This window comes from Terrapene carolina, unplaced genomic scaffold, assembly GCF_002925995.2.
Source record: "Terrapene carolina triunguis isolate 2854851 unplaced genomic scaffold, T_m_triunguis-2.0 Scaffold68, whole genome shotgun sequence".
NCBI classification, from domain to species: domain Eukaryota; kingdom Metazoa; phylum Chordata; order Testudines; family Emydidae; genus Terrapene; species Terrapene triunguis.
Genome location: NW_020664419.1, coordinates 74,136,633 through 74,280,811, shown reverse-complemented (window position 1 = coordinate 74,280,811; position 144,179 = coordinate 74,136,633). Strand labels below are relative to the sequence as shown.

At 40.1% G+C, this 144,179-nt stretch overlaps 3 protein-coding genes across 4 annotated transcripts; all 3 read left to right on the top strand.

Moving 5' to 3' along the window:
• Positions 1-31,989: 31,989 nt before the first annotated feature.
• On the top strand, positions 31,990-80,902 carry DCN (decorin). The gene is made up of 9 exons (XM_024220376.3): positions 31,990-32,155; positions 34,288-34,367; positions 37,870-38,107; positions 60,078-60,190; positions 69,226-69,439; positions 69,675-69,788; positions 71,046-71,139; positions 76,885-77,023; positions 79,341-80,902. The coding sequence occupies exons 3-9, from the start codon at positions 37,906-37,908 to the stop codon at positions 79,533-79,535; spliced, it is 1,071 nt and encodes a 356-aa protein (XP_024076144.1). The 5' UTR covers positions 31,990-32,155; positions 34,288-34,367; positions 37,870-37,905; the 3' UTR covers positions 79,536-80,902.
• A 17,135-nt stretch (positions 80,903-98,037) lies between these two features.
• Positions 98,038-111,443, top strand: LUM (lumican). Its single transcript, XM_024220363.2, has 3 exons — positions 98,038-98,623; positions 101,462-102,376; positions 110,365-111,443. Exons 2-3 carry the CDS (start codon positions 101,482-101,484, stop codon positions 110,517-110,519), a joined length of 1,050 nt encoding a protein of 349 aa, XP_024076131.2. The 5' UTR covers positions 98,038-98,623; positions 101,462-101,481; the 3' UTR covers positions 110,520-111,443.
• A 20,657-nt stretch (positions 111,444-132,100) lies between these two features.
• KERA (keratocan) lies at positions 132,101-140,684 on the top strand. 2 transcript variants are annotated; one of them, XM_024220327.2, is made up of 3 exons: positions 132,101-132,161; positions 133,728-134,620; positions 140,019-140,684. In XM_024220327.2, the coding sequence occupies exons 2-3, from the start codon at positions 133,735-133,737 to the stop codon at positions 140,186-140,188; spliced, it is 1,056 nt and encodes a 351-aa protein (XP_024076095.1). In that variant the 5' UTR covers positions 132,101-132,161; positions 133,728-133,734; the 3' UTR covers positions 140,189-140,684. The 2 variants fall into 2 exon arrangements, with proteins under 2 accessions (XP_024076095.1, XP_024076100.1); XM_024220332.2 differs by lacking the exon at positions 132,101-132,161 and adding an exon at positions 132,179-132,370.
• The last annotated feature ends 3,495 nt before the right edge of the window (positions 140,685-144,179 follow it).

Below are 144,179 nucleotides of genomic sequence, written 5' to 3'. Positions count from 1 at the left end.
TTCACTGTCTCCAGAATGCCTGATTTATCTCAACACATTTTTTTGTTTTTGTTGTTGCCATTTATGGGTGTGCCTAGTGAGAGATTAAATCTGGTCTTATCTTACAGCTGTTATTGATCAGGAAGAATTACTATAATCATGGACAAACAGCGAGTGAGTTAAATGTGCAGATTGTATGCCTGCATTTTTGATAGCTGCAGTTCATATTCTGGTGGTTCAGTCTCTCCCTCCAGGACTTTCTGGGGACCTTCCTAGTTTTCAAAACAGGGCTACTCAAAATGAAAGATCAGGGTAATGCCTGGAGCCTTATAGTGCTATCTAATTAAACTGGAAGACCCTTTTCCCCAGAGCAATTCTGTTCCACATGTTATAGCCACAATCATGCTTATATCTAATTTTTACAATGAGGTACCTGTATAACTCTTGCTATAGAAATAGCAGTCAATTTAATGTAAGTCATTCCAATTCAATATATTTGTTATACTTAATTTCAGATCTAGAAACTGAAGTTTTACTAACAGAACTTAAAGTTCCACCAGAGGGTTACGTCAGTAAAACAGCACCATACCTCAATGAATAACAATATTTTGTTTTTCCAAATAATAACCAGATCCTAAATTCAGCACAGCTGGGGAAAGGGTGGAACAAAGGTGGTTTTATTGCTCCTCTTCTGGGGGACATTGTAGACCCTGAAATAATTTGGAGTAGGTTCAAGTCTCCTCCACCATGCCTGAGTATTGCAGTCTTTTAAGGCCATTCCACAGCCAAGGACTGCAGCAGTGCTCTGGCCACAGTTCACACATTCCTGATCTGAGGTGTGGTGTAGAACTACTGATGCTGGCTGTGTGGCAAAACAGACAGTTTGGGACCCCACGATCCGTCCTTTTGTGTCCCACTGCCAACAGGACTACAAAGATATATACATAGGTTAGCGCCTGGTGCCAGCAGAATCTATCATCTACTTTTATATGGGCAATACTTTATCTCACAAAATGAAGGTTTCTAATAATACAGCAAGAAGAGCTGGAACAGTAAAAAGTACTAGCTAACAATGCCAAGACTTTGACAAACCCCGCAGTTGTCAGCACAAGGGACTATTACTTTCCTAACTATCAGTCATTCTGAGCCCCTTGATTTTAAAATAAACATAGCCAAGGTCATCGTAAAGTGTTACTGCCCCTCAGGAAGAGAAACTGCAGATAATCCCCACGTTGGATCCACTTCAATACAGCTTCTTCCCTTTTCTCCTATGCTAAGGGTATGTTTACACTGCATCTGGATCAGTGATGCATCTGCATCACTGGGAGTGAGCCTCTGAGGCCAGGTAGACAGGCTTGCACTATTGAGGCCTGCACTAGCATGCTAAAAATAGCAGTGTGAATGCTGCAACTCGGTCTGCACCTTGGGCTCTCAAGCCCGACTGACCTCCTAAGCTCAAGAGCCCAAGCTGTAATGTCTACAGTGCTATTATTAGCTGGCTAACTCAACCCCTGCTAATGCAAATCTATCTACTCAGCCTAGGAGGCTCGCTCCCAGATATGGTGTAGACATGCCCTGAAACTGTTCTCTCTAAAGTCTCTAAAACCTCTTCCTCAATAAGTCTCACAGGCTCCATCATATTTTCATTCTCCTTTACTATCCTCTTTTGGCATTCAGAGCATTGTCGCCTCTTGGTTTCCCTCCTATTTCACTGAATACTCAGTTGTTGTCCTTCAAAGGCTTTCTCTCTTTTCCTGTCAGTTTCTCTCAGGACTCTAATTTTTTTATTATTTATATGTATTGCAGTAGTGCCTAGGAGTCTCAGTCATGGACCGGGGTCCCATTCTGCTAGGTGCTGTACACATACACAAAGGGCTTACAATCTAAGTATAAGACAAGAGACACCAGGTGGCTGTAACAAATGGAGGGGAAGGGGAAGGAGCCCAAGAACTTCTAGGCTATTGACTTTCATATCTGCCTCTCCATACCTGACCTATCCCCCTTTGATGAATTTCATTTATCACTGTCTCTTTGTCATATCATGTTGGGTGGCTTGCCATCAACTCAAACACAACATGGCAAAAACTTAGCTCCTAAACTTTCCTCTTACACCCTCCTTTCTACAGCTCCATTATGGCTGACTACACCTCCCTGGAATGCAATCCCAGAACCTAAGAGACATCTTTGACTGATTGCTCTCCTCCAACATCCAAGCTGTGATCAAGTTTACCCACTTCTCTCTTTACAGCATCTCTACCATCTCCCCCGTCATTTCCATCCATACAGATAAATTAATGTAAATAAGCATAGTCATCCACCTTCTAATCGTTAACTGATCTGTAAGCCATTGGGAAATAAACACAGAACCCTTCAGGCACATATAGTATTCTCTGCATAAACACATTCAGTTTCAGGGTGTGAATGTTTTCTAACTGCTAACACTAATGATTAATCCTGCAGCTACAGTTGAGAGGCCTGGGTCTGTACACGTGGACATGGCAGATGGGAATTCCAAAGATTCAAGAGGAATAACGTCAGATTTGAACAATGGCCAATGTATGTATGAATATAATGAACATTGGATAAATCAACTGTAATATAGGCGTCTTTTTTTTTTTTGTAATAAACTCTGGAAGCAGCAGCTGTAGAATGGATTTCTATTTTTTTATTTAGGACAACAGTACAGTGCTTTACATTTTTTTAATTAACAATGGCAAGATATAAAGAATATTTGAATCATTTGTTCAATGCTTTAAATCTTCATGGTTGTAGCACAAAGGGATCCTTCCTGAGAGGTCCTTGAATGGAAATTGATGGACTGCATATCTGGGAGGAGGTATTAAGCGCCATGCAGGATCAGTCCATGTGGGCTCCTATATGCACTCTTGGGGTGAAATCCTAGCCCCATTGAAATCAATAGCAAAACTCACATTGACTTTAACAACACCCTTGAAGATTTAAAGCATTGAAGAAATGACAAGAATAATTTTACAACTTCATGGAGTTGAGGAACCTGAACACCTTCCAAGAGCATCCTGCAGAACGAGGCCTGTCATGAAAGAACTGCCCTTACTCAAAGTGCCCATGGGCCTGATAAAAAGCCCATTGAAGTCAATGGAAAAACTCTGTGGGCTTTGGATCAGGCATTAGTTAACAAACCCTATTTGGGAAAGTGCCTGAAATGGAAGTGAGACAGATGTAATGTCATTATTTAAGATATACATTCAGAGCTAGCAAAGTAAAACTTTCAAAGTCATAACAACTTATTCCTGTACCAGAGTTAAGCAGCTTAGTGAAGCAGTTTTGAAAGAAGGATTCTCAGATTCCCAGCCTTGTTTTATGAAACAAGCTAATATTTGTAGGGTTTTTAGCTTATATTTGGTTCCCCGGAAACTGCTTTGGAAAGTTTTTTTTTTTTTTTTAAACTCACAATACTTATTAGAGGTATAATTGCTAGGAGAAATTCAGAAACGTAAGACAAGTGCAGAGGTGTCTGTGTCTAATGTGACCAACCCAGCAGAAATCACACAAAATATTCCACAGCAACATAAAAAATGTTAAATAGGACAAGTGAAGGAAACAAAAAGGGTGTAGCCTTAAGGAGGAAGCATATTTCTGCCTTGAATGATGCCATTTTTTAAGAATGAAAGAAAATTGTAAGCACCCCTTAGAAATACATAGGGTGAAATCCTTGTGCCACTGAAATCAATGGAAACTTTGCAGTTGACTTTGGTGGAGCCAGGATTTCACCCACTGTACCAAAGAAAAACCAGGTTATGTGGAGAGGAGAGGGGAAACAGTACTTCACTAGACACGTCTGAATACTACAAAAACATTTCCTCAAATATTCAGTAAGATTTTTAAACAAATATACTTTGAGCCCTTTAATGTTAGCTTTCCATTAATATTCTTGAGAACAAGGAATGAATTCTAGTAGATAGAAACTTTAAAATTAAATGCTCACATATTGCAAAACAAGCAAAATGCGAAATTATGTAATTAACAATGCAAATTTTGAATTTGTAACTGGAGGATGAATAGCAAATAAGATATTTCTGGTATGAATACATGAAACTTTTGGGATTTGTGAACATTTGTGAATACTTAACAGTACAATCCCATGAATAGCAGTGAACAAATATGTGCTGTTTATTCATAAATACATTTACACATCTGTATGTTTCCATTATTTGACCAGCTGTATAATGGAATAAATAGCAAATTAATGATATGGAATACATTTGTGCTTGAGTGAAGATGTCTAATAAATGCCACAATGCTCTAACTTTCTATCTCTAGTGACGTAGTTCAAAACGTTGCTCATGAAAATGAGTTTGTAGAGTATCCTATTCTCCTTCGTACATACCACAAACCCACATCTGGTAGTTCCTGCTCAGAAGATATTTAGGATTAAAATGATAAGGTTAGGACTGAGATGCTTTGTATGAGCTATGTGGATAGTATAGTTACTGTCAGCACTATGCCTTGCACAAGGCAGTGCAAATATGTACAATCACTAAACTTTGTGGGCACTAAAACTAATTCACTATATATAGAGAGGCAGTATTTTATGAATGGGTAAAGAAAGGAAAATAACTTGTGTTTAATTTACTCAACACTTACATAAATGTTCATTTTTTGGACTTTCAAGTGTAAACTAATTTTAAAAACTGCTCTTTTGAAAAGAAAATGTTGCACTGACTAGTTCTTTTGATGAAATTTTAGTTCAGATACCAACCCTAAAAAGAGATTCTCAGACTAAATTAGTTAATTTAGAGGGTTGGTTTTGATGGGATATAATTTTAGCAAAGGAAATTAAACGATGATAATACACATGAAAAGACTGATTATCACTAAGAATAAGATTTTGTCATGGAGGTCACGGATTCCGTGACTTTCAGAGATCTCCATGACATTTTCTGCTTCAGCTTCAGCCCCAGGCCCCTGGCGCGATGGAGCCAAAGCTGTCAGCCAATGGAGGTGACAGGGGCCCCGCAGCTCTCAGCCATGGGCAGTGGGGGCCCTGAATCTCCCAGCTTCTGCGGGCAGCAGTGGCCCCGCAGCTGTCAGCAGCCATCATGGGGGCTGGAGCTGTTAGTCCCCCCCAGCAGATACCCCTCCTTATTTTTAGTAAAAGTCACAGACAGGTCACAGGCTTCTGTGATTTTTGTTTATTGCCCATGACTTGTCCATGTCTTTTACTAAAAATAACCATGACAAAATCTTAACCTTAATTATCACTGTGCAAATTTAATGCCCTAATCCTGCAAATGATTTCACAGGATTGGGGGTCTAAGTGCTTTGCTCATTGATGGGAATGAACATAACGCTAGATGGCATAATCAGCTACAAATTTATTAAAAACTGTGAGGCAAATTAGTGGATGCCTATCTATCCTTCCATCCAGGTTCTTGTATGTCCATCATCATATTATTTGAACTTGTATAATCTAATGGGGCTTTAAAACAGCATACAGGGGTCTAAAACATTGAATATGCAATTGTTCAGGTGGGACTGGGCACAATCTTTACAAACACAAAAAATTCCCTCTGAAGTCCTACTCTTCCCAATATTTCTGGGGAGAAATGTGAAAGTGTGTGGGCACACACGTATGCGAATGCACCTACATATAATACAATCACATTGACGTCAGTGGAAGTTGCTGGGTTAATTACGGATAGTGCACTGACTGATGAGTGTTTCTGAAGTGCAACTCTGCAAACCGCGCCAACAATCACATGCTCAGAGTGAGTTATATTTGGGAGGGGGGGAAATCTGTTAGAATTGTGGCTGATTTACAGGTTTTGATTCAGTCCGGCAGGAGCCAGAACATGCAGTTTGTGTACACAGACTCCATCCTAAGGGAAGGCTGACCCCAGATAGGGATTCACTCCTGGGGAACAGCAAATGTTACAGCCAAAGAATCATAGGAGCTCTTGCAGCAAAGGCTGATGGAAAAATTACTTTAATTTGCTGTCCCATATATAGACAACTATATTATACTTATCATAGTTTTGAATAACTTAAAAACAAGTTTTTAAAGGTTGTGTCCTAACAACAAGTCAGAAACAAAGTTGTATTATTCTTTATTATGAAGATGGAGAAACAAGGTTAACAGAAGTAAAAACCTAAAGAGTTTACTAATTTTGGTGCTTCAGTTTTTCAATACCAACACACCTGCAGGTGCTGGGTGTTCAGTACCTCTGAAAATCAGGTATTAAATACATCAGTGGAGACTTAAGATTTGGGCCTAAGTGGCTTACCCAAGGATGTATATCACAGTTACAGGGCTATCTGCGCTTTAGATCCCTTTCAGTCCTTTATGAGTGCACTCTTCAGGCTTGATTTCCTGCACCTGTCTCGAGGGTGGAACTTTATGGTACAACCACTTTTGGACTGGATCTCCAGGCTGCAGCCCCCCTGTTAACCCACCATATTAACATGACAGGCCCAACTGTTTGGCACTTGTAAGCCCTTTTCCTTCAGGGGCCGGTGACATGGGCTGATAAAAGTGACTCAAAACAGATTTGTCAAAACAAAGAATCATTTATTCACCCAATGGCACATAACAATCAGAGAAAATAACAAAAGGCCTACATACCTGAATCTTAACTAAACTTTATTCTTTCCTCACAACTTTTGGGCAAGTTCCACTCAGTCCAGATGCTCTGCTCCTGGGCCGGGAGCATCAGACAGCCCCTCTGGGTCTCTCTCTGCTAGAGACTCATCTTCAGTCGCTGCTGCCCTATCAACATCCCTTTCAACCCTAGCCACGGACTTTAATGGTTTAGTATCCCTTTGATCCCAGGTTCAGGCCTGGGGAAAATAAACCTTGCTAGCTTAGCTAGGGCCAAGCAGTTGGGCATTCCCCAATGTTTCCTCAATGACCCTTCATATTTTTTCTGGCAGTACCTTATCTTTGCCATTGTTTCATTTCTTGTTTGTTTCCCCCAACAGCCTCTTTAGATTTAATGTAGTCATCTGGGATAATATCCAGCAGACAAACTGAGGTGCACGTGATAAAAAAATGCAGATAACGTGCAACAAAATACAAGTAGTCCTCAGCAGCAAGAACCCAGCAACCAAACCCTAATGACCGTACAACCCACCTACTTGATGTGCTGAATCAGTGCACAGCTGATCTGGCACCACCTGCTCTCCAGTCAGGACAGTCCATTTTGTGGGAGTCAGATTCATAAATGCCAAAGCAAGAAGGACCATTGTGATCATCTAGTCTGACCTCCTGTGTAACACAGGACACAGAACTTCCCCCAAATAATTCCTAGAGCACATCTAATGATTTCTGAAGCAGCCAACCAGCAGGGATGTGCCAGCCAACTCTAGATCTTCTGGCAGAGTTGGGATTACAGAAGGCTTCTGCAACTGCACCCCTCTCCAAAGGACTTTCTGCCTCCAGAAGCCTGTAACTTGAATTTGACCTGTCATATACAGATGACATTTTCATCTGAAGCAGCTTTTTCATCCAAAGAGTATCACATTACCCCTTACAGCATGGTTTCCCATAGGCTCTTCAAATTACAATGGCTCAGAAAATTCTACTAGATCTAGGACATTCAAAAGAATGAATATTGTACTCTTGTTGTTAAGACACAAAACACCTTTGTATGTCAACAGACAATTGTTAAACCAATAAACAGCAGGCAGAACATGCATAGTTAAGGCTACTGGTCTATCCTCAGTTCCCATTTTTTTTAAACAAGCAAAAGTGTATGCTATTTTTCTGTGAGATTTTTTTTCCACATGAATGTGTGACTGTGAACGTTCAGACAGACAGCCAAAAAGAACCCAAGTTCCCTCTCTTTTAAATCACAGTCTAGGTGAACACACAGAACAGAAGTCATTGCTGCCTGAATTGTCATCCCTTTGCTAACTCTAAAATGCCTTCAACAATACCCAGAAGGAGTACATTGGCTGTCAGTGAGTGGCTTAGAAAGGCAAGATGGGTGAGGTAATATATTTTATTGGACCAAGACAGAAGTTGTCTCTTTAATATCCTGGAACCAACACAGCTACAACACTGCAGAGGATGAGTGGTTTACTAACTCAGTTTCCATGGCAATGCAACCTTGGGCCTCTTTTGAGCAGCAAACGCAAACTGCCAGATTCTGGGGAGTGGCTCTATTATTTTGTCTTCCTTTCTACCAAGGAAGAAATTGAGCCTCTGACCACTATACTCATTTGGAACATACTTGAACCTAAGTTTGTTTTCCACTAAATTAACCAGTCCTAACTTCCTACAGTTAGTTGTATACCAGAAGGAGAATGTTAACCTTAAAGGGATACTATTAGTTTAAATCGTAATCACTTTCAAAAAAATCAATTGAAAATAGTTTCAATCCCAACCATTTTTTTATGGTTTTGTAATCACGTTTTCCTATTTTTAAAAATTGTTTCTCTCTCTTCCATTTGCTATGAAGGAAAGACTTCGACAACAACACATCAAAGGGAAACTGGCTCACTATACAAGGGAAAAAGTGAAACTGACTATACACAACATGATATCAAATGCACAGAATAAATACATTGAAAATCATAGAAAAATATTTTGTCTACAATCTATTTATAGTAATCTTGGGTGTGACGTATACCACTAGAATATGAAATATTTACAAGGAGAGGAGTGATATTTAAATTGACACTGTGCATTTGAATATTACAGCAAAGAACTTCAAGGCACCAACAAATTCGTGGTTAGCATGTACTATGCAGCAATTCACCACCAAAGCTTCAATCCCTTAGTTAAAATGCATGGGCAGAACCCTGCATCTGTGTGGACCTAAAGTCAGTCGGTGAGGTTCGCACGTGTGTAGCAATAGATCCCCGTCTGTTAAATGGTAGATAATATTACGTCCCTACCTCACAAGTTTGTTGTGAGGACGAATACATTAAAAGATTGTGAAGTGCTCAAATAATACAGGAACGAGGGCCATACAAGTACTTACTATAGACAGACACAAATATTAGTATTGGGGCCTACATTTTTTTCTTAATTACCACTTTACTTTGAAGATTTGAGAGTGCAAAAAGGACTTTTCTGTACAGAGCTCTCTAGTGTGGGTTTATGCATCAAAGAAAACTTAATACAGAGATGAAAGGACAGGCTCTAACAAGAGCTAAATAATCCTTTTTAGACTCTGCCTGAGTAAAACATTTATTTCATTTAGACTTCTTTTAAGGTTAAAGTAGTTTTTTTCCCTGTCCCACTGGGTAGAATTATAAATCCCTGAATGCAGTCACATTTATACAAAGGAAACACACATAATTGTAGCTTTGTGATAAATATTTAAACAATTGTCATAATGTTAGTTGTCAAAATTCCTTACTCAAATACTTCGTTAACAGTTCCTTATTTTTAAGCTTTACCTTTAGATTTCCAGCTGTCTGCGTTCTATAAATATTTTAACAAAAGCACACAAAAATTCTAATATATTTTATACCTGTCCACTAAACCCAAACACTTTCCTTCTATGGCCATTTACAAATGGTGTCCATATGAGTTCACTGGTCTTCACACCAAAACATTGCCAAAGACAGCTTTTAGAGGCAACATTAAACAGAACAATATTATAAAGGTCTTAGTCCAGACATCTTGTTATCCTTTATGATTTACCTACAGCTTTATATAAAGCATAATATTTTCAATGAAACTATTTGAATGTATAATAGTCTTACCCTTTGGTTTTTCACTTTATCCAGTTTTACATAAATTGGGGTTGGCTATAAAATATTTAAAGACACAAACTGATAAGAACTAGCATATCATAAATTAGCTATAAAACAATCTAAATTTGTTTGTTAAGAGTAATGACTGTCTGGAAGTTGAGAATTAAGGCTGCCATACTGCAGATACTTACCATGCACTTTACTACTCATGCAGGTAGTACCACTGACTTCAAGGAACTCAGGATCATGACTCAAAGAATCATTGTTTTCAGATTGAAAATTCTAGTAATTTAAAACTTTGTTCTTTAATTTAGTACTAATCTGGCCTATTCTTTTCAAATTTAGATGTCTAACATTAAGCAACTAGGGCAACATTTTCAAAAGTATCTAAGTGATTCAGTAGTCTAAGTCGCGTTTTGAAAAGTGATATAGGGTTAGATTTTCAAAGACATCTAAAGATGCACACAGGCACTTAGTGGGATTTTCAAAAGTGTCTAAAACAGTTTAGGCACCTGAATACCTTTGAAAATCTGACTCTATATCACTTTTGAAATTGGGGCTTAGGTTCCTAAGTCACTCAGGTGCTTCTGAATTTCCCCTCTATGTTGGGATTTTCAAAACTGATTTGGGATTTAGCTAGACAGTTCCCATCAATTTCTGTAGGAGCTGTGTGCCTAAATCCCATAGTCATCTTTGAAAATATCAGCCTTATTTCCTTATGTAGGCACCTAAATTAAAGTATCTTGGTTTTCAGAGATGTTGAGCACCTGTCACTCTCATTGAACCAAACAGGCAGTCAGTAGGCTCAGTGCTTTTGAACTTCAGAGGGGTAAAGCAGCTCTGTAGAAAAAGTAGTACAGTCAGGAGCTGTATTACCTTTCCCTAGTGTCTGCAAAGAATGGGCGAGTCCCATACTAAACCCACCAAGTTTCTCTATGCCCCAGTCTCACCCACTCTCCAGAGCCTGACACCTTGAAGAGTCCTCCATTTGGGCCCAAGAAGATAAGGGATGGTGCCATGGAGGCAGCTGACCCCATTTCCCTTCCACTTGAAGTAAAGATGACCCAGGCGTAGAGTGACCTCTTTGCATGTGGATCTTATCCCATAGCATGACTCTTGACCAAGTACTTATATAAGCCTCAATTCAGGAAAGCATCCCTCTTCCTTGAGTCCCAGCACATGCTTGAAGTTATGCATGTATTAAATGCCTTTCATCAGTATGGGTGGAGATAAGCACACACTTAAGTGTTTTTGGAATTGGAACCATAAATAATGGGCCAAATTCTACTCTTAGTTAAACTCGTGCAACCCCATAGAAGACAATGGGCTTGCACTGGTGCAATTGAGAATAGAATTTGGCATAGTCCCTTTAAAGCTAGATCAAATTATTGCTGTTGGCCTACCTTTTGTGCTGTTTACAATCTGTATGTGAGTTATTTTTTCCTCTCTATCCCATATACTACACTAGTTCCATGAATGGAACTTTTACTAACATAAATAGAAGCTCCCACACACAGAAAATAAGCAATACAGTTCAGCAATAAGGCTCCAAGGAGAGAATTTTGTCCATAATATATAAAATACACATTTAGATAGATAGATAGATAGATAGATAGATAGATAGATAGATAGATAGATAGATAGATAGATAGATATCTACCACTCTCCCATCTCCATTCTCCTACTTTGCCTGTTTGTTTAAACTCTTCCAAGATTTCACAAAAGAAACCAGTACCATTATACAAGGCAATAAGCCTAAACTAGTCCAGATGTTATCATCAGTTCATTAAGAAATGACTGAATGAACTGTAATAGCAGTTAAAGAGATTTGTATGGCTTGTGTCAGGATACAAAAGATAGGCCTTCCCCTGGATTTCTAACAGGTGTTAGGAATCGAATGCATGGAAGTACAAGATAAATGAGTGTTGAGAATTTGTTGCGTTCCTATTAGATCTGAGCCCAGATCCAAACTGTAGAATCGAGCATTACTAAACTTGTAAGAGTTCCAGATCCAAATCTTGGTCAGAACTTTGCAGGTATCCCCTATTTCTGTAACAGGCCAAATCAAAACCCTAATTATGACCTTTGCTACTCAGGGTAACATCTAAGTCTTATGAAGAAAGAGACATGTCTTAAACTAACCAATGCTCAGTTCCTAATGTTTTCAATACAAGAGTTGTAGAAATCCATTGGCAGGGCATTTCCTTTGTTAAGCAGTCTCTACTTCTGATAAATAGCTAAATATCAGACAGGCCTATTACAGTGATGAATTGCAAAATGAAGTCAATATGGACATCCATGGGAAGAATTAGGGTAAAGTGGGATAGAACTGGAGGCTTCCACAATGAACTTCTTATCTCTGGCCCTCATAAATAATTCAATGCTCCTAACACATCTCCAGTAACAGAATTACATTGGGGATGTATTTGGCTGCGTGTAGGCAACAGGAAAAATGCAAGTCTATGTTGCAATTCCTTTTGTGTGCTGGCCACTTAAAGACACATTCATTAGTACTGATAGTTGTAGAACAGGATTCTTGTTTTGTGTTGTATTGGATTGGATTGACCATTATTGAGGATGATCACAATTACTTGTGTGATGACTCTGAATCAGAGGCAGTGCTAGTCCAATGGGGAATATTTTTGCCCACCCACACAACACGTACTAAAAAATCGAATAGGGGGCCCCCTTGAGTTGCTCGGGCCCTAAGCAATTGCTTAGTCTGTTTATGCCCAGTGCTGGCACTGACTCTGATAAGCAATGAATGAACATTGCATGAATGAATCATCCCATTGACTCCTGTCCCACTGACCTATGACTTTCTAGGGTGGAAGAGCAGACCCAGTCCCCTTCCCCCATCAATATAGGCAGGAAGCAGGAACTCTTTGAAAAGGGAAAGGCCCAGGAAGGGGCCTCTTTCTCTCTCTGGGAAGACAGCAGTGGAGCAGCATATGCTGTAGTTGAGCCATGTGGCAAGCAGAAAGGTGAGTAGGGAAGATGGAACTGAAGAGCCACAGGAGGGGCCACCTAATCCATGGCAAGCTGGGATCAGAGAGGGGAAGTTGGCATAGATGTGAGGCATGCAGAGCAGGAAGCCGACCAAGGGAGCAGAAGCTGAAAAGTCATGTGCAGAGCAGGCTGTGACTGGCAGACACTGCAACAGGGTTCAGGCCTCTGCAGAACTTGTGGGAAGAAGCAGAGACTGAGCAGGGGACCTGCAGCCAGTGGGCTCCTAGAGAGGGACCGGAAGGGGACTCTCAGGGTACGTCTACACTGCATCTGAGACCTAGTCTCCCAGACTGGGTTCATAGACTTGTTTTAGCGAGGTTTGCACTGGTTCTCTAAAAAGAAGTCATGTAGACGTTGTGACTCAAGCTGAAGCTGGAGCTCTCAAGTCTGGAGGGGGAGGAATTGCGAGCCTGAGCCGTAATGTCTACACAGCTATTTTTACCTCACTAGTGCAAGCTCCACTAGCCCAAATCTGTGGACCCAGGCTGGGAGGCTCACTCCCAGTTGCAGTGTACAGATACTATCAGGGACACAGCCAGCGGCTAGCCCAGTCTTTAAAGGGGCATGAGACTGAAGACGGCTATTGCAAAGAAAGTGACCTACACACTGGGGATTAGCCTGGGAAGTGCTCTGACTGGACATTGGACTCAAGAGGAGGGGTTACTGTCCTTGCAGAGATTATACACCGCCAGGGACTGTTGGGTGGCCTTTTGGCCTAGCTGTCACTACAGTTGAAGCAGACTGCAAGCAGGAACCCTTCAAGAAGCACTGCCCTAACAGATGGGGGATAACACAGAGGTCAGGCTGGATTGGAGAGGGCATCCCAGGCACTAATCAGTAGGGTTGCCAATTTTTGTTGGACGTAATCCTGGAGGTTTTATCACATGACATAATCTTTAATTAAAGATTAATCTTTAATTCCTGGAGACTCCAGGACAATCCTGGAAGGTTGGCAAACCTACTAATCAGTGAAGGAACTGCTGTGTTTTACCATGAATTGTAACTGCTTAAGCCACTGTACCTGGGGTACTTATAACCTTCCCCTTCTTGGTAGACCTAGTGACAATGCCCTCTCTCTTTGGCCATGTGTCTGAGCGCTTATTGGACACACGAGCACTAGAGCCTCTATGGTGTAGCAGTTGTAGCACCTTCAGCACTTGCCTGCCAACTGTGATCTGCCTGGCACACTGCTGAGTCCTTTAAAAGTTTTGATGTATCACAGGACTGAGAACTGTAATAATTACACCTGAAAGAAATATATAGATTACGTCCATTCAGTATTATGGCACACTTCTGTTTGAAAAATAGCAGCTGTGGAAGGTCAAAGTTGCCTAAAGAAGGATTCCAACCTCTTGTGTGAAAGGAACAGAAAAAGTGTCCATTGAGCAGTCATCTACCCCATGGGAAATCATCAGTACAAGTAAAAGGAAGACACCCTACTTAGAGTAAAACCAGGACTTAATGATTATTAAAACTATAGGACACTTTGTCCTTAATTTAGATTCATGTTCCAAGAGCCAAGGATATAAATAAGTGATTAAGTTTCGCTCTGTTAGGAAATAACACCAAAGGGATCAATACAACATGGTACTGCAGATGAAATAATAAATTATATTTTAGTTTTATTCCCATTAAGTGATGCCAGTAGGAGTTTGCTCATTCTTCACAGTGGGAGTCCCAAGAGGTGCTCTTTTCGGCTTTCCTGAGACAAAATGCCTCCCAGAGCTTCCTGTGTAGCATTGTAACTCCATCCCTGACTACTGGCTGTCCTAAATGTCACAACTGAACTCTAGGTAAAGACTTCAGGATTTGGCCTTGAGATATTATTTAGTAATAAGGAAAATTAATAACTGAAGCCAGAGATTGGTCACAGTATCTGACAAAAAGTGTTTTATGGTTCTAGCCATTTTCTTTGTGGAACGAAATGGTTGTTTTTTATTTAAAGATGGTCTTTCCTGGCTAATATTTATGGTGTATTTAATCTTCAGCTGTATCCACAAGGTGTATCAAGAATTATGAATATACGTGACAACCAGTATGTTGAATAATATTTACGATGTCATAACCAATATGTTGACTTCTTATAGGGTGTAATTTAATTCAGATAAAAGGAAGCAGTAATTTCCCCCCTAAGATTTTAGAGATTGCTGGTCTTCATGATTCATATCCACAGTCCCTAACAGCTGTAAAAAAGAAAAGAAAAAGAAAATGTAAGGTTCTTTTGAGAATACAACCAGCACCTGAACATGCTTATGTATGTGTGAAAGCAGCATGTGAGTGAGGGGGACATTTCACATATACACTCTAAGTAAAACATATTTAAATTGGAAAGAGTTCCAAGTTACCTCTATGGCTGGATGAATACTAGGAAAAAATTATCTGCAAGCAAGAATTGTAAATCACATTAGTTTTGATTTTGTTCAACCCCCTTGTAACGTTTGTGCATGTGAAGGCTGTTTCCATGTGAATGTTTGGGAAACGTGTATATTCACACTGTTACTTGTCTCCTCAGTTGGAAGCAATTCAAATAATGAATACATAAATAAACCTCACCATTTCTTTGGGGACAATTCATGAACGGAAATACAGACTAAACTGACAGAAATTATTTTGCTACTAAGAAGTCACGCAGCCCTATTTATTACTATTATTTTCCTGGCAATATTTCCATCAATACCATTTTCCTTTCTTGAGCACAGCCTAAGAGGCCAGTAGAATAATCTTTCAGAAAGATCATTTGGATGGAACATAAAATTAAAGTCTCTTGATCACCTGTGGTCATTAAAACTCCTATGGCATGTTATTTATTATTTGTACTGTAATTCCTAGAGGTCCCAACTGACATGGAGCCCTTATTTTGCTAACACTGAATAAATATATCATAACAGACAGTCCCAGCTTCAAAGATGTTACGATCCATAACACCATCAATTTCAGCTAATGGACAATGCTGGCACAAGAACAAAAAAAAAAATGGCCATGAATAAACTTAGGGGTGGAAATTAGAAGGTTTCTAACCATCAGAAGAGTGAGATTCTGGAAAAGCCTCCCAATAGGAGTAGTGGGGGCAAACAAAACTAGTTTTAAGATGGAGCTAGATAGGTTTATGAACAGGTGTATATGATAGGGTTGCCTGTGATAGCAGGTGACTGGACTCAATGACCCAAGAGGCCTCTTACAGTTTTATGTCCTATCTTCCTACGTCCCTGCTGATTCTAGTTTTTAGATTGCCTAAAAGTGTTCTTGAATATATAAACATATTCTGTTTGATTATAACAAGTATACCAAGTATATAGTGAAAAAGGAATGTTGCCAAGGAATTAGTGGGTGTACTGTTTGGCTAATGCACTGATATTTTCACACTTGCTATCTTGGGCTCAAAGCAAAAATAAACATGCCCAGTTTTTATGCACTTATCTTATAGTAATTCCGTCAAGACCATAGACATTTCCTGAGTTTGCTTATGAGAATGTCATGTGGGAGTTTATCAAAAACCTTACTAAAAATGAAGATATATCATCTCTATAACTTCCCCCCTATCTATCAGGCCAGTAACCCTGTCAAAGAAAGAAATTGGGTTGGTTTGGCATGATTTGTTCTTCACAAATGCCTGTTGCCTATTACTTATAATCCTATTGCCTTCTTGGTACTTTCAAATTGATTTGTTCCAGTGTCTTTCCAAGTATCAAAGTTAGACTGACTGGTCTATAATTCCCTGGCTCCTCTTTGTTCCCCTTTTTAAAGATAAGTACTATATTTGCCCTTCTCCAGGCCTCTGGGACCTTACCTGTCCTCCATGAGTTCTCGAAGATAAATCACTAACAGTTCAGAAATTGCTTCAGTTAGTTCCTTAAGTACCATAGGATGAATTTCATCAGGCTCAGCTAACTTAAATGCATCTACCTTATCTAAGGATATGTCTACACTACGAAATTAGGTCGAATTTATAGAAGTCGATTTTTAGGAAGCGATTTTATACAGTCAATTGTGTGTGTGTGTCCCCACTAAGCGCATTAAGTCGGCGGAGTGCGTCCACAGTACCATGGCTAGTGTCGACTTTCAGAGCTTTGCACTGTGGGTAGCTATCTCACAGTTCCTGCAGTCTCCGCTGCCCATTGGAATTCTGGGTTGAGCTCCCAATGCCTGATGGGGCAAAAACATTGTCGTGGGTGGTTTTGGGTACATGTCATCAGTTGCCCCTCCCTCCTTGAAAGCAAAGGCAGACAATCGTTTCATGCCTTTTTTCCGTGCAGATGCCATACTGCTTTCAGCAGACGGTGCTGTAGGACTACTAACCGTCATCATCCAACCACCGCTTCCGCTGCAACATTGCTCTCCTGCTCTCCTGGTGCCATGAATCCACCTCGCAGGTCCTCTCGTCATTCGGTATAAATATCTATTCTCGTGGCATCCGTCATCATCCACCGCTTCCGCTGCAACTCTGCTCTACTGCAGACGCCATACCACGGCAAGCATGGAGCCCGCTCAGCTCACCGCTTCTGTTGTGAGCATTGTAAACACCTCGTGTATTATCCTGCAGTATGTGCAGAACCAGAACCTGCAAAAGCAGGCGAGGAGGTGAAGACAGCACGATCACGATAGTGATGAGGACATGGACACAGACTTCTCTCAAAGCACGGGCCCTGGCAATTTGGACATCATGGTGGTAATGGGGCAGGTTCATGCCATGGAACGCCGATTCTGGGCCCGGGAAATGCACAGACTGGTGGGACAGCATAGTGTTGCAGGTCTGGGATGATTCCCAGTGGCTGCGAAACTTTCGCATGCATAAGGGCACTTTCATGGAACTTTCTGACTTGCATTCCCCTGCTCTGAAGCACAAGAATACCAAGATGAGAGCAGTCCTCACAGTCGAGAAGCGAGTGGTGATAGCCCTCTGGAAGCTTGCAATGCCAGACAGCTACCGGTCAGTCGAGAATCAATTTGGAGTGGGTAAATCTACTGTGGGGGCTGCTGTGATCCAAGTAGCCAATACGATCAATGAGCTGCTGCTATCAAGGGTAGTGACTCTGGGAAATGTGCAGGTAATAGTGGATGGCTTTGCTGCAATCGGATTCCCTAACTGTGGTGGGGCGATAGAACGCATATCCCTATCTTGTGACTGGACCACCTTGGCAGCCAGTACATAAACCGCAAGGGGTACTTCTCAATGGTGCTGCAAGTACTGGTGGATCACAAGGGATGTTTCACCGACATCAACGTGGGATAGCTGGGAAAGGTACATGACATTCGCATCTTCAGGAACTCTGGTCTGTTTGAACAGCTGCAGGAAGGGACTTACTTCCCAGACCAGAAAATAACTGTTGGGGACATTGAAATGCCTATAGTTATCCTTGGGGACCCAGCCTACCCCTTAATGCCATGGCTCATGAAGCCATACACAGGCACCCTGGACAGTAGTAAGGAGCTGTTCAACTATAGGCTGAGCAAGTGCAGAATGGTGGTAGAATGTGCATTTGGACGTTTAAAAGTGTGCTTGCGCAGTTTACTGACTCGGTTAGAACTCAGCAAAACCAACATTCCAATTGTTATTGCTGCTTGCTGTGTGCTCCACAATATCTGTGAGAGTAAGGGGGAGACATGTATGGCGGGGTGGGAGGTTGAGGCAAATCGTCTGGCTGCTGATTACGCACAGCCAGACACCAAGGTGATTAGAAGAGAACAGCAGAGCGTGCTGCACATCAGAGAAGCTTTGAAAACCAGTTTCATGACTGGCCAGGCTATGGTGTGACAGTTCTGTTTGTTTCTCCTTGATGAAAACCCTCCCCCTTGTTTCACTCTACTTCCCTGTAAGCCAACCACCCTCCCCCCTTCGATCACTGCTTGCAGAGGCAATAAAGTCATTATTGTTTCAAAATCATGCATTCTTTATTAATTCATCACACAAATAGGGGGATAACTGCCAAGGTAGCCCGGGAGGGGTGAGGGAGGAGGGAAGCACTGGGTGGGGTGGTAGGTGAGGGGAGGAGGGAAGGACAAGACCACACTGAACTTCAAAACTTATTGAATGCCAGCCTTCTGTTGCTTGGGCAGTCCTCTGGGGTGGAGTGGTTGGGTGCCCAGAGCCCCCCCCCCACCTCCGCGTTCTTGGGCGTCTGGATGAGGAGGCTATGGAACTTGGGGAGGAGGGCTGTTGGTTATACAGGGGCAGCAGCGGCGGTCTGTGCTCCTGCTGCCTTTCCTGCAGCTTCACCAGATGCCGGAGCATATCAGTTTGATCCCCCAGTAGCCTCAGCATTGCATCCTGCCTTTGCTCATCATGCTGCCGCCATCTCTCATCTTGCTCCCGCCACCTCTCTTCTTGCTCTGGCCACCTCTCATCTCATTCGTCCCTCCTGTCCTCGTGTTCATTTTCTGCTTTCCTGGACTCTGACATTGTTTGCCTCCACGCATTCTGCTGACCTCTTTCAGTGCGGGAGGACTGCATGAGCTCAGAGAACATTTCATCGCAAGTGCGGTTTTTTTGCCTTCTTATCTGCGCTAGCCTTTGGGACGGAGATGATAGGGGGAGTGTTGAAACATGTGCAGCTGCGGGAGGAAAAAATGGGAGAGTAGTATTTAAAAAGACACATTTTAGAGAACAATGGGTAGACTCTTTCATGGTGAACCAAGCTGTTAACATTACATAGCACATGTGCTTTCGGTACAAGGTCACATTTTGCCTCTTATATTGAGGGCCTCCCAGTTTGTCTGTGAGAGATCCACACGCAGGGCCGGGCAACAGAATTTGGTTTGCAGGCAGCCATGGTAAGCCACAGTCTTTCAGCTTCTTCAACCTTCATAACATGTGGGAATGGTTTCAAACAGCAGCACCCTTCTTTTCCATACCAAGCATCCGTTGGGTTGGCCATTTAAAAGGAGGGGCTGTACTGGCCGCGAATGCATCCCAAGTCTTCAGGGCAAATTAATTATTAAACACGCTTGCTTTTAAACCATGCATTGTATTTACAAAGGTACACTCACCAGAGGTGCCTTTGCCGGCTTCCTGGTCCGTGAGCCAGCCTTGGGAGGGTTGGGAGGGTATTGGCTCCAGGGTGGTAAACAGTTCCTGGCTGTCGAGGAGAATGGTTTCTCCACTTGCATGCTGTGCACTATCCTCCTCCTCCACCTCCTCCACCTCCTCATCCCCAAAAGCCTCATCCCTGTTGCATGAGACTCCCACCTTGCAGGTGTCCAAGGACAGGGATGGGGGTAGTGGTAGGGCCCCCCCTAGAATTGCATGCAGCTCATCATAGAAGCGGCATGTCTGGGGCTCTGACCCGGAGCGACCGTTTGCCTCTTTAGTTTTTTGGTAGGCTTGCCTGAGCTCCTTAATTTTCACGCGGCACTGCTGCGGGTCCCTGTTGTAGCCTCTGTCCATCATGCCCTGGGAGTTTTTTTCAAATATTTTGGCATTTTGTCTTTTGGAATGGAGTTCTGATCGCACGGATTTGTCTCCCCCAACAGTGATGAGATCCAGTACCTCCCATTCGGTCCATGCTGGAGCTCTTTTGCGTTTCTCGAACTGCATGGTCACCTGTGCTGATCAGCTCGCCACGCTGGTCAACAAGGAAATGAAATTCAGAAGTTCGCGGGGCTTTTCCTGTCTACCTGGCCAGTGCATCTGAGTTGAGAGTGCTGTCTAGAGCAGTCACAATGGAGCACTCTGGGATAGCTCCCACAGGCCAATACCGTCGAATTGCATCCACACTATCCCAAATTCGACCTGGCGATGTCGATTTCAGCGCTAGTCCCCTCATCGGGGAGGAGTACAGAAATTGATTTTAAGAGCCTTTTAAGTCGACAAAAATGGCTTTGTTGTGTGAACGGGTGCAGGGTTAAATCGATCTAAAGCTGCTAAATTCGACCTAAACTCATAGTGTAGACCAGGGCTAAATGTTCTTTAACCTGTTTTTTCTCTATTTTGGCTTGTCTTTTCCCCCCCTTGTTAATATTAATTGTATTAAACAACTGGTCATGATTAACTTTTTTAGTGAGGACAGAAACAAAATAGACACTAAAAACCCTTGCTTTTTTGATGTCATCTGTTATTAGCTCTCTTCCCTGCTAAGTGTAGGACACACACTTTCGTTCTTCTTTTTCTTGCTCCTAATGTGTTTATAGAATCTCTTCTTATTTCTTTTCATGCCACTTGCTAGGTGTAACTCATTTTGTGCCTTAGCCTTTTTGACTTTGTTCCTACATGCTTGTGCTATTCTTTTGTATTCATTATTCACAATTAGTCCATGTTTCCACTTTTTGTAAGATTCCTTTTAGGTTTTCAGATAGTTAAAGAGATCCTGATGAAGCCATATTGGTCTATTACCATTCTTTCTATTTTTCCTTTGTGTCGGGATAGTTTGTTATTGTGCCTTTAATGCTTGAGAAACTGCCCGCTTTCCTGAACTCCTTTTCCCTTTAGATTCTCCTCACATTGGACCTTACCTACATGTTGCCTGAGTTAGTCAAAGTATGCTTATTTGAAGTCCTGTGTCTTTATTCTGCTGCTCTTATGCCTTCCTTTCCTTAGAGTCATTAAATCTATCATCTTATGATCACTTTCACCGAAATGGCCCCCAGACTTCAGATTTGCATGCAATTCCTCCCACTTAGTCTAAAATGACTGTCCCCCTGGTTACTTCCTCCACTTTCTGAATAAGAAAGTTGTCCCCAACATATTCCAAGAACTTACTGGACATTTTGTGGTTTGCTGTATTATTCTTCCAACAGATGTCTGTGTAGTTAAAGTTCCTCATTACTACCAGGTCTTGTGTTTTGGATATTTCTCTTATTCGTTCTACAAATGCCTCATCCACCTTGTCCTTTTGATTTGGTGGTCTATAATAGACCCCCACCATAACATCACCCCTGCTTTTTCCTCCTTTTGTCTATACCCAAAGATTTTCATCTGGTCTGCTTCTCACCTCTTTCTTTATCTCAGAACAAGTGCATTTATTCTTGCCGTAAAATGCAACACCTCCTCCCTTTTTTCCCCTTGGCCTTTCTTCCTAAACAAGCTATCAATATTGCAGTCATGAGATTTATCCCACCAAGTCTCTTTGATGCCAATTAATTTAGTTCATATATTAATACTTCCAGTTCTTGCTGTTTATTCCCCATAGTCCGTGCATTTGTGTATAGAAATTTAAGATGTTGAGCAGATTCCCCCACTGTTATCCCTCTTCTTGCTCCGATGATATTATTGTAACTTTCATTCATCACCAAGCTCACCAGCTAGCACCATGTCTTGATTTAGCAATGGCATCCCAGTGTGAGAAGATGAGAGACAATTGTTCTAGTTAATGGACATGACATTCAGTTTACATGCCACAAGTGTTACCAAACTCATCACATCAAAAATCATGTCAGGTTCAAGGTTGGACTTGCAACACTTTGTGTCTATAACTTGAACCACAACTTCTCTGAGATCACCCACCTATAAAACACACATGTGCATCAGACTATGTTAGCACTAGCTAGTATGTTGTGTTTATAATGAGTGCATAAAGAGATTATTATACTGAATGTCTGTCAGCCAGTGCTCACTGGAACAACAACATATCTTTTGTAAATAGGTGACTAGTTAATAGCCCAGATGTGACTAATAGGAATGGGGTTCTCCCACACACTGCATTCTTATGGAAAAGTTCTATAGAATTTAATAAGAATACAAAATTCTTGGTTTCATAGAAATTACTCTAAAAACCTTGAGAAGATGAAACAATGAATTATACAGAGAAAGCCAGTGAGTAACCCAACCAAGACAGTGTTCAGTGATAACAAAAGACACCACAAATAAAGTATTGTTTTGTTCAGAATCTAACTAACGGTAGGAACTAACTATCGTGGAAGATTAGTGAGGTTCAAAGGTCAGGTTTTTTTTTTAATTTGACTGAATAACAGCAGCCACTGCATTAGCTAGAACAAAAAAAACCCATATAAAGGTATCAGTTCTTGTGCTTCAGGACATAAAGTGATGGCTGCCTATAGTGAGGAAGTAAAGTTCTCCCAATGGTAGAATAATAAATAATGAGTTGCCTGGAGGGGGTTCAATTTGCCATGGAGTATCTGGCACTGACCATTTTTCAAGATAGGTAAGCAGACTGGAGGACCAATGGTAGATTTGATTATAGTAATTCCCAGAATCTAACTCTAGGGAAGATTTGTATGGTCCAGTGACTAATTACAAATTATTTTGTAATTATACCAGCGATCTAATTTTCTCTCATAGTAACTCAGATCCCACAGCAATGGAACATAGTACAAAACCCTAAGGCAGACAGACTGAGTTTTTAATTCTCCGATTCTATCGTTAAAGCAAAGCTAAATCTCAAGAATATTGTTATGCCTTGCTATTCTTTCCTGGTTTGCCACCTTCAGTTCCTCGTCTTTTCACTCCTGCATTCTTGAAGCAGCCTAAATTCTGATAGGAGTCAGTACAACTTTTAATTCAGAGAATTATGCTACATAAAGTGGAGAACTGCCAAGACTGCACCAGGGGAAAGGATTGGGCCCAGACTAGAGAAGGAATCTAGTATGTGAAAGAAGCATCTTGGAATGTCTTTGAGGGTGAGATATTACCTGTAATCAGTTTCTTAATGTATTAGGCTTAGATGTGCATGTTTTGTTTTATTTTGCTTTGTGACTTAGTTTGTTCTGGCTGTTATTACTTGAAACCACTTAAATCCTACTTTTTATACTTAATAAAATCACTTTTGTTAATTAATAAACCCAGAGTAAGTGATTAATACGTGGGGGAGCCAACAGCTGTGCATATCTTTCTATCAGTGATATAGGGGGTGAACAATTCATGAATTTACCCTGTATACGCTTTATACAGAGTAAAACAGATTTATTTGGGGTTTGAATCCCATTGGGAGCTGGGTGTCTAGGTGCTGGAGATAGGTAACCTGCTGAGCTGTTTTTAGTTAAAGTCTGTAGTTTTGGGGGCATAGCCCAGACCCTGGGTCTGTGTTGCCGCAGACTAGCGTGTCTGGCTCAACAAGGCAGGGTTCTGGAGTCCCAAGTTGGCAGGGAAAACAAGCTCAGAGGAAATTTCAGCACATCAGGTGACAGTCCCAAGGGGGTGTCTGTGACCAAACTTGTCACAAGCCCCTTAACTCCCAATACCAGGGGAGGGCACTGGGTTCCCAGCAATTATCTGGGACCTATGGTGGAGGGATGGGGGATGGGGTGATGGCAGCCCTGCACCAGGTGGAAATGATTAAGGATGGACTGATGACTTGCACTGTATGAGTTACTGCTGGACCATTTTCAGCTGAGTTAAGTTAATAAAAGTTGTGACCTAATTAAACCACAACCCTTGCATCCTGTCTCTCTTTCCATTTGTCCGGAATGATGAGTGCCGACTGTCTCAGAACTAGTGTAACAACATTTCTAGCTTTGTCTGTGAGATGGACACCTTTCACATGTTTGGAAGCAAAAACACTATTCTGTGACTGTTCTTCATTAAAAAAAAAAAGAAAAGAAAAGAAAAAAAGAAAACCACTGACAATTGGCTCTTGAGACTTGGACACACGGCCACGGCCATTTGTCATCATGTTAAATGTTCTTCACCCTGTTCCTGCTGTCTGTCTCTCCTCTATGCTGTTTGAATCAGCTCCAGTGGGAGATGCTTCTCCCAAGTTCTGCTTTCAGTGGGGCAATTTGCACAATGCCTGGTGTCTGTTCATGGCCTGCAGAGTGGTTGCAGCAAGTGTTAAAACAATTTAATATGAGAAAAAAGTCAGGGGAAGAAGAGATTGAACAGGGTCACAGATGTGAACAGCTGCTTTAAAAAAAATTGATGGAGGAGGGAGGGAGAAGTGTTTAAAATACGTAGAACTTCGGAGTTCTGTAGAAACGTTCACAATCACAGAATAGTTTAAAGTTTTCTAGGTTTTGGCTTGTATTTTTGTTTATATTGTAGCCTGGAAGTTAGATGCTATTTAGTTCGGAGTTTCCCTGTAACATCTGCATTGACTGTACCTACAGGATAGATGCTGTTTTGTTTGCAGATAGTCCAATGTGCAGACACTACACTTACTCTGGATCTGAGGCTAGGTCTACACTACCCGCCTGAATTGGTGGGTAGAAATCGACCTCTCGGGGATCGAATTATTGCGTCTCGTCGGGACGCGACAATCGATCCCCGAATCAACGCTCTTACTCCACCAGCGGAGGTGGGAGTAAGCGCCGTCGACGGGAAGCCGCGGAGGTCGATTTTGCCACCGTCCTTACAGTGGGGTAAGTCGGCTGCGATACGTCGAATTCAGCTACGCTATTCGCGTAGCTGAATTTGCATATCTTAAATCGACCCCCCCCCGTAGTGAAGACCTGCCCTTAGAGATGTTAAATTGTCCTTTTACCAAGAAATGGAAACCTGTGTCCTACTAAACACTGCACTACAGCAGGTACCATAGGGCCTGACTCTCAGTTATATGAAGGATCCTTTTCACACTCTGGCAATGTAAATGTGCCTTAAAGAGGGTGTAAATTACATTTATCTGCCAGAGTTCTGTAAAGGTTTAAGTGTATAAGGAAAAAAAACCAACTCTCTTCTATGGCTATGCAATAAAACACAAGCAGCTGGCCTGTGTCAGCTGACTCGGGTTCACAGGGCTCATGCTGTCAGGCTATAAAATTGCAGTGTTGACATCCAGGCTCAGGTTAGAGCCTGGGCTCTGGAATCCTCCTGCCTCACAGGGAGCCAGACCTTGGGCTCCAGCCTGAGCCTAGATGTCTACACTATAATTTTATAGCCCCGAGCCCCATGAACCTAAGTCAGCGGACACCTGCCAGCCACAGGTGTTTTATTGCCTATAGACCTATCCTAGGAGGCCTTAATTCAGAAAAACAGTTGTGCCCATGCTTAGCTTTAAATAAGTGTATAATCCCATCAAAGTAATCAGGATTGCTTATATACATATACTTAAATTCATGTTACAGACCATTCTGGGATCAGGACCTATATGTTGTATACTTTCTGGGCCTGATCCAAAGCCCATTGAGTCAATGGATAGAGTCCCATTGATCTCAATGGGCTTTGAATCAGGCTTCATATTCATGAACTGATCATTGTCATGGAGAGAGCTGATTAGAGAGCTTTCTTTGACTAGTTCTCAACTCCTTACCCAGAGCAAGTAGCTTCTTTATATTGTTTCTTTTTTAAATAGAAACTCTCAATGTATATGTTTCATTTTAAGAGGAGAACTGGTAGTGCTATCAAAATGTATGAAATGTTTCCATCAAGTTTGTTGGAGACAGTGAGATGTTTTTTTATTTGTTAAAAAATACTGTTTAAAACTTAGAGGAAGGTTCAGTTAATCTGGGATGATTTTTATGGATTATTTTGTGAAAGTATATCTGAACATATTTAATAAAAAAATGAAACTACAATATAAATGTAGGTTTGTAATTAATGGTCAGGGGGCTTTTAAAAATGAAAATTCACATTCTTGGATTTCAGGTCTAAATCTTTTTTAAAAAAATATTTGCAAATATTTTTCAAAGGAAAAATAGGATCATATTACTGCTTTGTAAAAAAAAAGTTTATACAATATTTATTGCAGTTTGAGGCTAGATTGAATAGTTGTCTTGGAATTGTTTGGCCTACTTTGAAAAAAAAAGTGTGAATTCTATCCCCTTTTCTCCAAAAGAAACTATCCTGCCTGGTTAAATATTGCTGTACATACAGAGATCTGCCATCTTATATTTTAAAAATCAGGACTAGGGTTTTGTATGTGAGGAGAGACAAGCAGTGTAGTGGGTGCTAGTCGAGACAACCGGAAATGTTGTGGAAACCTAAAGATCCCTGTGGTTGTAAACTTTGAGTGATGCCAGCTGGCAATTGTAATGAAGGAACCAGCTTACTATAAAATGTAACTTAGTTTAACATGACATTTCAAGTTACCTAGATTTTTTCTTTTTTAGATTACATTTTGTGAACATTAAGCTTTTGGAAGGTACAGAACTGAGAGCCCTGGAGACTGAAGCTTTCTATTTACTCAGAAAGCTGATACAACATGAGTAACAGCACAGAAAGTTGCTGACCCATTAGTGTGCCTCTGTCTAGACCTGCAGGACTAACATCTAAAGGTAACATGTTAGATTAGTCCCTGTGCTTATTTAGTTCTTGGCCTCGCTGATCAGAGTGTCAGTTTTTCCCTATTCAGAGTGTTTTTTTAAAAATGCAGACACATGGCCACTGGAAACTGGGCTGAGACTACTCAACTCATTTTCATGTAGGACACACAACAGCTATCCGATATCAAAAACTTTTGATCTCCATTCTCCACCACCCTGTGATGCATCTCATTGCAGAAATTAGAAGCAAAATGTTGTACGTCTATTCCATTCCCAAAGCCCTGAGGCTTCCAGTCCCCCAACTTTTGGAGGTCAGTATGAGTTTACTGATACACAGCCTATGATGCAATTGGCAGGATTCCTATGGAGCCCCCGGCCAGAACTTAACTTTCTGTGGTGGTGATCCTCACCTCACATGCAATTACTCCTCACATTTGAGAGATGCAAGTTTACAAAATCCTAGGCTCAGAAGCCCCTGGTTTTCATTTGAGCCTCAATGCACAATTTTGTTCCAACAAAAATTGCATTTGTGTCATCAGTGTCTGATTCAGAATTTTTTTAAATGAGCTCTGGTACCATAAAAAAGTCAAATAACCAGAATGAAAGCAGTAAGTTCAGTGATGGTATTGCTTACACTACCAAAGAACCTGCAGTTCACAGGACTCAGTATAGGTGGATCCACTCCTGGAAATCATTCATTTCCCCACTAGACTGCAACATGCACACATTATCATCCTAATATCTACCCGCACAAGAACCCTACTGTAGGGGCACACTAGCTGGGCTCTTTGATTCAAAAGGACAGGGACTTAACTCAAGCATAATTAACTTCGGATGAACCAAGAAGTTTGCTATGACTAAAACTGAGATCAGGGACTTGACCTATTGGTACAGCAGTTCACAGTTTTCATAGTCTGGTACAAGGTTCTTAAGCAATGTGTAGCTGCACAGGATGTGTGGCTCATTTTTGGACACTGGTTCATAACCCCTGACTAATAGAGGACACGCAAGGCACATTGCTTGAACAATTGTATGAAATGGTGTAACAGTCCTATAGAAGGTATCTACAAAGCAGAGTTGGGATGACTAGGGATGTCTGGTTCAGGATCCTAATGTCACCAAAATTAAAAATAAAAGTTTTACTTTTAATCTGAACCTCCCTCCCTCCCTCACCCAGCAAGACCTATTTGCCTCCTGTGACGGGTTGGATCACAGAAACCCTCTTGGCAGTTGCCATCCAATGTGCCAAGACTACTTTTATTCCTGTTTTCCCTGCCAGCTCAGGACTCCAGCACCCTGTCTTGCTGAGCCAGACACTCCCGTCTGCTCCAACACAGACCCAGGGTCTGAATCACTTGCGCCAAAGCTGCAAGTTTACCCGAAAACAGCTCACAGAAGTGTGCTCGTCTTTAGCACTCAGATGCCCAACTGCCAATGGGGTCTAAACCCAAATAAATCCGTTTTACCCTGTATAAAGCTTATACAGGGTAAACTCATAAATTGTTCGCCCTCTATAACACTGATAGAGAGATATGCACAGTTGTTTGCTCCCCCAGGTATTAATACATACTCTGAGTTAATTAATAAGGAAAAAAGTGATTTTATTAAATACAGAAAATAGGATTTAAGTGGTTCCAAGTAGTAACAGACAGAACAAAGTAAGTCACCAAGCAAAATAAAATAAAATGTTCAAATCTATGTCTAATCAAACTGAATACAGATAATCTCACCCTTAGGGTACGTCTTCATTACCCGCCGTATCGGCGGGTAGCAATCGATTTATCCGGGATCGATATATCGCGTCTCGTTAAGACACGATATATCGATCCCAGAACGCGCTCACCGTCGACTCCGGAACTCCACCAGAGCGAGCGGCAGTAGCGCAGTCGACGGGGGAGCCGCGGCCGTCGATCCCGCACCGTGTGGACCCCAGGTAATTCGATCCAAGATACTTCGACTTCAGCTACGCTAGTCGCGTAGCTGAAGTTGCGTATCTTGGATCGATCCCCCCCCCAGTGTAGACCAGCCCTTAGAGATGCTTCAGTAAGCTTTTTCTCAGACTGGACACCTTCCAGGCCTGGGCACAATTCTTTCCCCTGGTACAGCTCTTGTTGCAGCTCAGGTCATAGCTAGGGGATTCTTCATGATGGCTTCTCTCCCCCTCTGTTCTCTTCCACCCCTTTATATATCTTTTGCATAAGGCGGGAACCCTTTGTCCCTCTGGGTTTCCACCCCCCCTCACTGGAAAAGCACCAGGTTAAAGATGGATTCCAGTTCAGGTGACATGATCACATGTCACTGCAAGACTTCATTGCCCACTTGCCAGCACACACATATACAGGAAGACTCACAGGTAAACACAGCCATCTGCGGATGATGGTCCTTGTTAATGGGAGTCATCAAGATTCCAAACCATCATTAATGGCCCACACTTTGCATAATTACAATAGGCCCTCAGAGTTATATTTTATATTTCTAGTTTTAGATACAAGAGTGGTACATTTATACAAATCGGATGATCACACTCAGTAGATTATAAGCTTTGTAATGATACCTTACAAGAGACCTTTTGCATGAAGCATATCCCAGTTACGTTATATTCACTTATTACCATATTTTTCTAAAACTATCCCAGTTACATTATATTCACTTATTATCATGTTTTTATAAAACCATATAGACTGCACAACGTCACACCTCCAAAACCAGACCCTGAAATAAATGACTAAAATCTCATGAAAACAGCTATTCTCCTGAGATTCTGCTCCTTTTGCCTGACTCTGACCTCTCATTCTCTCTCCAATTCAGGCTCCCCTGACATCCCTCCCAACCTTTCTTCCCGGCTCCCATTCACCACCACTGTTTCCTGATAAGGTGTTCTCAGGCTTCCAGTCACAGTCTGCCTGCTTTTCCCCACCCCACAGTGTTTTTTTTGGGACAGAATCTACTATCCCCAACCCCTGCTAATAGGGGTTTTCTGAGGTGTTGACATTCACATGTGAGTCAGCTCAGAGCAACAGCGTTCCCTCTGTCAGTAGCCCAGCTCATGGGAAACAGGGTACTACCTGATCCCATATACAAGCAGCTGTTTGCTTTCACATATGGATTCCTAGCTAACTGGAGAGTAAAGTGCTCTTTTGCTTGTCTCACACATACTTCTGCACCCTCTCTCTCCTGCCACCATAGCTAGTAATAAGGAGAAACCTTGCTATTTGTGGATTTCTTGCTAGTCAAGGGTAGTTATACCTATCCAACCATGTTTTTGGAGAAGCTGGATAGGTAAGAGTGCTGTTAAAATGTGCAGTTGGGAGTTAAGTTATATTCTGGTAGAAGTATAAGGAGTGCATACTTAGGTTCTCTCCTGTGGGCCCAATACTAAAATCAGGGAATTAGCAATCACAATGAGTGGTGAGACTGTAACAGCTCTTCCTCAACCAGTGATGGCTGGAAAACAATCTGGCTCAGGCCATATTGGAGAGGAATGTAGGTGCCAAATACTCTAGGGCCAGATCATGCCCTCCCATGGGAAAGGGCTCTGTCAGGAGCAATTCCATAAGAGGCTACTCCCTGGGAAGGCCAGAGAAAGGATGATTTTCCTACCCTTCTGGCCCATCCAGTCTCCACATGTTCCATCCACACAGACCCCAGACTTAGGGAGCACATGCTGCAGGGTATGGGGACATGCCTGGGGTTACAGGGAAATACCACGGAGAAGGCAGAGTTCCTGTTCCTCAGAGGAGGAGGAAATCTCGGTCATAGTTTGGGAGGAGCAAGGCATTAATTTCATTCAACTTTATTCAAAGTGCTCTCCATGGCTGCAGACAATACATAACCCTACTGTTGGCAAATGACAAAATGGGAGACCTCAGCCATATGTGACCTGCAGAACTGTCACAAACTTCAGAAATATAGCTCTGAGATGACAGAACAGATGAAGGAACACTTTACATCCAGAATATCCAACAATTGCAATTCTGTGTCTTCAACTACCTTGTCATGCCATGCCTGGATAAATATAGAACCACATTTATTCCATAGATACTTCACTGACCATAGTTAAGAGCTGCTTATTACACTGTTTGTAAGAAATTTTTACAGAAAGTTGCAGAATAGACAAGAGGAATGGGCACATAGCTAAACTGGGAGGCAGAGAGGAAGGGGAGATCTATTCAGAGGTTTGACCAAATACCTTGAAAACCATGGGGCATCCTTCTGGAACTAACTGATAATGGGACAGGATATGAAATAAGCACCAAAAGACATAATGCCCTGTTGTTCCTGCAACAGATATATAAAAAATATTTCCTGTCCATTGCCTATTCATTCTGAACCCTTCTCTTTATTACTCATAACCATTTCTTTGTCTTTTTAGATGATGTGAAATAATTTTGTTATAAGAAAAATAACAATAAGGAATATTTGGCTAGAACCTTTTGGAAGTCAGTACTTAATATCTGAAAGTCTAGCCTCTCCGCAGAGGAAACTTAGCCATCTAGGTCTTTGTTTGGAGCACTGACTCTTGTAAAAACCACTTATTCAAATCATGACAAAAATATTAAGCAGTGATTAACAGACTGGGGGGGAGCTCACAAATTCTGGTGGCTGTAGGTCATCATGTGTATTGATGTAAGGCAGTGACTTGACATTGCATCAACTTGTGTGATAGGACATGACATGGGGAAGAGAACAGTGATACGGAAAAACAGATATCAGAAAGGAGTCCATGTCCCCAAGTAGGCCCACAGCAAGCCAAGGAAAAGTGTGTTGTGCATCGGGGTACTTCTACACAGCACACTAGTGAGGTGTGTGCAGGGCATGTGTATCTACATATTGCTGTGAAAATCAGGCTGTGTCCACACACGAGTGAAAGGTTCCAGTTGGAGGAAGGCAGCAGGGAAAAGCTCCAGAAATAGGGAGCTCCTGGACACTTTCCCTACTGCCTCCCCCCTGCCAGAGCCTTTCCTTACTGCTGCAGCCTTTCCCTATCATGGTGAAAGGCTCTGGCAGCAGGGAGGAACCGGGACACTATCCAGCTAAAAATATCGCTCTGCTTGGGGATGGAGAGCCGTGTAGGTTCCTACCCTAATGGTTCACATGTGTCTTTCTCTACTTGCGTATGCCATGTCTCACCATCTACACTGCAGTTTATATCCCTGCTGGGGGAGGTGTATGTAATCTATACGAAGCCATAAGGAGTGTGCCGAGTAGATGTACTCTTAGTATGGATCTGTATAATGGAGCGACTGTTGCGCTCCCAACTATCCTCCCCACTATGGAGTTCTAGGAGGGGAGAGGAAACTGGCATAGAGTCCAGAGAAAACTGAATGGCTGACTAGGAAAGAGGATGCCAGCATCAGGATTTCCATTTACCCCTGGAAGGAAGGAAAAACTGGAAGTGGTAAGCTCTCCCATCTTTTCCTCTTTGTGCTTCCTGGAGGGAACCAGGTGGGTCAGATCTTCCTGCAGAAGAAAGGAGGCTGATAGGGTACTCCCACCTTGGACAATTGTTTCTCTAACTGTGCCAGTATTACTCCACCTAAGGAGGCTTGGAACCCTATAAACTCTCCAGCCAGATAACAACTGGTCCTGCTACTCCCACTCTAATCTCCATTTCTCCAGCCAGTGAGGAGGAGGCAGCATGTTGCAGGGATCTCAGTTCCCCCAAAGCCTGGAGGGGAAAAGGAAGGATGGGACACTGTGCTCCTTCACATCCCCCACTTTCCGATAACAAGGAGAAAAAGCTATAACTAATTTAGTACCTTTCACCCTTCTAATAGTTATCAGCGCAATTGTTTTAGGTTTTAGTGGGGGAGGGTGTAAGTTCACCCTGAGGCAAAAGTTCAAGATGACAAGTTCAGTTGCCCCACTGTTGACCTGCTGTCCATCAAAATCCTGCTTTGAAATGTTTGTAACCAGCTGATGCAGGTGGACAGAGATTTGACTAGTTGAAATTACTAAAATGCAGCCAAAATTTCGGTGAATCTAACAGTGACACCTCTGAACAAGGTAAGGCTGCATTATAAACATAAAAAGCTGAGAGCAAAACTAATCATGCATATCAAAATGTTACAACTAAATCATTACCAGTTATTGTGCCCTGTGGTTAATATAAGGAAAGAATTTGACTCCCTAAAATTCCTTCACTGACTCAGATTCAGAAAGGGGATAAATGATCCATACTTTGCCAGTGAAATATGTAAAAGTAGAATATTTTAACATAAAAATATCTGATTACTGCTACTGACTGCAGCAAAAATCTATAAAGGTGAATTGTTCCCCTGTGTCTTTTTCTACCAAGAGAATGCAACGAGAAGATTTTTTTTTAAAACATCTTCTTTTTCAATCAGGCCAAGAGACCGATCTTCAAGTGATTATTGTGATTCTACAAATTCAAAACTTCTTTTCAACATCTTTTCACATTTCACGGACTTTGATTTCAGATTTGCACCTGGTCACAGCCTAAGGGCAAACAGAGAGGGTACAAGTCAAAACAGAGACATAAATCTGCAGTATTTAGACAGAAGAGCCAACAGTATAGTAAATTTACACATGCTCATGTTGCTTTTAGGTTACTAAATAAATATCAGTTATTATATTTGGGCTCCCTTTAGTATATTGGAGTTTTAAAAACAGAGCAGAACTGGATTTCAGCAATTGATGATATTTACATCAAATAAAGCTGCAGATTACTAAATCAACTTATAAATCTAAATAGTGAGCTAGACACATCATAAGTCACATTTGTGTTCTATTAAAGCCCCACTGTAGTACCAAAAATGAGTTTAAGCTAATTTCCTTTCTGGTGAAAATGCACTTTTAAATCTGTTTATATGAAACATTTCTGACCACAAATGTTAAAATCATTCCACTAATTAAAACAATAAGCAACAGGCTTTTCATATACAGTCAGGAATACACTGCAATCTTTTAAAAATGTATGGAATTATATTCTTTAGCTAAACTACTTGGTTCATGCAATGGCTGTAACATTTGCAGAGGCAGGTTAGTATTTGTATAAATAGTTTAACTTAAGGCTATTCAAACTTTTTTTTCTGCTGCTAATCTACATTTTGACTAACTCCAAGATTAATTTTATATCATTTCCTTGAGTTATACAGACTATAAACAAGAAAAATAGCCAACCTATTTTTTCCAGTCAATGATTCAGATAAGCATGGTTAAAACAGAAGAAAAAAACTCTGGTAAATATATGTTTTAGGGAAGTTAAGAAAATAAGTAAGATGAATTACAATCGAGCTTCTGTGTTGTACTGTACAAGCAGTTTGGGATCCTAAACAGATGAAAAAGAACTAAAGCAAATGAAAAAAAAAAGGGGGCTGATAAAGATTTTGGCTACAATACAGGAGACATATCATTACCATATGATCTAATGTGGGTGTCAGCCTGGATTGTGTTCATTGAGGGAAACCTTATTTTTTAACTGTGCTGTGGAATAGAAGCAGGAGGGTTTTCCACCAAGTGACAGTCACTGAGCAGTAACCTACCCCCTCCTCCTTTCCACACCTGCAGGTCCTTTGCCGGGGCTGAATATTTAGTTTAATTACATCTCAGCTTTGAGAGCTCCTCTTGCAAATCCCTGGATTAAAAAGGTATGGCTTTCAATCATTGTCCTGAACTATGCTTCAGACTAATAAAACTTCAGTCAAGTCTAAAGCAAAAATGGTTGCATTTTACTGGGAGAAGCAAGAAAAATCCTACTAAATGTTTAGCAATGTTAATGTTGTACCCTGAACTTGTGTTGTTTGAGAACATGAGAAGCAGAATATGTTCTCAAGGACTGAGTACATTTCCTATTGTTCATTTGATTTTTGCTGTCTTTTGTTTTGATGTGTAGAAGTAATGCTATACTCCTTTTTTCTTACTGTGAACTTTGGCAGCAATATATTCTGTGTTTGTAGGCATATATTTAGAGTATATGATATAGTGTGTATGTGTGGGGGGGAGGGAATGTATGAATAGTTACATTTCTGGTTGCAAAAGACAGAGTGAAATTTTGCAGTCTTTCTTTCTATGCATTTTAAACTTTATTCAGAATATTTTCAACTTCAAAACAATGTGATGTACAGTTATACAGACTTGATGAATGTCTTTATAAAATTAGAAAGTGGTATGTTAACATATATAAACAATGGACTACACCTCTTAGAGAAGGTGGCTCTGAAAGAAAGAGTTGAAAAACAAAACTCCTACAGAGCTGGAACTCCTGTCAATGGACATTCAGGCTACTTTGAAATCCCAACTACTGGGTTTTCACACCTATTGTTTTGTATACAGAATAGGTAAGACACGTGGTCCAGGAATTTTTTTTTCATTGTACATTTCATTCAAGTAAAATTTTGTGATGTTATAAGAAACTCTTCTGACAGAAAGTGGTCATTTTTTCATTAGTTTTAATGCAGGGTAACAAGACGACCACCAATACAGTGGTTTCTGGTGACGTGAAATGATGTAGCTTTTGTGGAAAAGTCTTCCTCACTGTGTACATATAATTAATGCAAATGTAAACAGTTTTGTGCTCTAAACCCAAATACCACATCGCAAACCATTATAAATTCAATTCAATCTATCTTTCCCTCTTCCTTTCTAAATGAAGTGTGAACATTTATTAACAGGACAATTTTCTTTTATATGATTTTTAAATGGTTGTTGTTTTGTTATATATATATATTCCTATCTTCTGATTATTTTTCATTAATATGATTTTCCCCCACTGAGTCCTTAATGCAATATATATATTATCTAAGCCCCATAACATCCATTATGGCCCTAACCCTGCAGTTCTCACTCCCGCAAGACTCCCATTGAACTCATTAGAAGTCTTGGCTGTGTAGTGATTACAGGATAAGGCCCTATGACAGTATTTAGCTGATATATATGTCATCAATATATATTAGTGTGCATGAGTAAAATATGAAAAGTGCCTCTGTGTTGTTTGTCTGACAATTTATTTCCAGTAGAGGATCCTGACTCTGCTTTCTTTGAAACTAATGGATGTTTTACCTCTGGGATCAATGGGAACAGGATCAAAATATTAATGGGTCAAAAACAGTTTACTTTATACCCAGGAGAACCTCTTTAAAGCAGCCATAGAATGCCAGTATCATGGCATTTCTCTTGTGTATCTGATTCACATGGCATATCGAAGTTAATGAAAATTCAGAACATTTGTTTTTGCTCTGCTAATATTTCTGTTGTTTACAATACAACATGTTATGATAAATGGCAATAAATTAGGACTTTAATTCCTTATGCCATGGTACAGAATATTTTTGGAAACTGTATTGTCATTTTACTACCCTCCACTCCAAAATTATAAATGTGCTGTATTAGATGTAGTAGTACTAAGAAAATTGTCATGGATTAATGCCACTTTGTTGTATTTTTCTTACTTTCTCTCATACTTATAATTGTGCAGGCTCACCACACAGAGTACTCCTTATTACTGGAATACCCGCTATGGGGATAAATTGGATTACTATTGATGGCACGCTACAGAATCTACAGGAAAGGAAAATGCTTCTAATTAAAAGCCATATTGCAATATACATAATCACACTGAATAATACCTTTCTCCAGGTGAACCCTAAGTCCCACGGAAGGCAAAGGGATTATTTACAGAGTAAAATATCCTTACTCATATTTGATAGTATCACAATCTGGTCATAGAATGGCTAAATTAGAGAGGCTTCAGTTATATTTTTAAAATATTAGCATATTTTGTATGGCAGACTTGTCATCTGCTTAAAAAAAAGGGTAAAATGTTTTGTGATGTTGCATTCTGGGAGTTACTCTATGCAAATTACGTAACAGAGGCATAGAGCTAGATACATGCGAATCCATCTAGCCTTAGACTACCACCAGCTCTCTAATAGTACCGTAATTTGAAGTTCTAATATTCTGAAGAGAGGCCTCAATATACAGTGCCTGGTTTCTAGTTAATTCATTTCAGAAATGAATTTTTGTATTGCTGAGTTACTGATGTAAACAATTAAAGGAACACTTATTTTTGTATATAGTTATAACTTCTATCTGGGACTACATTTACTAATGTAAGAAAAGGCTCCTAATCCCATGAGGGATTTTTCAAGATAACTTTCTCTGTATATTGCATATGGTGAAAAGAGAAACTATTCCGGGGTTAACTAATTTGTAATCACCTACCATAAAATATGAAAATTACTCTTAATATATTTCCCTCAATACTGAACAATGCATGCCATATATTCTAGAACTTGCAGAAATTAACTTAGGGCCCAGTCCTAAAACACATACTTATGTAGCTTTCCTCATTGAGTCCAATGGGACTACTCACATGAGCAAAGTTGCTCCTGTGGAAAAAAATGTTTGCAGGATCAGGCCCCTTAAGTCTCATTAGAAAATGTGCTGACAAAAAATAAGCAGGAGTTCAAATGCTTCCGCAGTGCAAAGCAAAAGATTTTTTTACACGATATAGTTATAAAATAACATACCCTAAGCCAAATAATTGGAAAGGAGGCCAAGAAGAAACCAACATGAAATGAAGCTTCATAATATTATTTAAACTGGGAAATAAGTACAACTTAAGCAGCTAAAAGTTTTTTTCCTAATATCTAGATCTTGTTTCATTTCCCAATCAGCCTCGGTGGGCTATAATTTAAAACACATACAACAGGCTGGCTCTTAAAAAAAATTACAAGACATGAAATATGCATTATGGTGGATTTGAGAATCTCAGGTTCATCCCCAAAGGAACAAACTCATAGCTAACAACTGGTAGTGAAAGCACACACTCAAACTGCTACGGTGGCTAAGTACTGACAAATGGAAAACGTGGCTTATTGTGTTGACTGTTTTGTTTAATAATGTTGACAACGCTTCTTGTTCCTAATAAATGCAAACAGATGTGTTTACAATTACCCTAAACCTCCTCTGTAAAAAGTGTTTTTGACAAGTATTTAACATTCTCCGACCCATGTAATATAAGTGGCCTATCTGTAATGAACAGTCACACATTTATGTAATTGGTAGACATGCTGTGTATCTTCTTAGGAAAGGAGCTTTGCAGAAATGATAGTATGCTACCATTCTTTAAACCTTTGATTTGACTCCTAGGTTCACTGGTTCTGTTCTGAGTAGATGAAGTAAACCATGAAGGTGGCTGTCTTCTTCCTCCTGCTTCTGCCAGTATGCTGGGCCAAACCATTCCACCAAAAAGGCTTATTTGAGTTTATGCTAGAAGACGAAGGATCTGCTGATCTTCCAACAGACAGTCCTGACCTATACCTACCCGGAGCAGTATGTCCATTCCGCTGTCAGTGCCATCTTCGGGTTGTTCAGTGTTCAGATTTAGGTAAGCTGTGAAGTAGCTTCACAGAGAATCTGTCTATGCTTGTTTTATAGCTAACTGTTACTAACTGTTTATAGCAGTTACTTTAGATGGATGGCATAACTAGTGAGTCTTGTCACACTATAATTTGGTTGTTGTTAAAGATTTGCTTTATACAAAAAAACCTTGCTAAGGTTGTTGTTAACTAGAATGAACTGTATGAAGAGGTCTATAAAGTCTAGGCAAGCTGGGGATTTGTGGTGATGACCAGTGAAAGGTTTGTGCTGTATGTATATTTTCTTGCAAAACCACAACCTCTGCAAGCAAAATCTCTTTTCCAGGCTCTATAATTTATGTATCTCACATGAATCCAATGGGGTTAGATGGTAGGGATGGGAAAACCTTAAGAAGGCTCTAAATTCTATAGGCCAGATTTTGCTATCCTTACTCACACAGAGAAACCACCCTATTTATGTTTATATGTAATAGGTGTAGGTATATTAGAATACTTGTGTCTGTTGGCTTTATTGTGTGGATGGTTGGGTGGTGTTGGTGGCTTGTGACATACAGGAGGTCAGACTAGATGATCTGGGTGTACCTTCTGGCCTTATACTCAATGATTCTATGATGAGTCAATGATTTCAATGGGAATGGTTGTGTAGTAAAGGTTTTACTCAATATGTCCGAAACTGGACCCTTAATTAGACTGGAGGTAGTTACTTGGACAAAAAAGTTCAAACATTTCAAAACATCAAAAAACTTTTAGAGCTATTTATAAAACATTTGGCTACAAATTTATTCAGGTCCAGATTGTGATACCTTACTTACAATAAGTAGCACCTTTAATGGCACTATTTATGGAGTAACTTCAATGGGACTACACATAGCTTATTATTCAATGTGAGTAACGGTATCACAATTTGGCCCTCAAAGGAAATGAAAAGTTGTTTTCTCCAAGGCAATTGGTTAGTCTATTGAGTTGATAATGATTTGATCAAACTCAATAAAGTAATAAACACTTTCAAAACAACCAACAACTCAGCTATTTCAATGGATTGGTATGTTCTTATTGCTTTTCTATACTGCAGCTTTGTTCTTTGTAATTATCAATCATTTGTAGTATGGCAGTGCACAAAGGCCCCACTGAGGATTGGGGCCTCATTGTGTTGGGCATTGCTCAAAGGGTCCCTTCCCCGGAGAGCTTTGTGAATTATTGAGCATGTCACATAATTATGAAACAGTGACAGTTTGGCAAAGAACCGGTAAAGAGAAAAATTCTCCAACCTAAGTTGCAGATGTGAGCACAGACTAACAACCATCAGCATGTGCACCTCTAAGAGTACTGATCCCAGCAGAAAAGTCCTAGCACCAAGACAATAGGTATAAGAAGCACTTGCTAATTTGGATGTTTCACATGCCATGAAGACCAAGGGTTCTCTACTGTTGTAAAACTGGTTAATATGAAGCTTGAATTTAGGGAATTTTGGGAACTGTGATCTCCCTCAACTTCTTCCTGCTCCATCTTATAAGGAGCCCAGGGATCTGCAGGAGGTTGGAGTCATTCACTCATAGGATCATGTCTGCACTTGTTCTGATTTCCTACTGTCCCCTCAGCTTACTCCCTGGTGATGCGGCTTCAACAGAGCTGTGGTACCAGGGACTCTCCTGAAACACAACTGCTCCTGGGTCCTGTTTTTCTCCCACCCAACCCCAGCAGGTTCTATGCTATTAAGGGGTCTCAATGGGAAAGGCAATATTACTGGACACATTAATTTTCCCAGATAATCTCAGCAGGACTGATAGCAGAAGATGTGCATCCCATCCCAGCTTGCAGCCCACATAGTGTAGATACTGGGAAGGGTGAGATTGTGCTCTTGAGGTGCCTGACCCAACAACACACAATATCTTAGTTGAGAGGGAGGAGATATGCTCACAGAGGGATCCCTCTATGTGCAGAACATGGAGACAAAATCTGGCCCATTTTAGAGTTTAGACATTTAAGGATACACATCTCAAATAACGGAAGAACATCCACATCCAGGGCTGGAACCTTACCAGTGTCCAGTAAGTGCTGGCACAGCTGATGGGGAGCTGCAAAGGAGCTGTATGCAGCTCTCCAGTCCTATTCCTAGATTTCCTCCATCTCTGTCCCAAGTGTATTTTACAGCAGTCTCTCAGCCTCATCTTAGAACAGCTCTTTAGGGTAGGGGAATCACTGAGCTTCATGTGCACTGGCCATATCCTCTCCAGCTCCCTTCGCTGCAGGAAAGAGTAAGGGTGCCACAGTATCTGGGAAGTAGGTTGTAAGGAGTCGCCCATACTGGGAATCTGCCCTCAACTGCTCATTTATCTGTTCTCAGTCAACCAAGCCAATCAGCAGCTGCCAGATGCATTGGGTTCATGCAAACATTGAATGGAATTGAGGTCAGAGAAATAACACATTGAAAAATCCACACTGAAACAATAAAACCTAACAATGAAAAATCCACCTCCACCCTAATCACTGTCAAAGAGCGATAGTATTTATATAACTCTAGGCTTTTTACCTAGTCAAATAAATTACATTATTATCACATTTAATCATCTTCTCCAAAGGGAGTTTATACAGAATGGCCACAAACAGTAATAGGATCTTTGGAAGAATATATTAAGAATTAACCAGTTCCACCCTTGCCCACAGGGAAAGAGAATGTCTGGTTTATATATACAACTAAATATTTGTCATGAAAGGAAAGCCATTAGAGAGCTCCAGATTTGATTCATCCAGAGCTGGTGCAGACCAGTGCACAAGCAGCCCTGCTGAGGAACGTCTGCCCAGTATGGGAGTCACAGAGGCACAAAGCACTCACAATCCTTGCTCCACCAGGAGGTCCAAAGTTCGTTGTGGGGAGAGCAGCAGTAGGTGTTTGGGCATGAACTGGTCGAGCTGATTTGCTGGACAGCCTCCATTGGAAGGCTCCTGTGGAACCTTGGGCAGAATTTAACTCTTCCCCCTCCCTCCTCACTGACAGAATTTCTGAGGGTTAGCAAAGTAAATACTCCTGCCAGAGGATGAATCTGCACCTGCTGGGACAAGGCTTACAACTTGCAAACCTCTGCCACAACAGGGGTTAAACAATCCCACCATCTGGATTAGAATATTGTTTTACACCTAAGAAGCAAGGAGCATTTATAGGGGAACTGTCTGAACTTGATTTATACCATATGGGATCCAGAGACCAACTCCATCCTTTTTCCCAGTACACTTTGTGTCTACAGCTGGGCACATTTAAAACAAAAAAAAAATTCCAAATTAAATAAATAAATACAACAAAAACAGGCATGGTGTTCCAATAACAGTCATGTCAGCTGTATTGTTGTATTTTTTTTTTTTAAAACCCAGTCACGCCCTCCTAAAGAGATCCCCAGGAATTGATTTATTCTGCCTCGGAGCCAAAAGATGAACTGTACGCTGTAAGCAGGTAGCTAACTTTCCAAACTCAAAAATGGAGATGAGAAATACACATCCATTTATGACAAATGGCACTTCAAGAGTGCAGCCCAATTAACAATTACCCAAATGCAACATGCCCCAGGACTTTGAGCAGACAAGACCATTTTGGTATCTCATTATATAGGCTCAATACGCTCCAGAACCTGCCTTCTCTTGTCAAAAAGCAACCGCAGCATTGCATGTTATAATAATCTTTGTCTCAATGTGTTGCATTCTATAAAACCTAGTCAACCTTTCCCCAGAGATTGGAGTCACCTTTGCAATTAGCATTTAATCAGTGAGAGAGGATTACAGCAGGGCCTGCTCTTGACCAGGGCCTGCTCTTTTTAGGTATCAGTGTGCGTGTGTGTGTATATGTATATAGGTATAGGGAAGACACGCCTTCATCTAGCCCTCCCTCCATCTGGCAAGGGGGGCATTTAGAGTCTCACTCCCCAGAAGCTGCTGCAAGAAGAGTTCCTCCTAGGGCTCTCTAGTAGGCAAGGTGGTGCACATGCTTATATTGCCCCCTCAGCAGGTACAGAATGGTCCACTAGCCCTTTCATAGGGGGACAGGGCCATGGCCCTGCATCATCTCTGCCCGTGTCTTGTGCCCAGGTGATACATGGAAGGAGCAGTCCTTGCATCCTGAGAAGTACCGAAAATGCATTTGTGCCCAGCTGCCGCACAGGGCACAAAGTTGCTCCTTGAGCCCTCTCTCAGGCACACGAATGGAGAAAATCTTGCCCTGAAATGAATAAGATGTACAAGGAATGAATGCACAGTCAGTGGTTAAAGCACAGGAAACCTGCATATCAGATCTGGGTTCTACTTCCAGCTCAGATTGTAGTGTTTCCTTGTGTGCATCACTTAACCTTCCTGGGCCTCAGTTTCTCCATTTGTAAAGTGGAGATAATACCTGCCTCAAAAAGATATGTGTTGTAAGGTTTAATTCCTCAGTGTGTCAAAGACTCTCTGAGATCACTAGATGAAAAGCTCACAGAAGTATAATTAGTGTTGTATTTAAAAAAAAAAAAAAAAAAAAACAAACTTGATATAGTTTCTCTCATAGAAATGTATTAACTCTTTGACCTTCCATTCTGTACCATGGAGGCCTGACACAAATTAATTTGCCTGCTTGTTTCAAGTCTTCCAGCAACACCTAAAAGTCCATTCTATACTCATGGCTCAATGTGAGAATATTTACTCTGCTACAAAGGCTTCCAGCTGCATTGGCATGGATCTTGATTCAGACTTCTGTTTTCACTATACAATCTGTCAGGAGGAATGATATCACCTTCCTTGGTGTTGAGCCGGAATCTGCTGTAATGGGAGAAATATTCAAATACTCTTTAGGTGGCTCAAATCAAACAACTGCCACATTTACAGAATATGTCTAACTTGAAAAAGTTGTTTTCAAAGTCCAGATTTAGTTTGACTAGTTTATTTTCTCCTAAATGGGGTCATTTTCTGCCATGTATATTTAGCTTGAAAATCTCTACCTCTGTGTTTGAATTTTGACCTTCATTTCAGTAAAGGACTATTTCAAGACAAATACATAACCTGAATTTTCACTGGGCTTTTAAATGGCATGCACACAAAACGCATATGCATACATCTTCAGATAATGAGATTTAAAAAAAAATTGGCCATTTTATTTGTCTTCTAGCTTTTGAATCTTTAGGATATGCTTCCTTCCTATTTTCATGATTTCTTCTGGCAACAGTAAGAGCTAGAACCTTACTCCCATTTTAAAATAAAAACTGAAATTCTCATGCAATCCCCTGATTCCAGAAGCCAGGGTTTTAAGAAAAATAACAAATATGGAGAGACTCACAATAAGTTCATGAGAGTTGGCAGCACTCCCGGATAGTGATTTAATTGCTATCTAAATAGGTCTTTGGAACAGACCACCAATGGTAGTCGTGGATTCATCATCTCCTGAGGTCTTCCTATCAAAACTAGATGCCCTTTTGGAAGATATGTTTTTGTCAAACAAAAGTTATTGGGGCTCAATACAGGGATAAATGGATGAAATTTAATGGCCCGTAATATATTGGAGTTCAGACTAGATGAGCTAATGGTCCAATTTCCTTCTTCTCCACCCCCAACTTTAAACTCTATGGATCTATGAATATGGTCTTGCAAGAGATCTGTTGAACAATTGCAGAAAGATTCAGAGGATGATGAGAATTCACTGGAAAATGTGATCATTTCATGATATTTGTACAGCATGACTGTGGCACCACCAGCTGACCAGCACATATCTTGCAGTAAATATACCATGGATTATATTATTTGTGGTGATACCTATTGTAGATCTCTATGATCTAACAGTTTTTATGCACATCTTGGTGTTGAATAAACAGAACACAGAACTCAGAACATTCTAAAAGTTTCTGAAGTCTAGAATCCATGAAATTCTAAAACTTCCTTGAAAATTATGAAGAAAAATTGCTAGTGCCAGGCAAAAGTAAACTACATCCACATTGTAATTACATTGACATTGCTGATAATGTTTACTGCAAAGTAGGTCTCGTATATCATACATACTTGATTTGCTAATGTTCCGATTCTCCTGTTGATAAGCTTCTGCTTGAGAATTAATCTCTCTTTAAAAGTTAATTTTGTGTTTTCTTGTTCAGAAATGAGTTGCCATTTATTTGCATTTCCTGTGTCATATATGTGATGCCTGAGTTTTCTGTTTCAAGTTGGAAAAGCATATTTGAAAAAGTTCACTGAGAGGAAAAGAGTGAAATCCCCACTCTATTGAAGTCAATGACAAAAAATTCCATTGACTTCAATGGGAGTCAGGATTTGACTTTTCCGAATTTAGCTGGCAGTTTTCTGGATCATGCTATATTAAGGATATGTTTATAAAAATGTATATCGGGTTAAGAAATGTTTAATAGATATTTTAATGAAAGGTTAATCAATTGTTATAGAATCCAACAGGACAAGTTTCTTATAGCCATGATTTAGCCATCAATAAAATCCTCTACTAATAGTCTCATAACCATCTATAATGCACACTGCTCATGTGTGTAATATCTTACTGCATCTATTAATCATTTATTAACCCTTTATAAACTATATGTACTCAATATGAAGCATGACTGTGTCTAGACTGTACTGCGTAATGTCCTCCAAAGACTTTGAAATAGTCAAAGAGAAGCTACATTCAGAGTATCCATCTCAGTTTTTACACTGAGCCCAATGCAAGCCAGGATGAGATTTTTAAAGTTTAGAGTCTTATTCTGGACCCACTGAAGTCAATGGGAAAGCACCCATTGATTTCAATGATGCAAGATGAAGTCTTTAGTGAGTACTGGGTACTCACACAGAGCCTAGGTCAGCAAGGTACTTAAACTGCGTAAGGTTGAGCACCAGATGAGTACTGCCTTTGAAGGGAAACTCCCCACTCCCAGTATCTTCAAAAGCGGATTGAACAAAGATGTTCCAACCCAGATATTTAGATGACAATTTTCTGGCTCACTGTATCCATTTAGGTGTTTCCCAGAAATGATCTTTAGGGGAGCCTGCTACTTCCACTGCCTTTCAGCTGCGGCAGAACCAGGAAAAGACTACTTTAGACTAGGGGTTCTCAAACTGTGGGTTGGGACCCCAAAGTGGGTTGCAACCCCATTTTAATGAGGTCACCAGAGCTGGTGTTACACTTGCTGGGGTCTGGGACTGAAGTCCAAGCCGCACTGCCTGGGTCCGAAGCCAAAGCCTGAGCTGGCAGCGGGGCTCAGGTTACAGGCCTCCTGCCTGGGGATGAAGCCCTTGGGCTTTGGTTTTACCCCCCTCCCCTCCCAGGGTGGTGGGGCTCAAGCTTTGGCTGTGGGCCCCCCACCTGGGGTGACCAGGCTTGGGCAGGCTCAGGCTTCGGTCCCCCCTCCTCGGGTTGGGTAGTGATGTTTCTGTCAGAAGTGGGTTGGGCTGCAATAAAGTTCTCTAGACCCACTGTTGCTCTATATGTCAGTTACTTTATTCAGAGGTCCGATATGCTCATGCCCTCCAAGTGTTCATGGGGAAGTGGCTCAAAAGAGGGTAAGCAGGTAGTAGAGAACAGCTGTCTGTGTTTCATTACATCTCGTTTTGCCTTTTTCTGTAACAAAGTTCTCCAATAGTACAATGGCTGATTAGGCAGTTTTACCAATAAATACTTTACACTCCATTTTTTTTAATTTAGCATTTTCTGTGCTTGATGAGCTTGGCCTTGCAAACAGTGTTAAGAAATGACAAAATTGCAGCTCTCTCCAATTGCATCATATTTAAAGGTTTGTCCATTCAGCACACTGTATGCAACAGAAAATGAGACCAGATTAGACGGAGTTGTTCTGACTTGATTGGCTAGACAGAGAGGAGAGAAATTAAAACACAGAATCCGAAGTACAAGGAAATCATTGTCTCATTCCAAGACAAATCAGGGAGACTACATCACAGAGGCCCAATCCTGAGTCTTTTAGAGCCTGAGGCAGAATCCTATATGCATGCATTGAATGGAGAAGGCACCTGGGAAAAAACTGTGTAGCTGACTGTTTACTGGTAGATTGAATCAGTTTGTGTTGCTTTGATTTGCTAATGAACTAAGGAGTGGATGCTGTCAGTTTCATTCCAATAAGAAGCAGAGCCCTATGGCCTATAAGTAAAATGGGAAATTTACCAAAAGACACGGAGTGTGAAAACTGAAAGCTCTTAACAGAAAGAGAACCATTGGCATTTACATGCTATATAGCTACAGGCTGCTTCCATATAATTTCTAAATATATGTGTGTGTATTATAGCACTTACCATCAGCCAATCCGAGAGCCAACCTTTGCAACTCTCTGAGTTGTGGGAGTCAAGAATAACCTCACTTTTCACCTTAAATGTGCTTGACTGTTGTCATTGTGATGATAGCCGAAAATATATACATTAAACACTGGGGCAGAAAGCTTAGCAAAGTATTTTTTTCCTAAAAGTTAAATTTTATTCACGGTCCCCACTATTCTAGGACTGAACTTTAAGGCCTTGGAAATTAATGACTTTCAGTCCCTCAATTTCTGGAACAACTTCCGGTGAGTTCACAGAGCTGCCATGGAGGAGTGTTACATGGATTTGTGCCACATCAAGTTCCTCCCAGCTGCCTGCAGATAAACTAGCTCCTTTGAGGATTAGCTCTGGCTAAAAGGAGGGGCATGACAGGCAGCATGATAGCGGACTAAGCAGAGGACTGAGCACTCCTTTGTTAGCTGTGATGCCAACTTTATTAGTTCGGTCAAGTCATTTAGCTTTTTCTGCCTTAGTTCCCCTCCCCCCCCGCCATAAAATGGGGATAATCAGATCTACTCATCTATCTCCTGGGGGGGGGGTTGTGATGATTATTCATAATCAGTTAATGTTTGTAAAGTGCTGAAGCTCGTAAGTGGTAAAATGTAGCGCCACCGAGGGACAATAAAAGAAAGAAAGATGAGAATGTCGCCAGCAAAAGGGACAAAGCCAACAGAAGGGCAGCAAAGAGAAACTGATCACAGCACATAAGAGAGAGAAAGGGGTGGGTAATATAAAATGGTGTGACTGGGAAAGGAAAGGAGAGGAGAGGAGATGTTGCTTTTCAAAGGAAGACGATGAGAGAAAGGAGACTAAAAGAAGAAACCCGACCGAAAGAAAGAAAAAATGGTCTGGAGATGTATGAAACAGGACAGAGATAAGAAAGGAGAGGGGATAAGGAAATGGAAAATAGGAATAACCAAGAAAAAGAAACAACTTTCTGGTTACTGAGTTTATTTTATTTATGCTCCTTACATTTCCCAGAACCCCTGTAGCTACAGAGTCCCAAGAGGATCATACCAATGTAAGGATGATCCTCCAGCAGCAGAGAACAACACATCTTGGGGAAATGACCCATCAATGGCTATTTTAAACATCTTCTCATATATATATATATATATCTATATATATATATCAGAGAAAATAACAGCTAATCTGGAGATCTATCATTAAATAGCTTAAAAAAAATAGCCCAACAACATGCACAAAACCCTCCAGCAGAAAAGGGGAGGCTCCTAGTGGCCACTTACAACCCCACTTTATTTGGAAAACTGTCTTTTGACATTTAGGAAAGTGTTGGTAAATATGCCAATATTCTAGCACAGCAGTTTGCTTCCATTTTTCTTGCATTAGAATGGGCTGGTGATACCCCAGGGATCCTTCCCATTTTATGAACAATGGCCAAGTTAAGTTTGGGAGCCCCTAAAAACCCTACCAATGACATGCCACAACACCCCCCCCCCCCCCCCCCATAAAACTGGTCCTGTGCAGAGGAGCATGATCATGGCAGACAAAAGTCAGTTTGGTAGAAAGCAGAGAAGAACATAAAAATTGTTATTCATGCCTGCCCCCAAATAATAATGCTGACTCTGGCAGAGCCTGTAGTAAAAGTTGCAAAACAGTTTACAATCTCTGTTTCCAGATACTTAAAACAAGAGCTAAGAAAAGATTGGGAAATATTGTCCCAGCTATTCATTCAAATTTTAATTTCAGTTTGGCAGTGCTCACATCCCAAACACTGGAGTGCTCATGCTTTACTAATGTAAATACTTGTGAGAAGGGTATTTTTACCTTTAACAAATGAATATTCTCAGAAATGACATCAACTGTATAAACAGTTGTCAAACTCAAAATACACACTGTCCTACTTACTTACAGGAGTCCTGGGATATCTGTTTCCTGAGTGGATGATTTAAATCACTAGCTACCACCAGGCAAAATGAAGTATCGTCAGCTTTTGCACATTTAACATGAGTCTTGTGGTATTTGACTTTTCACTTAAAGCCCCAGCTCCTGGAAACACATGATTTAATGAAATCTCAGATTCTCATGTAAAGTAAATTTCTAGCTCTCTTGGCTCTGGAGAAAACTTGAAAAACGTGACCCAAGTGAGACCCTACAGGATCAAAAGACAAGAAAAATACCTCAAACTTTTTCTTTTTTTTTGCAGTCTTATGATTTTTAATTTTAAGCAAATCTCATGGTCCTGACTCATGTCTTTTGAATATTGCAGCTGGCAATACTGGAAGTGTGACTACTGTAATTACAATTAAATATACATTCTGAAATGCATACCATGTTGGTTAGTTAACTATCAGAGAAATAGGTCAGAATGTGTCATGCCCTCATACAGGTGCATGAAGGTGGGAAAGAGCACTCAAGGAGAGACCCCTTCATTCAGAGCCTGCGCAAGTGCCTGTATCAGTTTTTAATCACTGCAGTACCTGAGAACTTTATATTTGACTGTGGCACATGCAGTTTCACCTTTGTCATTCTCCGTGTTGGGAAGTAGCAATGTATAAGTAAATGCAGTATGACAAAAAAGAAGAGAATGCTATTTACAGCTGCTTTAGCAGAAGGTGGCATTTGGTCTGTTGCACATGTTTTTCCATAGGGATGCTCAGAGTCTCTATTCTTATTTTAAAAAACAAATCAGAAAACAATGGTTTGGGCAAAAATAAAGCCAAAGTGGATCTTCATGGACCAAAAGTCTCATAAGCTGAAAAGTGAACACACTTGAAAAAGGTTTGCAGGTCACCTTTACAAAGAAGTTGCTGGTAACACTCTGATATATTCTCAAGGGCACTTCAGCTTTTTGGGTGTAAAACAAAACAAAGCCAATGGATAATCTTAAAAAAAATAAAATAATAAAAAAAAATATCACACAATTAGACTCTGAAGTCACTTCAGCACCTCTGCAGATGTTACCCAATAGCACAAGTGACTTAGTAGCAGACAAGTGACATTTTATTTTTACAGAGGACAAGTATGGGAGGGGAGTTCTGGATATTCCTCAGAATAATTTCTTATTTCATGTATCACAGGAAGCAATTAATAAATTATTGCCATTTGCAAATGCCACACAGTACAGAACATATTTTCAGTACATTTTGAAATGCATAGTTTGAGAATTCAAAAATCATGAAGCAGACTTCCACCCCCCAAAAAAGCAATTCCTCAAGTTCAACTATTTCCCCCAAGTTAGGCATTCCATTCCCCTTCTCCTTGTTCCATTCCCCATCTCAAACTCTCAGGTCCTCCAGACTCCACTTACTGCATCATTAAGGGGAGGGGAGGTGCTGGTTAGCTCAGTGGTGCAGTCTTCCATATTCTCTCCCTGTTGTTGCCAGAGCACTTCCTGGCTCTGCATGTTCTCAAAGGACAGAGCTGCCTGCACAGGAAATACAAGCAGCTGCTGCAGAGACCTACTCAATCAGGAGAGCAGCCTCCGATGACCACAGCTGGGAATCACAAGTGGCTCAGCCCAAATTCCTCAGCTGTCTACAATCTAGAGCAACATTTTAAAAGAGCCTTAAATGATGACTGTTGTGATAGTATTGTGAGTGTTGGTAACACTGACACCTGAACCACAACATTCATCTCTGTATTTGGATTTTGGCCTCTGCTAGAGTTTGCGGTAGAGAGTTTATTCAGGGATTTGGTTCAGGCCCATCTCTGTTTCCAATAGTGCAATTTATATTATTAAATATATACAGTATAAAATACATCATGTACCATATTGCTCAGTTACAGTTGTAATAGAACTTTATAATTTGTACTGCTTAGGGTTGCCAATTTTGGTTGGACGTATTCTTGGAGATTTCATCACATCACATGACAATCTTTAATTGAAGATTAATCTTTAATTCCTGGTGATGCCAGGACAATCCTGGAGGGTTGGCCGATTTATTATTTTGAATATATGGTCTCAACATTGCAACAACCGAGTTTGCATTAAGACATTAATATACCAGAGAAGGCTCTGACCTCAGACTTCAGATATCAATAACCTTGAATTTTGGGATGTTGGAAATCCAGATCTGGATCTGGCTGTAATTGTAGCAAATAATGACGGTCCTTCTTTATAATGAGCATAATCAACATCTTGGCTGAAAACACCCTGAACATTCAAAACCCAAATGCTAACTTTGTTGCTTGAACCCGTTTCTAGCATATCAGTTTATAACACATACAATGTATATGATCTTTTATATACAATATGTTTTTTGAAACATGCCATGGACCAGCAGGTTATATGTCACATCAATGACTTTCCCTTCCTTGTGTGTCCGCTACCCTGCCACACCCCTGGAAAGATGAGATTGAAGGCCCTTTATACAGAGAAAGGAAGGATGGTCTTGTGGTCAAGGTGCTAGCCTGAGCCTTGGGTAGACTTGGGTTTAGTCCCTGGCTTTACCACAAAGATGCCACGTGCCCTTGGGCAAGTCACTTAATGTCTGTGTCTTGGTTTCCTGAGCTAAAAATAGAGTTAATATTTTCAAAGCTCAGAGGTGTTGTGAGGATAAATTCAGGAGTGTTTGTGGAGTCCTCAGACACTATGGTGATAAGAAGTGCATATGTAAATAGGGACCCACATAGACAAGTTGTTTGATGTATACCAACCCCCACAGACAAGAGCCATGATCCCCTGTCAAGTTATTAATTCCTCCCCCCAGAAAATGATCCATTTAGATTACTGAAGTGTCCATGGGAACTCACACACCTTTTGTTTTCCAGCACCTCACAAAGCCTAGGATGGTCCCTGATGAGTTGTAGGAAAGGAATGCTAGTGATCTCACAGTCCAGGAAGACATGCCTCAAACACATTTGATAACGTTTACCATCACCAGAAATTTGTGGTATCTTTAGAAAACAACTGTATATTATTTCCTCTGTTTACATGTGTGTATAAATGTAATGGTGGGAGAGCATGGGTGAAATGTAGTATGCAACGTTTGAGACCAGTTCAAGAAAGAAAGTAATTAGTGATAGATAAACCTACCTACAAAATCTTCCTAATGGTCACAAATTAGTGACATGAAAATAGAAAATAGAACAGCTGCGGTAGAAAGTTAGAACTTGCATGGAAATAACACATATTGAGGGAAAGTGGCTGAGTGGTTGTAGTGAAATAGGATTTTGATTTGACTGAGTTGTACTATATGCAGTACAATTGGGTACTATTTATTAGCAGTGCTCAGCGAGAAGGAGATAGGCTTCATAGCACACCACGTATGGTTAGTTGCATTGTGAAGAATGTACATATGTGCTGTGTGTGAGGCAAGGGGTGCTATTGAGTACTTATCTCATGAAGGGCTTAACCCTGCCGGTTTGACCCCATTTAAGTCAATGGGAGTTAAGGGCACTCCCCCCCCCCCCCGCCCCCCGCACCTTGTGGCATCAAGCCCTCAAACCACATTGTGTATAGTGCACACAGAATGCACAAGGGCTCTACAGGATTCTTTGTCTCATTCACTATGAATATTTTAAGGTAGGTTGTGAGAACCCACCTCCTACGGATCTTGTAAATTACATCTGATGGGGCAGACTAACGGTGTCTGCCAAGTACAATATTGTTGTACAGCACTGAGTACATTCTCAGTGCTGAACAATTTAAAAACGAAATAAAGTGAAGGTTGAACCTGTTACATGTGCATTACAATTTGGGCTTTAATTACACAATCACATAATCTTCCTCAACATTCTTGTACAAGACCACCAGCCTGTGTCCTGGAACAGCAGTAATTAAGTAAGTGAAGCAAGGAGCTGACCCTGTCCTTTGCTGCTGGGATTGCCTTTGGCCATGGTATTTGCCTTTTACCTCTTTATTACAATTCCCTGTGGTTCAGTCATGAGATAGACATTTCCCCGTTTACAGATCTGATCCAAGGCCCACTGAAGACAATAGAAAGACTCCTATTGACTTGAACAGTTCTCCTTCAAACTCCTTAGAACCTCTTCAGCAAGGCCGTCTGAAGATAGTCTCAGTCTTCAGTAATTCCAATCCTGGAGTCAGTAGTTGGCTGCTTCCTCAGGATCCAGAGAGATAGGGAGTCTGGCTCCAAAGTGGTACAAGCTCAGTCCTGCATTATTCATTATATGGGCTGCATTGAGCCCATAGTGCTGTCTCCAACTTCCACTATTTATAGCCTTTTCCCCACTGCGCTTCAGTTGGCTGAGCGTGACCATGAACGTGTGGATCTTGGTAGTTTGCTTGCCCTTAATGAAAACCTTCTGCACGGCCCCAGAGACAACTATTCAGCATGCCTTGTAACAACCACTCCTCTAGGTGTTCTGGGAACTTTGAAGTGCTCTGTGCTGCTCTCTGCACATGCACACAGACAGAGGATTCAACAAAAATCCCTGCTTCCTCCCCACTGCTTCTCCCCACCCCTTTAGGCTTTTATCAGTTGCTCCAGTAGAAAAATGTAGGTAACATACACTATACATTGTGTATAATAAGTTTAGTGTTTTAAGGATGGGAATTATATATATGTTTATACATAATATATATGAAACAGACTTTTGATGTTACTGTACATTTCTCTGTTTAAAAGAAAAGCATAGGAAACATTTACAAATTCATTTTTATATTGCTAGTGCCAAAATTACAAACAGATGTTTGATGATTGTACCAAGGTTTGCATCACACGTGTCACTTATGATTCATTTTAATTAATCCAAAAAGATTTCCCATTTCTCATTCATACATGAAGCTTGAAGATATAGATCACCGATATTTGAAACTTGAAGTATTCAGTCTGAAAATACACCTCGAGGTCTAGTCTCTAGCAAGTAACCCCCTCAGTGGTAATACAAGCATACCTAGAGAGCATGTTCCCTGGGCACCAGATAATATTACAATTGTATGGTTTCTAGTGTGCCTTAACTGCTTAAATCACACACACAATTTTATTTAAAAATATATAGAAGTCCTTTATAGGCTACCAATATTACTAGGAATACAAATGATTTAACCATTTTCATATTTGTGTAAAAACCTGATAAGCTCTTTGTTTTACAGTAAACCCCTCTTATGACAAAATTGTTTCAACTGAAAAGTGCTATTTTAGCACATGTTCATAGACATCAGAGTTGTCACTACCATGAAGGCTGTCTGAAGGCAAATTTGTATCTGAACCAAGTAACGTGGTTAATGCACTGAGGCCCTCATCCTGCACCTTCGAAATCAATAGGAGTTTTGCCATTGACTTTAATGGTAGTAGGACCCAGCTTTATGTCAGGGGTAATGTTTTTAGCAGCGAAAAGTGGAGAAGCTTATGCCGTATTGGGCACTTCCATGACCTGAACACAGATGGAAGAGTATATGATGCCAGTTTGATTCTTGCCAGTGTGACACGGAGTGCTCACCTCCTCAGTGCCTCTTGTTGCTGGGGTGTGATGCTGCAATCTTTTTTCACTTGCTGCTGGTGTCCTCTGTAGGTTGCTGACCTTGCTAGGCACATCTTCAGGGGCTCGGCCCTCTGGCTACATCACACAGTCAAACAGACAAACCCCTTGCAGGCTATTGAAGTTCAAAACAAAAGTATTTCAAACCCTAGCTCAAGCTAGACTCAGCCCCTCCTTCCTGAAGGTGCCTTCTCTCTTCAACCCTTCCTGGGCGCCTTTAAATCCAGCTCTCTGATCAGACTTCTAAAGGAGCCACTTAGGCTACTTCACTACTGCCAGTGGGGGAACTCAGGCCCATCCACTACTCCAAGTCCCAACCCACGGACCCTATATACAGCAGCCACATACCATTGCCTCCAGTTCACTGCTGCTATTCCCTGGGCCTTTTCCCACAAAGCCCCGTCCCTTTTACCCACTAACTTAAGGTTACAGATCTTAGGTTCTCTCATTCCCAGGGCCAGTAAATCAGCCCATCACACATTTCTGGTCTGGTCAAGTCAGGTCCAAGCCGAGCCCCCTTCCTCACCTCTCTGCTCCCAGCCAAGGACTGACATGCACAGCCTCTACAGCTCCTTTTATCTGAGTCTATTGGGCTATGATTGGCTGCTTCTATGCAGTCTCTCTAGGCAGGGCTGGAGGACCCAACTTCACTGATCTTTTCCTGGGGTGTGGTGTGGTAGGGGCCCTCAAAGGGCCAGTTACAGGCCATCACAGCCAGTCATCTTGTTCTCAGAACATAGCACTCATAACTCATCTCAAGCAGGATGGTTCTGTTGTACAAAAGCTTTTGGATGTTAATATAATTAAAAATCCATTGATTAAATGTATATCATGCTTAGTTTTGATAAATATCAGAGCTAAAATATTTAAACTTGGTTGCCTAATATTAGGCAACTTTCATGTGGATTTAAGGGCCTAAAGTTAAAAAGCTCAAATCTGAAAACTTTGGATCGTATGTTTTACGTTTCAGGTTGGCAATGATCAAACAATGTCTTGATATATAACGCAGGGTCTTTATAAATAATACGCTTAAAAGAAGCCCAGGCTTAACAAAAATAGGTGCCCAAAATTAGGCCCTTAAATCCATATTTGGACACCTAAATAACTAGCCTGATTTCCAAAGTTGCTGAGCACCCAATAGCTGCCATGGAGGTTAGTGGGTAAGCTCGGTGCTTAACAGTTTTGAGAATCAGGCCACTCATGTCCCTAAATATGGGTTTGGGAGCCCAACTTCAGGCATCTATTTCTGAAAATCTTGGCTAAAGTTTGTAATTAGTCCTATGTGGAACATTCATGGTAGTACAAGGATGATATACAGCTATGTGACCCCCTCCATGATCTGGCGCATGCTGGATTTGTGAAAGTAAGTGACATTTTGGTTCATAGGGGCTGAAAGTGAAACACTCCTACCCTGTATGTTTGTTAAGAAGTAAAAGTTAGACAAAAAGGCACCTTTAACTGAAACATCCACAGGATCAGGGGTTCCCACTTCTTGTTGGCTATGATGGTCACCATTAACAGTGCATATTTATTCACAATTACATAAGAATGGCATAACCACAGTTTATTTTCCTAGGCTAAGAATAGGGAAAACTTGTTGTTTTAAGTTGAATGAAATAACTGTGTTATCTCAGATACCACCATTTGTGGTAACTATTGTCTTTACAATGGTGGCCACTCTATATGAATATCTGTAGCTCATGTTCCATGCACATTGGGACTGAGATTTGTGAACACATCAAACCCACACCAGTGCTGATGTGGAAACTTCTGCACAGCCTTAATTCAAGAGTTAAAAGAGGAACATAGAACACATGAGGTCTTCAATTATCTGAAACTCAAAAAAGAGTCCTACAAAAAGTGGAAACTAGGTCAAATTACAAAGGATGTCTATAAACAAAGAACACTAGTATGTAGGGACAAAATTAGAAAGGCCAAGGCATAAAATGAGATTAAACTAGCTAGAGACATAAATGGTAACAAGAACACATTCTACATATACATTAGAAGCAAGAGGAAGACCAAGGACAGGGTAGGCCCATTACGCAATTGGGGGGGGGGGAGGGAATAATACCAGAAAATGTGGAAAAGGCAGAAGTGTTAAATGACTTTTGTGTTTTGGTTTTCACCAAACAGGTTAGTAATGATTGGATGTCTAACACAGTGAATGCCAGTGAAAATGAGGTAGGATCAGAAGTTAAAATAGGGAAAGAAAAGTTAAAAATGACTTAGACAAGTTAGATGTCTTCAAGTCACCAGGGCCTGATGAAATACATCCTAGTATACTCAAGGAGCTGACTGAGGAGATAACTGAGCCATTAGCGATTATCTTTGAAAAAGTCATGGAAGATGGGAGAGATTTCAGAGGACTGGAAAAGGTCAAATATAGTTCCCGTCAAAAAAAAAGGAAATAAGGACAATCCAGGGAATTACACACCAGTTAGCTTAACTTCAGTACCCACAAGGATAATAGAGCAAATAATTAAGCATCAATTTGCAAACATCTAGAATATAATAAGGTGATAAGTAACAGTCAGCATGGATTTATCAAGAACAAATTGTGTCAAACCAACCTAAAAGCTTTTTTTGACAGGGAAACAAGCCCCGTGGATAGTGGGAAGCTGTAGATACGGTATATCTTGACTTTAGTAAGGCTTCTGATACTGTCTTGCATAACCTTCTAGGGTGACCAAATGTCCCGATTTTATAGGGACAGTCCTGATTTTTGGGTCTTTTTCTTATATAGGAGCCTATTATCCCCCATCCCGATTTTTCACACTTGCTGTCTGGTCACCCTAATAACCTTCTCATAAGCAAACTAGAGAAATACAACCTAGATGGAGCTACTATAAGGTGGGTGCATAACTAGTTCCCAGAGAGTAGTTATCAGTGGTTCACAATCAAGCTGGACGGGCATATCGAGTGGGGTCCCGCAGGGATCAGTTCTTGTTCTGGTTCTATTCACTATCTTCATCAATGATTTAGATAATGGCATAGAGAGTACACTTATAATGATTGCAGATGATAGCAAGCTTAGAGGGGTTGCAAGTGCTTTGGAGGATAGGATTAAAATGCAAAATGATCTGGACAAACTGGAGAAATGGTCTGAAGAAAATAGGATGAAATTCAATAAGGACAAATGCAAAGTACTCCACTTAGGAAGAAACAATCAGTTGCACACATAAAAAATGGAAAATGACTGCCTAGGAAGGAGTACTGCAGAAAGGGATCTGGGGGTCATAGTGGATCACAAGATAAATATGAGTCCACACTGTGACACTGTTGCAAGAACAGCAAACAAGTAGGAGTGTTGTACGCAAGACATAAGAAGAAATTCTTCTGCTCTACTCCAAGCTGATAAGTGGAGTACTGTGTCCAGTTCTGGGTGCCACATTTCAGGAAAGATGTGGACAAATTGGAGAAAGTCCAGAGAAAAGCAACATACATGATTAAAGGTCTAAACCAGAGGTGGGCAAATTACAGCCCATGGGCCACATCCGTCCTGCGGGACCGTCCTGCCGGGCCCCTGAGCTCCCGGCCAAGGAGGCTACGCCTGGCCCCTCCCCCGCAGCCTCAGCACGCCATGCCGCCAGCGCTCTGGCCCGCTGCTCCTGCCAGGTTGGCTCTGGCTGGGCAGTGGGCTCCTGCTGCTCTGAGCAGCGTGGTAAGGGGTGGGGGATTGGATAAGGGGCAGGGGGTCCCGGGGGCAGTAAGGTAGCAGGAGAGGTTGGATAGGGGGAGGAGTCCCGGGGGCAGTTAGGGGCAGGGGTGTGGATAGGGGTCAGGGGACAAGGAGCAGGGCGGGTTGGATGGTTCAGGGGTTCTGAGGGGGGCGGGAAGTGGGAGGGGGCAGATAGGGGGCAGGGAGCCAGGCTGTTTGGGAAGGCACAGCCGTCCCTACCCGGCCCTCCATACAGTTTCACAATCCCAGTGTGGCCCTCGGGCCAAAAAGTTTGCCCACCCCGGGTCTAAAACATAATCTGGAGGGAAGATTGAAAAAAATGGGCTTGTTTAGTCTGGAGAAGAGAAGACTGAGAGGGGACATGATAACAGTTTTCAAGTACATAAGATTGTTAAAAGGAGGAGGGAGAAAAATTATTTGCCTTAACCTCTGAGAAAGAAGAAATGTACTTAAATTACAGCAAGGATGGTTGAGGTTGGACATTAGGAAAAACTTTGTAACTGTCAGAGTGGTTAAGCATTGGAATACATTGCCCAAGGAAATTGAGGAATCTCCATCACTGGAGATTTTTAAGAGCAGGTTAGACAAACCCCTGTCAGAGCTGGTCTAGATATGAGTGCAAGTCCCTTCCAGTGCTACGATTCTATGAGGCTGTACATTATAGGATTCAGCTGTGTAGGGCACTCTAGTCTACTCTACCCACATAGGCCCTGCCTCACCATCTACACTGCTATTTATGCCTATGCTAGCTAGGCATGCAGTGTGTGTACTCTACACATCGACGCAAGTATAGATTTACCCTATATCGGAATAAAGTCTCCACAATGGTTACATAAATTATCTCTCTCTACTTGGTTTCAGGCATGGCCACTCATTATCCAAAGTTTGGCAGGTAGTGCTGGAAATGTATGCAGTTAGCAAACAGAAACATTTTAAAATAACAGTGATTGTTATAAAGCTCAATTAAATATATTACCAAAGGAATGCCTCTTTTGATAGTTTGCCACAATTCATCAAAGTAATCTCTCTCTCTCTCTCTCAAAAGAGGCATTCCTCCATATATAAAAAAAACAAGACTTTTCACCTGAAACTGGATTTCAGGATAGAAACACAGGCTCCAAACCTGCAAACATTTATGCATATGACTAACTTTAAGCATGTGCTTACGTGTTTATAGCATCAGGGCTTGATGTTGCAGAGTATTTTTTTTTTAATTTTAAAAGAAAAAAAGTGAAAAGAAAAATTGTTCTTCATCAGTTTGCAAACAACATAATAACCAGAATGTATCACCATATCAGAGACATACCAACAGAGTGACCTTTCAGAGACAACTCAGGACTGGGTCAAACTAAAAACAGCCTTTTAAGAAGTTCAAATCCTTTTTGAGGAAATTTCACGTATATTTTATATTAGTTTACAGTATTACTGATAGAATGTTTGTTCTAAACAAGTTCACAGTTCTACTTCTGTTAGTTGTGCAAACATAGACATTATTAGTATTTATAAATTATCTCTGCCCTCTCTTGTACAATATTTTGCATTTTGTTAAAACCAGACTCAATAGTTAGGAAAGAAAATAGGTAACTTTTATATCTGTTGTGAGGTTTTCATCAGACTAAGTCATAGTATAAAAGGAAAATTGGGTAAAACTTGTAATATTTAACACTAAGTAATTTTATTTCCATTACTTCATCGGAGCTACATATCAGCTATTCAGAAAATGGTCCCAAAGAGAGTCTTTAATTTAAATTGTCTGATGTTCTTTTGGCATTCCTGCATTCTGACATTTTGGCATACTGAAACCAAGAGATCTGTTCTCCATAAAACTTGGATGTAGCTTCAGTTTAAAGAAAAATTTCTTTTTTTGTTTTGTTTTGTTAAGGTGGAGTTGAGATATTGTCAACTTTACTGCAAGTTTGTTCAGTCATTCTCAGCTTCAATAGCCTTGATATTTTGTTTGAATATAGGAGTGATAGAGGTGAAAATGAAAACTACTAGCAGCTTCTGAAATTAAGTTCTGATTTTTTCGCCCGTTAAAATCTAGGGTAGTTTTTGCCTTTTACTTGATTGGGGGCAGGATTGGGCCCATCTAACATTTATTGGAGATTTCATTTACTTGAAGTAACTGTAATTAAGCATAGTTTTACCTCTAAAAATCTAGCATAATCTAAGTGGTAGGAATGGTTTCTGTTCACAGAAGCCATGTATACAGTGAAAATAACAGACAGAAATCTAGGGCCTGATCCAGCTAACCTGACTCTTCAAGCAATTTACTAAAGCCAGGGCAATTAATTGGATTAGAAAGGGTTTGTGAAATTTGAGTCGCTTACACTGTATAGAATTATAGCTTTGAAAAATTCTTTAAAAATGGTGGAGTGGAAATGCGAATAAATGTATTTTGACATGACATGACAAAATTAAAAGCATGGCCCCTTTTGACTGGATGGGGACAGAAAAACTCTAGGAAAAAATTTGCTTAAAGCCTCCTATTAAAATGAATCCTAGAGAGGGTTGGTTTACTGAAAAATTAAATGTTGCCAAGAAAAATCCTGGCCCTTCTTCAAAGCTGGTTAATGCTTTTGGAGCTGATTGCTTCTCCTTTTCTCCCTCCACAGGCCTGGATAAAGTGCCAAGGGATCTTCCCCCAGACACAACTCTGCTCGATTTACAGAACAACAAAATCACTGAAATAAAGGAAGGGGATTTCAAGAACTTAAAGGATCTCCATGTAAGTGAATAATGAATTGACGGTTGGTGAAAATGGGAGGAGGAGATGATGCATTTTAGAGCTGTAATTTAGAGAAAGAAACTTGAGACATGTTAATGCTGTATCTTCTATACTTCACACTTATACTGTGCAATCAAGCAGCAATACCCTCTTTGCTTCCCATTCAGTAAGTTAGGAAATGCTGCTGCTAAGATCATATTATTTGCCTGATCATGTCACTGCCCCTCTTTGAATAACTGGACTGGCTCCCCCTTCTTCACATCAAGTTTGAATTTCTTGTCGTCAGCTTCAAGGCCCTTTGTAACTCTTTCTCCACCTGTTTAGCCAACATAGTTTCATTTCAAGTTGTTCTGCTTTGCTAACAATGCCAGCCATGATGCCCTATTTGTCCACTTCCCCATCTATGCTCTATTTGTCCACACCACCATCTATGGGATTGCTTATATTCCTCACAGAACATGTGCTTATGTGCTTTGCTGGATCAGGGCCTTACTGAAGTGCTCTACAAGACCTCCTCCATCTTGTCATTCAAGTTCTTTCTTACTATTTCTTTATTACACTTCTGCCATGATGCCTACATAAAATAAACCAACGGAGATATCCATTTAATAAAGAGAAAAAAATCACTAGATAAAGTCTTGGCCCCATTGACATCAATAGGGTCAGGATTTCATCCACCATCTTTGTTAAACATTATGCTGTGCATTAATCCCCAGAGAATAACTCTGTCATCTTATTTCAGAGGGGTAGCTGTGTTAGTCTGTATCAGCAAAAACAATGAGGAGTATCAACAAAGGGAAAATTGCTTTTTGTAGTGACCCAACCATTCCCAGTCTTTATTCAGGCCTAATTTGACGGTGTCAAATTTGCAAATTAATTCTAGCTCTCCAGTTCTGGGTCACTACAAAAAGTAATTTTCCCTCTGTTGATACTCACACCTTCTTGTCAACTGTTGGGAATGGGCCACATCCACCCTGATTGAATTGGCCTCGTTAGCACTACAAAAAATAATTTTCCCTCACACATTCTTGTCAACTGTTGGGAATGGGCCACATCCACCCTGATTGAATTGGCCTTGTTAGCACTGACCCCTCACTTTGTAAGGCAACTCCCATCTTTTCATGTGCTATATATTTATACCTGCCTTCTGTATTTTTCACTCCATGCATCTGATGAAGTGGGTTATAGCCCATGAAAGCTTATGCCCAAATAAATTTGTTAGTCTCTAAGGTGACACAAGGACTCCTCATTGTTTCTGTCATCTTATTGATGTCCCATGTTTTCTTGTAAAACCACCTTTATTTTCTTGTTTCTCCCTTGTTCCCACATGTCTAATTTAATTTGTAAACTCTTCAAGGAAAGGTTATGTCTTCCCTTTAATTCTGAGAGGCCCCAAAACACATTTGCGCACCAAAAGAAAAAAAATACATAAAACTAATACTAAAAATTACCTTAAATTGAGTTATTTTTATGTTCATAATTAGCTATTAATATAAAAGGGGGAGAACTTTGTTATCCTTCCTGAAAAAAACCAAACTAGTTATATAATGGGCCAGCTTGAGTAGTCAGCATCGTTACGCCCAGTAAGCATTGCTCCTCACCTTTGCTGGGCTGTTTAGATTTTCTAGTTATAGATTTTCACCTGCTGCAATTAAATATTTCTAAGGGTCTTATTAAAAAAAACATCTACCTGTCGAAGTGTATCTCAGAGATTATGGTGATGACATACCTCTGTACAGCTTGTGGATCATCAATAAGTTATATAGCACAGATATTTCTCTAACTGTGATGCCTGGGAAATACTGATATTTGACTGGCTCATGCCTCACACTTTATAGTGTGGTGTTCAAATGGTGTTGGTACACTGCATTTACTATATAGTAAGGACTCATATACACTACAGTCACAAGCTACATTGTTCCAAGGCCTAAGCAAAGCCACAGTCCCATGCAGATTACTGCATGAGGCAACCACCTCTATTTAGACTGCAAGCTGTTTGGGGCAGGGCTGTCTCCTGTTCTGATTGTACAGTGCCTAAAACAATGGGGCACTGTTCTCGGTTGGCAGCTCCAGAGTTGCCAACTCTTGCAATTTTATCACAAGTCTAGGAATATTTGTTGCTTTTCTTAAAGCCTCAGCTCCTGGAGAGATGGGATTAGGTGAGGATCTCAGCATTCATTCAAAAAAAGGTTGTGAAGAAAAGTTTGAAAATGTGACCCGAGTGTGACCTAAAGACTTAAAAGACAGAAGTTAGATAAATACAACTCCAATATTATTAATTTTTAAAAAACCTTATGATGTTGAACCCATATCTCATGATTTTTTTGGTGCCTGAATCATGAGTTTTGTATGCTTGGAGTTGGCAATATTGCATCTAGGCACCATCATAATGCAATACACCTCTACCTCGATATAACGCGACCCGATATAACAGGAATTTGGATATAATGCGGTAAAGCAGTGCTCCGGGGGGGTGGGGCTGCGCACTCCGGCGGATCAAAGCAAGTTTGATATAACGCGGTTTCACCTATAACGCAGTAAGATTTTTTGGCTCCTGAGGACAGCATTATATCGAGGTAGAGGTGTAATCTAATAAATTGCTTAGGAAATTAAAGAATTTTCATCAATTAAAAAAACTGCTTTTACTTGTAAGTCCCCTAAGAACGTGTTAGAGATTTAACATCAGATAAGGATACCATCATCGGCTGGCAAAAACAGCCGCGAATAATATTATATTATCATTTGTTATGGCTAATTATAATTTGAAGAATTTTTTACAATCCACTCCTAATTTTAGTGAATAACAAAGAGAGTCTCTTAGGTGGCAATTTCTACATTGTTGTCGCATTATATGTGTGCAGTTTGCTAGTCCATATTTTGAAATCTTAACCACTGCCTTCTTGCTCTGGAGCTGCAAACTCTTAAGATAAAAATCCTAGCCCTGTTGACATCAATGGCAAAACTCCCATTGACTTCTATGGGGCCAACATTTCATCCTGCATCTATCCCATTCAGATAGTGATTTTTGCTCAATGCACTGACCTAAGATATATTTAAAAATGAGAATAATGCTCTTTTTGTTCTGTTTTTGTACCACACCTAGCACGACAGTAATGCCAATAAATAAATAAAAAAATAAATAATAAAATAATAATAATAAATCTTTCCACAACATTGCTAATAGATAGGATAGCTGAGTCATGCTCTTTGTTCTATTTCTGTGCTTTGTCAGAACCAATTAACTTTGCTATAAAAGTTGGAGGGACTGATTTTTATTTATACTTAAGCCCCTTTACACCACTTTGCATGTTGCCAGGTATCAGGGGGTAGCCATGTTAGTCTGTATCCACAAAAACAACGAGGAGTCTGGTGGCACCTTAAAGACTAACAGATTTATTTGGGCATAAGCTTTCGTGGGTAAAACCCCCCACTTCTTCAGATGCATCTGAAGCTTATGCCCAAATAAATCTTAATCTTTCAGGTGCCACTGGACTCCTCGTTGTTGTTACACCACTGTGGCAGTGTCCAGGGACCCTAAAGTGAGCAGAAATGTAATTTACACTATCACCCATAAAACAAAGAAAATGGAAGTTTAAAATAAAAAAACTTTATGGGATTGCTTGTTCTCTCAGTGGTTGAGGTGAGAATCCAGCAAAACTCTAATGAAGTCATGGGAGTTGCTAGAGGTTTACATGTCAGTTCAATTGAAAGCATACGCTCCGTTTTTACTCATTTTAGGTTTGCTTTCTTTTTCTTGTTTCAGTGGAAAGGATCATTATGAATGATTCATTTAGCTGTGACTACATTTAGAGAAACATCATACAGATGTTGAAAATATTGTGTTTTTTTGATCCAGTATCGGACATTGCAACTCACAACATCCATATTAGCATTGATAATAGCATTGCTTCCTAATGAAGTCTGCTATTGGACAAGAAATCAATCTGTTTCTAGCTGAGCATTAGAAAGAAGAAACAATGAGAGGCTTTACATATTATAATAAAAGCTGGATTGTCACCATCCAGCCTCCATTTTGTTTACATGTAAAATTTGCAAATAACACAGACTCAGTAACTGTTGACCTTATTATCCTATTTGCACCTGAAAATCCCTGTACATAAAGTGAAGGCACGATAAGAATTTGGCCCTAAGGAAATAATGCACTCAAAAAGGTGCCTGTTTGTTATCAACTCCTGAAGTAATGTTACCTCCTTTCCTAGTTAGTAATCTGTGCCTGCAGTGAAAGACAAAATTATCTCCTGCACATACCATGGGCCACTAAAAGGGAAAAGGGACTTATACAAGGAAGATGGTGATGGAAGCACACTTTCTGTGACTTATATAGAGAACTGTTATTAATTGTCAGCCACAGTTAAATGGGCTTTGAGGAAGATAATTCTGTCTTGGAAGTGTCTATGATACCAAGGTTTAGTTGTTCCTCTTTATTTTCTCCTCTCCCCCTGACTCCTTTCTGCACTATTGATGGTCTGTGCTTAGGTATCCCAATGTCCATGCCAAGCCACTGCTCAAACTGAGCATTATGGAAAAGTAATTGTATGCGCCAACTTTTTCTCTAATTTGTGTGTGTATGTTTAAGATTTATCTTTCTTTCAGACCAGCAATAGAAAGTGAGTCTCACACAGATCTCACATAACCATCAATACCTCAACCTTGTTCAAGCATTGCACTAATGTGTTACCTTTCTTTTTTCTTCCAAGTGGCTCCATGCTAGGCTAGAGTAGACCAGGGTCAGACATTTTCAGCACCTTGTCATGAAACCTGAAGTGTACCCATCTCCCTTCTAGCATTATTTGATTCTGCACAAAACAGCAGAGTGCATTTGTGATTGTTTTTGAGCTAAATGGGTATAATCTCCCATCGTGAGGTTGATTCTTTTTCAGGCTAGTTGGCCCATGTGGTGTGTGTTTGGACATCATCTCCCTCCCCATTAGCGCTGCCTGCAGATGTTTTCCCTCGGCTTTTCTCCTTCAGTTCATGTTTTCACTGACCCCTAAACTCTCACTAGGTTGTTGGGTTTTTTTTGAACTTTTGTTACAAGTAAACCATATGAGGCACATTCAGAGAAAAGTCAACATTGCCACTCCAAGGCTAATTACTTCTTTTTCTCTGAGTACCATATATAATAGAGTTATTGTGACATGGAGAAGAACACATGACATTGCTAGGTGCTGTACAGGTATCTTAATCTCAGAAATTGTTGTTGCTCTGAGGCATGCCAAAGCTTCTGTTGCAGATTCTGTGCTGCACGATATAGTGAAAAATAACGTATGTTAAATGCCAAAGGCAGGGGTCTTCAATTGGGGTGCTCACCCGGCTGTCAGGGGGTGGTAACCACCCTACTTTTCCCTTCCCTTATTGTTAAATGGGGGGTACTAGCTAGTCTTTAAATCATGATTTGATGACTCCAGTAACTCAGCCAGGGGTTATGGGTCTATTACAGGAGTAGGTGGGTGAGGTTCTGTGGCCTGCAATGTGAAGGAGACCAGTCTATCTGATCTTGATGGTCCCTTCTGGCCTTAAAGTCTATGAGTCTATGAGATGAGGGGCAAAGTCATGGTAGAGAAAAGGTTAAGAACTACTGGCATATGGAATATAACTTTCACAACACCCATCTTCTTTCCCACAACGTAAATCTTTGTAAAAAGCTTTTTATAACTAGCCTGATTTGAAAACTGAGAAGATTTTGTGAAAGTTTGCAGAAATTTCCCAAATAGAGCATTGTCATACTCAGCACATAATTTTCGTAAGCAGAACACAGTTCGGCCGAAGCAATTTTGACTAGAGCCATTACTAAGAGTTCTGCTCCTAGGGGGTCTACAGATTCTGCTAATATCAACTAGATAGTTAAGATCTGGGATAAAGAGAGTTACCCAACATTATAGTAAAACCTGTGCCTGTCTAATTCTGGCCAAAACTACTTCCAAGACACTAACAGGGAATTTTAAAGAAGCTGATAAGGATATAATTTAAGTAAAGGGCAGCAAACTTAAAACAGATTAAAAGAAATATTTGAATGAATTTTTTAGTTAATACATGTTACTCACTAATGTAAGGTAGGACTTCGGATAAACTTTTAAAAAAGCACCTAGGGGTACATCTCCACCGTACCCTTCTTGCAGCAACAGGTAGCATACATCAGTGGTCTCCACATTTTTGATCGCGCACCCCATCAGTAAAAATTTTTTGAGCACTCATGCAGGGCCGGCTCTACCATTTTTGCCGCCCCAAGCAATAATAATAATAAAAAAAGCCGCTCGGACTCCCGCCCTGACTGCCAAAGCAAAAAAAAAAAAAAAAAAGCCCCCTGAACTGCCGAAGCGGAGCTGCTCCGGTGGCGCTCCTCCTGCCGCGCACCCCGAAAGATCCTCTTGCGCACCCCCTGGGGAGCGCGCACCCCACTTTGGAGACCACTGGTGTACATCCCCGCATAGCCCCCCCTTGCATGGGTTTAAACAGCAATGTTGACTGTGAGGCACAGCTTCAATAAGTACCGTAAAGACATGCCTGACGGGGTTGGGTATATACTCGAGTACATGGCCTACGTGGCTCTCTACTTGCCCAAGCTCTGCCTCCTTGTCTACACTATTTTTAGCAGTGTAGTCTCCTGCTGCCTCCTCATTGCTGGAGCCTTTCCCCTCCTCAGGAAAAGATTTCCCCAATAGGGAAAGGCTCTGCCAGAGGGGAGGCAGCTGGGAAGAATTCCAACAGCTCCCCACAGCTGGCGCCTTTCCCCACCACAGGGAAATGCTCTGGCAGTAGGATGTCAGCTGGGAAAAGACTCATCAGTGGGGAGCTGCCGAAGCCATTCCCCCCTGCCTCCCCGCTGCTGGAGTCTTTCACTGGCATGTACTACACACCACAGCATGTACTCAGCCTGCTCTTCACTGCAGTATGTAGCCACACGTACCAGTGGGTGTGTAGTGTAAATGTAGTCTTGGTGTGCCTTAGGAGCCTAATTTCCACTGAACGTCAATGGGACTTAGGTGCCTACGTCACTTAGGTGCTTATACAAATATCACCATTGGTAAAAATCAACAAAAAATGTACATTACTCGCAATAACTCTTGTAGTTACTCTGGTTACATTAAAAATGATAAAGGGCATTAAATCCTCATGATTCAAGGCATAATATTCACCACTAGCTGATGTCAAGAAGTGTTGTTCCCCTTGTGCTAATATTGTGTGGCTAGCTGCATTATGCTGGGGATGGGGTTTACAGCGTCCTTCAAAAATTGTGACATAGGTTATTTTCAGAGAAAGGTCTTTGTATTAGACAGAACATTGGCCTGTTCTACTTGCAGTTCTTATGACTTATCAGTGTCAAGAGAGTAAGTAAGAATTATGACCATATCTTCGATATGACCATTAAAATTATTTTGGGCAACGATTATTGTCAGTGAACTACTCTGTTGAACTATGAGTGACCTCCTCCCAACAATCTGGTTGCTGCTGGCTAGTACACAAAATTAAAAGCAGATATATATAGCTATGTGTGTACTCTGTGGAGCCATTTGTAAAATATACTACTTGATTTACTTAGGGTGAATTGAAAGGGGAATGCATTAGGGAAAAATATACAGTGCACACACACATATACACACTGTTCAAAATTATCATTCCACTTTTCTCCTCTCACCTTTCAATTTTCACTCAGAAGAGGTTGCTACCACAGACACTTATATCCTTTCGGGCACTTATTTATTGCCTAACTGATTGATGAAAGACTCAAACGTTCAGCTTTTCCCCGTTAGATATACTGGTAACTGACAGAAGTTTAATTATGGGAGGATTAAGAATTGGTGAGAAATATATTGGAATGGGACCAAAATACGTGGGCTATCAAAACATGTGGAGTGAAGGCATCTGTTTTTTTTCCCATTCCTACAAATAATATGGTGCAGTAAGTGAACAAGAATGCCCTAGAACTGTGCTCTGCTAATAAATATAAAAATAATGATACTTTACATGTACATAGCACTTTCTATCCAGTACTCTCAAGGCATTGTACAACCATTAATTCACTTAGCTTCATAACACTATGTGAGGTGCATAAATAAATGGGTGGAAAGATGGAAGGAACCTCATGTGGATTCACTGTAACATATAACACTCCTTATCTTAGATTTATTACAGTCCTCACATTAATGACTGGCATAGGAACATCTTGTCTATTTATTACATTATTGTTTGTTAAACAACAACAGTGCGATCAGTGCTGTGAGGGTTACAAATTAAGACGTGATCCCTGAACTATTGGATTTACAAACCAAAATGCTGATCTTGCAATTGTTACTAAAGTGAGCTGTCCTTACACATGTGAGTAATCCCATTGACTTCAAGGGCCACGCTATGTGATTTGTGATTTGAGTCAGACAAAAAACTAGCAAGTACAGACTGGAAGACCCAAAGGATAGTTATAAAGTCATACGTTATCAGTAGGCTAGATTGTGCCCTTTCCTTATGCAGTCATCACAGATTTTCTTCCTTGGAGAGACTGGGTAGAATGGGGGGAGAATTGGCTGGCTGCATGGTGGTAGGGGCAAAATACTGCAACCCAAAATAGGTATTGCAAATTACTCCCCTCTCCTATTCCCATCCCCATCACATCCAGGGAGCCCTAAGTGACACAATTTGGCCTTCTGTTGTTATTACTACAGAGACTGAGGTGGTGATGCAGTTATGTTTATGTGAGTTGCCTCTTCTCCACTGGTGTCAAATGAAAGGATTATGTTTTGTCCTTGGAGGTAGACATGATTCTTATGGACACCAATGGGAGCTGCACATGCACCAGAGAGCAGGATTTGGCCATAAGTAGTTGTGTAGGTATTTTTGTAGTTATTTATCTTGTGCTAATATGTGTTATTCTGATTTTTTGAAATTCTGCATTGCATTTCAACACAGCCAACACAGCGAATCAGTGGGTTTTTTTTGAATTCTTCAATCTTAATGCAACTTCACCCTAAATTTATGCCCACAATGGAGGTAACAAAATCTCCTGCTTTATTATTTTACAGGCATTGATCCTTGTGAACAACAAGATAAGCAAGATCAGCCCTACAGCTTTTGCTCCACTGAAGAAACTGGAGAGACTTTACCTTTCCAAGAATAACCTGAAGGAACTTCCAGAAAATATGCCTAAAAGCCTTCAGGAGCTCCGTGCCCATGAGAATGAGATCACCAAGCTGAGGAAAGCTGTCTTTAATGGACTGAATAGTATGATTGTCGTAGGTATGCATCATAAGAGATTTTTGCTAAAGGAACTTGATGGAGTATATATTTTCTAGATATTACTCTTAACCCACTGTACTTGAAATATCTTTTACATGGGTAAGCCAAGAAGTGTCTTGATAGTCTACAGCAATTGGCCAAATTATCCATGATTCACTGAAGGAAAAAATGCTCTTTTGTTTAATACTTATAAATGTAAACTACCGGACAGTTCACAAACATGTTTTGTTTGCAGAACTGGGCACCAACCCACTCAAGAGCTCAGGGGTTGAAAATGGAGCCTTTCAAGGGATGAAGAAGCTCTCCTATATCCGTATTTCAGATACCAACATTACTACTATCCCTAGAGGTAAGAACAGCTCTGAGATTTTAGGAGATTCAGGCATGTGAAATACACCGATCAGTAAGACTTCAAGGTCATGGTCAGATTCCACCAGAAGACAATCAGAGCCTTTTGAGTTAAATCTGGGCACTTCCAAATCTCGACTGAGCTAGTACAAGGGTTGTGCAATTTGATATTCCATTAACAGAGCTCTGCATGAGATTCAGTTACAAAGGTAAACCAGTTTATTTTGGCTTTCTTCCAGCTGAGAGAGAAAGTGGGAGAAATGTTTGTGGGCCTGATTCTGATTGAAATTACACTGGTGTAAATCAGGAGTAACCCCGTTGAACTCAGTGGCATTAGATTGGTGTAAAACCAATGTAAATGAGATGAGAATCAGGCCCCGTGATTGTGAGTGAGTGTGATCTTCAGGGTCAAAGAAGCATTCATCTGCAAAATGGAAAAGTTTACAATTTTTTGAATAATTCATTGTATATTATAGTAAAAGATCTCTAATGTAACCTATGCAAAAAGGATTAAAAAATATACAACATGGCTCCAAACTGCAGGAAATGATGGTAGCTATATTAACATTTTGCCCAGTAAACTGTTGCAAAAATGCACACAATTTCAGAAAGTTAATACCAGAAGTTTTTTATTTAGTATTATTCTCCCCCTCACTTTCTGTTATGGCTGTTCTTGTGTACATACTGCCTAAGATAGTCAAAATATTGTGTCCTGGGTGTTTTTCTGTAATAAATGGGATTTGCAGACTAAAATTCATATTTAAATATGCTCTATACAAAAGTAATTTTTAAATTAATTCTTTTGCCACTGTTGTTAACTATCAAAGACATCTGGGTCCAAATTTAACACCTGCATGTGTAAATGTGTGCAGGCTGAAATTCACCTCTGTGCAGAGTCCCCTTTAGCTGTTTTGAAGATTTATGTGGGATTTAGTTGGTGAATGTTGGTCCCCAGCACAGGGGTTAGCAGTTCACTTTGAGTGAAATGTATTTGAAAATCCTCTGTTTTCAAGTTCTTGTCATTGTGAAAGTTCTTCTTTAATGTTTAAAACAAATACTTTTCAAAGTGCAAGTTGCAAGATTCCTGATTCTTCTCTGATGTGTCCATGCTCCAAAATTAATGGGCCTGATCTCAGTTATGCTAAGGCCCTTTCACACCACTCTAGCAATATAAAAGACACATAATAGAATTGAGAATCAGGCCCATTTTTATGTTCGAGTTATACTGAAAACTTTTTTGGGACACCTTCTATTTCAGGCCTTCCTCCATCCCTTACGGAGCTTCATCTTGACGGCAACAAGATCACCAAAATTGATTCTGAAAGTCTATCTGGACTCGCCAACTTGGCTAAGTAATAATGTTTTCACATAACTTACAAGTATTATGTAAAAACAATAGCTGCAATGCACACAATAGGAAGAAATCACTCTGTAGTTAAGAAGGGTGATAATCTTTGAGCTTGAGATGTGCCAAACCATTTAGCAGGAAAAGTTAGAGCTTGTCTACATGGTGTGGCAATGCCCATTAAGGGAGTAAGATTTCTAAAGCACACTAATGTGTTGTGTGTTAATTGGCCCATATGGACCCTGCTGGTGCGCACTCAAAGTTCCCTAGTACACTTTAACTTAGTGCTGTTTGAAAGCGTACTAAGTCAGAGCACAATAGGGAACCATTAGTACGCACCAGCAAGGTCTACATGAGCCAATTAATGTGGAACATGTTAGTGAACTTTAGAAATCACACCGTCATAGTGATTATTACCCACCGTGTAGACGAGGCTTAGTGAGAACACAGGGACTTTGCCACTGAGTAACTCAAACAACTTTTTTGAAATCTAAGGAATTTACCAGGCAAAAATATTGTTACCCTGGAATGAATGTTGAACAGACCTAGCAAAAATCTGTTTTGGAAAATGCTCTCAAATTTTGAGGATTAAAAAAAAGGAAAATTTGGAAATGTAGGAATGCCAATGTTTGTGATATGCTGTGCAAAACTGTCCACTAGGGACTATTGCTACAATTCAGCAAAGCACTTACACCTGTACATCAATGTAGGATGAGAGAAATAGGTAGGAACATAGGAATTACCATACTGGATCAAACCCATTGTCTATCTAGGCCAGTATCCTGTCTTTGACAGTGGCCAGCAGCAGATACTTCAGAGGAAGGTGTAAGAAGAACCTGACAGTAGGTAGATGTGGCAAAATACATGTCAGGACAATGACTCAGTGAACTGATTGAAAATATCATGTGCAATATTTTGAATAAGCGTTGTGCATATGATTCTCACCGCATTGTGTACTCATATACATCAGTACAGACTGCATGCAAAGTAGGTGTAAAATGCTGCACTTATGGTTTGGTAACACTTTACGCCAACTCTTCACTCACTTTACACTGTAAATGACTATACAAAGCCATGAGAGTCAAGCAGACTAGGGGGTTTGTGAGGTAAATCTTGCACTGCTGTGGGTCAACAGCACAATGCAAAAGAATCATACTCTGTGCAGGAAGGTGGGCTTTTTTTCTTTTGAATAATGGTATTTTGGGGTTCCTCTAGATGCAGGAAAATGTAGGGTGATGTCTATTACTTCAGTCGAGGATGCTAATAACCAGTAGAATTATCCATGGGTTACCTCTCATTAACCATCCCATCAGAGAGTAATATGGGCCCAGTAATGTATTACTTATCAAACTGGGGCTTTGGAAGTTATAAGATTATGATACTTTATATTGCTTTATGAAGACATATTTAATTTATCAAGGCCTTTTTTGTCATTGAGATAACTTATATGTCTATGCATCCGGAGAAGTGGGTTGTAGCCCACGAAAGCTTATGCTCTAATAAATTTGTTAGTCTCTAAGGTGCCACAAGTACTCCTGTTCTTTATATGTCTATCATTCATCTGATTGACTGAATGCAGGCAGAGAAGAGAGACAGTTGGAAAATGTACTAGAAGCTAACAGGAGCTGAATTTGCCTCTCTATTTACATTAATTTGGCTTGGAATTAAATGCACTGAAGTAAATATAACTGGTTCAAATGAAGTTTCTTGGATATTTTAAATGTGGATAGTCCCTTTATTCTTTCTGGAATCAGTCTCTTGGAACAGCTTTTTGGGGCTTGTAAAATCCAAACAGAACATTTCAGTAATGAAAATGTTCAGTCCTCTGCTGTGCATCTCATTTTGTCACCGTGTGTTATCACAGATACACCTTCACCCAGAGAGCCATACACAAAATTCTGATGCCTTATTGGAAGGCTCCTGAATTTTTTTGTAAGCATGTGAGAAAAATAAAACTACTTATGAATTAAGGACCAGGAAGCAGTACTTTTAACTACAACCATTTAGTCTAAAGTTAGTGGTTTGTGTAACAACCTTCATAGAAATGATGAAAAAAAAAAACCTTCCAAAACCACCAAAACAAAAATCCTAATATTTTACTTTGTAGTATGGGTCCTGGCATTCCCCTTTCTTCCCCACCACTGTTGAGCTATCCAAATATTTCCAACCAAATCTGGTCCAGAAGAGGAACTACACATTCCAAATTCCTCATTCTGAAGAACTACCGTTTTACTTCCTTTTCACCCGTTCTCTTCCGATGAGTATGATTATGGCTTTGGCCAATGAAAGAAGTGGTGAAGAGGCCACCACTACTTCTTTAATCAGACAGCAGGAGCTCTTGTAGAGGGCAGAGGTCTTTAGAAAGACACTCAGTTTTTTTTCTGGGGCTCTAGATTAAATCTACTGGCTTGGGAAGAGGGTTGTGCCAAGTTCATACTACACTACAGCACGCTGCAGGATTATCAAACCGTGAGGCTCAATCAACCTGGTTTTAAATTTAGATTAATCATGGATTAGATTAGTGGGGATGGGGCAGAGAGAAGAAGGCTGAAGAAAGAGGAGGGAAAGCTAGGGCCATTGGAACAGCATCCCCACGGGTGTGTTGAATAAAATACAAGAGCCAAAAAAACAACCAGAAAAATTGAGCTACTTTCATTTAAGTGCCTAAATAAAAATGTAGGTACTTTATTGTAGCCACCCAGTTAGGCTAGAATTTGACTTCGCTTCTGCTGGAACATGTCATGGTTAAACAATTTAATAGCTTCCTTAAGCTGCAGTTAACATTTCAGACACAGGCCAGTTCAGTGTATGTTTGTGTTAGGACATTTTGGTATGGCAACTGTTCAGCATGATGACTCTTCCTAGTTCTACTCTTTACACTGTGGTGAATCCTTGACCACTAGTAGAACCGCAATTTTTTTTTAAGTTTACTTTTAAGTCTCCTAAAACACAGTTCACACAAAGCTACAGCAAAAAAAACCCTCTAACTTGACAAATGATTCTGTAGATTGTATATAGTATGGAGTTCCACAGGAGAGTGCATGCATTAGGTACATGACTGTACTAAGGGCTATCTCCCATTAAAAGTCAATGAGAAGTCTCCCATTGCATACAGTGGAAGTTGTATCTGGGCCTAAATGCTAATTTTCAGATTTGTGGTGTTTGTGTAATCCATATGACAGCAACATGGGAAAGAGCCAGCAGAGGGGTTAGAGCAGGGATGGCCAACCTGTGGCCCCAGAGCCACATGTGGCTCTTCAGAAGTTAATAAGCAGCACCTTGTATAGGGACCAACTCCGGGGCTGGAGCTACAGGCGCCAACTTTCCAATGTGCCGGGGGGTGCTCACTGCTCAACCCCTGGCTCTGCCACAGGCCCTGCCCCCACTCTACCCCTTCCTACCCGTTCCCCTGAGCCTGCAGTGCCCTCGCACCTCCCCCTCCCCCCCAAACTTCCTGCACGCCACGAAACAGCTGATCAGGAGGGGTGGGGAGGCGCTGATGGGCGGGGCTGCCGGTGGGCGGGAGGCGCTGGGAGCAGGGAGGGGTGTAGCTGATGGGTGGCTGCTGATGTATTACTGTGGCTCTTTGCCAATGTACATTGGTAAATTCTGGCTCCTTCTCAGGCTCAGGTTGGCCACCCCGGGTTAGAAACTAAAGAAGCTGAACATATCCTTTTGAATTACAATATAAATGTTCATTTCTATTTTTATATATTGTTTCTTTCTTAGTCTTCACAAGTTATTCAGTGATGAGACTAATACAGCTAAAACATCTGTAAAACATTTACAAATATAAAAAGCTATTATATTAAGAACCATTACCCAACTTCCTCCCCTTCTATCCCTACAGAAAAAAAGAAAGAAGATGAAAACCATACTCTGTTCTAACACTAAAACTATTGTATGACACTTTTTCATCTTTGTCAGTATACAAAAATAAAAGCCAATTCTGCTGTTCCCATGGAATGCTCTTTATCTTAGACACGTCTGTTTAGAAACTTGTATTTGTATCCAAATTATGTTTTAGATATGTGTTCATTAAGATTTTATACAATGTTTTGCCAAAATGACCATATTTTTGACACGTCCCCAAACATCCTGTGTGATACACATTGCCAAAGTTTTCTAAACAATTCCAATACGTTATTTGCTCTTCAGGCCAAGCTAATTACATGAAATGAAATCCTGAAGTCTTTACTTAGTTTTTATGCACTGTAATCATTGGGAACTTTGTTTAAGTAAGAACTTAAGTGAAGTTCTTAGGATTTGACAGATACCAAGTTTCTAGTAAAGGTAAGGGATCTTTTGATCTACATTAAGGTTGATTCTTATAGAAGTAATGTTACTGTTATATCAGTTATTTAGGGCTTAATCCAAAGCCCACTAATGTCAGTAGGAGGCTTCAATAGGCCTTTGTCAGACCTTTAATAGTTTTGTAGAGTTATACTAGTTTTGTTTGTAGTTTAAATATAGTGAGTTGTACTAGATGTTAGCATTACTCTTTCTTTGCATGTTTCTTTTATTAAAGACACTCTGCACAAGGGGTTCTACTCTTGACTGGCATCAGTTCTGGGAACTTCTTTATGGTTGTAAAGCCTAATCAGATGTGTTCAGTTGTGTTGTGTGGTTACATATTAGATCCAGAATCTGGCTTCTGTACCTGGTATAAACTATACAGCATTACCATAGCAGATTGTTGTGAAACCATTATTCTCTAGTAGTTTTCATCTATAGTAAGTTCTACTGTTGCTAGAGGTTCTGATTTACATCTATAAAATTCTTGGGCTGTTTCTTGGAGTTGTATAGTTAAGAAGTCCCACAACGAATATATTTTACTGAAAATTAAAAAGCAATGCTTTAGGTTAAAGGATAAAGCAGGCTCCTCCCTACTAGGTATATTACAAAAGATTATTTTACAGGATAGCATTCTTGCTGAAGAACAGACTATTTTAACTTGGATTACCAGATCCTTTAGAGAAGGAAACTCATGAATTTTAGTGATTTCAGACCTGAAGGGCAACAATACGCAAATACACATAGGACCAGATTTTCCAGTCTGGACACAAATTGTGCTAATAAATCCAGAATGTGCATACTATTAAAAGGAAGGATGGTTATGTGGTTACAGCCCTTGGCTGCAACTCAGGAGCTCTGGGTTCATTTCCTAGCTCTGACACAATTACTGTGTTTTGCTGGGCAGGTCATTAAATCTTTCTCTGCCTTAGTTCCCCATTTGTAAAATGGATATAAATACATCCGTATCTCCCAGGGATGCTGTCAGGATAAACTGATGCATGTTTGTGAGATGCTCAGATACACTGTAATGGGGTCACGTAAATAGAAAGAGAAATTTATAGTCTGGAGCCTCAATATTCCACCTGTCATGCAAAAAGATCATAAGGTGAATTTTAGGAAATCAGTTTTGATAGCCTGGTGCCTACTATAGATGTGAGTGTATACACAAATACATGCTGTAGCAACAGTAAGCAAGTAACTCAGCAATACAAGGTGAAGTGGAAACAAATTGAATTATGCAATGATAATTCTGGTAGCTCAAGTCATGGAATTTCCTGCTCATCCAAATGTATTGTGGTTTTGTGATTCTGTATCCCATTAGCAATACATAAGGCCATCCTGCACCATTATGTGATAAATGTGAAAAACCACATACTTTGTCAAGAACTGCAATGGCAACCACCTGTGAGAATGTGTTGTTTTGCTAATGTTTACTCAGTGTCATTTCCTCTTGCAGACTGGGTCTCAGTTTCAACAGTATCAGTGCTGTTGATAATGGCTCTCTTGCCAGTATACCTCATCTGAAAGAACTCCACTTGGATAACAATGAACTTGCCAAAGTACCTGGTGGGCTGGCTGAACACAAATACATCCAGGTAAAGTATATCTTATGGACTCAGATGTGCAATAATTGAAAGGGACTGAAAAACAGGTCCACTACTATTGATCTTTGAACAATACACAGTACTGGCCATCCTATCTTTTTCATTTGTGCCCCCAAACTGTGACTTGAGGCAAGCCTCATATCCACTGTTTGTTAGTGATTGACTACACCAGGGGTTCTCAAACTTCATTGCACCGTGACCCCCTTCTGACAACAAAAATTACCACACAATCCCAGGAAGGGGGACTGAAGCCTGAATCCGACTGAGCCCCGCCGCCCTGGGTGCAGGGGCCAAAGCCCAAGCCTCACTGCCCCAGGTCCACAGGCCAAAACCAAATTCCAAGAGCTTCAGCCCCAGGCAGGGGACCTGTAACCTGAGACCCACTGCCCAGGACCGAAGCCCTTGGGCTTTAGCAGTGGGACTCGAGCTTCAGCCCTGGACCCCAGCAAGTCTAAGACAGCCCTGGCGACCCCCACAGTTTCTAGGGTGACCAGATGTCCTGATTTTAAAGGGATAGTCCCGATTTTTGGGTCTTTTTCTTATATAGGCTCCTATTACCCCCCACACCCTGTCCCGATTTTTCACACTTGCTGTCTGGTCACCCTAACAGTTTCAGAACCACTGGACTACACCATTGAATGTATGTTGGTATGTAAAAGAAAGTGTAGCATATTAGAGGATTGACATTTCAATTCTAATTTTGAGTATATGGACATGGAGGTACATAGTCCCCTTAGTGCGGAGGTCCACAGACCCATAAATGTGTGCAATGGAGATAATAAATTTGATGATAAATTTATCATGCACATTTCGCTGCTTTTTGCTCACTTATTTGGGATGACCTATATCATAGTTGCTTTACCACTCAGAAAATAACTCAATTCTTAAAATAATGCTAATAAAAATACAGATACCAAACTAACAACCTCAGGTATTTTGTCCCTCCATATCCAAGTGAGTTATCATTCTGAACCCCAGCTATGTGTATCTTGTACAAGAGAAAAATATCATCAAGCTTGCCTAAAGCATACAGCATCTGTCATAGGGTGACCAGATGTCCCGTTTTTAAAGGGACAGTCATGATTTTGGGGATTTTTTCTTATATTGGCACCTATTACCCCCCACCCTGTCCCGTTTTTTCACAATTGCTATCAGGTAACCCTCATCTGTCATAAATAATGGAATTATACGTTGCAATCATTGGTGGAAAAATAGTGCCCATGCTGTAGTCAACCTTAAAATCTTTATAGTTGCTCTTGACAAGGAGTTAAAATTATCACAATATTGATGATATTCCCTATATTGAAGCAAAAGACCAAATAGAAAACAGTCTATATTCACTTTGAAAAAAACACACACTCTCTCTTTCCCTGTCTGTGCCTATCCACTTTTGTAACAAATATGTTGGCCAAAGGAATTATTATGATTGAAAAATGTCTACCATCAATAATGATTATATCACAGTGCTATAGTTTTGGTTTAGTTTTTAGGTTGTAGTCTCTTATTCAGCTAGATACTTAAGCACAAGCCTAACTTTAAGCACATGAGCTGTCCCAAATACTTGCTTGAAGTATGGCATGTGCTTAAGTATCTTTCTAATTGGGCCCTTAGATTAGAAGTGACACAGCTTTATTTGACCAAGTTATTAGCAAGGATCCTACAAATCCATTTGCCACGGAAAAATGTGAGAAAAGTGCGGAATTTGCATTTTTACAGAGAATCTTTAGTTTTTACATTTTGTGAAAAAATAAAAACATATATAGTAGAACCCCATTTATCTGAGCCTCCATTATGCAGCACTCTGTATTAACTGAAGAGGGGCTGTCAACCCTGGGCGGCAGGGATCAGGCTGTCAGCCTCGTGTGGCAGGGCTGAAGCTCTCCAGATTATCCAGATTTTTGATTACCTGATCTGGCCCCAGTCCCAGTTAGTTCAGATAAACGGGGTTCCACTATATCAATAAACATTGTGTTCAATAAAGATTGTATCTAGGGAAACTAAAGTTCAGCATTTCATTTTAAGTGTGGAAAAAGGTGTCTTTTTATGTTTTTTTAATCAGAGATTATTTTTTTTTAATCACAGAAAACTAGGATCCCTAGTTATTAGCCATGGCAAAGTTCAGTTACATTTTTAGTAGCTCAGGAAAATGAGCATAAAGTATCAAATGAGAATGTATTTAGAGGAGCAGGTAGATTACTATGCTGTGATGAACTGTACAATGTTTACTGATGTTCTGAGATATCCAGATTAGTTACGCACTTCGCCAGATTAGTCTGATTTCTCACTTATACAATTGTATATATTTCAGGTAGTCTACCTTCATAACAATAAAATTGCTTCTGTTGGCCCCAGCGACTTTTGCCCTCCTGGATACAACACCAAAAAGGCTTCCTATTCAGGTGTGAGTCTTTTCAGCAACCCTGTACAATACTGGGAAATCCAGCCATCTACTTTCCGATGTGTCTATGAACGTTCGGCAATACAGCTTGGAAATTACAAATAGAGCCATAGAGATGGGGCTCGGTTGTATTTCAGCTACAAATACCTGTTGTCATAAGCCTGTTTAAAAATTGTTAACAATTGAAGCCAAATACTGGAAACTTCACTGAGTGGATATCACCCATTGATGTAAAAATAAGTGATTCTGTATAAGTGTATAAGACAAAACACACCATCAAAAGAATTGCCAGCTGTACTCTATTTAGACTTATTTCAGCCTTCATTTTGCCAGAATGCTTTCTGTGGTATCTTTCAGTTAGCTGAACACTACAAGTTTTCACATTCCATTGTATATGAGATTCGGGGTACATATTTGTCAAATCTTTTGATATTAAAAACAAATGATAATGATTGAGGGTTGTTGGGTTTTTTTGGTTTTTTGTTTTTATAGCCACTCATGGAAATTGGTAGAGTAAAAAGGAGATGAGACTCTATTTTTTATTCTTGGGCACAGTTAGCCCCTTTAAACTTAAATCAAGCCCTGGAGGTTTAAAAATATCTGCTATAACATGTTTAAAGCCTAATTCTGAATGTATCTATTTAGCAAAGGCAATATAAATTGTTGCTAATGTCATTATTTTGGTAAAAAAAATAAAACAAACTCATATTGTATACATATTTCCTTTTCTAAGTGTTTACAAATCTACCTGAGCAATTCTAGTCAAGGTTAGCAAATAAGAGTTTTGTTGGCCTAAAAAAATAAATAATTTGCAGTACAAGACATGTGTCATATATTCCTGTTCTTCACTACTTTTGGATCATGATGACTACCATTATTTGGGGCGAATCCAGCACACCTTAATCACATGAGCAGTCTCATTGTCTTCACTGGGCCTACTTGTGAGAGTGAGGTAATTATGATTTAGCCTTATATATTAATCCACGTATAGATATAAAAACTAAACATTTCAACATTCTTCACTGATTCTGTATTGTACACTAGTCGACTCTCTTCACTGTTTTCAGTTTTTAACTATTTTTTTTAAAAGTCAAGTAGAGATATGCAGCCTGCCTATCTGAAGAAATGAAGGTATTCATGGGACTTGGAATATCAGCTAACTCATACTTCTGGGAATGAGAATAAATCACTGGCCAGAACTGGGACATCATTCTTGGAAATCCCTTCTTCTTCTAAGAGTGGTTTGAAAGCAATCCATGTATTTGGGTTCTCCAGTTGGTATGAGAGGGTAATAGGCGTGGCAAAGGAAGGCTGCACATTTCTACTTCCATTGTCTAAAAAGTTCTTTTTATACTCATTCCAGTTGTCATGTTAAAAGAACCTTCCGAGGCCACTTAATTCTCCAAGTCAATCTTTTCAATTTGTAAAACTTGTATGGCTTTTATATTAAAGAATGCTGTAATACAGGCAAACTCCCAATTCCTCGTCTTTATTATGTAGGTTATGTAATCAAAACAGACAAATTGTCAGAATTCTAATCCTGGATGGGTCCACAAAAATAAAAACCTTCTATACTCAGTGACAGCTAAAATGAGCACAAATTGTCTCTTATTCCCCAAAGAAATTAGAAAACAAAACAAAACAAAAACCACTTTCCTACACAGCAGTCTTCTACAAATTTCTTTTCATGAGAAACAAAATGTTCTTTTTGTAGCTGTCACTACTGTAACTAGCAGAAATGATAAAGACCCGTAATATTCATAAGAGATGGGGACAGAATTTAATTGCATACTTATTTCATGTTTTTTCCATGCATTCAGTCAAATAATCTCCTTATTTAGTTCTGGGTATCTGGGAGTTTAAGATCAGAATCTTTACTTGGCAGGATGTCAGCCATCAAAGTGTATTTTTTCTATAGGAGCTTTTGGGATATTTGACATAATTCACTGGGAAGTGGTGCAGAAAACTACAAAAATAGCATTTCAGCAAAAGATACAAGGATCGTCAACAGCCATAAAGACTCCACACAACTAATATGTACATTGTTTAAATAAATGGCCACAACTTTTGTTAATGTATTACGTAAACATCTAAATCTGTATATAACCAAAACTTCCCATTTCTCCCTACCTGGAAGTAGAACTAGTCCAATCCAGTACCTTTCTTTCATGCTGTGGTCATATGTCTCATATGGCTGAGATCCTGTTATGTACCACATCTGTGGGATTCAGTCCATACTTCACCTCTGCATACAAGGAACTGAGTCCTTACAAGATGAATGTATGATCAATGTTAAAGCAAATGCTGTCCCCAAAGACTACATCCCTCGTACGATCCAACCACCGCTAATATAATGTGGCCTCACTGCCTCTCAGACCTGTTCTTTAGGTTGGAATAAATAAAGGCCATGATAATACACCTGCACTCTAGTGGGCTCATGCCAAATTAAAGCTGGTCCAAAATGAGACAACACTTGAACACTTGACTGGTGTATCATCAAATATATGAACATCCCCAAATAATTCTACTTCACTGGCCAATGGCCCTACAGAGCCTAGAACAAGCTGAAAATAACCCCCAACACACTATGGTTGTCAACCTGCAATGAGGAAAAATTCTTTCCTGACCCCAAACCAGTGGGAAGCCCAGCACTATTAAAAGCACTGTTTTCCCATACAAATCACAACCAGGTTGCCTCACATTAGAGGAAATGAAAAGAAAAAAAACATATATCAAACAGGCAGAAATGAGTGAGAGAAATGGGCAAGAGCAGAATGCCTTCTGACCAGGCAGGACAATATAATCTCCTCTCGCCCGCTTCCCCCCATGAGTTGTGAAAAGGTAAGGTAACCCATAGACAACCTCTGGGATTCAAGCCCACCGGTAAGGGAAGAAAATCCATGTCTCCATGGAGAGGTAGGTTATAAGGAAACACTATGATCCTCTCCTCGGGCAGACCTGCATAGTGGAGTGCATTTTTAGAGAATCAACAATGAAACTATATGCTTACAATTGCGTTCATTTGCCACTTCAAGCTGGGTGAAACAGCAATACTGAGGGGAAAAAGTTTAGAGCCAGATCTTCAGCTGGTGGAAATCAGTGTAGCTCCATTGAAGTCAAAAGAACTACACCAATCTACTCCAGCTGCTTATTTCGTTCAAAAGTTTTATTAAATAAAATCTGGCCACAAAAATCTATACTAACCTCATTGTCCTTGCTAGTCTTTGTTTCGCAGGCTCTCTCTCTCTCTCTCTCTCTCTCTCTCATTAAAGGAATAGCTATATTGAAAAGCTCCCTAGAATCTTGCAATAAAGAAGTTGTAATAATATAAGTTAGAGATACAGCAAGCCTTTTGTATTATCAGAATCTAACAATGGTCGTGATTCAGCAAAGCCCATAGGCACACACCTAAATGTGAGCACATGCTGAAGTGCTCTGCAGAATCAAGGCCAATGTTTCCAATCATGGTGCAAATATATATTAATTCATCTCCATTCATAAATTTCTGTATAACAGTTAATGAAAAATCTGTGTAAGAGATTGCAAAGGGAAACCTTCTCCCTTTTCTTCGTACTGAATCGGCAGTGAAAGACTGGAAATAAGAAAATTGCTATCGGTTTCTAATGTTCTTGCATCTTCCCAAATGCTTATTTCAGTCTCTGGTGACAATACTGTAAATCTGTTCCATTGCTTCTGTAATCTACTTCCAGTAATTTTTAACTATGCCTCATAGGTTTAAGATTTTCAGAAAATCCACACACACATTCTTTCTTAGCAACACCAAATATCCACAGAGAGTGTTGCACTTTGAATGTCAACCATAGTAAGTGGAGAGTAACTGAAAAGAAAAATAACCAGTTAAAGATACACAGTTTGTAGATTATAAAGGCAAAAATGGCCATTATGATCAGTTGCAGAGCTGACTATTTTCTCTTGAAGTGCACCAGGTCATCTGCAGATGATATAAACTTCCAGACTGATATATAAACAATATCGACAGTTCTAGTCTCGGAGTCTCAGGAAAGGATCAACTCCAAATTCCCTGAAGTCAAATCAAGATACTACACAGACCATGCTGTTCCAATTTCCAGCTTCTGAAGACTCTCTTTAGTCCCCCTTTGATTGTTAGTCTGTGTCCAGAATCTTCCAATCTCAGAGTCTGGCAGCTGATCCTAGTCCCAAGCCCTGCATGTTCTGACCTGCCGGTGAACCTTCTCTCATAGCCTTTCTCCGTTTATGCTTTTGTTTCTTTGCACAGATAATTTTACCTAGATCAGACGTGCTTATTAGACACAAATTAACGGCGGGATAAAGAGCTAACCCTCTATTTTAGATTAATGTTAACTCTTTACCACTGTAATATCATTAAAACAGCCATGAAAGATTCCCAAAGGGTTCACGACGCACAACTATTCTGAGGTGCCATCTACTGACAGTGAGTGTTGCACAGTTTTTTTTCTTCTTCTACTTCACCTACTGTTAAGACAGAAAAATATTAAAAATAATAATAAAAAAAAGGGCTGAGCAAAAGAAAAAAATGGCAGCAGTGGCACAAATTAACATACTTATTCTGTTCACTGTGTGTTGACATTGTAATCAGAAAGCACAGCTAGGAAAAACCCAACACCTTCTCAACACCTATGTTCAGAGATTCAAAATGTGACCCTTGAGCTCTATGTTCTTTTTTGTCACCCAGGATTTTTCTCATTTACAATGTGATTTGCACACAGAAATTTGCACTGCAATCTATGCTCTGACAGCAGGGCTGAATTACGCTCTCCGTTATTTCATTGAACATTAGCAGCCATATTTATACAATGGTCAATGAGAAATGATTTCAGTCTTTCCTTCCCATTTTAAAGGATGAACAAGTGCATTAGCTGGCTTTAACTTGCTCTCTCCTAGTTATCCAATAATAAGCAAAGAGAAATTAAAGCAGTCATATCACTGAAAAGCCAGCACAGCATTTGACCAGGGGAAGTGTGGCATTAGGAAAGTGTACATTAAGTGCACCCTCTTTATAAACAAACGTTTTTACACAGAAGGAGAAGTAAAACTAGTTGAGAAGCATGAGCCATAAAGTTGTCTAATTGTGAATGGAAGACATCCCCATCATCCCACAGGATCAACTGGAACAGAGTAAAGAGGTCTGTGTGCTACCCCACTGGCTCTGGAGAATGCCAACCACAGTTTTAGAAACTGTTTTAAAAAGGAACATAAGTAGTTGGTTTCATGCCATGGGGGGGCTTTTTTCCCCCTCCTCCCCCCCCCCCCCCCCACTGTTGAGCACTTTATAAGGCCTGTTAATGCACTGCAAGGGGTTGAGGAGCAATCTTGGGGTAGGTGCAGTGTAGAATGCTTATTGTAGCTCTACACTAGTTTCCCTCACAAGCCCCGCTCTTCTGTGTCCCAGAGGTTTCAAAGGGTGGTTCTGGAGGACTTTCGTGTGAGGTTATTCAAAGCTGCCTTGTCATTTCTCTTATTCAACATATTTACAAGGCCACTGGGGGACATACTCAGATGATAGGAATGTGGTGCTAGTAATATGTGGATGCCCCTTAGCTTTATGTCTCAGAATTCAGCAAACCCAGATGCTGCACTATTAGTGATTTCTCAGTTCCTAGCCGAGACTAGGACTTGGATGAATGAACCTGAGCTGACTGAAGTTTATTCAACAGAAAATAGAAGTGATGCAAGTGAGCTGGAAGAGGGATTTGGAGGTATAGCAAAGGCAATTTCTGCCCCTGTTTATTGTATTGTCACCCTTTACAAATAATGTTACTAATATAATACAACAATAGAAGTTATACAGTATCATAAATATTAAAAATATAGTATTACAATAACAAATCCAAGGAATATATGCAGACAAGAAAAAGGGACATTCAGATTCTGAAATCCATATTTAGAGCTGCACAAAGCAAAACAAAATACTGTTGCAGGTGATCAGATTAAACATTTTAACAAAACTACAAAAAAAAACCCCTTACTTAGGCTCAAACCTACAAACACTTCTGCATTTGCCTAGCTCATTGATTTCAATTAAACTATTCAGTGTGTTCAAAGTTACTACTGTGCATTCAGAGTTGCAGAAACAAACCCACCCATTGTTTTCCTTGTCAAAAACTAAATGCAGCTTTTGAAGGGGAAAAAAAACCGATATCTTCATTCGGGCATGATTAAAAGCCTGTTGAAGTCAATGGGAGTTCTTTCATTGACTTATTGCCTTTGGATCAGGCCAGGGCCAAGGTGGGAGAAGACAGGAGAGACAAAATGTTACCAGTTTTGTCATGAAATGGGTGAGATCTTATTTGGTTAAAAAAATTGGTCTAGGACACTTTTTTTTTTTTGTCATTAGAAGTTGGTGGAAATGGCAGAAAGCATGATTTTTTTCTCCTTTGTACTAATTTGCACAAGCTCAAAGAGTGTGCTTTCACAAGTGACAATAAACCAAGCTAAATACTAATGCTTTTGTCCAGCTCTTCCTGCATTATTGATTTCCCATGATTAATATCTTATCTTTATATTTCGTATTTAGTCCAAATAGATATTCATTTTCAAATCAACTAAATGTATTTTTAAGAGAATTAAAGAAGAAAACTAAGGATTTTGCTATTATTTTGACAAAATTCAACTTTGGACAAATTGGATTATTGCTACCATATGGAAAGTTTTAGTGAAACCAATTAGACTAGTGCCTTTCCATGCTCCGTCCTTTAGAAAAGGTTCAAATTCCAGCAAATCCATATAAGCACTGAAAATAGGGACCATATGTGTCTGCTACTAAATGTTATCATGTATTGTGAAGGTACTTTTAACAGGAAAACACTCAGAAGAGCCAATTAAGCTAATTATATAGTGTTCTGTTGATGATTCCTTTTATCTTCTTTTAATTTTAGATTAAAGCTTTCTTTCAGAGGAACCAAAAGATTATCCTGGATAAGCTGAATTCCAGAGCACAAAGGAAAAAGATGGGGTTTAAAAATCACTCAAGTATGGGTCTACATCAAAAGGAAAAAGGGAATCATGTTGAATATTGCTTATCTGTGTAGGGAACTTTAGAGAACTGTCTTGTTTCGGAAGGCTCACTCCTGAAAATATTTAATCACAGTTTGTCAGTGCACATCTTTCTAATGTGTAGGGAGAAGTCAGTATGTTGTAATGAGATCTCAAAACATAGAAGTGCCATTGATATTTCTGCTAACGGAAAGGGTTTCACAGACCCCAAATCTCAAGGCAATTTAACATCACATCGTAGCCTCACCAAAATTAAGCAAACGTGTCAGCCCATTGGGTGTCCTTTCCCTCCAATCCCTCACTGCTCACACTTAGAGCTTTTAAAATCATGCCAACCATTTTTAATGACCCACAGAATTCATATTAGGATGTAAAGTGTATCCTGTTCAGTATGTTTAAGGTCATGTGAATTCTCCTTCAGTAGATATATGTACCATGGAATTGGTTGTAAGGGATTAAATGGGAAGGGCCCTCATTACTTTCAGGGCCACCGAGAGCAGGTTCGGGCCCCGGTGAAAAAATTTGTTCGGGACCCCCAACAAGGGTGGACCGGCGAAACAAGGCCGATGAGAGGGGGGGAAGCTGGGCCCCGGGCCCCCTTCCGGACCGCCGGGCCCCGGTAATTTGTACCGGCTTCCCCCCTCTCGTCGGCCCTGATTACTTTCTACACACTGACTTCATCTTTTTCAGTAAAAGGAAAGTATTACTGGTAAAGGCAATATTTTGAATTCACACCGTAGAACTCTGAAGCACGACACTGAGAGGTGATTTTGTTCAACTTTTAAATTGACATGTTTTGTTGACACCAAGGACAAATACAATTGCACAACAGGTTTAGATTATTTTATGTCAGCCAATACTTTTGTGGTAAAAATCAAACAAATTCAGAAACTGGTTTAGTTCAGGTGAGATGCAAAAAATTTGGAAGCTTTTCTGAAAGTATTCAAACAAGAAAATTGGTATTTTTGTGTTCAGTCACTATCTAAGGATTTAATATGGCATGCCATAAAGTGCCTGAGCACATGATAGCTGGATAAATTGCAAATTATAATATCTCATTTACAATATTCCCAACTACAAGCATTCAAAAATCATCTCAGGAACTCCAAAATGAAAAGATTGACTTAAAAATCATGAGGGTTTTGGTTTTTTTCAATATATTTTCGGTCTTTTTATTTGCCTTCTGAACCCTTAGGGTTCACTTTTCCAATTGTTTTTCTGCAAACATGAGGAATAGAAACTTATTTTAAAAATACAATAAATAAATCTGAGATTTTCACATAATCACAGGAATTCAGAAGCTGGTAAACACCAAACACCAAATATCATGAGACTTTTGATAAAATTGTGAGCGTTGGTTACACTGGCATTAGTTACACTTTTTCCACAATTCCATTTCTACAGCCAACTGCCATAAACTAGCATCCTCTTTAATGATGAAGACAAATTACCAACTATTTACAATCTGCTTAATTAAGGCTCAAGCACTCACCCCAGTAGGCCACTGGGTCTGAGACCCTGGCCCTCTATGTTTGGTTATGGGCAAATAGGGAGTAGACAGCCCCAAAACTTTCAGACAGGGGGGACAATATCTTCCTCCTCCTCCCCACAACTGCGCCTAGGCAGCGGAGAGCCAAGGAGGAAAGGGAAGGCCAGTTGCAGCTTTAGAAGTGCTGCTGTGTATGCAGTGAGCAGCAGGAGATTTCCCCCTTGTGTGAAGCTGCCGGAAAGATGACACAAGAAAATAGCTCCACTCACTAGCTGAAAGGCAGTGGCAGCACCAGACCCAGCCAGCAGGGGGAATCAGAGGGAAGACCCCAGTTTCCCTCCTGCTGGCAGCGCTCACAAGTAATGGGGGTAGGGTGACCAGACAGCAAATGTGAAAAATCGGGACGGGGTGGGGGGTAGTAGAAGACTACATAAGAAAAAGACCCAAAAAATCGGGACTGTCCCTATAAAATCAGGACATCTGGTCATCCTAAATGGGGGAGGGGAGGAGGGAGGGAATGAGTCCCTTCACCACAGGCCTGGGGCTTGTGGGAGGAGGCAGAGAACACCTGCCCACTCCTCCACCCAATGGAGGGAAAGAAGATATTGCGAGGTGGGGAGAGAGAGCCTCCTGTTGAGAAGACAGGCACAACATGTGGTTAGGGTGGGACACAGAGCGCTCTATAAACATGCACAGACTCACATGGGCATGGAGTAAAATTGTCAAAAGGCTCCAGGGCCTGAAGCACACACACTTTGATGGGGTAAATATAGGACATGGTGCAAAGCAGTGGCTTTCAGGAGGTGCTTTGAGGATTGCACTCATCTATGAAGCCAGCTGCTTGTCCCCCCTCCAACAAACTTTGGGTCAAAATGACTCCACTGCTTTGATGTGGCCCACCACTACACACGCATACTGCCTGGCAACACCGCTCCATTGGTGCAGCATAATCATACACTCCCAGGGTGCTCTTGTGCAGAGGTGACTCCTTGCAAAAGAGTACAGTTTCTGGTACTATCAACTTTCCTCTGATGTTTGCACTGTGTGCATGAGAGTGGGCTTCACAAGTGCACACCCCATTCTCGCCCTGCCGCTCCTTCAGTCTCAGGGAAAGCCTTCTGCCAGGTCCCAGGAAGGGGGAGGAACAAAGCTGCAGAGGAGAGGAAGAGCAGCCCCTTCTGCACAGGAAAGGAACAGCCATACCTGGAGGAACCCCTTCACAGAGAGACCAAGTGAATTCCAATTTGGCCACTGATGGTAGAAAACAGTACTACCAGCTATGCCCAGGAATATTAGATCACCACCATGCCAAAAACTCCTTAGCAAATGCCAAGTGTTAACTGTTATCTCTCAATAAAAACAAAAAACAAAATCAAGTTGACAAGCAAAACAATCTCAAGAATACAAAGACTAGCTGCAGAGTGAGAAAGAACCAATGTGCTCTTGTGAGATATGCATAAGGGATTTTATTACACCAGCACTGGCTAACCAATGTTACTTGGGTCATCCTGTTAACATTATCAGCTCTAGGCAATCAATTTTGAGTTAAATGATAGTGTCTCGCATTCGTGCTGCTTTAGTTTTATCAGAATTTCTTTGAAAAACAAAAACAAAAACATAATTTTCATTTGAAAATTAGCCCTATGTTAAAATCTGGAATATGACATCTCAGTTCAGAGATATTAAATATTGGCTCAACAAATATCGGAAGTGATAAATCCAATTCCTTGGTCATTGCTCTAGAAATATAGTCCAGAGTTGGAGGAAAGTCTATTCTATTAATTTGTTTATTTATATCCTATAACTTAAAAACAACAAAACATGCGTCTGACGAAGTGGGTATTCACCCACGAAAGCTTATGCTCCAATACATCTGTTAGTCTTAAAGGTGCCACAGGACTCTCTGTTGCTTTTTACAGATCCAGACTAACACGGCTACCCCTCTGATACTTAACAAAAACAGTGTGACTCAAGTTTTACATCATACTAGTCTATATAACCATGTATTGCTAATTACCCTCATCTTCCCTCCCTGTTTCTCAGCACCAGCTCTAGTATCTTATCTTAGATCCTAAGCTTTTCATGGCAGTGATGGTGTCCTTCTGTATCTTTGAACCACATCTGGCACAATGGGGCCACATCCTGAACATGACTTTTTGGAGCTACTATAATAAATATAATTAGTAAGATCAGTGTCTCAATCATTTAAGCAGAAATCCATTGCTCTTGTATTCATTATTCTTTTATTACTTTTTAAAAGAAAACTTTGTGCTTAGTTCTGTTCAGAGATCAAAAAAAAACACAGGACAATATGACATAGAGGATGTAGAACAAGCATGAAAATACACCACTGTATGTAGGAGCACAGCAAATGGAAATGAATGCAGGAAAAAGACAAAGGAAAATTGTATCATTAGTGTTGTCGAGCTGTGAGTGTTTTGTGTGGGAACAGTGGGTTTCTCACTCACACCAATTCAGCATAGGGAGTATGAATAGGCACAATTCAGGTTGATTTCTTTCTTAAACAATTTGTTTAAATGTAAAATTCCAATAAATAAGGTAGATTAGAGGTACGTCTACACAGCAATTAAATACCCCCTGCTGGCCTGGGTCCGCTGACTCAGGCATGCAGGGCTCCAGCTGCAGGGTTAAAAATTGCTGTTTAGATGGTTGGGCTCAGACTGGAGCCTGGGCTCTGGGACCCTCCCCCTCTGAAACCACTATAGAGTCTTGGAAGAAATGCTGTATTATTAGGGCTGGGTGGCAGTATCTTTTGCAGGGCGAAAGTTTGCTGCCTGCCTTAATCTCTCTAAATAAAATAAACTCTTGAGGCAAAGTTGCTCCCTGACAGCTAGGGACTGATGTTTTGGTTGAGATTCTTGAAAAAAAGGTTTTACCTGCACACTATTTGACCACCTCTCTTCAAAGACTGGTGGATATAGAGCAAAATATAGGTTACACTAAGAAAATACCCAAACACAGCATCAATGATTTCTACTCCAATGGAAAACCAACCTGCAAGCCTCCAAAATCTGCAACCAGTTGGTAGAGGGGTGAAAATAATATAATAAAGTAACTAGAAGGATTTCTCTTGTGAAAACACTGCTGGTTGCTGTAATGTATAAGGAGCATTTCATGAACCTGTGACAATGTCATCACAGTAAAGTCTTTATTTTAGGATCTTCTACGGTGTCCATCACCATAGTATCTAAGAATTATATAGGGAAATTAGATCTACATGATGAGCTCAAAGGTGGGGTTTTCTCAAAGGACTCTTCTACCTTTTGTAATCCCCACCCAGGTTTTAGGAAGACCTGCTAGATCATATTATATACATCTATATCTATATCTATATAGTGTGTGTGTGTGTGTGTGTGTAACAATCTGGACCTGATCCAATGTACACTGAAGTCAATGGGAGTCTTCTCAATGATTTCAATGACATTGGAATGAGGTCCTTGGTGGGAAAGCCACAAGATGCATGGTCTTTTCTGGGGAATCTCTGTGGGACTAAAGAAGGAATGATGTGTATCCATCTGCTTCCACCCCTGACCTACCACACCGCTCCTAGCTCACCCAATTCTTCCCACCTTATGTGGATAGCTGTCCTCCAGAGAGGGTGCTGCGAGGTCCATAGGCAGGAGGAAGACAATGCCACAGAAGTGGTTGATTCCCTTTTTCCATGTGGGCAGAGAGATCTGTGTGCAGCTTGTCCCTCTTTGTATAGATATGAAGGGGAGAGGGCAATCTGGGTCTGAGTATGTTCTCAGGTATACCAGTTATTCCAGTAAAGCTTGTGATGCAAATCTTGAAGTCCTCCAATTGTTCTCTATTCTTCTTGAAGACAAACTCCTATTGACGGCTATGAAATTTTGCTTGAGTAAGTACAGTGTAAAAACAGAGTGAAGATGTCAGGATTTGATCCAAGGAGAGCAGAAAATTGGTCTCTACATTTTAATCTGACCTTTAAAAAAATCTATTTATAGTTTGTTTTTTTATAAAAAGAGAACAAATGTAACATATTTTACTGAGTAATAATTTTAGTTGTATTTGTTTTTTCATATTTGGTCTGGTTCTGTTTCTATGCTATTTCCTTTCAGACACTGAGCTAGACACTCAGCTGACATATACTGGCATAGCTCCATTGAAGTAACTGGCGCAAAGACAATCTAAACAAAGTGAGGATATGATCCCATATCTTTACTGTTGCAGCCAATGACATCAGGAAACAGTTTAGAAGCTTGCCTCTCCCATTGTGCCCACAAACTGAGAGAGCTCTTGTGCCTACAATTATTTGTGAGTTCAATTAATGTCTCCATTAATGCTCCAACGAAGAACTTGATTGTACTCACACTTCAGGTTCTTATCTGCCTGCATTAACTGTACCTACAAATTATTACAGACAAAACCTCCTAATCCCTGGTTAAGGCTGCACTGAAAAGTTGACCTTCAATGTGAAGCTTCTTGACTTCTTGAAAATAATTTCTCTCTTAATTCAGCAGAACTGCAACTGGTGACATTAACCAAGATTAAAACAATTTTCATAGTTCTGTTCTGTCCTTAATCACTCTACCAGTTAACTTCATCACTTCCTTTTTATACCAGTGTATGAGATGCAAAAACCAAAAAGAGACCCTTACTTCCAGTAAAGCGATCTCTCATTGCACAGATAAAATATATTAGAAGGAGCTTTCTTCCTATTCAATCACTGTTACAAATACTCCTCTTAGAGGAGCAGCACAGAATATCACTTCTGGGTTCTATTTCTGGCTCTGCCAACCTGCTGTGTAACTTTGGGTAAGTCACTTCACCTCTGTGCCTCTTGTGTCCCTGTAACAGAGTGGCATCCACCTCTCATGAATGCCCTCTTTTGATCAGGTGCATCCGTTGTCTTTTCTCAATTTCCTCAGCTCATGGTGCCCCGTCAGCCGCTGTGTTTATCAGGCGGGTCTTTGGTGACTCAGTCCTCTGGCCAAGTCACACTGTCCATACACAAAACAAATAAACCCCTTCCCGGGTGCACAATCCAAAATGTCCCCAATGTCCTACAGTCCTCCCTGGGCTCAGTCCTTTAACAGTCCAACAGGGCCCATCACAATACCCTGGCATGGTCCAGCAAGGTTCCTACTCTGGAATTGAGCAGCACCCTGAGGGCTTCTTCCCTGGCAACTCCTTGCCTTTACTTGAGTCCTCAGTGACCCCAGCCTTCCTGTTAAGCCACCCTTCTTGGATTCAGTTTGCTGACCACAACTCCCTGCTGAGTCAGTCCCAGTGCGGCCCTCTCCCTTAGGGTGTGACAGTTCTAAATCCCTTCCTTAGGACATAGCCACTTCTTCCAGCAGCTGGTTGGAGGGACCCAGTCCCACCTCCTGCTCTGTGTCCCAACCCACAGACCCTTTAAATATAGCAGCAGATGCTGCGTTCTTTTACTAATTGCTGCTTTACATTTCCCTGGACCACTTCCCCGTAGCCTGTCTTAGTTTTCCATGGTTTTCAGGTAAGACAGTATTCTATTTGCTGCATCCTAAGAGCATGACAACGAGTGATGCTGTATTGGTATCAGTTCTGGTCAATATCTATATAATAAATTCAGATTGTTCAATACCCATCTAGGGTGACCAGACAGCAAGTGTGAAAAATTGGGACAGGGGGCGGGGGGTAATAGGTGCCTATTGTAAGAAAAAGCTCCAAATATCGGGACTGTCCCTATAAAATCGGGACATCTGGTCACCCTACCCATGACCAAAGAACTTGGAGCATCTTAGAAAAGAGTAACTAAGAATATGATTTATGCCAAATTAAGGAATGTACCTATATAAATTAGAACGTGGGCACAGATACACACAGCATCCCACATCATTATACAACAAAAGACATAGGAAAATAAATAGGAAAAAAAGGAATCTTGAGCTTCACCATTAAATTGCCTCTCATATGTAAAGGCCCTGCTTTCTCAGACTTTCAAAACTGAACATAGATGGTCAGAAGCTTCAACCCTACTACCACCATGGACCATAGAGACACAGAAGTCCTTCAGGCAAATAGGTTCTATATCATTTAAGGCTTTCAATATTAAGAATCAGACCTCAAATTGCTCTTGAATTGCTGAATTATAAAGTATGCCTGTTGCAGAGTCAGTATGTGCAGACTCAGACTGTCTCCCTTCCACTGGAAGAAGTAAATGTTACCAACTTCTAAATACTGTCAAGTATGAAGCAACACAAAGCAGTGATTCATTTTTCTGAACCTCGGAAACAAAGATTCAGACTCAAATAAAAAACGTCTCGTGGTCTGTTAATAGGGTGTACCACCAGTACTACCATTTTTGTAAAACTCCAAAGCTGCTATTTCCTTTTTAGGAGAAAGAAAGAAAATAATTGGATTACCACAAACCCTGTAATACTCATAATATGCACCCCAATATTTTCCATTTGAATGTAAGTGCAGGGTAAATATTGAACAAGCAAAATGACAGGATGAAAGCTTTCAGTTGAAAAATAATGAGTGCCTGCACCACCAAGGATCTGGAGCTGAGTTGTTTTTAGTGGAACTGATTTGAGATGAGTCAGCATTAACTAATATTTTTAAAATGTTGCAGGGCTTCAGAAAAAACATTCAATTATTATTGAAGGCTTGAGCTAATGCCTTATTTTTCTTCATTCACCATATATCGGCGGCTAAGAAAACCTCATGCCTTTTCAGTAACTTACAACATGCACTACAAAAGCCACTTACATTAAGTGGCCTATGCCTGTGACACAGCCAGTGGATTTTAATGGAGATTTCAGTTCTCTCTGCTTCAGCAAAAGTAGCAAAGCAATCAAATCAAGCAACATTAATGTTACATTGACTTCAATGGAAGTTGCATCTGCATAGCAAAACACAGAAACTTGGCCCACGGTATTTAATTCAAGATGAGTGAAAAATGCATACTCAATCCACACATTTTATGTGGCAATACAAACGTTTCCATTGCCCTTGTATGTAGAGCTCCACACTTCTCACTGAAGCACATGAGTTCTGTTGCTAGTTTTAGTCTCTTTAACTGGGCGAGAGCAAAGGCAAAAGACTCAGAAGAGATAGCGTGTTCAATTTTTATGAGTAAGGCTACGTTTTAGTCACGGGTATTTTTAATAAAAGTCATGGACAGGTCACGGGCAATAAACAAAAATTCATGGCCCGTGACCTGTCCTTGATTTATATTAAAAAATACCTCCGATTAAATCTTGGGGGGGTGGAGAGAGGGTGTCTGGGGGAGGGTGTTGGGGGGCGGAGCTGCTGAGGGGTGGCTGCCCGGGGCCAGCGGCATCAGCTGCCTGGGCCAGCAGACCTCAGCTGCTCCGGCCAGCCGGCCAGGGACCACTGCCTGCAGACACCGGAGCAGGGGCTGCTCCAGCCAGCCAGCTGCAGACTGCTGCCCGGGGCTGCAGGAGCAGGGGCTGGTGTGGCTGCCCTGGGGGTACCTAAGCAGTTGGCCCTGGAGTCTGCCACACTGGCCCCTGCAGAAGTCATGGAGGTCGTGGAAAGTCCACGACCTCCGTGGCAGACACTGAGCCCTACTTATGAGTACACCATATGCTGCCCCTTAATGGGAATGCCACAGTGATTCCTTTTGCCAGTGCAGAAATCATTGTTACTGAGTGCTGATAATGTGCTCTTATTTTTACAAGACACAAATGACAGCAAACACTGGGGCAGTATGGAAGGAGGTGTGAAGAAGGGAAATGTGAAAAGGAAACAGGCAGAAAGGAAGATGAAGAGAGCTCCATTGACTTCAGTTCTCAGATTTCATTGAGACGCTCCATGGGATTCCCGGAAGCCATCCTCAACCAGAAAGACATGGCATGACAGGGAGGGAGCCTTTGGTAGAGTAAGTGAAGTGAAAATGTGTAGAAACTTACAATGTTAAGGACAAAGTAGATTAGACAAAGAGTATTTTACCCATTGTTCTCATGAATTAAAATTAATGAAAGGAATATATACTGCAAACTGCTATGAAACTGATGGAAGTGAAAGAAGATGCTGGACCAAGTTCTTTGCCTCAAAAAGTTAAAAGTCTAAGGCAGGGGTGGGCAAACTTTGTGGCCCGAGGGCCACATCGGGGAATAGAAATTGTATGGCGGGCCAAGAATGGTCACAAAATTGGGGTTAAGATGCGGGAGAGGGTGCGGGCTCTGGTGTGGAGCTGGGAATGAGGAGTTTGGAGTGTAGGAGGATGCTCTGGGCTGGAATTGAGGGGTTCGGAGGGCGTGAGGGGGATCAGGGCTGGGGTGCAGGTTCCGGCTGGGGGTGTGGGCTCTGGGGTGGGGCTGGGGATGAGAGGTTTGGGGTGCAGGAGGGTGCTCCGAGCTGGGATCAAGGGGTTTGGAGAGCGGGAAGGGGATCAGGGCTGGGGCAGGGGGTTGGGTGTGGGGAGAGGCTCAGGGGGTACAGGCTCCGAGTGGCGCTTACCTCAAGTGGCTCCCAGAAGCAGTGGCATTTCCCTTCTCTGGCTCGTACATGGAGGCGCGGCCAGGCGGCTCTGCACGCTACCCCATCTGCAGGCACCGCCCCTGCAGCTCCCATTGGAGCGTGTAGGAGCCAGAGCGGGGCCATGCTGTGGCTTCCGGGAGCCGCATGGTGCAGCCCCGACCCTGCGCCCCATCTGGAGTGCCAGAGCAGGGCTGAGCCATGTGGTGCGGCCCCGACCTTGCACCCCGGCCAGAGTGGGGCCGAGCTGCGTGGTGCATCCCTGACCCAGTGCCCCAGCCGGAGCGGGGGCCAGCTTAAAACACTGTGTGGGACGGAGTTTGCCCACCCCGGTCTAAGGGTATGTCTGCATTACAAGTGCTACAGCAGCACAGCTGTGGCATTGCTGTTACGCCGCCGTAGCACTGAAGTGTAGACGCTTGCTACAGTGATGGAAGGGGATTTTCTGTCACTGTAGTAAATCCACCACTTAAAGAGGCAGTAACTAGGTTGATGGAAAAATTCTTCGTTGACCTAGCAGCGTCTATTCTGGGGCTTCGGTCAGCTTAACTACACAGTTATATTGCCCCAGGAGCAAAAGCAGGGACTGAGTTGTGGCTCAGAGACTCGCAATCAGTTCCTGCTTTCCGGTGCCAGCTCTTTTCCTGGTACAGATTATTTCCCTACCATAGAGGCTCAGACATGCAGGCGAGCATGGCTGGGAGAGAGCCAGGGCCCCATCCACCTCTTGTGTAAAAGGAAGAGTAACGGCTCCAAAAGTGTTAAACTTAACCCCACCCCTGCCCTGACCCTGTTTTATGACCTGTAATATGGGTAGCTTCCTTACTCCCCTGCATGGGCATGTTGGCCAGTTTTGGACTGAACACCGATGACAGCACATGAATGGCAGATTAAAATTCTGAACAAAATCACTTATCCCTTACAAATGATAGCAAGCAACATAATCACCTCTTCTGGGATAAAATTCAAGTGTATTTATTGCTTCATATCTGACCAGCATGAAACCTTCTATCACAGAATCTTTCAAGATGCCTTGTCTATACTATCCATAGACACATTTGCTTTTTTTCCCTCCCTCACACAACTCTTTGAAAAGGGTTTGCATCCCATAAACAAATCAAGACACTCACAATTTAGGTGTCTGGGAGTTTTCTTTGGAAATATTAAGACCCAGAATGAACAGTTATGGTTCTGCCAATGATTTTTTTTTAATATATTATCTTTTGGGATTGTCCAAGTAAAACCAACATTCTCATCCAAGCTTTAGGATGCATTCTTGAATGATATCCATGAAATAAGAAACAGAACGCATAGCTGAGTGGTTCCAGATTCTGAAGGGTAGAAGAGTGTTTTGAGAACTAAAAAGGAAAAAATGTCTAAAGTGAGTTTACAGCTGCAGAAAAGCCTTTATGGGACATTTTTATTATGAAACATACATGTATTAGATCAATTGGATCACCAAAGAAAATTCCCAAACCTAGTAAATTACTGTATGTATAACGGAAAAAAAAACATTGGAGTCAATATTCGCTTACAATGTGTTGGAGAAAGATTTATAGTATAGCACTCTAACAAAAATGCTAGTGTATTTTCATCTTTGATTCTTCTCCTCAGTTAATTTTTTTATTACATTATTATGGAAATAATGTGATAGAAAGAAAAACAAGACATAAATGAGTGAATGACTTGGCTTAAGATATATAAAACTACATTGAGGTTTGAATGTTATTTGTTAGATCATGCCTAGTGGTATAAAATAAACTGGGAAACAGGAAAGGTCTGTGTGTAATTTGTATTTTATTTAAAGCATTTTTTCCTCTAGAATGCTAAAATTCCTTGTGTAAGGCTGAGGTTGAGAGTCTGAACTTTCTCAGGTTTGTGAAACACTTATCTTTTCCCTAGTCCATAAGGACTGCAGATGGGTTGTCCTTGAACAATATACAGTATCCACCTGCACTTCATTAGAGAGCAGCATTTGTACATGCCACACCACAAGATCATCATGATGACATAGCAGCTTCAGAGAACAGCGTGACTAGGGTTTTTCTGGTTTGGTTTTTTTTGGGGGTTGTTTTTTGTTTTGTTTTTTTTAGCTCTTGTATCACAGAGGATCTGGCAACCAGTTACCTCCTGACACCGTTTACAGCATATATTGGTCGATTCAGTCCTTTATTGCATCTGCTCTGGGAATTAAAGAAAGCAGCTTCAAGGCAGTAAGGTAAGTGCTATTGCATGTTTTAACTATAACGTTCAGCTATTTAAATGTAGCTGTAATGGGGACATGAAAAATGTCAGAACAAGTTTGCCAATTTGTAAATTGAACACAAATCAGCAGTTTTCGTGTATTTAATTTCACAGTTTGCTTACAATAACCTCTTGTTGCATGCATTAGTGGTGAACTTTTTGTACAATATTTGGGAAGGGAAACTTCATACACAGTAAAAGGAAAATTTAAAAATACCACTCATTTCAATTAGCCCTCCAGCGGTCTGTTAGTAACAACGCCTTATCAGTCCTCTTGATGTGTTAAATCATTATTGTACTATTTAAATAGGAGGATGCAGAATAGAAACATTTAAATAATTAGTTTGGCTGTTGATGAAAGGTAAAATGCTAGACAGTTTGAAATTTTCATTAAGTTGTCATTTAAATTTGTTGAATACCCAATTAAATATTTTAATTTCCTTTTATACACCATAGCCAGCAGAGTGAAACTGATATTGCCGAATCACAATATTTTTAATATTGAATATATTTAATTGTTTTCATGACAATTAAACAATATAATGAATGTAGTCAATTTTCAAAATATTTTAAAGAGTTTTTGCCACTGTCTCTATTCCACTCTGGTGAGTTTTTTTGAAGTTTGTGGCGATACAATTTATCATTGTCTGCATTTGCTGTGCAGCTTCCCTACTGTGTGCTCAGGTATTTTACAATGAAACTTGTAAAACAACAAACAATAATTTCTACAAAAAATATTTCCAGCACAAGACTAGCATGTTTGAACAAACTCTGACCTAATAATTCAAAATCATATGGTCCAGGGTAACATTTTGAGAATATATAATGATCACTTTTTTTACATTTTTGATAGACTTTTTTAGATCCACTTATTAAGACTCTGGCAATAAGCAAGATAATTGTTCTACATAATATTTACTTTATCGTGGTAAAGTATTTATACTTTATGTATGTATGTATGTATGTATATATGTGTGTGTGTGTATGTGTATACACACACACGCGCACCATACTATATTTTATACAGATATACAAACACATTCATATGAATCATATGCCACCTCATTTTTAACATTTAGTTGATTACATTAATCCATATAAATTTAGTTTAAATCTTGACATTATTTCTAGTGTTTTGCATCATACTGAATATTGCATGTTCTTTGAAGCAAGTGTCCTATATATGGAATTAAGGGGAAAAAAACAACTAAAAACCATTAAAAGTACAAATTAAAACCAGAAAAGCAATGAAAGATACAGTTAAAGCAGACTATTCATTCTCCTATATTAATAGGCCTTTACTTTTGCCAAAAACAATGCAAACATGTCAGAGAATATTACTGTAAGGCCAAAGAGTGCCAGTCCAAATTGTTGGCCATAGCTCCGACTTTCCACGCTTGTAGGGAAATAGTAAGACCTCCCATCTTGAATGTGTTTACACAGAGGGGACCAGCCAGATTTTCAGCTGATGTAAATCAGTGAAGTTCCATTGACTTCAGTGAAGCTGTGCCTATTTACACTGGCTGGGGACCTGTGCCATATTTTGCATTTGATTTAGTATGTTCTTAGACAATAGTGGCTAACAGACAAATAAAACCATACTTGTAACTCACATTTGAAAATCTCCCCAATGGTATGTCTACCCTACTGTATCTAATTAGGTAATATTGATTGGATAAGTGCCTAATTAAAGATATTTAATTGATCTCCTCGATCAAAGCTACGGCAGAACAGAGAAACTTAAATTCATTGATCGGAGATACCATAACACCACTTTAAAAACTCTCACATTCTGTTGGAGGGTAGATTAACAGGACCTGCTTGGAGATATTTTAATTCAAGGATTATTTGCCCACTAGAATATAACATGGCTTTTAGTGAGCCAACAAAAGCAAGGGAACAAACTTAAGGCATATGTGCTGTTCTTAACTAAATTGCAAGCACCACAGGAGTTCTCAATTGTTTGTGTAGCTCTGAGCATATTGTCACCAGATAAATCATAAAAACAACATCTTATTCTGCTGGAGTTTTCCATGGATCTTAGATCCATGTCTGATGCTACTGTGCATACCAAGTTGCATATGGATATGCTCTGAAATTACTTGGGAACAAGAGGACAATTGAATTGTTTTTTATTGTTTTCCATCACATTCTGAACTGTAGTTAAAACACAGTGGGCCGGGTCTTCAGCTGGTGTGACTCAGCCTAGTGCTACACTGATTTACACCAGATGTGGGTCTGACCCACTGTGTGAATTGATAGTGGGATTGTATGTGTATACACACGCTTATATAAATATTTTAAAACACTAACCAGTTAAAAGTTACAAGAGACCACCCTTATTAAGCAGTTTCCTGTCTCAAGACCGCATCCCAAGTATGCTGAGAACAATTTTGCTTCACCTGGATTAGAAAACCACCTGTGTTAAGCAAGTGGCTTATTGGCCCCTTGAATGATTGCTTAAAATAAGTTTTACTGTGTACCATATTCATTTTTATCTAAGTGTAAAAAATGGGAATCTGCAAGGTCATTTACATAAGTACATGACCAATTTATTCAGTGGAGAGAAAGAGAGAGAGAGAGAGATTTTCGGAGCCAGCTCTTCTCCTAGGCCTTCCAAATATGATGTGGATTTGCATACAAGTTTCCTAGTCACAAACCTAATTGGCACTTTTATAAATTAACTTTAATTAACTCAATCTTCCTTTTCAGTTTTTATGCATAATTTTATATGGTAAAATTAAAAGTAATATCAAGGAAAATAAATACAAAATTATAACTGTTTTCCCCCCCCCCCACCACCACCATATAGGGACAAGACACATTTCAAAGATGCATCTAAGCTCTCTACCTTTCTTACTGGTATTGATCAGTGGCATTTTCTGCTATTACGACTATGATACGGGATATTATCCAGACCCAGATGACCCTTATGTTCATTCAATGATGGGGCCATCTACAGCGGTCTGTGCCCCAGAATGTAATTGTCCTGAAACCTATCCATCTGCAATGTATTGTGATGACCTCAAATTGAAGAGCATCCCAATTGTACCTGCTGGAATAAAATACCTTTATCTCCGAAACAATATGATTGAGGGCATTGAAGAAAACACATTTGATAATGTAACAGACCTGCAGTGGCTGATCTTAGATCACAACCATTTGGAAAATTCAAAAATTAAGGGAAGAGTCTTCTCCAAACTAAAGAGTTTAAAGAAATTGCATATAAATTATAACAATTTGACTGAAGCTGTTGGACCACTTGCCAATACCATGGATGACCTGCAACTTAGTCACAACAAGATCACAAAAGTCAGCGCCAATGTACTGGAGGGGCTGGTGAACCTGACTGTCTTTCACCTACAGAATAACCAGCTGAAAACAGACTCTGTTTCCGGGGCTTTGAAAGGCCTGAAGTCACTTTTATATCTTGACTTGAGCTTCAATCAACTTACAAAGCTACCAAAAGGACTGCCTCCTGCTTTACTCATGCTGTATTTTAACAACAACCAGATCACCAACATTCCTGATGAGTACTTCCAAGGTCTTAAGGCCCTGCAATATTTACATCTGTCTCACAATCGGTTGACAGATGGTGGAATACCAGGCAACGTTTTCAATATCTCCTCCCTAGTTGAGTTGGATCTCTCCTTTAACATGCTGAAGAGCATTCCAACAGTCAATGAGAACCTAGAAAACTTCTACCTCCAAGTCAACCAAATTAACAGTGAGTCACATTTGCATATTTTAATGTAATGAATAATACAATTAATGCCACTCCCTGCCTAGGCCACAGGAGATCCAGAGATAGTGACACTTCTATCAAAGCTGGGCATGTTCTCTCCCCATGTTTACCAGCTTTTACTTACCAGCTTTTATTTATCTGTTTTGTTTTTTTCTTTTTGACCCCCTTTTTTTTGGGGGGGGGTGTGGGGGGGAGGTTACCCTTGTTTTGAACTGAGCTGAAATTAATGTATCATGCCAACAGTCATTTTAAGCACTGAAAGAAGGGGTCAGATGGGGAAGGGGGGAAGGTGGTGATACTCTCTTGGGGGCCACCTACAAAATAGACTCCATCCATTTGAGTCACTGAAATGGACACCACTCATATTGGATTGTGCTCCCTGAGCTTCAGTGTGTTCCTAGAGCTTGGATCCCCTCACTGGAGCTTCAGTATGTCCTGGGACTCTGCTAGGTTCCTTGAGCTTGGCTCTTTCTTAACTGGGAGGGTGGGGGGGAAATGAATGATGGAACTCATCCAAATACCATCCTCTTGTGACACCAAAATAAAATCTCACTCACAGTAAATTCTGGAGATCTGGGATTTTCTCTCTCCTTTCTTATGTGAAATAGTTAACAAATGTTGACATTTAAATTGTCATTATTGGGTATCTGAGTTAACACCTCATTGAGTTTACACTGCTCAGGGAGACTGCTGTAGGCTCTCTTCAGTTTCATGTAGACATCTCTGTGTATAATTTTCATAATCAGGTCTCGATTTTGGCAGACAATTGTGCATTTACTATGAATTACTAATTAAAAAATTAAGGCCAATATTTTCAGAGATTTGCATCTATAGTTGAGCACCTAAATCCAAGCAGGACCAGCTTTCAGGTGTGCTAAGCACCTGCAGTTCTCAATCCATGAAGCCTAACTGAGAGCTGAAAGTGTTCAGTTCTTCAGAAAGTTGGGCCTACAGTGTTTGGGTATCCAAATCAAAGGGGCCTGATTTTGAGGAATGCTGAGCATTCAGAGCTCCCACTGAAGACAATGAGAGTTGTGTATTCACCTTGATAAATTGGGCCTTTCAGAGCCAACTTCCCTTCCACCCTGCAGCCCATGCTACAGGTAGATATTGTAAGAGGGCCTTGCACAGGGGGTAAAGGGCTACTGATGATCTACCCCAAAAGTTTTAGATAGAAAAAACAATATTTAAAAACTGATGGACTACATTTCAAACTATGCCTATGTTTTTAAAAAAAGTCACTTATATTAAGACCCAACATAAAACTATTTATGTAAAGGAACTCTTTCTTGTGTCCTTCATTTTCTGAGTCATATTTAGCAATGATCAGACAATGTTTGTATTGAATGTCACTTTGTCTCAGAGTTCATCTGTTCCATGCAATTGGCCCTAGCCCTAACGTGAAACCATAACTGGATGTGACAGAGTAAAAATAATACTAATGATATGTAACAATTAAACAATGCTTTTTACCTTCTAAATACTGAATAATAATTTCCACTAAATGATTGTGATTTGATACCAAGATTAGACATGGCAAGTGAGCTGAGAGAGAGAGAGAGAGAGAGAGAGAGAAAGAATCATTTTGAATGCAAATTCTTGCTACATTACTAGAAAGAAAACAAAACATTTCTCAACATTAGTGTCTTCAGGCCTTCCTTAGGTCACTTTGCACTGCCTGCTGCAGAAAATGGCTTCAAAGCATATAATTGGCCTGGTATGAGGGAATCCTAAATTGGTATCAAAACGGAGTAGCCTGTTAAGAGCTGATGTGGACATACATAGACACACAGCAATTTTGTAACACAGATTGCTTTACACTAGCTAATCCTGTCCCCACCCCACTGCATGGAGCATGCTGGGGTCACCTGTAGGCCAGGAGTGAGGCACTCTGGGATGACAATTGAGTGCAAGGAATTCCACTGATCCCAGGACAATGGAAAAAGTCCTACATGGCCATTTTAGCTGGTGTAAATTAATAGCTAGGTCTCCCAGCTAACATAGGATCATTGGAGGCTTATAGGCACCTTTGTCCCCTCCAGTTCTTAAACTCAGTGCAGCTGAGGATTGAGCCTTCTTAGTTTAAATATCCTATTTTTAGCAAGGTTGCTCAAGTGTGGATTTTCCTATTTAACCTAGGTCACAGTTTGTACCCAGACTTTGCTATGCCATCGGGTTCTTGAGTTAGTCACTGGAGCTGCAGTTTGGGTAGAAACAACCTGGGAGCATTTCACATTCCTTTGTGTTAATGCAGAAAAATAAATGTATTTTTTTCCAAATACAAAATGTATTCAGTAAACAAAATATAATAAATTAATTGAATCAAGTTAAGTACAGTCATAGGGCTAGATCCTTGGCTCCAGCCCAATTCCACTTGGTGCAATACCTTGGAAAGCAAGAAGTGGGCAGACATGATTATTTTTCACCTTTATGGCTTCTCCCAAGTCTTCCCAGTGTTACAGCTGGCTAGGGCCATTCCAGCCCCTGACACATGGTAGAGCAGCCCTGAGATCAACATCAGCCCTGAGATCAACATCTTTTCAGCCTCTTTCACCAGCCGGGCCCCCAGTATACCTCCCTTCACTTGGGGGCTACAAAGGGTGGTGATGAAGAGCTGGAAATGCTGGACTCAAATCACTGTGGATTCTCATATGCCAAAGATAACCTCGAGTATCTAGCAAAAGTGTCTTTGAGACTCCATCTGTGCAGCAGCCAAAGCAGTTCAGTGGTACAATAATCTAGCCCATAGACAAAATTTCCATATGTCATTTTCATTTGAAAAACACTGAGATTAACTAAAGCCCTAGTGATCAGACTATATGTGGGTGCAGTGCAGGAAAATCAACCTCTGCACCATTCCATTAATCCTATGGGCTGAATTAATAACCACAGACTTTTTGTGCTGGTTCTGCATGGAGTGAGTTCTGGGGCCACTTCATTTTGTGTAAACACTGGTCTTCCCCTGGTCCATTCCAGGCCTGCCCCCAAAATGATTTTGCACAGAGGCCTATGCAAGATTGGTTCAGACACCATTTCAATGGAATACAGAAGCAATCCTGCCTGGCAACTTGGCCAGCCAAAACTGGTCAGAAAATAGTTTTTTATTCTCCCATTCCCCATTATGGGCTGGTGAGTGCAGGAGATGTGACATAGAAGTACCTGGTCATGGTGTATGACGAAAGATGTAGTTTGGCCCAGAGAACCCAGTCCATAGAGGAGACTGGGAGCATACATCACCTGAAATACAACCTCCCTCAGGCACTGCAGTGCCATTTCAAATCAAAATATTTTGGCTTTCAGACCAAAACTGAAAAAAAAATTGGTTTTTGTGCAATTGGTATTTGGATGAAATAGCTACTTTTTCCATGGAAAACAGACACTTTTGTGAATAATTTGATTTAGTTGAAAACCCAACTTTCTGTCAACACACAGTTTTGATGGAAAATGTCCAACCTGTCCTAGTCACTATCTCTATGTCAGGCTTCAGTGACAAGGAGGTGAATTGCACCTCACTGGCAAAATTCCGGGCACATCTCCATGCACAGGGATCTCAGAAAGTCAAGGAGAGCTATGCTCATGTTACAGTCACACCGTTTTCCAGTAGTTACAATATACAAATGTTTCGATGTTTGTCTGGGCAACTTCAGAACATTCTGGGGATTTCCAGAAACAAAACACATCGGAACATTATTGGAGAAGTGTTCGCAATATTAGTCTCTATAATATTGGAATTCAGGTGCTAATGCACATGACTACATTACAGTGGTCTTATACTAAAGAGGGACTAATTGTTATAGATGTTTCATAAGTAAGGGTGGCAGGTGCATTCAGAAAACCCTCAGTCATATAACTACAACAGAAAGGTGAACACACTAAAAAAGCCTCTCACAATTTGACATTTATATGTTCTGTATATGACATCTAAAAATGTAGAAGTTGTGGACCAGGAGCCTGATGGAAGTCGACAGGAGTCTTTCCTTTGACCTCAGTGAGGACTGGCTCGGGCCCCAATTTTCAAAGTGGCCTCAATCTTATCCCAATACAATGTACACCATTTTGTATGCAGTCATTCACACATGCAAATAATACATGTACATATGATACAGTTTACAAGCACACATGGAGTTTGGATATGCAATCAGGTAGTTAAATATCTATGCATTAATACATATAAAGCTTATATTACAACCAAGTGGCAGTCTTTGTACTCACAAAAGATAATGTTGAAAAGTCTATGTTCAAATTTAAGAGCCATTTTTAAAAATGTGACCCTTAAAATCATTGACTGCCATTAATTTTGCTTCCCTAAGAAAGAAAAAAAATGAAAAGATTAGCCTTTAAATTCTTGTATGTGTTTATCTGTTCAGTTTACAAATTACAGCCAAATTGTCTGCAGCTTAGCAGACCTAATCACTGGAATATATTGTAGAAACTTTAGATTAAGTGAATGAATAAGAACTCTTGAGCAGTTTTGTGTTTTTTACTAATAGGTGCAAATCCAGTAACCAGGCGAGGTTCTGGACAGATACAGGGATGAATCCTCCCACCAAAGACATGAAAAGACCTTGGATTGCTCCCTGGCTGGAATAGATTGAGGGTCCTTTCCTGGTCCCTGACTCCTTTTGGGTAGGAAGTGTGGCAAACTCCCTGCATAACATAACACATCCAATCCCTTCCGTGCACAGTGAATTGCACTGATTCCAAAGCCAAAGGTTCCTTCTTAGCTATGGAGGAAGTGGCTGTATTTGCCCCATGGTTTTGATTGCCCCGTTGGAGTCCTGACATGTATTTAACTGCAGTCACAGCAGCATGAAAGATCAAAGTGATACTTACTGTTTCCATAGTTTATGGAGTGTCAAATTTAGTAACAATCTACATAGACCCAATCCTACAAACATCATTCATGCAAATTATTCTTACTTATGCAAATAGGCCTATTGATGTCAGTCAGTATCTCATATCTGGAAGAATATCAGAATCAGCCTGTAAAATCACAGAAGCATAGCACTGGAAGAGACCTCAATAGGGCACTCAAGGCAGGACTAAGTAATAACTGGACCAATCTTGACAAGTGTTCGTCTAACTTGTTCTTAAAAATCTCCAATGACAGAGATTCTATAATCTCTCTAGGCAATCTAGTGCCTAACTACCCTGATGGTTAAGATTTTTTTTTCTAATGTCCAACCTAAACCTCCCTTGCTGCAATTTAAGCCCATTACTGCTTGTCCTATCCTCAGAGGTTAAGGACAACAATTTTTCACCATCCTCCTTGTAACAACCTTTTATGTATTTGAAAAATGTTATGTCACCACCTCAGACTTTTCTTCTCCAGACTAAACAATCCCAATTTTTAAAATCTCTCCTCAGAGGTCAAGTATGTTTTTTAGATCTTTAATAATTTTTGCTGCTCTCCTCTGGACCTTCTCCAATTTTTCCACATCTTTCCTGAAATGTGGTGCCCAGAACTGGACACATTACTCCAATTGAGGCCTTATCAACATGGAGTAGAGTGGAAGAATTACTTCTTGTGTCTTGCTTACAACACTCCTACTGATACATACCAGAATGACGTTTGCTTTTTTTGCAACAGTGTTACACTGTTGATTCATATTTAGTTTGTGATCCACTATGACCCCCAGATCTCTTTCTGCAGTACTCCTTCCTAGGCAGTCATTTCCCATTTTGTATGTGTGCATTTGATTGTTCCTTCCTACTTTGCATTTGTCCTTGTTGAATTTGATCCTATTTACTTCAGACTATTTCTCCAGTTTGTCCAGATCATTTTGAATTTTAATCCTATACTCCAAAGCACTTGCAATCACACCCAGCTTGGTATCATCTGCAAACTTTACAAGTGTACTCTCTATGCCATTATCTAAATCACTGATGAAGATATTGAACAGAACCAGAACCAGGACCGATCCCTGCTGGACCCCACTCAATATGCCCTTCAAGCTTGACCATGAATCACTGATAACTACTCTCCAACCAGTTATACAACCACCTTATAGTAGCTCCATATAGGTTATATTTTCCTAGTTTGAGACAGTATCAAAAGCCCTACTAAAGTCAAGATCTGCCACATCTACCACTTCCCCCCATCCACAAGGCTTGTTACCCAGTCAAAGAAAGCTATTAGGTTGGTTTCATATGATTTGTTCTTGACAAATTCATGTTGACTATTACCTGTCTTCTAGGTGTTGACAAATTGATTGCTTGATTATTTGCTCCATTATCTTTTGAGTGCTGAAGTTAAGGTGACTGATCTGTAATTCCCTGGGTTGTCCTTATTTCTCTTTCTATAGATGGGCACTACATTTGCCCTCTTCCAGTCCTCTGGAATCTGTCCCATCTGCCTTGAGTTTTCAAAGATAATCGCTAATGGCTCAATTATCTCCTCAGTCAGTTCCTTGAGTATTCTAGAATGCATTTCATCAGGCCCTGGTGACTTGAAGACATCTAACTTGTCTAAGTAATTTGTAACTTGTTCTTTCCCTATTTTAGCCTAAGATGCTACCTCATTTTCACTGGCATTAACTATGTTAGACGTCCGATTGCTACTAAGCTTTTTAGTAAAAACTGAAATAAAAAAAAGGCAATTAGCACTTCCACCATTTCCACATTTTCTGTTATTGTCTTTCCTTCCTCATTGAATAATGGGCCCACTCTATCCTTGGTCTTTCTCTTGCTTCTAATGTATTTATAGAATGTTTTCGTGTTACCTTTTATGTTTCTAGCTTGTTTAATCTCACTTTGTGGTTGGCCTTTCTAATTATGTCCCTACATACTTGAATTGTTTTCTGATATTCATCCTTCGACATCTGACCTACTTTCTACTTTTTTCCACTATAGTTTATATATTACTCTACACTCCAATATGGAGCACCTTTAGTCATGTAAGAATATCCATTATCTCTCCCCCTTCAAAGAGAAGGCCATACAATATATAACAACAGGGAAATTGCCAGTGGCAGAGTAAGGCAGAATGAAACAGAACTGCTGAGGTAGGCCCCACTTTCTAAAGTAATTAAAAAAAAAAACTTTATTTTGTGAATCCCCCACAAAGCTTTGCCCACTCCCCAATTTTACATCTCCATTCCTTAGAAGTTTCCATGTTTTGAAGAGACTCCTAACTCATGTAGGTGCAGTACTTATATGTTTGGTTCATACGGGCCATATTTTGCCAATGACAATGGAAGATTCTAATGAGCATGCACAAGGAGTCCCCTTGAAGTCCAAATGGGGATATCACCTACCATATTTTTCAGATCTTTTTCTGTCTTCTTTAATATTCCCATCAGGAAAAAGGTTTTTTTATTTACAAGGTGCAGCAATTTTCCTAGGTGACTTAAGGGAAGACAGCGTTAGTCAGCCTGAAATGAGGGTTAGGGTGGAATTTTCAAAAGAAATGAATTTCACATTGAGATATAATAAATAAAAAATAAGATATTTAAAAGATAATCCCTAACACAGAGGCCTATTGGCCTGCATCCATCTGCCAGCATACCCCTAGTCTGTTTTCACCTGCACATTTCTGTCTCTCTTCATATGTATGCCATCCAGCATTTGCTTTATACCTTTCTCACAATTTATTCAGTATGACCATGCCTTCCTCCCAAACACGCCTGCCAACTGGGTGCTGAGCTCTTTTGAAAATCTGGCCATTTATTTAAGTGTCTAAATGGGAGCTGGACTCTTTTTAAAATCTGGTACCAATCGTAGATGCTGAGTACTTGAAAAATCTAGCTCTGAGCTCCTTTGAAAACCCAGCAACTAAGTGTGAGCTCCTCGTCTAATGTAAATCCATGGAGCTCCACTGAAGTCAAGGGAGCTATCACTTTACTCCAGCTAAATATATAGTGCATTGTGTTCAAGGCCACAGATACCTCCTGGCATTAGTCATAGTTTCAGACAATTGTGTCAAGTAGACTATTATTATGATTAATTATCATCATTATTTTGTGTTTCAGAGTTCCCACTGAGCAGCTTTTGTAAGGTTGTTGGACCACTAACCTATTCCAGGGTCCAACATTTGCGTTTGGATGGAAATAATCTCACTCGATCTGACCTGCCACAGGAAATGTACAACTGTCTCCGTGTAGCTGCTGATATCTCACTGGAGTGAAGTGCCTCCGATTTCCTTATAAGGGTCATAACTATACTGCAGATTTACACCAGCATAACTCTTTAAAATTAGGATGTCTTAACAAAAGTCAATTTGCATATTATCTATTCTGTTTGTTAATATTTAGCATGAACCTGGTGATCCTAACAAAACATGTTTGTGCATACTTTTACAAGTAGTTTCAATTGTTTGTTTCTGGAAACACAAAAGGACCCTATTCAGCCCCTTCCCCCCCGCCAAAAATCTGGCTTCCAAGTTGGAGGAATATGATCATGATTGTAAAAATCTATGTGCATTCACACACATGCACACAAACATTGGTGTATGCAGTTTTGCTCAGGTTCTCATGGAAGTCAGGTATGTTTTTGGTAGAGTACTGAATGGTAATTTAGGGCTGAACTGTGTATGTACAATATTCACCCTGGTCAACATTAATATTCTAAATTATTCACACCTTTGATATATTTTTAGAAATTGCAAAAGAACAGCATAATACAATTTAGCAATATAAATATGATAAAATTTGTATGAAAATATATTTTCAGAGCCCATTTGAATATGACATTAATGAGACATGAAAGATTATGAAGAAACAAGAACATTTTTCAGGATTTTTAAATTGTTTGTTGTTGTTTTTGTCACTTACCTATATACTTTCATGGAGAGGTTTTTGTCTGCTACCAGTAGAATTGTTATTTCACAGTAAATCATATATACAAGTATTTTTATTCAATTACTTGCATGCTACGTTTAACCAGACTGTAGAAAATAAAACATAGCAAATAGCTCTGTTGTGTCCATATCATTGTCAAATATGTTGCAGTCTTTTATAAACTTGAAAAGGAAGTTCAGGTTAAAACTAAAAATTCTAAGGTATTATATTTTGCTGAATTTATTGTAAGGTTAAATAAACTGTTTTCTGAACTTTGTAGTTTCAAAATGTTTTCAAACATATCATCCAATTATATCCACTAGCACTTGTGTTTACCATTTTGTCCAGGCCTTGTGCACTGAGAACTGCCAGGTGAAGCATGTCTGCTATAATGAACTGTTAAGTAATCATTTGAAATGTATTTATGAATTTTGTGAACATGAAAATGAAATGTATCAGATGTCACAGGCAGTAAGTGTAAGGCAGTGTCAATCCCTTCTGATACAAAGAAACTAGTGCATGCTACCTGGGAATGGGAAGTCAAAGTACTGTGTGTCTTGGAACACACACTAAAATAGACTTGGCATTAACTAAAAGCCAATATGATAGTTTGCTTGGAAACAAGTACTGTCCCATGAATACTATCTGCCTTTTGACTCCTTGATTATAAAACCCTCAAATAAGTACTATCCTAATTTTTAAGGTAGAATCATTCACTCCACCATCACCACCACCCAAAGAAATATCCCTGGAGTACTGCCAACCCTAAACTTCAAAAAGCATGCAACAGGTACTAAAAATCATTAATTACAAAATAATGTTTGTTTGTTTTCTATTTGCCTTCTTTTTTTTAAGAGCCTTTGATGTTTGTGATGTCAAGCTTTTCTCCACAACACTGAGGGCTAGAAACTTACTTAAAAAAAATTTAAATCTGCATTTCTCATGTAATCACCGGACTCCAGCAGCTGGGACTTTACAAAAACACCAAATATCGCAGGACACACAATAAAATTTTGAGAGTTGACAACATAGCTCCTTTGTGTAGGATTTGAATTGGTGTATGTTATGGTTTTGATGCCTCCTGTGTTGGCTGATAAACTATTTCTGCTATACTTTTGTGATGACCACCATTTTGATTGACACAGGACCTCCAGGGCTAAAAGAATGAGGCTTTACGGCTTAAGTTAAATGACAATTCCCTGTAGGTCAGAGATGTAAGACTCATATCCTCTGTGGACTGGGCACTGAGAAGGACCTGTAACATACACTGAACAGTGGATTACACTGGCTCTTTCTCCTATTATTATTTTCCATATTTCATTAGTTATCTACCACTGTGACTGTTTGACATCATTACAGGGTACTGAGGGGTAGAGGGCACCCCTCCATCAAACTAAAGCAATATAGCACTTATGAATCCCCACAACCACTGGAGAATAGCCTCCTTTCCACCTCTGAAATGAGAAATGGATAACCAACATCATAGCAGAGAAGGTGGCTGTGGAGAGCAGGTACTCACACTACTGTTTACTCCCTAAGCTTCATAGAGCACAGTCCTGCAGATCTCCAGCACAAAGCTTCCCAGGGGGCCCACAAAGGGGTGAGGTTGATGATGCAGAACCAGTACTCACCTCTCACTCAGAAGATCTAACACAATCAGGGTCCCTGCAGCTAGTGAAAGAAAAAGGAACTATCCGCCCCCTTGTTTTCACATTCTGGTCCTGATTTTCATAGAGTGAGGAGCCAAGGTCCATGTGCATTTTTGTGCCTCCTTTTGCATATGCAAATAGACCTAAATACCCATTTTGCACATGTAGCTGCCCAATTTGCACACATGATGCAAAAGCAGGCAAACAGAAATATGTACTGACCCTGGGCTTCATTTTACGAAAACTAGGCCTTCCATATAAGTTAATACTTTCTAGACATTGAGCTAGAATGTCTGTGTTTGGGAACATTTAATAGCTGATGAAAACCTTAGAAAACTTGTCACTTGAGCTTGGCCCATCCACTCTGGCTGGATGATGGGTTTGTTGACCTTGAGGATGCAAGACAGACCTTCATGCTACTTCTGAATGCTGACCCACGGTACATACCTCCCTGTCTCCACCTGACCTGCTGTGATGTGTGTGTATATGTGACTGAATAAAATATATGATAGATGTACGTGTGGCTGTTTGTATGTTGCTTACTATTTCTGTCCCTGTCTTCTCTTCACCAGCCAAAATTGCCAACGATGTTTGCTATCACATTTCAAGGTGGAATTTCATGTGTGTGAGTTTGTACAATCAAGACATTTTGATTTGATGTGGATTTTGAGAGCCGATATGCAAAAAATGTGGGCACTCAATTTCATGAAGAGCAACATTTCAAGGGTTCAGGAAATACACAAAATTAACTGGTGAAAAGTTGCATATGGAATTTCAGGAACTGATTTTCATCAATTTCATCCAGCCTTTCACAGAGGGAAATGTGATTGACCATCAAGCTATCATTTAAAACAAATGTATTTCTTAATATAAAATATATTTTCATACAGGACTAGATTTACCTTACAGACACTACCCAGTAAGAGGATATGTGGAGCCATGACAATCCCAAGGGCAAACTGGGAGCATTAAGCTTTCATGCTCTCCACTATACCATTTTGTAGAATAAAATTTTGTCTTTCCCTATGCAGCTGGCAGACACAGCACAAAGATAGCCCCTAAATCAATGAGCTTACAAAATATAAGATGAGAGACCAGAGGTGAATACATGAAACAGGCAGGAGAGCACAAGGTAATGGCAGGTTTGGTAATGTGCAGTGCTTCAGTGATGCACAATGAAGGGGAATATAATTCATTAAAAATTAAACTGTTTCAATTGAAATGTGGTTGTTTAAGGAATATTTCTATTGATATTAGTTGTTAAAACCTGTTTGTACAGAAGCTCAATTTTGGATCTAAATTGGCATGTGTCTATTAGGTTGTGATTTTTGGAGGGAGGGAGGAAGGGGTTAATTCCCACTGATTTTCAAATGCCAGCATTTACCGCTAAACTTCTTCTCAAAAGAAATATGACAATATGTGGGATCTGCCTCTAGAACTTTTTAAATTCTCAGTGGAGAGCTTGCAGTCCCTAAATATATTGCTTCCCTCCCATCATAATAAAGTGTTTATAAGGCAAAAGATGTACTCGGCAGTCCATATCTGAATAAAACTTCATTTCTCTCTGGATCTTGTTAGATAGAAGTTTGATATTAAATGGCTAAGCCACATCATCAAAAATGGCAGTTCTCCTTTCTGTCCTGGTTTTGTCAGAGGTAGGACTAAATAGAGCACAAGGCCAGGCTATCACATAGGCTCTCTCTCTAGCCAATGGATTTTCCTATTTAAGGCGCCATAAGCGTAGCAAACTGGCCTGTGATATTTGCAGTAAAAGATCAGCAGTTAACACACATCTGGTACAGAGTAGCTTTCTCTAGCTATCCAGATACTTATGGATTAGGAAGAATTACCCACAGTTCTTTTAAAGATAAAGAATGTTATCAGCATCCACTGCCATTCTTTCCAGTAGCAGTAGTCAAGACTGAAATAACATTTCCATTATCATTACCAACTTGTATATTCAATGCATTGTAATAGCTCCATAGTCAAATCTTGGCAAGCCTGGCCTCAGTCCAGAATTTCATTTCCTATGTAAATAGACGTATATAAATATTTTCAGTCATTGAAAATGGATCACATTTAAAGATGCACATATTTTTGATCAATTTGCACTTTTTTGATGCTCCCTTTAAGAGGGCAGCATTAAGAGAATGGAATCATTTCAATGAGGCAAAGCTCCAAATGCACAGCTTGTTTCTACTTCTGTTTAATAAAACAGATTCCCTTTGCCTTTAAGGACAGATACTCTCGTTATTTATATTATATAGCAATAAAGACACAGTACAGGCCAGATTTATCCAGTCCATGCACAGCAGGTGCCAAGTAAGGAAAAAGGCTTAGTGGGACAATAGGAGTACCCAAAGCTAGCACCAACTACAAGCATTCAAAGGGAGCAGAGAGCAGAAGGGGCCATGGCCCTGCTTTTCCTTTGCACTAACCAGAGGGACTGGTCAGATGATGATGGGAGATCATGCCTATATGCTCTAAGGGTGGTTCAATGGCTGTGTTCCCTGGAAGTTCCACGCGACATTGTGCATCTCAGATAGTTATGATGATGCCACATATTTTTCCATCAGATATGCACAAAGTTCCACACAGATATCTTGATCATTATGGGCCAAATCTAAAGACCACCAGAGTCAACACAGGGTTTTTCAGCTGACATCAGTGAGCCTTGGATTAAGCCACATAACAAAGATGGCAACATTTTTCCTTTCGCTTCACCATCTCAGTGGGGTTTGGAATTGTGCAGGGAGCTGCCGGTTAACTACTGCCGACTCACTTTAGCCAGCATGGTTCTTTGGACTCCACTCTGAATATTAGAGAAGTGAGAATAGTCTTCTGGTGGAGGGAGCAGGTGTCTGGGGAGAAGACTTAGGCTGGGGAAAAGAACTGTATCATCAGTCAAGCCTATGAAGAAGGCTTAGGTTGGGGCACATATAGTGTTATTTTGGAATTACCTTTCTTGTTAGGGTACCTTTTTGACTCTACAGTATGTAACTTTTGTTTGTAGTTTTGTGGGGTGTTGACCAATTTACAGTCATCTGTTGCAGGTTTTCTATTAGAAAACCATATCCACAAGATATTTATGTCAACACAATATTTTTTGTGGGGAAATATGTGTCTCAGATATCTCAATGTTGTCTGTTTACCCTATACCTCAAAGAGAAATGGAAGAAGGAGATGAATCTATCTACTCTGCCTGAATTTTTGGAAACTATATTGCAAAATCTTATAGAACCCCTCAAATCCAAAGCAGTCAACATTTCATCTACATTTTTTCAGGTCCAGTGCTTACCTGCTCAGTTTTACCCAAAGAGAAAGGAATAGTTTACTGCTCAATGTAACCCAAATCCTTTGGGAAAGGAGTGTTTAGAAAGTACTCAGCACAGATCTATACCTGAGTATAAAATGATTAAGCAAAGACACTCCAGCTGGCAACAATTGTTGTTGTGATGATGGAAAATTGAAGAGGTTGATAATACAGCTATACATATTTTGCCATGTATCCCCCAGGGTATATCTACAGCTCTGTCATTAATCTTTGTTGCCAATTAGCATAATTCTGTATGCAGTACAGAAAGCTTGTACGAGTCCAATACTGAACAAAACTGTTCATTTAAGCAAATTTGCTGTGGGGCCTTTGGTACTGGAGAAAATGGTCTGGTTGAAAATGTACAGAGCACATTTAACTAGAAGGCAAAAGCTGATGCTGGTTTAATCACACCCTCTGTTATTGAAAGTGAAACAAACTTTTGAGTCTTGTAGGAAACCACTGTTTTTTAAAGCCAGCTGATAACTTAACATGGCACACAGCAACACTGATGTAACTGTGTCAGCATATGTCACATAGGAACTGGTTAGTGCAATCGGAAAAATCCTTTAGCACATTTAGTCATAACACTGATTAGAGCAGTGCAAACTTTTCAAAGGAAACCTGAAACTTTTAAATTCCATATTAAAATCACATTAAACCCATTCTGAGTTTCGATTTTGGGGTATCCAAGTTAGGACAACTTAAAGGGATTTGATATTCAGAAAGTGCTCCCTGACCTCTTTTTTTTCTTCTTTTTTATTTTGGTGGAGGTTCTATCAATCCCCCAAGGAAACAAGAGAACAACTAATTTTCCCCAACCCACATTTCCTCTCCAGCCATGCTTAGAGAGATACAGAGTTAAAACATTACGTTTGTTTTACAATGAAAAAGTAATTAACTTTTTATGTGTAATCTCAGAGGTGTTACTGAGAAGAAACCTACTCAACCGCCATTTGAACGCTCCTCTTCGTGAATCTCAGCATGTCAGATGAATCCTCCCTCCCCCCGCCCCCCCCCCCCCCAAAAAAAAAAACCCTACTGGCATCACATGGACTTTACTCTGTATTTTCTTTGACATCCTGAAACGTGTTGCTTTTTCATTCCCATGAAGTATAACTGCTTTATCGCAGGATAAAAATGGGAGAAAGCTGTCCACGTATTTTTATCAAAAAGCAAGGAAAAGTCGCAGGACGTTACTTTTTCTTTATGAGCAAAGCTTTGCCATATTACAATAGTTTTATAGTTTCAATCTCTGTATTAAGTTTTATAGCATCAATGGATCAAGCTGAGAGAAATGCAGCAGCAAATATACAGACAGCAGGCAAGATAGCAATTGGTGTAAAACAGTGTGTCTCAGTTGAAGTAAATGGAGTGACACTGACTAAATACAAGCTGAAGATCTGGCCCTTTATAAATAGTGAAGAATACTTTTACATTTACTTTTTAAATGTCTGTCATAGCATAGGGTGTTATTTGTAACAGCTTTATTGATTATTTATTTAATGTGTGGGACCAAATCCTGAAGGTCTTTACACAATTTTCATTTAAGCAAATTCCTGAAGTGAATAAAATTTTGCTTCAGGATTGAATAAAATCTGAATAAGGATCTCAAATATGGTCCATGGTTTGTAACCTCAGTGTGTAGTTTTAGCAGAGATAGTCAAAAAGTTTGATTTTCGCTCTGCGGGCAATTCTGAGATTTTGAAATTTGATATCGTCCTGAAGCAGGATGAAAAGTGCTGCAATACCTAGGTCCCCTTTGTGAAGCTAGCCGCGTAGGCCCAGATTTTTAAAAGGTATGCAGGCGTTGCTGTGCTCAGCACTGAAATGCCTAACTGATTTAGGAGTGACACTGCAGGCGCCGTTCCCGGCTAATGAGAGCTGCAGAGCTAGTGCTCAGGGCAGGGCGGGGGCAGCGTGCAGAGCTACCTAGCTATGCCTCCGCCTAGGAGCAGCAGGGACAGGTTGTCGCTTGTGGGGAGCCACCCAAGGTGAGCGCCCCCCGGATCCGGCACCCCACACACCCTCCCACGCCCCTGCCCCGAACCCCCGCCCACAACCCAAACTCCCTCCCTCTTAGTTAACTGGAATTTTTCACTTATTAGCACCCCCCATGCCCCCAACATGCTGGATAAAAAAGCTTTTACCTTACCTTTAAAAATCTGGGCCTAAGGAGTTATGTCATGTTTTTGAAAATGGTACTTAAGGCGAGATATTTAAAGGTATTTAGCTGCCTAAAGATGCAGAGGGGCTCTTTTGAAAATCCCATTAAGTGCCTATCTGCACCTTAGGTACTTAAATACCTTTACAAATCTGACCTTTGAGCTCTTTTGAAAACATTACCCAAAGCCTGGAAAATGTACCATAGAGAATAACTGAATTAGCATGTACACTTTTGCCTTACACAATGGCTGTGGTATAGTATCTGTATTGTGAAATCTTTTCTGTCCTCTCTCTCAAACAAAACCAGCAAACAAAAATCCATAGAAACTCAGAATCTACTGGAGATCATTCGCAGGAACAACCAGGCAGCCCTGGGGAAGTTCCCGTTACAGTCTTGTTCTCCAAGATAGCAAGGAGATGGATTTCTGGAGAGGTGGTGTACTCAATTTCAGTGAGAGAAGAAAATGAATGTGCTACTCAGGAACAACAATCCCTTTGGCTAACTGTGCTGGAAGGGATCATTTCATGCTTGCAGCATCATACTTGAAATATTTAGACTGCCTCAAACCACAAGCTTCTAAATCATGGCAGGACAGACTCACCCCTTCATCCTTCTGAGCTAAAGTTGTCAACAGTTTACTGCATATGGGTCTTCTGAATGTTTAAAAAGCAAGATCCTATATGGCATGCATGGGTATTAAAGAACCCATCATACTGATCATACAAGCATCAGTAGCCCTCTTTCCCCACTGCCCTGCAGTGTGATGTGTACTACTGGCTGCTGTCTATGGAGGACAAATACAGGAAAGGGGGATGCACACTCCACAGGGCACACTCTTTTGGCATGATATCATGATTCTGTGGGTGCAATGGAGCAAGTAAAGGAGGATTCTGCTAGGGGCCAAGGAGTCAATGTGGAGACAGATGTGGTGCTAATGCCCCTGGCTTCTGGCTCTCAGGAGAGCTTCATGCTCTGGGGATCTAATACCCTTCTCTTTCTGTGGAGAGGAAAAACTCACATTCCCATAAAGAATAATGTCCAGACTCATGGAGTTTCCTGTCCCATGAGTGAGAATAACCCACGTAGATGACCCTTTGATCTATAGTTTCTAAAACTTTTTGGGATGAAAGGCGTAATGAACATGTTACATAATATTAATCAATAGAGGGCCTTTGTTTGTGAACTCTCCCCACCTTTTCCATCAAACCCATGTGCAACAGTGACTCTAGGAAAAAGAACTCTCCCCAAAGCCTTCCGAGTTGATTATTGGTTTTGTTTCCAATTGCTATAACAAAAAGAGCTCCCATCTTCTAAAAATGGCTAATGGAGGTTGGCAAAAAAATCACCCGATTCTTTTGAATGAAAGAAAAATTAATGATTTTTCCCCAAGGGGGGAGAGAGTACAATGAAGTTTGGGAGGTCAGAGGGAACTACGCATACTTTTTGAACATCAGGCCACTTATGGAGCTGCCTAAATATGGTTTTTGCTAACTTTAGATGCCTGTTTTTGAAAATCTTAGCCAGAGACTCAGTGGTTCCTGTGAGACCTCCAACCTATTACATCCTTTGGGGGAGCCTCTCTCCTACCCCATTACTGGAGCCCCTTCTGCAAGACAACAGGCCATATGACCTATAAGGCAGCCAACATTTGTGTACTTAAGATGGGGGCGGGGGGCGGTTTGCAACTCATTTCTCAGCATCCTAGCATGGAATGTGTGTTTGGTGTTTGGAATTTGTCTTTACATGAGAGGGACAACTTTGGAGGGGGTGTTTTGGATGGGGCAGGATAGCTGGACTGCAGGGTTTTACGTGTTAGTTTGTGTGCAGTTGAATTGTTTATCCAGCCCTTTCTCATCTACAGATTTCCACTTTCAGGTTCTTACCCATAATTAGTTTAAATAAAACCATTTAGAGTGGTCTGCCCAGATTCTGAGTGTTTACTGTGTGTCCTCTATTGGGTCCTTAGATTGCTAACATTGCACTCATTAAGATAAGTGCATTACTCTGACTTTCCCTGTGATGTTTTCTGGAGCAATTAATGTCTGCACTCTGGGAGTGCAGACTGTTTCCTAGGTGAAGTCATTGAACATCCTTCAATTTGGACATATCCTCCTGGATAGGCCCCTGACCCCCAAAAGTCTTTCTTGACCTCAATCTCTTAAAGCCTGAGGACCTCTGCCCAGAAGACAACTCCCTTGCCCAGAAGGACATATTATATGGAGGAGTGATACTGATATGCTCCAATGACAGCACCATTCAGTCTTTTTTACCTGAAAAGAAGGTGACTGCAAAGTTGAGAGAAAACCATGGACTCTCAGATTCATAATATAAATACGAAAACACTTTGGGGGGGGGGGGGAAGAGAGAGAGAACCATGGCAGGGGGACAATTAAAATAACAAAGGATCACAACATTATATTCAGTCAAATACACATCAAGCTGAGTCAGACAAGCCATGTTCTTTTGTAAGACAAGTATTCTGAAAATGGAATTTTCAAATATACCGATAGATAGTTACACCAGGCAGAAGAACACACTGATGTTTCCTTGAATTTGAAGGCGTGCAAGGGTTAGCAAAGATGGAAATGGAGGCAGCGTTATACTTAGCAGCCTGCACATGTCCAGTCTTGGCTATCCCAAAATAAACAGTGGAATTTTTCTATTATATTTAATACTGCTTGCAGGAACTCTTCTTTACCGAAGATAATGCTTTAGTTGGAAAGCTAATAAGACTGCAGATAGATTTTTTGGAAATTTTATATCTTACAAGCAATTTCAGTATTGAGTTCTCATCAAGATAAGGAAGACCGAATGCGAACTTTTGAAATCATGCCTCCTTCATGAATTTTCCATGATCACGTCCTGCACATCTGGCACCCATCTAGCTCTACTGGCTGCTTTCCAGATTGGATAAACAATGTTTACTGGACTTCATATTCATATTATTGGGACCATTTTGTGGGATGATGTAATAAAGCCCCATGGGCTCATCAATATTTTTTAAGGCCAACAAAGTAAATTTGAGGGCCAGCATTTTGAAATCAAGATGCCTAAAGTTAGGATCGTAAATCCTAAAAATAGCAGCAGAGCCCATTAACTTTAATAGGAATTTGTGTTTATTCGGCACATCTGAAAATAAAGCCAGTTTTATTTAGGCACCTAAATATGGATTTCAAAAGTACCTCAGAGTGGGATTTTGAAAAGTACCTAGTGACTTAGGAGCACCAGACTGCCGACTTTTAATAGGACTTCTGCTCTTAAGTCACATAGAAGCCAATCTTTTGAAAACTGTGGCTATGGTTTTTAATCCTATTTTATGCAATGTGATTTTACTATTAGTTTCCCCCAAAAGGATTTGTATGATCAATCCTATGTAAAATATAACACAAGCAGTAGAGAAGAAGACAGAGGAAGGGCTGGATTTACATGATCTATGTCTTTTTTTGTTTTTAAATGTCTGCATGGACCCTGATTCTCCAGCCTTGCCCCTAAAGGATTCATTTATATCTGTGCTGAAATTATGCATCACACTATCCACTTGCATGTACCAATACCCAATGTGTATGTTCAGTCATGGGAAATGAAGGTACTAATTCTCTCTATTGATCTTCACATCCAGGCTATGTTTAAATCTTGCCAATTCCCTCTGCATAACATCTCTAAGATTAGGCCTTTATTATCCATCCACACTAAAAGTTCTCATTTACTCAAGATAGTTAAGTCCAAAGCAGACTGCGAAGAGTTACAAAGGGATCTCACAAAACTGGGTGACTGGGCAACAAAATGGCTGATGATAAATGTTGATAAATGCAAAGTAACACGTGTTGGAAAACATAATTCTAACTATACATACAAAATGATGGGGTATAAATTAGCTGCTATCACTCAAGAAAGAGATCTTGGACTCATGGGGGATAGTTCTCTGAAAACATCCACTCAATGTGCAGTGGCAATCAAAAAATCTAACAGAATGTTAGGAACCATTAGGAAAGGGGTAGATAATAAGAAAGAACGTATCATAATGTCGCTATATAAATCCATGGTACTCCCACACCTTGAATAGTGTGTGCAGTTCTGGTCACCCCATCTCAAAAGAGATACATTAGAATTGGAAAAGATACAGATAAGGGCAACATAAATGATTAAGGGTATGGAACTGTTTCTGTATGAGAAGTGATTAAAATGACAGGGACTGTTCTGCTTAAAATAGAGATGACTAAGGGGGCATATGATAAAGGTATATACAATTGTGAACCGTGTGGAGAAAGTAAATAAGGAAGTGTTATTTACTCCTTCACATAACACAAGAACCAGGGTCACACAATGAAATTAATAGGCAGCTGGTTTAAAACAAACAAAAGGAAGTACTTCTTCACATAACACACAGTCAACCTCTGGAACTCGTTGTTAAGGCCAAAAGTATTACTAGGTTCAAAAAAGAATTAGATACATTCATGGAGGATAGGTCCATCAATGACTATTCGCCAAGATAGTCAGGTATCCAACCCCATGTTCTGTGTGTCTCTAGCCTCTGATTGCCAGAAGCTAGGAGTGGACGACATGGGATGGAGAACTCAATGATTGCCTATTCTGTTCATTCCCTCTGAGGCACCTTGGCTACTATTGGAAGACAGGATACTGGGCTAGATGGATCATTGGTCTGACCCAGTATGATCATTCTTATCTATTATGTTCTTATCCAGGCTTTCATCATCTTGTGTCTCAATTACTGCAACATTCTCCTCTCTGGCCTTGACAAATGCAATCTTGACTTGCTTATATGCATTCAGCATACTGCTGATCATTTTCCTAGCCTGTCATTTTGGCCACATCACTGCTCTCTTTGCATCCCTCCACTAGCTCCCCCTTCTCTATCACATAAAACATAAGCAGCTGGTATTTATAGTCATTCCACATCATAACCATAGTCTATCATTCACTTTTAAATAATCGATGCTCATCTCCAATGGGCCCATGATGCCAGCCTCCATTGCCCGCTTGTTAAATTTGCAGACAAGTACCCATGCTGCCCCTCATGCTTGAGGGGTTCTTTTCATAATTATCTGCAAAACTGACTACTCATCCATCTTTCAAGCCTTCCTCAAAGTGCTCCAGGACATGAGGCCTACGAAAGAACCTGACAACTGTTAGGCTGCTGGTGTGCAGAGACCACACTGACCAGTAGGGTCTCATAGAACCACAGAAATGTAGGATGGAAGGGACCTTAAGAAGTCATGTAGTTGATCACCTGTGCTGCAGCAGGACCAAGTATACATAGATCATCCCTGACAGGTATTTGTCTAACCTGTTCTTAAAACCTTCAGAGATCGAGGTTCCTCAACCTCCATTGGTAACATTTTCCAGTACTTAACTATGCTTATAGTTGGTAAGTTTTTCCTGATATCTAACCTAAATCTCTCTTCCTGCAGATCGAGTTGATTACTTCTTGTCCTACCTTCGGTGGACATACAGAACAAATGATCACCATCCTTTTCATAACTGTCCATAACTCATCAGGTACTTGCATTAAACCTTTTTTTCCTCAAGAATAAAGATGTCCAGTGGTTTTTAACCTTTCCTCATAGGTCATGTTTTCTAAGCACTTATTTTTCTCTCTCCCCTCTGGAATCTCTCCAAATTGCCCACATTGTTCTTAAAGTGTGACGCCCAAAACTGGGCACAATACTTCAGCTGAGTCTCACTATTGCTAAGTGGAGTGGAACTATTTCCTCCTGGATCTTCTATATGACACTCCTGTTAGTACTCCCCAAATGATATTTTCTTTTTTACAGCTGCATCACATTGTTGGCTCATGTTCAATTTGTGATCCACTATAACCCCCAGATCTGTTTCAGCAGTATGGATTATTCCCCATTTTGTATTAGTTTATTTGATTTTTCCTTTTTAAGTGTAGTACTTTGCACTTGTCTTTATTGACTCATCTGGGTGATTTCAGTCCAATTTCTTGCTTTGTCATGATATTTTGAATTCTAATCCTCCAAACTACTTGCAACTCCTCCCATCTTAGTGTTATAAGCAAATTTTATAAGCATATTCTGCATTCCATTAGCCACATTGTTAATGAGAATATTGACTATTACCAGACCCAGGACAGACCCCCATGGGAACCCACTAGATATGTCCTCCCAGTTTGAAAGAGAATCATTAACTTCTTTTTGAGTATGGTCTTTCAACCATTTGTGCATGCACCTCATAGTAATTTCATCTAGAGCATCTTTCCCTAGTTTGCTTATGAACAATGTCGTGTGGAACTGTCTCAAAAGCCTACTAAAAATCAAGATATATCACATCTACTTCTTCCCCCATCCACTAAGCCAGTCACCCTGTCACAGAACGAAATTAGATTAGTTTGTCATGATTTGTTCTTGATCAATCCATGTTGGCTATTACTTATTATCCTCCAGAGGCTTACAAATTGATTTTTTAATATTTTGTTCCAATATCTTTCCATGTATCAAAGTTAAGCTGACTTGTCCATAGTCCCCCGACTTCTCTTTGTTCCTCTTGTTGAACATAGGTACTATGTTTGTTCTTATGCAGTTCCGAGAGCTCACCATCCTCCGTAAGTTCTCAAAGGCAATCACTAAAAGTTCTAAGATTCCTTAAGGACCCGAGGGTTAATTTCATTAGGCCCTGCTGACTTGAATACATCTAATTTACCTAAAAATTCTTTAACTTATTTTTCCCTTTTCCGGCTTGTATTCCGTCCTCTGTCACTTGTGTCAATCTGTTGTCTCGTCTTAACCTTAGATGGCATGTCTCTTGAGGCAAGGGCTGTCTTTTTGTTGTGTGTTTACACTGTGCCCAGCACAATAGGGTCCTGGTCCATGATCAGGGATCCTAGGCACTATTGTGATAATAAAAATAATGATTGCATAAATATTTGCATATACAGTTATATACCTGATATTTTAATAACCAGGCCCAAAGAATTTACCATGGACAGGCTTGCTTCAATATTGATAGTGACAGCAACCAAGTGCTGATTGCTTAAAGCATGAAGGCAAATTGAGGTAACAGATTTACAACAAGATTTACGTAGCAGGTTAGTTAAAACTAGCCAGCCAAGACAAATTCCATTCTCAATCCCTGGCATGGAACTCAGTCTCAGATCATGGAACTTTTGTGAAGTCACCATGGTGAAGAGCACAGAATAGAGAAGGCGGATGGACAGCCAAGTATTTCCATAATGAAGCACATTCAGCCATGCTGGATACTTCATGTAGAGGGTGAGCGCTTTCTCCACAGTGGCTAGGTACACACTGACTTTTTCTCTTCTGTACTGTGTTAACCCAGAAGAATGTCCTACAGTAGAAAGCTTCAGTTCCATTTGAGAGTAGCAGGGGTAGGAATAAATTGTATGCCTTGAAGATTTTGTACCTATGCATATGCTTAACTATGTTGTAATCCATGAGGATAGTGAGCTAGCTCCTGGTTTTGCTAGTAATGAGCTTTGTAACATGTTTGATGCTGACTAGGTCCTTACTCATGCAGAAATGTAAAAGTAAGCCATTTTTCCCTCTGAGCAGCAGTTCTTAAGGCACTCCCAGTTCTCCAGATCTTCTAGCTGCTCAAATGCATGTGCATTTGGGGTCTTGAGCTTGCCCACCTCTGAGCTCAAAGAGATGTTGCTGTCCGCTGTTGACATCACTTTTCTTAACTTGTTTATTTGATTAGGCATGGATTATGATATACAGGATAATAAAATGCTAAAGCTAGGGCATGGAGTAAAACCCTAACGAGTATTTAACAGTCTCTAACAGTATTAATTGTTAAAATTCTGTCAATAACATCTTTTTTAAAATAAAGCCCTTGGGATAGACTTAATGCTAATAAAAGCATTCACCAGATCTTTATATTTGGTTCTCTTCCCTTTACCCGCAAGCTCCTTGTGTTTGTTACTGTTTCCTACCTTTGTATCTTAATTTAAGCACTTAGGAGCAGGGACAGTGGCCAAGATTTTCAGAAGTGACTGTGATTTTGATTTCTTTGTTGTTTGGTTGCCCAATCTCAGACATGTTAAAGGGGCCCAGGTTTCAGAAAGTGCTGAGCACCCACACTCTGAAAATCAGGCCCCTTTATACAGGGTCTCAAGTTGGCCACTCAAAATCGAAGGCACCTCAAATCACTTGTCACTTTTGCAACCTTGCCCATTGTCCTTTATTGGTCTGTAATTATCTATGCCCATTTATTATACTATTTAAACAAGAAACAGTAACATGTGAGGGGGGACAGGAAAAAACATGTACATGATGGGGAATTTTAGAGTAAGGAAACTATTCAATATATTGTAGATTTGTATTTGTACAGCTTTCAGTATCTGCTTCATCTAATTTTCAAGAGTAACCAATAATTTGTTAATAGTTTATTTGAAACACTAAAACCAAGGCCAGTGCAATAGACGATTGGAAAACTACCAAAGTTAGGATTTTTCTCACAAGGGGAAATTCTGGCAAGTTAGAAACTGCATGCGGAAAACTTGAGGTTTTCACAGCCACATCATAGCCCCTGCATCATCCCCTCATTGAGTCCAAGATATCAAACTCATGGAAAAGACAAAGAACATGGCTGTAATGCCTGGGGATTTACTTCAAGTGATGGCTACTGATCTGAGCCCTATCACAACACATTCCAGCTTTATTCCTGAGCACATGGCCATGTTACATGCCATGCTACTGTTGGATCCTCCATTGTGGGTGCATGTTACTACCCCTCCCATGGAGAGCTTAATTATACAGAGCAGGAGGTAATGATATAATTCAACATTGACCTTCTACCGATCTTAGATGCTGACATAGCCCCCATTACCATATTATCTAAGCACCTCATGATCATTAATATATACGCATCTTTACAGGACCTCTGCGAGGTAGAGAAGTATTATTATCTCCATGATACAGATAGGGAACAGAGGCACAGAGAGACTAAGGCCTGGTCTACACTACGGGGTTAGGTCAAATTTAGCCACATTCGGTCGATTTAAAAATGAATGCATCCACACAACCAACCCCGTTCCGTTGACCTAAAGGGCTCTTAAAATCGACTTCTGTACTCCTCCCCAGTGAGGGCAGTAGTGCTAAAATCGACTTTGCTGGGTCAAATTTGGGGTAGTGCAGAGGCAAATTGACTATATTGGCCTCCAGGAGCTAACCCAGAGTGCTCCATTGTGACTGCTCTGGACAGCACTTTGAACTCCGATGCACTAGACAGGTACACAGGAAAAGCCCCGGGAACTTTTGAATTTCATTTCCTGTTTGGTCAGCGTGGTGAACTCAGCAGCACAGGTGACCATGCAGTCTCCACAGAATTGTAGAGCGTAGAATGTTTCTATGCTCTCCCTATCATCTCCGTCCCTGAGGTTATCGCAGATTAGAAGGCAAAAAAACCGCACTCGCGATGACATGTTTTCCGAGCTCATGCAGTCCTCCCGCACTGATAGGGCACAGCTTAATGCATGGAGGCATTCAGTGGCAGAGGCCAGGAAAGAATTAAGTGAGCGCGAAGAGTGGAGGCAGGACACGATGCTGAGACTAATGGGGAAGCAAATGGACATGATGAAGCATCTGTTGGAGCTGCAGGAAAGCCAACAAGAGCATAGACCCCTGCTACATCCACTGTATAACCGCCTACCCTCATTCCCATGTTCCATAGCCTCCTCACCCAGATGCCCAAGAACAGAGCAGGGATGGGAGGGGGGAAGAGAGGCTCCGGCACCCAGCCATTCCACTGCAGAGGATGGCCCAAGCAACAGAAGGCTGTCATTCAAACAGTTTGATTTTTAGTGTGGCTACAATAAGCAATGTGGCATTGTTCTTCCCTCCTCCCCCACCCCACCCAGGCTACCTTGTCTGTTATCTCTTTTTTTTTTAATTAATAAAGAAAGAATGCATGGTTTCAAAACAATAGTTACTTTATTTCGAAGGGGGGGAGGATGGTTGGCTTACAGGGAATTAAAATCAACAAAGAGGGCGGGTTTGCATCAAGGAGAAACACATACAACTGTCACACCGAAGCCTGGCCATTCATTCATTTCAGAGCCTCTCTGATGCGCAGCACACCTTGCTGTGCTCTTCTAATCGCCCTGGTGTCTGGCGCAAAATGATTGTTTGCCGTAGCTTTCACGGAGGGAGGGGCGACTGACGACATGTACCCAAAACCACCTGCGACAATGTTTTTGCCCCATCAGGCATTGGGAGCTTAACCCAGAATTCCAATGGGCGGTGGAGACTGCAGGAACTATGGGATAGCTACCCACAGTGCACTGCTCCGTAAGTCGATGCTAGCCATGGTAGTGAGGACGCACTCCGCCGACTTAATGCGCTTAGTGTGGACATACGCAATCGACTATAATCAATCGATTTCTAAAAATCGACTTCTATAAAATCGACCTAATTTCGTAGTGTAGACATACCCTAAGTGATTCAAAGTCACTCAGGGGATCTGTGATAGAGCAGAGAATTGAACAAGAGTCTCCCAAATCTCAGGCTAGGGACTGAACTATCCTGCCTTTCTAATTTTGAGGGGTTCATGAAAATTGGGCTCTTTTTTAAGGGACTCAGCCAGGCCACCCACCCAAATCCTTGTAGTATCCCAAGCACATGGTGGTCACATAGAGGTTTCTGTAATACTGAGTGCCTACATCAACATGGAATATATTCACCACTCACTCCATTCCTGATTTTGAAGGCTTTTCTATCAATTTTTATGCTCCTGAGTTATACAGCAGACGGGAATGTCTGGCTACAAACCACTAAGGGCCAGATTGTGCCTTCCTTCTCGCACTGATGGGCAGTTATTCACACAACTAGTTATGCTGTCTGTTACAATTTGGCCCTGTGATGGGGTGTATAAACCCCTTGTTGCCCAATGTGGAATTAAGGGATTATTTTGGGCCAAGTCGGCCCTGCCCCACCACACCTGCAGCAAATGCTCCATCTGGTGGAGGAATTAAAAGGCAGGGAGACAGCTCATTTGGGGGCAGATGTGGAAGACAGTAGACCTGCAGCCCACTGCTCCAGCATCACAGAGCAGAGGGAAGGCTGAAGTTTCTGACATAACTGCCCCAAAGGGGAAGGGAGTACCCAGAAACAATCAAAGGAGGAAGTATTCCCCTCTCTCCTGCATGTAGATCGTGGACATTGGTAATCCCCTCTTATTTTCTTGATTGGACTCCCCCAGCACAAGAAAGCCTTGGACCATTCTTAGATGGGTAGGGGGGAGACAGGAAGTGGTCCAGGGAGGGCATCCTTAAGCAGCCTTGGTTGCCATACCACTGGTAGCCCAAAGGGCCCTGAATTGTAGCCTGGTGGAGTGGGAGGGCCCGGGCTCCCCTACCAACAACCCCACCTGCTGGTCACAGAATGCAGCCTGACCACTAAGCCACGCTTCCCAACCAATCACCGAGTGAGAACCAGTACAGGCCCTAAGAGTCTCACTGCTGTTATAAAATTATGCAACAATACGTAACAGAAGCCTGCAAATGATTAACAAGTTAAAGGTTACTTTCAGACAGACCCCAATGGAAAGCATAATACAACAGTCAATCTCTCTTTTCTTCTAAAATGTACCACATCTGGCAATTTAGTGACTATCACAATAGATATTTGCCTCCAGGACTCTCTAGTTTATGTCTCCATAGTAAAGAGATTTAGATGTTCTCAGTTCAGTAGTGAACAGACCTCTATAACACAATATCCTTCCATACATTATGCAAAAGCTTGCTACAAAGTCAAAACAGATTTACATTGCATTGGCTAGCTTTTACAATGACCATGAACATACCTTTCACAGCAAATAGCCCCCAAACATAAAAAACTGGTAATAAAATACAATACCTACAAGTATATTTCCAACTCCTCGATGACTTTCTCCCATTCACTGCAATTGTCAAACAACTATTTTTCTTCTCTGTTAGAGGAATCCATGGCAATATTATGGATGTTCATGGACGTCAGACTAAACATTGTAAGGCCTAGATATTTAAAGTGCCATTCATGGTGATGGGAATAACATGGTGTATTCAGTTACCGTAACCTTATTCATCATCCTCCTTGCTAGATATTTAAAAAAAAAATTAATGGTAGATCTAAATATACAACATGGTGTACATGATAGAATACTTATAGGTATGAGCCTCAATTTAGGCTACATCTACATTATGAGCTAGGGGAGTGATTCCCCTGCTCATGTACACGTTCATGCACTAGATCTCAGTAAGCTAGTGCGAGTATAAACAGTGCTGTAGCTGGAGTAGCACAGGCAGCGGTAGCAAAGGCATGGCTGAGCCGTGCAGAGTACGCGCCCACCTGAAACTGGCAGGAATGAACTCGGCACTGCTCAGCTGTGTTTCCGCTACCGGTACCTGTGCTGCCTCAGCTATACCGCTATTTACACTGACATTAGCTCAATGAGATCAAGCATAAGGTTGTGTACATGAGCATGGGAAATCACACTCCAGCTCATAGTAGTCTTAGAAACAATTAATTTTCTATGAATAACTGAAATACCTTGAAGAAATCTGAGCCTTGATTAAACAAATCACTTAAGCTGGTGCTTAAAATGAAGTATATGCTTAAGTCCCAGTGAAAAAATAGGATTTAAGTATTTACTTTAATGTTTAGCTGAATCAAGGCCTTGAGCATGTTCTTAACTTTAGGGATGCACATAAGTCTCACTGAAGTTAAGCACATATTTAATGTTTTGCTAAAACAGGTTGACCGTCCTGTGTTTGCAAGATGATGTGAAAAAGTAAGGGTTAAAATTTAATTATGAACCTTTTTGTCTATTTTACTACAGGTTTCTTTCTATTTCACCCTATTTATGAGAGCCAAATATTTAGTGTTATAAAAACATTCTGTTTTATTGAGCTAAATCAGATAAAAGTAAAACTAAAGTGGTATTATATCAGTGAGACTTCTATAAAACAAAGCCCTATAAAGATGGCAGAATGTATTTTATGTTGGCAGTATTTCACATTAGCTTTTCTCTTAAAATATTTTTGTCATTACATTACCTTTGAACGTGGCTAATTTTCCTGAAATCAAATTGTTACTTTGAGTTTGCACTTAAAAAGAAGAAAATGTGAGAAGCATGTATCTGTGCTCTGGATAGCATAATGGATGGAAAACACTTGTTTAAAACAAATTAGAAACAAAACATTTTATTGGTCCAAAAATTATTAAAAACAGAGCTCACGGCAGGAGGCACAAAGTCAAGTCTAGCAGACTACATCATCTCTGTAGAAGAACATGTAAAATATCTTTGTTAAAGAAAAGGTCAAATACATCGTCTAATTCTTATAGAACTAAAACTATATTTGATTAAAAAGTTCTTATCAAGTGGTTTTACTATCTGTTTCTCCTAAACAAGTATTCATAACTTTAAATGGTGTTCGTGCATCTGGTTTTCATCAGAATCAAATAAAAGGCTTCCGTAGGACCAGATGGCACTGGTTTTAATTCTTTTTGCCCTAATTTAGGTATTATGAAAATGAAGTATGATGTAACCAAACTTTATATGTAAAGTATCACATAATATTGTGAACAAAGATGCATTTTATATTACCCGTTTCAATTAAATCAAACCTGCTCATTTTTAAAAATCTGAGCACAGACTGAGGGAAAGTGTCCTTAGTACTGTTGCTGCTTTATGTTAGAGTCAGGATTTCCTGTCTTTTTGTAGCTAGGTGCTGAGGTGCCTTAGTTATTGTAGGGGTTAAAAGTTGTAGGCACTGATGCGTATATATTAGGCTGTATTCATAAAACACAGCGTGTAGCCTGAGTCAAACTATTACAGTCTAACCACAGTGACCAATAGAAAGAGAAGAGCCAAGAAAGCTGAGGTAAGCTAGATTCTGAAGCATTGTCAAGTTAGAAAGAATAGATAAGGTGTAAATGATAATGTATCAGGGGATGTTGGTGTGTACTTTAGGATTTATATGCTAATAATTGTCCAGAGGACAGGATCTACCAAATTGCTAGCAGCCAAAGCTTTCCACTGTAAAGTGATTTCTAACAGGCTTCAGATATCTGCAGTAACTTGACTAACAAGGTAAATTATTTTAATTACTTTTAAAAATATTTTTAAGGCTATAGATATTTACATAATAGGGGGATAATATTTCAGTGTGTGAATCAACTCTAACATTCCCTAGAAATCTTTTGTTTGTCCTCTTTGGAATACTTCCAAATATCCAGCAATTTCTGGGGCTAGCAGATCTGTGGGAACATTGCACTTGCTGCTTCCAGCAATAATAAATAATTATAATAATAATAATAAAAGTAATAGCAATAAATGATCACATTTTACACACAAATAATAGAACCCTTAAGTTTACTCTTGCATCAGTGATATCAGAGATATTCTTTCAATCTAAATTTTATTTTTGCCAAAGTAACTTTTTGTATTTCACCACAAATTTGTGCTGTTGATCTTTTGTTATTACATTCCAAAAATGCTATCCAATCATTGTCAAAAATCAGAAAATACAGCAGGTCCTATGAGGCACTGTTACTATGCTACCCAAACGGTATCTGTAGGAACAAATTATCAGTGATTATGTCTCTTTCATTGTCTAATAGTGGAAAGCGTCAAACTCAGAATGGAATTGGATACAAAACAAGTGAATTTGTATATTTCATGAAACAGGGTAAATCCTTATACTGGATTTATTCTTTAAGTTACTTACCAGGAGGTGAAGGGCAGAAAGGGGAGTTAAAGAAGAAAAACTGTAACTTGGGGTAGAGGAGAGGGAGGGGAATGGGTTATTCAAACAGATTTCTTCAGGCTTTTTTGGAACATGTCAAACAGCTGTTAAAATACTCTTTGATCTTTCTTTTTTGTGTGATGAGAAAATCTGATCCAGATGCCTTTTATAATTTAGGAGTGAAAGAAGTAGGAACATATGACTACTTTCAAGGAGGCTCACAGTAGAATTGAATTAATAATACTATGACATTTGAAGCTGTCATTACTGTGATGCTGTGTGTAACCTCTAGTTTATATGAAGTAGTTCTACATAGGAAACATTATGTGATGCTACAAATAACTATTTTCAGATCTATAGGAATCATTGATTTAGTATAAAAAAGTAGTATTTCCAGATTCTTGGAATGATCACCCAATGTGAAATCTAACTTGAATCAGGAATATATTGTGCCAAGGTGAAAATCTGTACTATTTGACATCCTTAATATTACTGCCAATTTTTCCCTCGTATACATAGTGATCTCATAAAGGACAGAATTTGGCCCTTTATAAAGAAAAAAAATATTGTTTCAGAAAAAAAGTTTATAATAGCTAGTGTGCTGTTAAAGAGTACAATTATTTATATTTGGCAGAAATATATGATTTTGGTATAGGCTATTCTTTTCATAGAGATAGCTAATTGCTTTTCTTCCTTTGTAAGGCAAACAATGACTGTAAAAGTCTATCCCAGCCTTTTGGTATTATTCCTGACCAATACTGTGTGGACTCGGAATGTGAGACAAGTCTATGATGCGATGGATTCAGAGGATTGGTCTCGCTTCACCTTTGAGTGTCCACAAGAATGCTTCTGTCCTCCCAGTTTCCCCAATGCCTTATACTGTGATAACAAGGGACTTAAAGAAATACCTGCAATCCCAGCAAGGATCTGGTACCTCTATCTGCAGAACAACCTGATTGAAACAATTTCTGAGAAGCCTTTTGTGAATGCCACTCATCTGAAATGGATAAATTTAAACAAGAATAAAATCACCAGCAATGGAATTGAAGAAGGTGTGCTCAGCAAACTGAAGCATCTGCTTTACTTGTTTCTCGAAGATAACGAGTTGGAAGAGGTGCCTGCTCCATTACCAACAAGCTTAGAGCAACTGAGACTGGCTAGAAACAAAATCTCCAGGATCCCTGAAGGGGTCTTTAGCAACTTGGAAAACCTTACGATGTTAGATCTGCATCATAACAAGTTGTTGGATAGTGCTCTCCAGAGTGACACCTTCCAGGGGCTCAACAATCTCATGCAACTCAACATAGCTAAAAACTCCCTCAAGAAAATGCCACTAAGCATTCCAGCTAATACAATGCAGCTGTTTTTAGACAACAACTCTATTGAAGTGATCCCAGAGAACTACTTTAGTGCAATACCCAAGGTGACTTTCCTTAGACTGAACTACAATAAATTATCTGATGATGGCATCCCCCCAAATGTGTTTAATGTTTCATCTATTCTAGACCTACAGCTGTCCCACAACCAACTCACTAAAATTCCACTTTTCAATGCTCATCTTGAGCATCTTCACCTTGATCACAACAGGATCAAAAGTAAGTGTATATTGTCAGTGTGGGATCACACCAAGGATTACAATCCTATTAAATATCTCTTCACACACACAAAAAAGCATACTTCACTGTCTGGTTATGCACAAGAATGGCTATTTTCTTCAATTCAGGAGTCTTTGGACTGGTTAATTCCTTTAATTTCCTGAGAGGTTTATATTTTATATCATCAGTCTTGACAGTATTATAATCAACATGCAAAGAAAACAAGAAAAAATACTTATTTAAAGTAAAAAGACTCAAGAATATGCTATAAAGAACAATCTTGCAAGAATAATTAGTAAGATGATCCAGTGGGCCAATTTCTAAGACTTAGACTCTAAGATATGCCAACAAAAATATGTACACACACGGTACTGCATGTACAAAATCTGCATTTGTACACACAGAACATTTGGCATGCAAATCATATAAATGAATGCATTAAAGTGCACCTGGGCACTCACTTTCCCAGTTAAACAGGTAATTAGCCATTTTGTGCAATCAAATGCAGAAGTTTATATACAAGGGTTAAGATTTTCAAAATAAATGAGTAAGTAAATAAATAAAATACGTGTCTCAAGTCAGGCAGTTAAATCCATATTTAGGCACTTAAACAAGTTGCCAGATTTTGAAAGTTGCTGAGCATCCAATAGTGCCCACTAAGATTAATGAAGGTGCTGGGTGCTCAGCACTTCTGAAAATCTGCCCCCTTATTCAGATACCTGAATATGCAATCAGAAGTCTAGCTTCAGGCACCAATTGTTTAGTAACGGAGGCCCTGATCACTGTTGTCTATGTGAATAACGACATATTAGGAGCATAAATCTGATTATGTCTTCTCCATCTTTTGGATTCTGTGAGATAAATCCTGAGATCTTGACTCAGTCCTTTCTCATGAAAAACTTCCACTGACTTCACAGAAATTTTTTCTGAGTCAAGATTTTAGGATTTGGAACCCTTTGATCTATTTAATGTTTTCATATTGTATAAATAATTAACATCACATTTCATTCCCAAGACAATTTAAGTTTATCATCATATCATCGTGCTGGTTGCAACAACCTACTTCCAGCATCCATTCAGACATACTTAGGATCCGAGGAGCAGTTATGCCATCAAGGTTTCCCAACCAAAAAGTCATGCAAAACTAAAATTACCTCATTTAATATCACTTAACTTTTTCACACCAGTAAACTATTTCTGCTATCAAAACCAAAAAGTGATCATTTAATAGCTCTGCACAAAAGAAACTAAACAAATAAAAGCCAACACATGTTGACTCATTCATACTTTGGTCTGACATATTATCTAATTCATTTTCTAACCTTCTTGTCACCACTGAAATCCTCTAACCTGGCAAATAAGTTACTCCTTATTACCATGTGATGTCATATCTCACAAGTGTATTAAAATTAACAGCTTGATTTCTGGGAAAGAGAGGATTTAGCAACCGGTGCACAGCTAATTTAAAATTCATCTGATTATTAACAATCAGATTAATTAAATACTATTTCACTGCCTGTACTTACAAAGTCAAATGTATAAACTTTTATATGTGTGTGTTAGTTTTGCATAGCTTGCTGCCATTTAAGTGGACTACAAAAAGAGTGAGATTTAAGTAGTGCTCATGTCATGTGTCATTACTGAGCAAATTCACTGCTCACAAAAGGGATCTTAATCTTTCCACTGCTGGCCTCCAGGTGCACACTTTATCTGCTGTCACTTTAAATGGACACAATTGAAATAAGTGGAATGTGAGCAGTTATGTACCTGGTGTAATAGGTAGCAGTGAAGTCTTTAAATAGCAGCCATGTTATCTTTTATTTAAAAGCAAAAAAGATCAAAATGTTAAATTTCAAAAGTGCCTAAGTACTTTAAGAGCTTAAGTCCCACTTACAAAAGAGAATACCACTTGAGGGCCCAGATCAAAGGTATTTAGGTGCCTTACTCTCACTGGAGTTAAGCACCTAAATACTTTTGAGGATCTGGGCTTTAGGAACCTAGATTCCAATTACTTCTAATGAGACAGGCTCCTAATTCAGTTATAAAAATGTTGTATTCAGTTTGAAATTTTTACACAACCTTCATGTTATTGAAGTTTGGAAGAAAACCAGTTAAATATATCCTAATCCAATGTTACTTCACCCTTAAGATTATAAACAGTAACATTAATTACAATAGAAAACCAGTACCAAAATCAAAAGCATTTAATACACAAGACAAACGTGTGAACTTTTTACTACTGCTGCTCAAGATGTAAGTGATACGAACACATTCTACTACGCTAGACACTCGTTCGCCCTCTAACATCTCAGAAGACTTTTAGGATCAAAGGTCAAAAGACAAAAGAATGTAATTTTGTCTGGCAGAAGTGATGGGAATTGACATCAGATCAGGCTGCAGATCAGTTTTTCCACTTACAGAAGATAAGTGATTAGTTTAAAGAGGTGCTGAAAGAAAAATAATTTCTAAAGCTTGGATCTAGTTTCTCCATAAAGAGTTTCCAAAGTAAGTTAGCTTTTTCATGTACAGAATTATTCCTCTTCTTTACTCGAGACATGATAATTGAATATCCTCACATGCTTGCCAGTATTATAGTCTGTTAGGTAGATGGCTTACAATAAAAGTAATAGGATTTGTAGGTGCTAAGACACCAATATCACTTTTTATGGAATTTGCTTGCTTATTATTTATATACTTTACTGTTATATCCAAATGCCCCAGACACGGTCTGATCTCATTTTGCTAAGAACTGCATAAACACAGGATGACTTGGGGTTAAATTGGAGAAGTCAGTGTTGGAGCAAGAGAGGAGGGGATTAGAGGGATAGAAACACAGAGAAGGACAATGGCCAGGAAGAGTGGTTGGACAGGTGAGGGAAAATCTCTCTCACAAAAAAACAAAAACAAGATCCTCTGCAGCTGCTGGCCTATGAGTGTTCAGCAGGCCCGCAGTGTTATGCATCAGTGGAGGCTATTTCCTATTTCAAGGGAATACTTCTCCCAGGGTAGTGGCTCCATATTCCCAGTTTAGACATTACACAGCTTATCAAGACTACCATCCACACAGGCAGATGGCCATGTACGACAATCAGGAAAATGACAATCCTATCACCAGGGACTGGCTTTTCCTTAAGAATTCTTAAGCAAGAACAGAATTTTAAAGGGGTCAAGTAGACTGAAGACATCACTTTTCAAACTCACTGATGTTGCTTCTCCTGGGCTGAAAAAACTATTCCAGAGCTCTGCCAGGAAAGAGGAAGGGGTATATCAGCATAAAGATTTCACTCTTTTATCCCACTCCAAAAACTCAGTGAGGATGGAAGTCCCTACAACAGCATGAGGGAAAGTGGGGAGACACCTTCACCTTATTGGCAGCCAGGGGCAGGTGACATTGATTAGAGATGGGACTTTGAGATCCTAGTAGGAGAAGTGTGAAAGATGCCCTCAAACCATCCAGAGATTTCTTTTTACATGGTGTGTGGTCTGGCATTTTCTGTTCTTTTGTTGCCATGTCCTAGGGTTTGAGTAGTTAATATGGTCTTTGAAGCCCAATGCAGAAAGTGAACTTTAGATAGAAGGCATGGTGGGGCATTTTTTGTTTCTTATTTTGTGACCGTTCTGTCTTGTATCTAGACTGCCGTGTGTCACTGGCCTGCTGAATCCCATGTGGCCTGAAAGGACAGATATTTTCTGCTATACAGAGGTCATTCAACATCATGCCTTTTAGTAAAGGCTTTCATAATGAAATATCACTCTATGGCTTCCAGTTTCTTAACCTGACACATAAATGAGCTTTATAGCAAGTCAACAGCTTTATGATACAAATGAAGTAAATTGATTGCAAGACATACATAGAGCAATAGTATATCTTATCATATATAATTCTTGTAGGTAAGGTTTGCTTTTGATACCCACTCTTCTAAATACAATGATAAATAAATAAATAAATAGGTATTTCACATCTGTAGCACTTTTTTTCCATGAATACTGAGAGCGTTACAAGCATTAAACAAACTTCACAACATTCCTCTGAGGTAGGCTAGTGGTGGGGTATATAATAAAGGTTTCTGCACCTTTGTGTTGTGAAGATAAAGTCCGAACATGAGCTGATGTTACAGATGGCATTTTGGATACAGTTTTTCAGGAAATCATATTTTCCCCTTTAAAAATACTGACAAAAACTAAAGTTGTTTTCATCAAAACTTATTTTCATAAAAAATTCATTGACAATTTTGAGGCTATCAAAAATCAGAAATGCCTCAAATCAAAAATTTCAGTTTTTTGTTGGCAAAAATCAGAAATATTTTTAAAAGATTTAAACAGAAAAACATTGCCCTATGCTAGCTTTGGGCTGCTTAGAGAATGTATGTGTTTCCCTGCTAGAGGAGACCTCCTCTAGCTCTTTTTGAGGGGTGTACGATAGCCAGCTGCAGCCTCAGGTACTCAGGTTAGTAACTAACTGCCACAATTTGGTCCAATGAGTTTGGCGCCCTTGGTACATATAAAAAAAATCACTTCAGCCATCATTAATCTGAAGCCACTTATAGGCTGAAGCAGGGTACCTGTTGAAAATCACTACAGAACAGTTCAAGACAAGACATATAGAATACTTTACACAACTGAAACTGCAGATAGAATTTAGCAGGGCAGATTTAAAGAAGGTAACACCCCTAATTTTAATGAAAATAACATGATTTGAGCCACAATTTCAAATCTTTATCTGAAATAAAATGAGATACTGTATCTATTGCTTATATATAACTACAGTTATTACCTGTAAAATAGGAATGGTAGCACCCCAGTGCATCAGTGACTTGAAATTTGATGAAGCCATTGTTCAGCAGGATAGGAGAACTGGGGAGCTTGTATATTAACACTCTAGAAAGGACACTTGTAAGAGGAGTTCCTCTGATCAATATTCTTAGCCATTGAATGTCAAATATCATGAATTGGACTATATATATATTATTTTTTACTGCCGCTAATGCGCAGACACTCAAAGTGGGATTTTCAGCGGTGCTCAGGATTGACCTAACCCTGCGCTCATTGAAGTCCTATGCGAGTAGAGTTAGGCCAACACTGAGTATTTTTGAAAATGTCACTTTAGCAGTTAAATGCCTTACTCTTCCAGCTGTCCAAAATGTAGTCAGACATTCTGGTACCTCTCTAGAAGGTAAATTGATCATAAACATGACAAGTCATTTACAGAATGAATTTGATTATACTATCTTAGCACACTTACTCTTTTTGAACTGAAATTATGACTAATTCAATATTTTACAGTATTGAAAAGAACAGCCAAACACTGTATAAATATCGTTTAAATGCACCTTAAAAAGTTAATCTCCTTGCACCTTTTTCATACAAATTAAATGACATAGTTTATTTGTATTTATAGGTGTCAATGGCACTCTAATGTGTCCCACCTCTATTGCCATAGAAGATCACAGATCCTATGGTAATATGCCACGTCTCCGCTACCTCCGCCTGGATGGAAATGAAATTCAGCCTCCTATTCCATTGGACATCATGATATGTTTCCGGCTTCTTCAGGCTGTTGTTATTTGAAGATATCTCACTATCGCATTTTCATTTTCAGAGTTTAAGAAGCAAGTTTTGCTGGCATGAAACTTGTTCTAATTCATAAGTCAATCAATATTTTTTTTTCTCTTTTTACTCTAAATTCCTACTTGCTACTATCATTTTATATTTGCAAATATTTCTCTTCCTTCAGAAAAGAGGTTCCCAGATCTGTATGCAATCTGGTGGGTTTTTTTAAATTCCTAATGCAAATATACTGCAAATTATGTATTTTTAATGTTCCTAGAGTCCCAGCGCAAGTTCATCTATTCTTCGCCTATCTTGTTAAATTCTACATTAAGTGTGAGTTCCACTAAGGAACTCTATTATAATGCACAGATTTATGAATTCAGGTACACTTGGCCTGATATGTATTATAAAATAATCAAGTACTACACTGCTATTAATTTTCATACCTTACACTCTCCTTCCTTAAAATAGGCACTGCTGTGACAGTGAACAGCCTTTCATTGTATCAATAAATTACACCAATTTCTTGTTTGTTTGTTTTTCTTTACAGATTGAAGTCTTCTAGTGATACTTCCCTAGCTGCATAGGCACAACATTTATTAGACTCTGGATACCATAGCATTTCTAGGGGGTACCACATACATTGAACTATGCATATATAGAACTGGCATACAAATACATGAGATGTGAAGTGTTCTGAACTCAAAACCATGGATAAGGAAATCCATGCTGAAATCCTGACTCCATTGAAGTCAATAGGAACCTTTTTCCATTGACTTCAGTAGAGCTAGGATTCCATCCCCAATGTTCTAATTCTGTTTCCTTCTGTGGCCTTGAGTAAGGCTAGGTCTACACTACCCGCCTGAATCGGCGGGTAGAAATCGACCTCTCGGGGATCGAATTATCGCGTCTCGTCGGGACGCAACAATCGATCCCCGAATCGACGCTCTTACTCCACCAGCGGAGGTCGATTTTGCCGCCATCCTTACAGCGGGGTAAGTCGGCTGCGATACGTCGAATTCAGGTACGCTATTTGTGTAGCTGAATTTGCGTATCTTAAATCGACCCCCCCATGTAGTGAAGACCTGCCCTAAGTCACTTAACTAATGTGTTTCAGTTTCCATATAGGTAAAATGAGGATAATACTGCTTACCGACTTCACAGGAATGTTGTGGGGAAATAGTTAATGTTTGAAAAAATATGATAACACACAAAAACCCCAAAATGTGTCCTGCAGATACATGACAAGGATGTGTCAAAATATCCAAACATTTTAATTGGAAGAAATGTCATTTTTAAGGCAAATGTAATCAGCTCAGTGTAATATTTAGTAAGCTATTGACTCATGCAAAGAGACTGGATTTTAGAGAAGTCCAGGTACTTAAACATGGCACATACAAAATCCATCAATAGTGGCAGTACCATTGGGATAGCTTTCTATAAAGTCTTTTTTTCCTTTTTTTATAGTCAGTTATGTCAATAGTCAGGGTTTCAGTACACAACCTAAATATTAGAGTGAACTGCTCACTGGGGGGAAATATGAAGATTTTAGCTATTTCTGATATTTAGTATAAATTATTACCCACTAATCACATTGTTTTAGTCTCTTTTTATCTGTAAGTAGAAGCAAATAGTTGATGTTTGATGGCCTGCATCTAATTCTGATATTTTAAGACTGACCTCAATGACAAGCATATAAGGACTATGCATGATGTACGTAAATTCTAATTTTCCCCTTCAAAATGAAACATTTTCTTAACTATTTTAAGAAGGGCTGAGAATGTGAAACTCTAAGTTGCAGGTTCTCAATATTTCCAAAAATCAGGCCTGTAAAGTTTTTATTCTGCTCTAACGTGCTGGTAATAATACTGATGGTATGTTGATGTAATTAGATACCATATTGACTTTTCTAGTTGCAATTTTGCCTAAAATGTATAATTTTTCAACCACCATGTTGGAATTGAAACCTTGGTCAATGTCTGAATTCACCAAAGCTTGCCAAATGAACACTGCATATAGCAGAAATTAGTTTTTAACTTAAAACTTCACCATAATGCAATTAGCTCTTTCATAAACCCTACTGCAAAAGCTTTTGCTTTCATGGTTAATTCCATGTGTTGGTTGGATACTATCCTGCCTTTATAACTAAATATTGTCTAGATTTAGGTGTTCACAAATAGGGAGAAAAACAAACATGGAGGCTTAAAAAATGTAGCTGTATAGTACATATGCATGTTTAATGATGTTCTTAACTTTACTAATGGTAGCGTACAGTAATTTATTTTGTATAAAAGCAATTATGATATTTCTACTAATTAAATTAAGATCTGATTATGTGGCTTTATTTGGAAAATAATTCTTAATTGCTTTAGAAGACAAATTATATATATCTATATAAATAAATATAGTGTGCACCCATACACCCTATCAGTAGTGGTAAATATTTGTATTTCAGTAGTATCTAGAAGCTCAGTCAAGGACTGAGACCCCACTGTGGTAGGCACATAACAAAAAGATTGTTGCTTTTCAGAGGCAGGGACTATCTAGTATATGACAAAGAACAATAAATAGATAGGGACCCTAGATTGTGAGGGAGCATGATTGTATTTATAACAGCATTGTAAAGTTTCAAATGGCATTAGTCTTATCACTTGTTTTCCACTTGATGTGGTTGTCATCAATGACTTTTCAAAAGCCCCAACTAAGGAGGTTTAATTGTGTGTGTGTGTATGTGTGTTGGAGGGTGGGGGTGACTACATAAAATAATGCTTCTGGAGTCAGCATTTATTGCATAACCTTCATTGGCTGATCCTGTGGATAGTGGCCATTCTTGGCCTTGTCCCCTTCCATTCTATAAAGGCAGAAGGACCATGGTATATCCATGAGGAAGGTTCCATGGTGCACATTTCCTTCCTGGGCGCCGAGGAGTTACTGTTGCTGCCCTTTCTGTGTTCCACATCCCCGAAGCACGCAATCTGGCTTCCATTCTATTCTGTATAGTTTCTTATACCTCAATCATCATCCTAGTATCTGAGCACCTTCCTGTAGCACATTAAGCAACATGACTATAGATCTGTCACATGTGTGTTTTCTTATCCTCTCCCCAAGGGGAGGAGTGTGTGCAGTGGAGTGTCTTGTTTTGGTTAAGTTTTTTTGCTACGTGTTTATGTTAGACAAGGCAAAGTCAGAGAAATGCACCTTGCAATTGGGGCAGCTTTGTGATGGTCCTTCATTCCTGGGGGAATTAATTCTACAGTCTTACACAAGCCCCTGAGAATATTTTGTCTCCCGCACAGACAACTGAGAGAGCCATTATGCCATAGCAGGCACAGCAGCTGAATGAACAACTGGGCTCCTTGAAACAGATATTTTGCTCCATTCTGATTCCAACCCTGGCTAGAACCAGGAAAAGCAGAGGCATATAATGGAAAATAGTTTTGTTACAGCATTTAAACCTGAGAGACTGGTTCAGTTCTAACTTGGGGGTGGGCCCTATTGTACACAATCCTGTTCTCCCATCTCTATTTACAATACTATTGTTGTTCGGAATAAATCAGTGAAAGCAAGGAATTTTCTCCCACCTTGTAGTTAGCAGACCAAACTCCATCTGCCTTCAAAGTTATAGAACTACATTCAGGCTTGAAATATCTGAAATCATGGATGAGATAATTGCTGAGAAGGAGACTGTATATAATACTGACCTTTGCAGGCTCTCAAAGCACACACCATTCACTCAGTTTGTCCAATATAGAGGAGAATCTAATTTTTAATTTAAAAAATAAAAGTAAGATTTTAGCCTTTTTTATTGCAAAGATGGCCTCTAAAACAGTCCAAAATCATTACGAAAGTTAAAAGGTTGCAAGTGATTCTTCTTAAAGAACATAGAAGAACATAAGAACGGCCATACTGGGTCCGACCAAAGGTCCATGTAGCCCAGTATCCTGTCTTCTGACAGTGGCCAATGCCAGGTGCCCCAGAGGGAATGAACAGAACAGGTAATCATCAAGTG

What these genes read in the sequence shown, in the direction of transcription:
- DCN (XM_024220376.3), top strand. Translation starts at nt 37,906, where the DNA reads ATGAAGGTGGCTGTCTTCTTCCTCCTGCTTCTGCCAGTATGCTGGGCC. An exon ending in GAATAGTATGATTGTCGTAG is followed by an intron (nt 69,440 to 69,674) that starts GTATGCATCATA and finishes TTTTGTTTGCAG; the next exon opens with AACTGGGCACCAACCCACTC. An exon ending in CTGAACACAAATACATCCAG is followed by an intron (nt 77,024 to 79,340) that starts GTAAAGTATATC and finishes TATATATTTCAG; the next exon opens with GTAGTCTACCTTCATAACAA.
- KERA (XM_024220327.2), top strand. Translation starts at nt 133,735, where the DNA reads ATGACTGTAAAAGTCTATCCCAGCCTTTTGGTATTATTCCTGACCAAT. An exon ending in TGATCACAACAGGATCAAAA is followed by an intron (nt 134,621 to 140,018) that starts GTAAGTGTATAT and finishes TTGTATTTATAG; the next exon opens with GTGTCAATGGCACTCTAATG.
- LUM (XM_024220363.2), top strand. Translation starts at nt 101,482, where the DNA reads ATGCATCTAAGCTCTCTACCTTTCTTACTGGTATTGATCAGTGGCATT. An exon ending in CCAAGTCAACCAAATTAACA is followed by an intron (nt 102,377 to 110,364) that starts GTGAGTCACATT and finishes TTTGTGTTTCAG; the next exon opens with AGTTCCCACTGAGCAGCTTT.